This window comes from Girardinichthys multiradiatus, chromosome 20, assembly GCF_021462225.1.
Source record: "Girardinichthys multiradiatus isolate DD_20200921_A chromosome 20, DD_fGirMul_XY1, whole genome shotgun sequence".
Classification (NCBI taxonomy): domain Eukaryota; kingdom Metazoa; phylum Chordata; class Actinopteri; order Cyprinodontiformes; family Goodeidae; genus Girardinichthys; species Girardinichthys multiradiatus.
This window is the reverse complement of record NC_061812.1, coordinates 19229911-19351806: the sequence shown is the minus strand read 5'-3', so window position 1 is coordinate 19351806 and position 121896 is coordinate 19229911. Positions and strand designations below refer to the sequence as shown.

Below are 121896 nucleotides of genomic sequence, written 5' to 3'. Positions count from 1 at the left end.
GGGAAAAGGAAGAAGCTCACAGCAGTGGAGATTGGGCAGGCCAGGAACAGACTAACAAAAGAGATTAAAGCAGCCAAGAGAAGCTACAGTGAGAAGCCTAAGAACAGCCTTTCTACTGGTGACACTTCAGCTGTATGGACTGGTCTGAGAAACCTGACTGCCTATAGGAGCCCCCCAATCCTGAACAGAGTCGTCTGCTGGCCAACCGTCTGAATGGCTTCTACTGCAGACATGACAAGAAGCCATTCACACCTCAAATCATCCCCTCTACATCCAATTCAGGAACAAATTGCTCCCATAAAGCAACCAATCCCCTACCATCAGATCCTCTGCCTGCACTAAAGATCTCTGAGGAAGATGTAAACAGGCTCTTTCAGCACGTGAAAACAAAGAAAGCTGGAGGACCTGATAACGTCTCCCCATCATGCCTGAAAGCCTGTGCACATCAACTTGCTCCGATCTTCACAAGGATCTTCAACAAATCACTGGAGAAGTGTGAGGTCCCCTCCTGCCTCAAACGATCCACCATCATCCCGGTTCCCAAGAAACCCACCATCCTAGGATTAAATGACTACAGGCCTGTAGCCCTGACGTCTGTGGTCATGAAATCCTTTGAGCGGCTGGTGCTGAAGCACCTGAAAGACATCACAGGCACCCTGCTGGACCCCCTGCAATTTCCTTACAGAGCAAACTGGTCGGCAGATAATGCTGTTAACTTAGGTCTACATTTCATCCTGCAACACCTCGACCACCCAGGGACGTACGCCAGGATTCTGTTTGTAGACTTCAGCTTGGCCTTCAACACCATCATACCAGACATCCTCCACCAGAACCTCACACAGCTCAATGTCCCAGCCTCCACCTGCCAGTAGATCAACAGCTTCCTGACAGACCGACAGCAGCAGGTGAGACAGGGGAGCATCTTCTCCCGATCCAGATCAATAAGTACTGGTGTCCCCCAGGGGTGTGTTCTATCCCCACTCCTCTTCTCTCTGTACACAAATGACTGCACCTCATCGCACTCGTCCGTGAAACTCCTTAAGTTTGCAGACGACTCCACTGTCATTGGACTGATACAGGACGGTGATGAGTCTGCATACAGACAGCAGGTGGATCAGCTGGTACACTGGTGCGGTCAGAACTACCTTGAACTGAATCCACTCAAGACTGTGGAAATGGTGGTGGACCTTTGGAGAACACCACCCCCATACACCCCCCTCACCATCCTCAACAACACTGTATTGGCCGTGGACCACTTCAGGTTCTTAGGAACCACCATCTCTGAGGACCTGAGATGGTCTTCACACATAGACACTGTTCGAAAGAAGGCCCAGCAGAGACTGTACTTCCTGAGGCAACTCAAGAAGTTCAACCTTCCACAGGAGCTGCTGGTCATCTTCTACACTGCCATCATTCAGTCTGTCCTGTCTTCATCCATCTCAGTGTGGTTTGGCTCATCCACAAAACAGGACAGGTCCAAACTGCAACGAATAATCAGGACTGCAGAGAGAATAATCAGAGCTGACCTTCCCTCCATCCAGGACTTATACAGGTCTAGGGTGAAGAAAAGAGCTGCCAAAATCTCTGCAGACCCCACACACCCTGCACATAAACTGTTCAGAGGTTTACCTTCAGACTGTCGTTACAGAGCACTGTTCACTAAAACCAGCCGCCACAGAGACAGTTTCTTCCCCCAGGCTGTTTCTCTGTTGAACATTCAATAGAGTACAGAACAACAGCATACAGATGTTGCAAATGCACCTTTTTTATTAGATATGTGTATATTGTACATTGCAAATTGTAAATTTATATATTCTGTAATGCAGAATATATTGCATTGTACATTGTATATTGTACATTGTAAATTTGTATATTCTGTAATGCAAAAACAGAACAAAAGAGCAAAGTGTACCGGAGTCAAATTCCTTGTTTGTATGCACAAACTTGGCAATAAAGCTGATTCTGATTCTAATGATATTTAATTATATATTTATTTTTGTGGCACTTTGCAAGACACAATTTTATAGATAAAAAACAGTTAAAAAAATATGTTAAGGAAGAACAAAATTATAATGCTAAGGTAAAATGTGTTTTTATTTTTTATGAGATATTCCCAATATGATATCAAAAATATACACTTGTTGCTCTAATATTGCTGAGTTTAGGTTTACTGATCTTCAAACATTCTGGAAAAATACTTTGGTGTGTAAACATATAATCCAAAAGTATTCTTACCATTAAAAATTGTTACATTGTTTGATGTTACAACCACAAACTTCAATGTATTTTATTAGGATTTAATATAATGAACCATCATACAGTGGTGCATAATTCTCAAGTGGCAGAAAAAAAAATTAAATGCTTTTCTAAATTCTTTACAAAAATTCTTTAAAGTGTGGTTTACCTATCAGCACCCGCGAGTCAATAAGCTGTAGAACCACTTTTCTTGGATGCTTTGGGGTATGTCTCTACTAGCTTTGCACGTGTAGACATTGAAAATGTTTGCCACTTCTATGAATAATTGCCAAAGCTCAATTAGATTGGATAGAGAACATCTTTGAACATCAACTTTTAGGTCTTGCCACAGACTCTTAACTGGATTCACTGCACTGGATTTTTACTGGGCCGTCTTAACGCTGAAAATGCCTTGATTTAAACCATTTCATTTTAGCTCTGGTAGTATGTTTAAGAATTGTTATTGACCTTCTGGAAAGTGAAGCTCTGCCAAGTCTTTTGCAGCCTTGAACTGGTGTTTTTCCAGGATTTCTCTGTGTTCAACATGATCAATCTTCCCATCTACTCTGACCAGCTTTCCTGTCCCTGCTAAAGAAAAGCTTCGCTGTAGCGTGCTCTGCAAGATTTGCAAAGCTTGGGATAATGTTTAATAAGCTAGCAGTGATTTTAGCCTTTTCACAGCTTGCTATAAAGGGTTAGAAAAATTTCAAACATTTTTTTCACTCATAAACTCTTCAATGCCCTTTTATTTTGTGTCCACTGTACAAATAAGACAAAAATGTAAGAAAAATATTAAATAAAACTAGAATTAGAACTTTGTAAGAAAAGTAGTATACAAAAATATATGTACAGCATACAATATATACACATAAACATAAAGTAAGAGCTACATAAAAAACAATGCATTGGATTTTGCAGTGCATTTTTTTGGTCAAAACCTTTTACAATTACAAAATAAATGTCAAAATGTTCAGAAGGCACAGGAGTTTTCATCTGCAATAACTGGGAACCTCCTGGACTGACATAAACGACAGTTTGCCTGCTTCTTGTTGAGGAGAGCTGATGGACTCCTCTTCCTGTCCAAAGGGAAGTTTACACTCTGCTTGGTTGAAGTCTGTCGGCTGAAAAGATGGCGTCCCACAGGAACCATTTCCTATATGTAACGTGATGTTGACATTGACGTGGGGACTGTTCGTTATGGGGCTGACAATCAGTGGGCTGGTAGGCTGAGAGGAGCTCTGTGTGCTGATGCTGGGTAGAGGAGTAATAGGGTCTGTGATGGACTGTAAGGGCATGGGCTCCGACAAGACAGAGGTTCGATTTTCAAGACCTACAGTAGGTTGTAGAGGCCTGAGTGACTCATGGCTGTTGAAACCATCTGCCCTGGTTAAAGTTTCGCTATCACTGCTGCTCAGACTTTGGTCACTGGTGACTTCCCCTTTCTCTAGCAGACACACTTGCTCTGGTGAGGTAAACGTGAATGAAATCATCTGAGAATCCCCAGAGTTGTCATGACCATTCTGCAGATGAGACACATGAAGATCCAGGTTTTTTTTAGATTATCACAAGCAAGTTTAGGCTTCAGACGGTTGTTAAATTAGATTAAAAACATACATAGCAAACAAAAAGTGGCACACATGTAGTTTATTATTTTTTCCCCCTCGATAGCAAACATTTCAGTCTTAACCTGGCATTCTGAATACTTTCAGTGGTTTTTGTAGCATTTGATTCTTTATTTACAGTGCCTTCCACATCCTCCCATGATCCCATGATAGTATTGTATAAAAGTATTTTACAGTACTAATATCTCGCATTGAAAACACAGAGAAAAATCCAATCCAATTGAGTACATTTACTCAGTGAGGAAAAAAAGAGCACATTGCGTTTCTAGAGAACATTAAACTAGTAAATGATGACTTGTTTTCCTGGGTTAAAAATATGATGTGACACAGAATCACATTTGTTTAAGTCACTGGCCACATCAAAGGAGGAACCACGTTTGTTTAGTGGCTGAGCTGTGCTCTCCTACAGGAAGTTACAAGAAACGCACCAAGAAGTTTCTGACTCCTTTTAAAAGGAATATTCCCCATTATCAAGACACATAATGGGTCAGAACAGTTCTAAAGAATTGCCTCCTCCCCAGGGAGAAATGTTTGATTTTATGTTAATAAAATATGCATCTAAAAGCATCGAGTGCATTCATCAATTTCAGTCTGCAGTCCAACTTTTCTTTATTTTCTTTTATCATGCCACTGCAATGTACTTCTTTATGGGTTTTTTTTTTGTCACTGCAATGTCCTTTTTTATCATGTAAAGCACTCTGAATTGTATTGTTGCTGAATTATGCGATATAGATAAACTTGCATTCCCTGGTCACCACACACAGTGAGGAAGTGGGTAAAGCAGGTTGAAAAAAAAAAAACCTGCTTGGACTACCAGGTCCTGATTAACAACCTTTAAATATCTACACAACTTGCAATGTAGGACTTTCAACCTTTCAGCAAAAGACAGTCAAAGTGGGTCTGGTGGGGAAACAAATAATGAATATGAGGAAAAATATATCCGGCCTAATGTTAGGTAGGTGAATGATCTGTGCTGCTGTGAGCATGTCTTTCTTCCAAAGGCCATTGAAACCTTTTTAGAGTGGGATGAATTAGAGCTGTGAGTGTGAGCCAGGCCTTCTCATCCAACATCAGTGTCTGACCTCAGAAATGCACTTGGTAAAAGAAATTCCCAAAACACAGTCCTAAACCTCATGGAAAGCCTTCCCACAGAAGCTAAAGCTGTTAATGCTGCAAAGGGTGGGCCGACATCATTAAAAAACCTTCTGGATTAAAACTGGGATATTGCTCAAGTGCCCCTCCTTGAACTGCCACCTTAACGTAGTGGAGGGGTTTGAGTGCTCAAATGACCCTAGAGGCTATGTTGTCTGCCCCTGGTAGGGTCTCCCATGGCAAACAGGCTCTAGTTGACGGGTCAGACAAAGAGTGGTTCAAGACACCTTCATGAGGACCACAAAATAGAGGCACGTGACGTTGCCTAACTCAGGCAGGCCTGGGGTCGGGACTCATCGGAGAACGCCTGGTGCCTGGGTTGCTCCTTGCGGGACCCGGCCGGGCCAAGCCCGAACGAGAGACGCGACGCCATCCCCCAGCGGGGCCACCACCTGCAGGGGGAACCATGAGGGACCGGTGCAAAGAGGATTGGGCAGCAGACGAAGGTGAAGACCTCGGCAGCCCGATCTCTGGATGCTTAGGCTGGCTCTAGGGACATGGAATGGCACCTCACTGGGGGGGAAGGAGCCTGAGCTTGTGCGGGAGGTTGAGAGATATCGACTAGAAATAGTCGGATTCGCCTCCACGCACAGCATGGGCTCTGGAACCCATCTCCTCGAGAGGGGCTGGACTGTCTTCTACTCTGGAGTGGCCCACGGGGAAAGGCGGTGAGCTGGTGTGGGTTAGCTTGTTGCCCCCCAGCTCAGCCGTCTCGTGTTGGGGTTTACCCCAGTGGATGAGGTCACATCACTGCAACCTTCGGGCTGGGGAGAGGTCTCTGTCTGTCGTTTCGGCCTACGGGCCGAGCAATAGTACAGAGTACCCGACCTTCTTGGCGTCCCTATCGGGGTGCTGCATAGTGCCCCTCTCAGGGACTCCATTATTCTGCTGGGGCACTTCAACGCCCACGTGGGAAAAGACAGTGACACCTGGAGAGGCGTGATCGGGAGGAATGGCCTCCCCGATCTGAATCCGAGTTTCATTGTTGGACTTCTGTGCTAGTCACGGATTGTCCATAACGAACACCATGTTCAAACATAAGGGTGTCCATCAGTGCACTTGGCACCAGGACACCCTAGGCAGGAAGTCGATGATCGACTTTGCTGTCGTGTCGTCAGACCTTCGGCCGCATGTTTGGAACACTCGGGTGAAGAGAGGGGCTGAGCTGTCCACTGATCACCACTTGGTGGTGAGTTGGATCAGCTGGAAGAGGAGAAAGCTGGACAGACTTGGCAGGCCCAAGCGCATAGTGAGGGTCTGCTGGGAACGTCTGGCAGAGCCCTCGGCCAGGGATGTATTCAACTCCCACCTCCGGGAGAGCTTTGACCAGATTCCGGGGGATGTTGGAGACATAGAGTCCGAGTGGACCATGTTCTCCGCATCTATTGTCGATGCTGCTGCCCGTAGCTGTGGCCGTAAGGTCTGTGCTGCCTGTCGCGGCGGAAATGCCCAAACCAGGTAGTGGACACCGGCAGTAAGGGATGCTGTCAACCTGAAGAAGGAGTCCTATCAGCTGTGGTTGGCTTGTGGGACTCCTGAGGCAGCTGACGGGTAGTGTGAGGCCAAGCCTGCCGCGCCCCGGTCTTTGGCAGAGGCAAAAACTCGGGCCTGGGAGGAGTTCAGTGAGGCTATGGAGATGGACTACCGATTGGCCTCGAAGCAATTCTGGCAAACCGTCCAGCGCCTCAGGAGGGGGAAGCAGTGCTTTGTCAACACTGTTTACAGTGTGGGTGGGGAGCTGCTAAGTTCGACATTATCAAGCTGTGGAAGGAGTACTTTGAGGATCTCCTCAATCCTGCAGCCACGCATTCCCTGGTAGAAGCAGATGCTGGGGACTTGGGGTTGGACTCTTTCATCACCCAGGCTGAAGTCACCGAGGTGGTTAAAAAGCTCCATAGTGGCAGGGCTTTGGGGGTGGATGAGATCCACCCTGAGTACCTCAAGTCTCTGGATGTTGTTTTACCACGTGTTTTGTGGACCTGCAGAAGGCATTCGACTGTGTCCCTTGTGGTGTCCTGTGGGGGGTGCTCCAGCAGTATGGAGTCCAGTGGATTTCGTCTCTTCTTTTTGCAGATGACGTGGTCCTGCTGGCCCCCTGTAGCCAAGACCTACAGCATGTGCTGGGCGGTTTGCAGCCGAGTGTGAAGCTGCTGGGATGAAGATCAGCTCCACCAAGTTCGAGGCCATGGTTCTTGTCCCGAAAAGGGTGGCTTTTCCTCTTCAGGTTGGAGGGGAGTTCCTGCCTCAAGTGGAGGAGTTCAAGTATCTTAGGGTCTTGACAACGAGTGAGGGAAGAATGGAGCGGGAGATCGACAGACAGATCGGTGTGGCTGGCGCAGTAATCGGGATGTCGTGCCAATCCGTTGTGGTAAAGAGAGAGCTGAGCCAAAAAGCGAAGCTCTCGATTTACCAGTCGGTTTATGTTCCCTCACCTATGGCCATGAACTTTGGGTCATGACCGAAAGAACGAGATCCCGGATGCAAGCAGCTGAAATGAGCTTCCTCCGTAGGGTGGCCGAGCACTCCCTTAGAGATGGGGTGAGGAGCTTGGCCATCCGGGAGGGGCTTGAAGTAGAGCCGATGCTCCTCCACATCAAGAGGAGCCAGTTGGGGTGGCTTGGGCATCTATACCGGATGCCTCCTGGACGCCTTCCTCGTGAGGTGTTCCAGGCAAGCCCCTCCGGGAGGAGGCCCAGGGATTGGCCCAGGATACGCTGGAGGGACTATGTCTCTCGGCTGGCCTGGGAATGCATTGGGATTCCCACGGAGGAGCTGGAGAAGGTGTCTGAGGAGAGGGACGTCTGGTTGCCTCTACTGAGTCTGCAGCCCCCGCGACCCGGTCCCGGATGAAGCAGAAATCGACAAGTGCGACGAGTACGAGTATGATATTGCTCAAGTCAATATTTGGCAATATTTTGTGGTCTGTTCATTGGAAGCAAAATCAAATGTTTCCAGATGAGTTCAAAACAAAGAAAAAAGTCCAAAAAGGTATAAAACCTTTTGTCTATACTACTAAGTTAATAAAAGCTCTAAATTTTGTTAGTTTAAATCAAATATAGAAATGTTGTGGAATAGAAATATCACTGACATGAACCAAACATTTTGTAAATCTGTAAAGATGTGATAGCAGAGCAGAATTATTGAATCACAACAGATTTCAGAGATGAACTATACATAGAAAAGAAGGCATTTTGGGAATGTGTTGTTACAAAAGCAAATGCCAAAAACCTACATTGTCTGCTGTCTCACAGTTTCCATTTGCATCCACTTTAGGTGGAAAGTTTCCAGAGCCTGGGAAAGCAAAAAACAGGACATTTACTGCTGTACGTGCCGAAGTGACAGCTTTAGATAAAAAGTTAACAAAGAGTGACTTGAAGCTCTGTCTAAAATCAAGACTGAATAATGCACTTGTTGCAAGATGATGTTACCTCTACTCCACTTTTGTTTGCAAAAAATCAGAAGGACAATGGCGACGATGAAAAACAAAAGCAATCCAGCGACACCACCAATGACTCCAACTAAGCAAAGTGGGGACACAGATGCAACTCTAGATCAATCATGAGAAACAGACATACTGAAACACTGATCATGCATTACAGTTTGATTATGAAGGTTGTACCCATTTCATCGATAGGTTGACCTGTTTCAGAGGTTTTGGTTCCCATAGAAGGGAAGTAGGGGCTGATAGACTGAGTGGACTTTTCTCCGCCATGTGGCGTTGTGGAGTATGAGATTACTGTAAGTGGAGCCATTACTGTGGTTGTACGTTCCTGACAGTGATTGGTGGGGCACCGTTCACACTTCACATCCGAGTTTCGTGTGCCTGATAAGAACGCACAAACATTTCACAAGATCAGCACGTCTAGTAGAAAACTAAAAATAATAACTACCATGTGAACAAAAATTAGGATGTCATTATATAGACAACTATTTAAAAAAGTTAGATTGACCATCAAATTTATACTTCTCCATAATTATTGGTTTATTACATCTATAAAAGCTGTATGGTTAAAATAATACATTTAAGATAGATATATAAACAGTGATATTTGAATGATTACATTTACCTGGCACAGACACTCTGTAACCAATTTTGCAATCTGTATACCTCCTACAATCTGTGCAGTATGGGTCATTGAACCCTATCTGACAGAACATTCCAGATCCGCAAACACACTTGGAGTTTCTGGTAGGTGTGCATTCCTGGGCATACGTAAGACCTTTTTCTGGTTAAACATAAGACAGAATAAACATACACAGTTATTAGGAAGTAAAACTATGGATGAATTAATCAGGAATTGCAACATAGATCCACAGCACATTTACTGACTTTCTTTGCATTTGGAGCAGGATAAACAGTTAGGGGAGAAGTTCCAGTTCTCAATATACTGGTCTGATCCACACAGAGCACAAAGGGTGTCAGAGGTTCCAGAGCACTCTTTTGTCAGTCGGTGCCCTGTGAAAACATTCATTTAGTTCCTGAACAGACACTTAAAAGACATGGATGGGAAAGAAATTCAGCTCGATTGAACAAAAAAAAAAAAAAAAAAAAAACAGATTTAACACTGATGGAAAAATATTTGGTAGTTTAAAAGATGGAATAAGGTTATGCAACCGGATTTACAGTTTCAGAGTGATTAGGTCATAATTTGACAAAATGGACAACTGCTACTTCTTTTGCACTCTGGATTTATGCCCCTTTTCCACTGGCTCGATTTGGTTTGACTGAGCTCCACTCGGCTCGCTTCGTGAGCATTTCCATTACTGTTATTTCAGTACTGGTACCTACTTTTTTGGTACCTCCTTCTTAGCAGGGCAAAGCGAGGCCGAGTCGGTACTGTACGTGACGTGAACAAACGGCTGTTCACTGATTGGCTGTGGGCGCGGCCAGCCATAAGAGTCGACAAGCGAGTGAGAGAAACATATGATGGAGTTCGCACAACTATCCGGAAAAGTCACCCGTTGGAGCAACAATGAGGTGGAAGCTTTTCTGGCGATCATAGGAGACTGCAATATTCAGCGGCAGCTGAATAAATATATAGGCAACAACTATTAGAAATGAAATGAGACCTAATTGAAATCTTTCCAAGTCCCTTAACAAGGACTCCAAGAATTCTAACTCTACTAGAACTCCAAGCCCGTCAATTTGACGGCGAGCATTCTGGATGAGAATGACGTCATCGCAAGCGGTCACAATGCTAAAGGTTTTCTTGGACGCTAAAAAATTACGGTTTTGAAAGGAATTAACAATAGTATTTGATCAAAGCATTTTATGATTTATTATTATTTATAAATAGTACTGAAAAATAATACAGAGTAGCGGGTACATTTAAAAAAAAAAAAAAAGCTTTACTACTCTGATCAAAAGCTGGACAGCTCCATGTTACTCTTTCCTTCACTCTGCGGACATAAACTAATACTAAAAATGCCTTTAGCTCATCCCCTAAAACTCTGCGGGCTTTAGCCACAGCGCAGCCCTGAACGTGGATGAGCATTTCGGCGTCCACCAAGCAGAGGAACGCGGTCTGGGCATCTTGCATCTGGCAATCTGTCAATGCGTTCTGGTTCTGACGCCTCCCTCTACTTTCTTCCTCCCCTACCACTGTCCACACAGTGCCATCCTTTCCTATCTGCTCTTCCCTCTCAGGTGTGCGCTCGTCTTGCGATGAAAACGCTGTAAAGCGCAGAATATATTGTTTTTACTGGGCTACTATATCTATGACCTAACTTATTGTTAAATTTTTTTGTCCATTATCAGTACCTTGGATTTGTAGTTTCTCTCCTGCCAGTGAGCTGGATTGTTGGGCTGGGCATTGTGGACCAGGCTCGTTTCCCTGTCTCGGAACCTGCGCTGATTGTGGCACTGTTGCTATATAAATAGTTTATATATTATTAGTTTACTAAACTGTAAACTATAGCCTAAAATGATAAAATTGTTACATAGGCTAGTCTTTTACTACCTTGAAATAATGCGCCACAACCTCCTGCTAATGGGATGACTCGTGTTTTTTAGCCGGGGGAGGCTCACTCTCTGACCTGCTGTCACTAGAACTGAATGCTGACCAAGAGCCGTCAGAATCCCTCTCGACGCCAGAATCACGATCATCTAATTTTTGAAGCATTTCCAATGCCTCTTGAGCAGAAAATATCCTTCTAGAAGCCATTTGTAGGATCTCCTTCTCAGACTGCGTTCTAGAGTGGCAGCTACCAGGCAACGCTCGCGCGTATAGTCAGCCGCGGGAAAAAAATATCAATGTAAATATTAGGGCCGTCAAAATAGCGGCTGTGGTGGTTAGAGGTAGAAATACTTAGATGTTTTATTTACTTTGTTATTTTTTTTTAAAAGAGATATAGGAATACAAAAGACACATGTTTAGAAAAAGTCAGGGTGCCAGGAAGATAAGAGTTTTAATAAACCAGTTATGGCATGTCAAACTTTCAAAACCGTCAAATTGACGGCCCTGGGAGTTCTAAAGGGAAAGTGAAATCTTTAATAATAATAATAATAAAACGGGTGTCAAAATCCTACTCATCAAATCTGATTGTCAATGCAGTCAGCAGATTTAATCCCCAGGCAATAGACGTTTTACTTCTTGTTTTTGTAACGTGTTGTAACGTGTTTCGGTCTTTATTTCTTCACATTTGCAGTTGGGTGTTTCATTCATGTTATGCAGCACCACACATGATGCATTAAAGCCGCGCCTTCAGGAGGTGTTCCCTTCAGCGGGGCAAAAGCGGGTCTATGGAAATACAACACACAACGTGCAGAGCCGTGCGGAGCTGTTTCGGGCTGGCCAAATCGAGCCAGTGGAAAAGGGGCATTAGAGTCAGCCTTAGTAGCATCTTCACTTCAATGCCACCTACATTTGGAGTTCCCCAAGGTTCAATACTTGGACTTGTTCCCTTCCCCTTTAATGTTCTGCTCCTTGAATCAATTTCAAAACAGGATAATTTTGCTTTTCATGATTTTGTAGACGCCCCTTCAAAATGAACAGTGGGAACTCCTTAAATAATAACTTCAAGTGCTTCCAGGTTATTAAAGCTGTTTTTTAAGCCTGAATGAAAGCAAAATCATATCATCATATTCAGACTCAGTGTTTCTCCTGACTTCACTGTACAGGGCCAAGGCCTCTTAGAATCACTAGTTTTAAAGTCATTTTTAAAGCCAGGTTTCTTTCAACTAAGGTTTCTCTCCAAGCATGGATCATTTTTACCCTTCTGTGATTTTGATGTGTTATATCTTGTAAAGCTTGTCCAAATTGCTGCAGATTATCTCCTTCCTGGTACTTGTAAACAAAGTCATATTTCCCCTCTGGTTGACTTCCAGGATTGGTTCTATTTTCAGCAGTTTTTAAGGTTCTTAATGACCTTTTATAACCTTATGTTAAGGAACTTTTAGTTTGCAGACCAGCATCCCATTTCCTGTCCCTACATTATGGGTGGAGAACATGGGGAGTGTGGCATTTTCAGCTATAGTGACCAAGCTGTGGAAGTAGCTTGCCTTTAAATAACCACTGCTAAAAAAACACTTAAACTTTTACTTCATAGTTGCATCAATTTTAGTAAGTCTTCCAGGTCCAGAAGCAACAAAGCAGCCTTAGATGATCACACTGCCACCACCATGGTTGAGTGTCAGTATGATGATCTTTTCCTGAAATGCCTTGTTAGTTTCACTTCAGATGAAACAAGACAGACACCCGTAAAAAAAGTTTATTTTATCTTATTGGTCCACACGATATTTTCCCAAAATTCTTGGGGGTCATCAAGATGTCTTTTGGCAATGTAAGAGGGCCCTTTGTGTTCTTTTGGTCAGCAGTAGATTTGGTTTAGGAACTCATACATGAATGCTATTTTTGTAAAGTCTCTTTCTTATTGTTGTCTCATGAACTCTGATCTTAATCGACACAAGTGAGGCCTGCAGTACTTGAAATGTTCTTGGTTCTTTAGTGACCTCGTGGATGAGCTATCGGTGTGGTCTTGGAGTAATTTTGGTAGGCTGGCCACTCTTAGGAAGGTTCAGCACTGCTCCATGTTTTCTCCAGCTGCGAATAAAGTCTCTCACTGTGGTTTGCTTGAGTCTCAAAGCCCTAGAAGTGGCTTTGTAACCCTTCCAGACTAATAGATGTCAATAAATATGTTACTTATCTACTCTAAAATTTGGGGGTATGATGTGTCGGTTCATGAAGTCTTTTCTTCTGGGTCAGCAAGTCCTGTCTTTATGTGTTTTGCCTTTTTATTAAGAGGTTTACTACTTTTGTTGGATAATTCTGCATAAAAAATACAGTTTTTAAGAATAAAGGAATTATTATCAGATTAAGATTACTGTAGTGGGACTTCAACCCACTGAAAATCCTTGGGATGTGCTAAATAAAAGTTTTTGTTGTGGTCTGACTCCCAATAACCAGTAAAGAATATTAGCAAAAAGTAACAAATGAAACCCTGTGTAGAAATAAATGTTGGAACATTAAAGACTTGTCAAAATATTCCATCCACACGTGATATAGTCTGTGTTTTAAATCACCACAATCGTCAGTTAGAAATTTAAACCGTGATTCATTCTTCCTGTGAATGTGGGCCAGGCCTTGATTTACCAAAACAAAATGATAAGACCTCGGCTAAAACAGTCCAGCATGGCCGTGTTTTAATCAAACACACTCAACAGTGACGCAGGTTGTTAAGCCATTAAATTCGATCTGAGGGACAAAGATAAGATTAACAGAAACAAGGGATTGTGTTATTGCTTGAACAAGGGTAGTGGTTGGAATAGCCTCCAAGTAAAACTGTAGTCCTGCTGTTCACAACCCAAACCACTGTTAACCCTGTCTTTTTGTCGCTGGCAAAGATGAGCTTTAAGCAAAATCTACTGCTGTTTCTTCAGGGGAATACTTTAAAGAACAAATAAATAGAAAAATAAAGAGACAAAAGCACGCACTGTGTGGAATCCCCATTGCAAATGTGGAAGGAAGTGAATCGTGTGGCTGTGATCTTACAGATAGAGCAATTGTGAACAATCTTGGTTGAATGTCTAATCTGCATACCTACAAAACCTTTGCCAGAGCTATTCACTTCTGGGTAGCAAAAGAAATTGTAAAAAAAAAAAATCCCCTTTTGCATTGGTTTTCTGCATTTCCTCACAATAAAACTGAGTCTAAATGAAACTGTCTTCCATTTCCAATAATAATGACAACATTACGGCTTCTGCTCCTTTTCATGCTTCAAGCTCTGAAACAAAATGTGTTCAAAACTAACAACGTTAAACACTACCAGCAGAAGTGGAAACTGTGAGATCTATGCAGCCTGTGTTAGTTTCCCTTGAATAGGAAAAACTACAGTATACAGAGAACACTCTCTGTTCTTTGACTGCATCAATAATTAAAATCATCCCATTCAAAAAAATTTGGAACCGCTGGTTGGCAATATAAACTGTAAAAAATTACCAACAGAACCAGTTCAATGAAAAAGCAAGTTTTGTCAAAGCAGTCTTAAAGGGACATTTGACTCCAACAACCGAAGCTGAATTACCTAATAAGATACATTTTGTGAAAAAGGTGAACACTTCTCTTCTTTACAGGATTTTTCTTCATGTTTTAAAGGTAATAAACACAGTGATGAAGTCGTTTCTGCCAGAGCGGCAGCTTTTCATAACTACATGCAGCCTCAGAGTTGTTGGTGGCATTCAGCACTCATGCATAAAACCAATTTAAAGACCATAACACACGATTCTTACTTCCGCAGATCCACAGACAAAGCATTTCATTTTAATATTAAAAAAACAATAATTTACTGTAGATAGGTTTTGCTTAGTGTTGTAAAGTTTATTTGAAGAATAAATATAATTTGAGAATTTCTGTTTGAAAGAAGAAGTATTTTCCTTTAGCACATTTTGTTTTCCCCTACAGCTTTCTGTTAGACTTGTATCTTATACAAAAACAGAAACTGTAAACATTTACCAGATATTTATATTAATTGGAGCTTTACTGTAAGCTTTTGATTGGTTGTTCTTGTTCTGAAATACAGTGGGTGCTTTTATTTTTTTGAAGAATTTCTCTAACACCTCCACGCCCAAACTCTCACCTCGTGTTTCCAGATCTGCCTCATCACGCAGCCTTTTATACTGTAATGCTCTTTAGTGTTATAGGAGGTGTCTGTACTTTACAGGGTGAGTTTCTGGATCTGGAGACCGATATTTCATATTTTCTAATAAGTAAACCACTTACCAGGGGGGCACTTTTGGCAGCACAAATTAGTATCGTCATTCAGGTATTCTGTTGTGGAATTGCGACAATTTCCATCTGAGTCTGGCTGATAGGGGAGCGAGTGAAACTGTGGGAAAAAGGAGAAATATGTGAAAACAAGTGCTCACTTTGAGACATACTGTTACAAATAGTAATTTCGGTGTATTATAATTTTTTTGATAGTCCAACACAATGTGATGCATATTTGTGGAGTAGATGAAAAATATTACATAGTTCTAAAAATATTTTACAAATAAAAAAATCGGACAAATGAGGCATTTGTGTTTAGTCCTTCTGGATCAATACTTTGTAGAACCGCCTTGTAGAACTGCAGCTATATCTGCATGTCTTTTGAAAAATAGCTCCAGCTTAGTCGGATGGAGAACATCTGTCAACATCAGTTTAAAAGTCTTGCCACAGATTCTCAGTTGGGTTTTATTTCTGTACTTTGACTAGGCTTTTCTTACCTATTTGCTTTGAACTGAGCATAATATTGTAGCTCTGGCTTTTGGGGTTTTGTGTTCAGGCTAAAGTCCTTTGCAGCTTTGCTTGTTTTTCCAGGAGTGCCATACGTTTAGCTTAATGCTTCTTTCTAGCTTCCATGTCCTTGCTAAAAATGATATCCACACAGCATGACACTACCACTACTAAACCATTCAATTGTACTACTGGCAGTATGTTGAGGCCCGTCGACCTGCTGGAAGGAAACCTCCAAAACCCAGTCAAGTCTTTCGAAGCCTATATTCGAAGATTTTTCCTGTATTCAGCTCATCTGTTTTCTCCAATGAACTCTGACGAGCTTCCCTGTCCCTGTTTCTGAAAAACATCCCCACAGCATGATGCTGCCACAGCTGCGTTTCCCATGATAGAGTTTTTTGGGTGCTGTCCAGTGTCCATTCTGGACTCATCTGACCAGAGCACATTCTTCCACCTTCTTCTGTCTCTCTACATGGATTGTGGCAAAGTACAAACAGGCTTCTAAAGTACAGGTCCTTCTCAAAAAATTAGCATATTGTGATAAAGTTCATTATTTTCTATAATGTAATGATGAAAATTTAATATTCATATATTTTAGATTCATTGCACACTAACTGAAATATTTCAGGTCTTTTATTGTCTAAATATGGATGATTGTGGCATACAGCTCATGAAAACCCAAAATTCCTATCTCACAAAATTAGCATAGTTCATCCGACCAATAAAAGAAAAGTGTTTTTAATACAAAAAACGTCAACCTTCAAATAATCATGTACAGTTATGCACTCAATACTTGGTTGGGAATCCTTTTGCAGAAATGACTGCTTCAATGCGGCGTGGCATGGAGGCAATCAGCCTGTGGCACTGCTGAGGTCTTATGGAGGCCCAGGATGCTTCGATAGCGGCCTTTAGCTCATCCAGAGTGTTGGGTCTTGAGTCTCTCAACGTTCTCTTCACAATATCCCACAGATTCTCTATGGGGTTCAGGTCAGGAGAGTTGGCAGGCCAATTGAGCACAGTGATACCATGGTCAGTAAACCATTTACCAGTGGTTTTGGCACTGTGAGCAGGTGCCAGGTCGTGCTGAAAAATGAAATCTTCATTTCCATAAAGCTTTTCAGCAGATGGAAGCATGAAGTGGTCCAAAATCTCCTGATAGCTAGCTGCATTGACCCTGCCCTTGATAAAACACAGTGGACCAACACCAGCAGCTGACACGGCACCCCAGACCATCACTGACTGTGTGTACTTGACACTGGACTTCTGGCATTTTGGCATTTCCTTTTCCCCAGTCTTCCTCCAGACTCTGGCACCTTGATTTCCGAATGACATGCAGAATTTGCTTTCATCCGAAAAAAGTACTTTGGACCACTGAGCAACAGTCCAGTGCTGCTTCTCTGTAGCCCAGGTCTGGGGAATGCGGCACCTGTAGCCCATTTCCTGCACACGCCTGTGCACGGTGGCTCTGGATGTTTCTACTCCAGACTCAGTCCACTGCTTCCGCAGGTCCCCCAAGGTCTGGAATCGGCCCTTCTCCACAATCTTCCTCAGGGTCCGGTCACCTCTTCTTGTTGTGCAGCGTTTTCTGCCACACTTTTTCCTTCCCACAGACTTCCCACTGAGGTGCCTTGATACAGCACTCTGGGAACAGCCTATTCGTTCAGAAATTTCTTTCTGTGTCTTACCCTCTTGCTTGAAGGTGTCAATAGTGGCCTTCTGGACAGCAGTCAGGTCGGCAGTCTTACCCATGATTGGGGTTTTGAGTGATGAACCAGGCTGGGAGTTTTAAAGGCCTCAGGAATCTTTTGCAGGTGTTTAGAGTTAACTCGTTGATTCAGATGATTAGGTTCATAGCTCGTTTAGAGACCCTTTTAATGATATGCTAATTTTGTGAGATAGGAATTTTGGGTTTTCATGAGCTGTATGCCAAAATCATCCGTATTAAGACAATAAAAGACCTGAAATATTTCAGTTAGTGTGCAATGAATCTAAAATATATGAATGTGAAATTTTCATCATGACATTATGGAAAATAATGAACTTTATCACAATATGCTAATTTTTTGAGAAGGACCTGTATTTCTTACACAATTGCGTATTTCTTGCATATAGTTATACACATAGTTGCATTGCTGACAGATTCTCCCACCTGGGCTGTGGATCTCTGCAGCTCCTCTAGAGTTACCAGGGTATCTAAAAACATCTGAAGACTTCAGTGAAGAGCTGTAGTTATACGATGTTCATTCTTACCAGTTAGAGGCCTTATAAGGGAATAGGTGGCAATGGACTTTATTTACAGGCTTCAGAGGAAAGAGGGCTAGGGACGCCTACACTTTCAAGATTTCTTTATAAAAGGATGTTGCAATCCATGCATAATCTCTTTTACACATCACAAGTATGCCTTACTTTGTGGAAACCCAAAGAAAACATTCTAAAACCATATCCTTTTTTAGCATACTGTAAATGCTGACCAATTGCTTGGTTAAAACACCAAACTTAAAAGCATGAATTTAGTCATTTGCTAATTAGGGGAACAGACAAAGTGGCCATGAGTGGATGCCTTGTTTTAAAAATAGATGCCTAAAGTTATACCAGATCACCCACACCTGCACCCACCCGTTTTTGTTCTAGTGAAGCCTGAGCTGCAAACTCAGAAGAAAAAAGGAGCCATTGTTTCAACTTCTGAGGTGCCTTTACCTCTACATTCCTGTCTGTGTGGGGCTCTCTGGGCACTGCACGGATGCATAACCTAAAATGTTATTTGGCGAGGTGAAAGGAAGTGAGGCACAGCAACTGTTCACACACCTGACATAAAGCTGTCTCACCACATCACCGATGACAAGCAAAAGGCAGAAATATGCTGACAGCAGCAGCAGTTTCTGGTGTTACAGGAAGCAAGAGGCGGCAGTCTGGATACCCTGGGTTTTCTTTGGTATGCACACGGACGTGTGCTGTTTGACCACGGACTGACGAGAAATGTGATCTTTTATTAATAAACACTGACAGCTTATCTCGGGAAGATAAAAGATAAGATCCTGGCCGCATGCCTAGAAAAACGAACAAAAATAAAGTAAGAGCTTCATTTTAGGTGTCTGAAACACCATCATTCCGAGTGACCGAAACTAAATACTCACACGGGTTACTGTCTGCTTTTATTTCCACAATAACTTGTCACACTTAGATTAAGAAGAATCATTCGTTATGACAATTGTTGAGAACGTGTGTAACACAGACATCACAACGTGACTCTGACACTGAAAGAGGACTCCTCAAGGTTTTGCTGAATACTTTCTGAGCAGACTCTCTTCTAAACAGACCAAAACAGGTTTGGTGGAGCCTACCTTGTCAGGTTGGACCGTCAGCAGAACCACAAGCAGCAGTATGTCCTTCATCGCTCCTCCAGTGTGAGTCGCAGAGCAGAGCATGCAGCAGGCAGCGTGTGTACTGCTCATGAAGGCGGGTCATCTGCGCTAAAACCCGAACCATTTCCTTGCACTACGACGGATTTGGAGGCAGGAAACGAGCAAGCAGAATAACCCACATTCATTCAACTGATCACTGTAACTGTAATGAGGTTAGTGAGAACACAGTGACAACAGACGCTGATTTTGTTTTATTTGACCTGGTTATCAAGCGTTGAAGCCTTGAAGTTCAATGGTGCTGAGATTTCTGCAGCTGAATACAGGAAAACTGCAGCATCCGATCTTATATGAAGTCCCACTGAATTTGAAGGTTTTTATGTGGGTAAAAACAGACATTTAGAACAGAGTGCGTTTACAAATACCTCATTAGGTAATTGTTCAGGGACAGGTCATCAATAAAGTCCAAAGTTTAGCTTCAGTGAGACAAATCTTATTGAAACCAGCTGCTTTATTGGCAGGTGGAAAATACACACGGTAATTGTATCGATTTCCTCTTAGGCTGAGGAAATTTTGCATGATGAGCATTTCCATAGGGCTGAAAGTTTGGCATAAATTTTAAACCTGGAACAAGCTCTCTAAGCATTTACAATTATATTTGCCTTAGTCTCCCAGAGTGCTGCTGCCTGCATCCTCACTAAAACCAAAAAAGTAGAGCACATCACCCCGTCTAAAGTCCTTACACTGGCTCCCTCTGTCTCAGAGAATAAACTGTAAAATACTTCTGTGAGTTAATAAATCACTGAATGGCCTAGTACCGAAATATATCAAAGCTTTGTTGTAATTGTATCAACTTTCCAGACCACTCTGGTCTTCTGGTTTAAATCTGCTCTGCATCCCCAGAATCAGAACCAAACACGGAGAAGTAGCATTCAGTTCTTACGCTCCATTAATCTCCACAAACTTCCAGAAAACTGTAAAAATGTTGAAATCCTGAGTTCTTTTAAATCAAGGATAAATCCATTTGTTTATAGTTGCCATTGGCTGTTTAACATATGTCAATGCTATGTATTTATTTTCTGTGTTTTCTTATGTTTTCATTATGTAAAGAACTCTGAATTATCTTGTTGCTGAAATGTGCTGTACAAATAAACTTGCCTGGCCTTAAAGAAAAAACTCAACATTATCACCTGAACCATGAGCTCCATGTGCACACTTAGGAAAAAAGCATTTTTATCATACAACACCTCTTAATAATATTCATACACTTGATCTTTCATTACATTACAAACAAACTTCAGGGTGTTTTATTGTATGATAGACCTGAGCAACACAAAACAGATTAATAATGCGAACAAAAAGGAAAAAAATTTGTTTTAGTTTTCAAATAAAAATTTGGAAAATGTGGCGAGTATTTGGATTAAGCCCTCTTTATTCTGAGACACTTAACTAAAATCCAGGACAACCAATTGCTTTATTAGTAAATGCAGTCCGCCTGTGTGTAATTTAATCTTAGAATGAACCCCCTTGTCATCGCCTGGTTATGGTGTTCATATCTGGAGTATAGCCAAAATAGGTCCACAGGTCGTGCCAGGGACACAACAAACATGTGCAGGAAAGTGCTCTGGTCAGATGAGACCAGATTTGAACTGTTTGGCCATCATGCAAAATGCTATGTGCGGCAGAAAATGTGACACTACACAATACCCTAAACACATCATCCCCACAGAGAAACATGATGGTGGTAGCATCATGCCGTGGGGACTTTCTTCAGCAGGGACAAGGAAGCTGGTCAGATTACATGTAGATGGGAATACAGATGGACCTAAATACAGGTCAATGGTGGAGAAAAAGCAGATGTTAAACTGGGGCAGGGTACCTGAAGGACAACAGTCCTTAACATTCAGTGGAGTGGTTAAACTTAAAGCATATTCATGTATTAGAAAGACCAGGTCAAAGCACAGACCTAAATCTAATAAGAATCTATGGTAAAACATGAAAATCGATGTTTACAGGTGTTCTACAACCAATACGACTGAGCTTCAGCTATGTTGTTGAGAAAAATGGGCAAAGAAATCCAGTCTTTTGATGTACAAAGCTGGTAGACACGAAAAGACTTGCACACATCACTGTGAATGCGTCAGAGTTTGTGGTTCTAACATGACGAAATGTGTAAATGTTTAAGGTGGAGGCATACATTTGCAAAGCACTGTCTGAATAATCTTTCACTGAGGGATAAAACAGTGTGAATTTGGGTGCATTTAAATGCTGCAACAGGGGGCGTTGCGTGGTGCAGCGGTAAAGCAGCCGCCCCACATGCAGAGGCTAGTCCTCGACAGTCGCCCTGGGTTCGACACTCTTCCCCCTTCTCTCTCTGCCCATTTCCTGTTTGTGTACTCCAAATAAAGGCCACTAGTCCCCCCCCCCCCCCCAAAAAAAAGCTTCAGAACTGAGTCAAGAAGAAGCAAGAGTCATTTTCAGGGTGTATACTGACTGTGAATAAAGACATTTAGTCCCAATTAAATACATAGAACTTTGTGAGTGTAATATCACAAATGGAAAAGGTTGAATGTACTAAACATTACTTCTACCAAGTGTTTCTGTTAAATAACTGCAGCCTCAGAGGTGTACTTGAACATGTTGTGCCCAGCATCTTCTTGCACCTGTGACTAGCGGCTAGTTCCTGTGTGATGCTGACATTTCAGAATAAACTTTCCCCTCCCACGTGTTCAGATGTTCTCTGGCTCTGAAGTAAAACAGAAGCTGCCTTACTCGTCCATTCGTGCAAGTTATTTTGTTTACCTTGAGTCATTTTGACCTACGCTGTGGCTCAGAAAGTGGCCCGAAGAGGCAGAAAAAAGTTGTTTTCATACAATCTTTCTCTTTCACATTTTATTGCACTGATTTAGTTTACAGTACACGACTATTTTTTTCATTGTAGGGCGTCAGTTTTTAAATGACACACACAAACCTTATGTTAGTCAAGGCCCGCTCTTTTTTTCCAACCACAGATCTTCTTATTAGGCCGCATGCTAATGTGGCAAACACCTTAAATACCAAAATGTAGTAGTTAGGTTGTTGCTATTACTCCACAGACATATTAAGGGATGATGATGATTACAGTGAGGATTTATTGTTCTCAAGCCACTTTCAGATCCTGTTTATATGCATGGCAGCCGAGGATTTCCTGAAGGAGGAAAATGCCTTTTCATTACCAGCAACATGGCGAGAATCTAAACTATTACTGATGAGATCCTAGTGCACTTTGCTTGTACGTTTCTGAAAATGTTTCCCTTTAGTTTCTGAGAAGTTCAGCCCCCAGTAATGGGATGATTACGGCTCGTCTGCAAGGATCTTTTAAAGTGAAACTCTGTCACTTAAAATCAGAAGCAGAGTGCTCAAAGAACACACTATGAATCAATCCATCATTGCAAACACATCCAACAAGGTTGGCCTTTTAGACACAAACCTACACCGTGCTAGGTGGGATCTCAAAAGCACATAAGTGTTAGTAAGTATAGGTGGTTGTGGTTTCCTGTGAAGCACAGCTTCTATATTGTACATTAGCCCTGCTGAACTATAAGACTTCTCGTCCCGCACTAAGGAAGTTAAAAGCAGAAGTTTGCAAAGAACCAGGAGCCAAACACACAGCTGGAGAGGGCAACAATCACAAGAAGACTGGAAGTGATTCAATGTGACTTCCTCAGTTTTGTAAGACACAGCTCGAAACATATGTTTAACCCTCCTTAAGTTATTCTAAAACAGTCGACTTGTGTTAAATGCTGTGCATCTCCACTGTGGTGCAACCGTTTAACTCTTGCCTCATTTCCACAAAAACAACGATCACATGTGGGTTATGTCTGCTTGAGATTTAATTCACTTAAGCAAAAAAAAAAAAAAAAAAGGAACTATGAAGCAACATGATTTTTGAGTTGGCTAATTTTCCAACACATTTACAACACATGATGGACTTTATGTTTAGTTCCCTGTTTAAAACAAATGTACAAGAAAAACATCTGGAGGAAACAGACGGTGATCCACTAAAAATGTAAATGTAAGCGGTTTTGGTTGATGATGATGTTGAAGCTTCTCGGATTTTGATCCTTTACAAATCCATAGATGATCTGTCACCCTACATTGAAAGAAGGGCCTCTTGGCTTTCTCTTTGGAGAGAAGTGCTGAAAGTTATAATGAGCCAAACGACACACATCAGAGATCTGCTCAAGGTTTTGGTGCCTTCTGGGTGAAGATAGGTCCTGGAAAATATTAAGAAGAGTGTGAGCCACAGTTATTTGCATTTCTTGGTGAAGATGTGTCAAAATCCTTAAAATTAAATCGTTTTTGCAATGATCTCAAAGGGAAAAATAAAAAAGAACCTTTAATTCAAGTATATTTATGCTGTCCGGAAAAAAACCCATAATAATAATAATTAGTGGCAAAAGTGGCACAGTTTTTTGTTACCCTGCTGTTACAAACGCCTCCTGCCAAAAGGACAGCACTTATTACATTTCATCTGGTTGGAGAGAGATCTTTAGATCATCCATGGTCCTGGGTCCTCTCTTATGGTCCTTTCTCTTCAGCTCAACATACAGGTTTTCTATACGTTTTAGATCTGGGGACTGAGATGGTGGATTTTGTGTCTGGTGAAACCTTTCTGTGTTGATGTGGCTGTATGTCTTAGATTAGTGTTATGCTGAAAGACCCAATAATGAGCAGTTTTCTGTTGGTCCATCCGGAAAATCACCTGGTATTTCAGAGTTCGGGATGCCATGCACCATAACACGGATCTCGGAGTCTTTGAAAGAGTAATAGGCCCAGAGCATAACAGATCCTCCGCCATGTCTAACTGTAGGCATGAGATGCTTTTCCACATATTCATACTTTGTCAAAGCAGCCTGGAGTGTTCGTTGGTGAAAAGCTCACACAAACCAAAGCACATAAAAGTTTACCAAACTCCATGTTTACATTTCTGATGGCAGGAGAGAACTGGATTTTTTCACATCCTACAAGAAATGACTTGGAATATGAACAGTGTTTAATGGTTGTTATGGCAACTCGGTGACCCAAAGAAGCAACTCTTCGCTGCAGTTCTCAAACATTGCTCTGTCTTACCTCTTTCACCATCCTGCTCACTGAGTGTGGCACCAAGATAAATACGGGTCCTCATCTAGTGTAGTGGGCAGTGTCTCAAAGAAACGGGCCTCTGTGCCACATTATATTTATATCCCAGTGGAACAGGAAGCCATGGATTAATACATTTTCCTCTACAGGAGACTGTTTCCCCCAGTGAATAAATGTAGTCAAATGAAAGGTTGTATTTTCTAAAACTTTCAGTGTTCAATCATGCCACTACAATAAAAGATTTATTTCTCCTATTCTGCTCATATGCCAAAATGGACATGATTGGTTTGTGTGAGAATTGTTTCAACATTTCTCAAACTGATGATCTGGTACTTTTCCTGTAGATGGAGTACATTACAAGGTTTTCTGAGTCTCACCTGCAGTTCTTGGCTCAGGGAGCCATCAGAGTTCTTTGTTCTAATACTGCTCCGCAGGTCGAGGTTGCTGGGTGGCGGCAGGATGTTCTGACCTGCATTTGACCATCCTGAGAGACAGTGCTGTACAAGGACAACAAGATTAGTGACAGCAAGATCCAGGAGCTGCATTCAAATAGCCTCTTTATTTTACTCAAAATAATCTTTTTAGCATCCTCAGCAGTAACACACACACATTTTATGCAGCAATGTTTTCATATGTATCAATCATTGCAGCAGAGCTTAAACATATTTTTGAGACATTTTTGGTGTCTATTGACAGGAGGGGAGGCATGCAGCCCAAGGTTGGGAATCGAACCCCAGATGTTTGGGTGGAGAGCTACAGCCTCTGGATATAAGGCGCCTGCTCTATTGCTACACAGCATGTCGTGGCCCCATTAAAAAATTTATATTTTCAATGTGTAACGAGCAGCTTCAGCTTAATTTGACTTGTTAGACATTCAGATTACACCTCATCCACGTCTACTGTAACAACCCTTCAAGAGATAACATGATGCACAAAAAACTCTTTCTGCAGTTGATGTACAGGGGTTGGACAATGAAACTGAAACACCTGTCATTTTAGTGTGGGAGGTTTCATGGCTAAATTGGACCAGTCTGGTAGCCAGTCTTCATTGATTGCACATTGCACCAGTAAGAGCAGAGTGTGAAGGTTCAATTAGCAGGGTAAGAGCACAGTTTTGCTCAAAATATTGAAATGTACACAACATTATGGGTGACATACCAGAGTTCAAAAGAGGACTAATTGTTGGTGCACGTCTTGCTGGCGCATCTGTGACCAAGACAGCAAGTCTTTGTGATGTATAAAGAACCACGGTATCCAGGGTAATGTCAGCATACCACCAAGAAGGACGAACCACATCCAACAGGATTAACTGTGGACGCAAGAGGAAGCTGTCTGAAAGGGATGTTCGGGTGCTAACCTGGATTGTATCCAAAAAACATAAAACCACGGCTGCCCAAATCACGGCAGAATTAAATGTGTACCTCAACTCTCCTGTTTCCACCAGAACTGTCCATCAGGAGCTCCACAGGGTCAATATACACGGCCGGGCTGCTGTAGCCAAACCTTTGGTCACTCATACCAATGCCAAACGTTGGTTTTAATGGTGCAAGGAGCGCAAACCTTGGGCTGTGGACAATGTGAAACATGTATTGTTCTCTGATGAGTCCACTTTTACTGTTTTCCCCACATCCGGGAGAGTTACGGTGTGGAGAAGCCCCAAAGAAGCGTACCATCCAGACTGTTGCATGCCCAGAGTGAAGCATGGGGGTGGATCAGTGATGGTTTGGGCTGCCATATCTTGGCATTCCCTTGGCCCAATACTTGTGCTAGATGGGTGAGTCACTGCCAAGGACTACCGGACCATTCTTGAGGACCATGTGCATCCAATGATTCAAACATTGTATCCTGAAGGTGGTGCCGTGTATCAGGATGACAATGCACCAATACACACAGCAAGACTGGTGAAAGATTGGTTTGATGAACATGAAAGTGAAGTTGAACATCTCCCATGGCCTGCACAGTCACCAGATTTAAATATTATTGAGCCACTTTGGGGTGTTTTGGAGGAGCGAGTCAGGAAACGTTTTCCTCCACCAGTATCACGTAGTGACCTGGTCACTATCCTGCAAGAAGAATGGCTTAAAATCCCTCTGACCATTGTGCAGGACTTGTATATGTCATTCCCAAGACAAATTGACGCTGTATTGGCTGCAAAAGGAGGCCCTACACCATACTAATAAATTATTGTGGTCTAAAACCAGGTGTTTCAGTTTCATTGTCCAACCCCTGTAGCTAAAGTTTTACTGCAGCACAAGGACATGAACATCTATCAACAGTCTTATATAAAGGCATGTTTGGTTTAATTTAAGATGACTGCAACCATATGTAGGCCATATGTTACACCCACTTATCCCTTAAAGCAGCTCCAGAAACCAGGTGAATCTTGAAACATTGCTCAATCATCTTGTTTTGATGCCACGCTGACATTCATTATGAGCATTTCTGGGCTTTGAAACTGGTCTAGAGCGCCCAGAAACTAAGACACAGCACTTTCCAAGTTGTTAAATCTGCAGAATGTCACTCTGCCATAGAGGGGTCCACAATTAACCAGGGCGTGTTATTCTACTAAAGTATGTAAAAAGTTTGAATGTTTAAAGCAAGATTATTGTTATATTTGATGCACACAGAGACAGATGCAGAGGAGGAACCCAAGAAAAGGCAGGAAGAGACAGTGGATGAGTATAAAACAAAGGGACAGACTTAGAGAGACACCATTAGCATTAATCATTTTATCTTTTAATTCTAACTCACTGATGGTAATCCCAAACTGTCTGAAGGATCAAAGCTGCTTCGCCGATGAGCATTGTACTTGTAAGGTGGCAGGAGGTTGGTGCGAGGAATGCTGACCCTTTAAAAAATTCAATAAAAAAACAAAACAGAGAAGTAAAGATGTAACATCAGGTAGTAACAATTTATTCATTGTCGCATACTTTAGGTTGAAATTTAGAAAACACGCCAACACAAACAGGATCCATGTGAGTTTTAGGAAGGGAACCACCTGATAATACAGACATTTTTAAAAATGTTTTTCCGTTTTCTTGTAAAAATACTACACATTTCCAGTGTTCTAAATTCATTTTAGGTTATAAATACAAAAATGTCCAAGTAGGTTTGCTGCAGACTTTTCAGCAGAGGTCAGGCTCTTAATACAGAATGTAGAAATGACACAAACTGGGAGGGATGGACAGACGGACGGAAGGACAGAGACAGATAGGACGTAATATAACAGAATCCCCCCGGAATAGATATGTGATTATGAAACGAGAGAAATTTCCCCAAAACATATTTATATAAGACGTGCTAAAATAAATCTGTAGCATCCTTGTAGTATTGTTAATAAAAAAGACTTTAAAAAAAACTATCAACGAATGCAGGAAAATACAGCGGATGAGTCCGAGATCAGTTGAGAATAAAACATGGGACGGACTCAGAAAGACACCAGAAGGATTAATAATTTTTTATATATCTTTTCCAAAATAAGTCTGTACTATTAGTATATGTTAGTAAACGGGGCATCTTCTGCGCACGTTGTCTTGGAGTATCAAAGTCAACATCATTTAATGTGAGACAACTTATTTTAAGCCAAAATTATTTTTAATTTTATATTTCTATGATCGATTTCACCAAACTGAGAATTTTTGGTGAGATGCCAACACGGTTTTGAACTAAAACGGCTTGAAAAAATGAAAAGTAACACTGGGTCTCTATTTCAGACACCTGAAAATGTTTTCCAGCAAGCGCCGACTGGTTTGTTGTTTGTCGGTGGTTTCAGAGGCAACCTTTTCCTGCATCGTTGTCACAACAGTACGCCATGACTTCATTCTCTGGTATGTCTGTGGGTACTAGTGGTACACTTGCACCTAAGCCACTTATTTCGCTGGACTCTAGTTAGTCGCCCTATGAGCTGCCACCTGCTGATCAAACGTTGTAAGTCCACAAACAAATTTGTTCGACCACACATGGCCAACAATTGGACAAAACTGTTAAGAGTATGACACAGGTAAAAAAAATAAACACTAATTAACAACTAAAAACGAATTCAATTAATCATCTGTCTGAACCTTATATTTCTACCAATCCTGGTGCTATATTGCTTTTGAAAACACCTCTCCGGTAGTCAAAGAGACCACTTTTCTTAGACTGTAACTTATAATTTTCATAACAACAATATTTATTTTGTAAATTAGTTCAATTGTTTGTTGGGGTTTGTCTCCTTATGTTTTGTAAGACTGAAGTACAGTAGATGACAGGAAGACCTGCAGGTAGGGAAGGGGAGCTACTATGCAAGTTCAGGTGAGTGTGGTGATAGTGACCGGGTCTATGAATGCCTCTCTGAAAAGGAAGGATGGGGATGAACTCAATGTAGCGTAGGTGGAGCCGAGGATGCTGAGAGAGACGAGGATGCTCAAGTAGCTTAGGATGCTAATGAAGTCGAGGATTTACCACCTGACAGAGCTCAAAGATACAAGAACGCAAAACTTCAGATGTCTGGAAGCTCAATGAGAACCTTTTTCCCAGTGGGAGCCTTGTGTCATTATAGCAGCTTATTGTAATTAGGCTTGTATAACAGAGTTCATTGTCGGTTTTCGTTTCCTTTTTAGTGCCATGGATGTTATTTTTCTTGTGGAAATGTTGGTAAAATGCACAGTTCAATAGAGGGAAGTAGGGAGGGTCTGAAGGAACAAGAGCAAAGTCCTGAATGGGGGACAAATAAGACAGGAGCATGCTGAGAGCACAGACTGAAGAGTGCTACACCTAATAATATAAGACAATGGTACAATATTTGCCCACATTAGTTTAAGAGCAAAAAATAATATTTTTTTATTTAATCACAATTCCCTGCATGAAAGGGTCAAAGTTCACATCTTCAGTACCTGATCAGAGCTGGTTCTGCTGCAGTGTGAGGGTGGGAGGATTTGTACTTTTTGCACACTGGGCAGCATTCCTGAGAGTGGAGTGGGACAGGAAACAGCCTGCTGTTGATCCTGTAGGAAAATGTACCTGAACAAAAGGAAAGCACACAGAGGGGGAAGTGCTGGACCACATGAGATAATCAAAACAGTGAGTCTAATCAAATAAATAATCCATCTTACACTGGTGCGTGTCTGTGTTCGCTGCTCTATCGTCCTCATCTGTTAGGAGTGGTGGGAAAAGATGGTTTTCCTCAAAAGATCTAAAAGTGTCAGACGACAAAGCCGCTGTTAGTCGCGGGCACCTTGTAAATTCTGGTTAACATGAGCAATGTGGTAAGGAGACTCACTCTGCTGGTCCAGGGTGAATACACTTGTCTTTATTGATCGATCGAAACATGCGGAGATCATTGAAGAACTCGTCAGAACGCTCTGCCAAGGAGTCCTCAGTATCTAGTACTCCTTATAAGAAAAAGAACGCAACCGTCAGTCATCAACTCAAGATTTAAAGGGGACATATCATGCAAAATTCACTTAATGCCAGGTATGCCAGGCTACATTTTGTTGTGTACTTTGAGTCTGTAGGAGTGCGGAAAAGTTGAATTTAGTCTCTCCAGGTGTTGCGGAGACATCTTTATATTCAGTTTGGGTCATATTTTTTCAGTCCGTTCAGTTTGCTCTATCATCTGTTACGTTTTTCCAATTGTTGCGTCACAGTATTTGCTGCGGAACAGCAATCAATTTCGTGTATCTGCCATGTTTATTTCTTGTTGCGATTTTGTAGTCCAAGCTCAAGTATGCCGACACCGAAAGAGGATAAGTTCGGTTCTGTTGTTGGGTGTATTAACCCACACTATTCATTACACCGCCACCCAGCATCAGAGCCCCATCAGACTTCATCTGATTAAGGGGTCAGTTCCTTCTATAAATAGAAATGACGGACACAGCAAAGCGTTAAGCTGCAAATAACGATAAGATCACAGCAAACTTTACCTTAGACATAAATTTGTTGTGTGTTGATATGACGTCCTGGCCATTGTTTCGATAGCAGTAGCATCGTGCCTTCTGCTCATGTTAGTGGACCGGACCACACTGCGTGTTTTGAATATTATTATTACATAAACAGTTTTGCATTGTTTTTGCCGTTTTTGTCTTGTTTCTGCGGTGCTACATAGTTGTTATCAAACGACAAAAATGGCTGAACGGTTCTTAGTGCAGCACTCCTTGACCTGGAGGGTGGGTGTGTGTGAAAGGCCTTAACAGCATTTAAAGAGACGGCACCAAAACGAGTTGCTCTCAGACGCACCTCAGAACAGGGCTAAAAGGGGACCCTGTGAAGCTACAATAACATGAGTTTAGACCAAAGCATTGCAGTTCCACTTTATGTAGACCACAACTGATTTAAGGGTGAACATTTTTATTTAAAAGCATGATATGTCCTCTTTAAAGTAGAGGGGGAAAGTTTTTGATCACCGCTAATACTTTCTTCTCATTTGCTTTCCAAAGAGCCACACTTTCCTATCAACAGTGCTCCAGGCTTTCAGAATTTCTTTTTTTTACTCATTATCAGTCCAGTACTTTTACCAGACCATGACAGCATATTGAGTGTTTTAAAACTGAAGGAAAGTGGACAACTGGGGAAATATCAGACCTAAAAACTATCTAGAGCAGATGAAAAGTATCTTAAAGTCATCTCTCTGACAAACAGGAGAAAAATCCTGCAAAGATCTAAAACAGGACCTGAGAAATGCATCAGCCTTCAGACAATTTTCTAATTTACGCAAAAACTTTCACCTAATAGCTGTTATGGCATCATCTTGTTGGTATTTCATATTCAATTCAGCGAAAGAAATAAAACAAATAGTGGCTCTGAACCATAGTGCCTCAAGTGCTACATAAAGAAATTTGTTCTTGATTAAATTGTCTATTTTTCATAAACACAACTCTGGTTAATCTGTTTCAGTTTAGGAAGAAAAAAATGAGTCAGACAGGTGACTCAACAAACAAACAAAACGCCAGATATTGGACTAATGGTGCTTTCTTTTTGTACTCAGAATTTGGACTTTCTTGGTAAAAACCCAATCTGAAAGTTGGAAATTCAACTAGAAGGGCAGAGGATACAGATTCAATATGGCTGCTGTGCATAGAAACACAGTGGAAGTTGCAAGAACAAACTGTTTATCAGCACATCTCATAGTATCTGATTAAACCAGTGGCACACATGGTACTGTACAACCTCTGTCTGTGAACATGTTCCAACATGTTTAGTGTTGGAGAGAAATACATTGTTTACCAGCCAGCAGCATAGCAATAAGCAATCCCACTGGTTTTCTGAGCTGAAACTAGCTAGACTAGACTCAACTCAGGCACGAGGTCATTCCCAGATCCAAGTTTAACTTCCGAGACAAATCAAATGCAGAGAACACAACAGAAAAATACATAAAAGGTCAAACTTTGAAAGATTTTCAGAAATGCTGTCGACCAATCAACCAAAACCATTGAAAATACAACAGGAGACCCAGGCTCTTTGGAAGCAAAATGTAAGGAAATGAGTGATGAATCAAGACTTCAAAATAGTACTGTATAGTACTGTCAGCTGAATAAATGAGGTTTACCTGCTATCCAATCATACCCAAGTAAAGGCTGCACGTGATGTCTGTCTGATGCAGGCTTGTTTTCAAATTCATCCGACTGAAACCTGACTCGACTTTGGACCTAAAAGCAAACACAGCAGCCATCATGTTTCAGATCAGCCGTTCTCCATAATATTCACCTTTATATTAGTAGGTGGGTATCTATACAGCAGCTCCCCAAAACAATCAAACCGATTTGTATTTTTCCACTATCACGAACACGTAGGATGACATATTTATGAAGACTTTTTAAGCTCTCTTTTTGTACAGCTTTTAGTAAAGCAGTCAGTGCAAACATCAGTACACTTAATGAAGCTATTTTCAACAAACATGAGACTGGAAACCCCAACAAATGAAGGTGAAATCTGAAACAAAGCGCCCCAACAAGTAAAATTTCCAAGTTGGAAACTCCGGTAAGATTTCTGAACAATGACTTCCACGTTTTAAATGACTACTCGGACAAGTGGTTTACTAAGGAAATAAAACTTACTTATATGTTCATTTTGATCGAAATATCAGTAATGCATCACATATTTACTGTAAATTTGTGAGTGGGCGTCAAGCTTTCAGGTTTCCTTTAAATTCAGTTCAATTTTTATTTGTATATAGCAACAGAAGTCACCTCCTGGCCAAATTCATTCAATCCAGTCTAATTTAATACATTAAAATATCATCCAAAACAGTCAGATTCAGTCAAATTAGTCAGGTAATTACCCTCATCTAACGACATTCTGGTAAAATTAGTTCAATTTTAGGCATAAAAATGTATGCTTTACTATAAATAAGATGTTTTTTTAAAATAATATTTTCTCTTTAATTCCCAAATGCGCTCATTGCCGATTTAAAGTTGAAGTACTCTGAGACAAGTGAAACAATGACCTGTTTAGACATGATATTATGTATCCTAGCTGATCAGATTGTAAGCAGACCAGCCTAACAACAATTCATACCTGGCATTAAAATCCATCCTGAGTGATCTCAGTTAACTGCTTTCCATGAAAATAAAATGTGGCAGTCACAGAGTGGACTGTCAGCTAAGCAGTCACCAGGTCATCAACAGATGTGTTTGAGACATCACAGATGCGTTAAAACAAAGTCGTTATTCAGACACGACTGAGATTCATCTGAGTTGCCTTAATTTCAGTGACAAACTCTTTCTAAGCTCATCTGTGTAGTTTATAGACTCAATGTGAAAGAGATGACTGAGCTTTTGCTGAGGCTGCTCCAGTTTCATAGCTTCCCTCTGCAAAAACTTTTAAATCGCTTTTAAAGACTCATGTATTTTCCTTGGCATTTGGATCTATCTGAAATTTGACCGCATTATTTGCTTTGCCTTGTTTTTAATAGTTAATGCATGTATTTGATATTTCATCGTTTTATGTTAAGCATTTCCCCATTTTCTTTTACAGCACTTTGCTGCTATAAATACATTTGACATTAAAAGTGAAAAAAAAGAAAAACAACTAATAATGCGGGACTTAAAAAGCTCAGCATCGGTGCCTTAGACGTTTTAACTCAACAACTCATAAAACAAACACTGCAGAAAAGCAGCTGATGGATTGCCTGCACGTTTTGTTAAGTGTACAGAAATAGTGCTGCATAAAAATAAATGGAAGTACCACATGCAGATTTTGTGCTTTGCACGAGCTATTTTACGATCCAGTGATCACAGCGGGTTAAACCAGCTCACAAAAAACATAAATGCCATCAGAGAAAAAAACTCCCTCACCAGTATATGTACGGAGATCTGATATCAGCTGATCTATACAATCTCAACTTGTCAGAATGTGTTTTATTTTGTTTCTCTTTTAGCTCAGTAAAACATTTGCACAGGAAACAATTCTGTCTTTGGAGAGTACCAGAAAGTTGTATTTACCATTGTTTTAGATCAGCTGACAGCAGAAACACAGCTTCTAGATTTTTTTTTCAGGTAAATTCGCTGGGGGGAGTCACGTAAAACCATGCGTGGTCTTTCTGTTTGTCTCAGGACAGATGTAAGGTTAGCTAATACAGATACAAGTGCCCCAGGCCACCTCTAAAGGTGGTCTAAAGAAACAATACATTCATACCTGTATGCAGCGCTACCCAGACAGATGTGAACAGCGCCCAAATGTCAAAATACTATAAATGAGGTGTATTTTGCAGGTGACAACTATTTATTTATTAAACCGCTAATGGGATTCAGGAAACAGGGTCATGGCAGAGATGCTGTTTATGTGCTTACCTGGAGTTTATTGTGCATAACTCCGAAAGACTGGATACTGAGTGGCCTGGGGTCTGCTGGTGTGTAATAGTCTTGAGGATTCCTGTGGCTGTCTGTCAGTGTTGTAGGTACAGCAGGTACTCTTCGTCTAGAGGTCCCAGAATGACTGGAGGAATTGGAAGGGGGACCTATGTGCATCTCTTCGGTATCTGATAAAAAAAAAAAGGGTACCAAAGCTTCAGGAATATTTTAATCATCACATGCATAACACCAAATATCTATGTGTATATATATCTATATATATATGTATAATATATAGATATAAATATATATGATGGTGTGTGTTTGCCTTAGCTGTACACAAACATCACAGAGCTACTTTAAACAAGAAAAGAGACAAGTAGTTAAATGGACTCAGTGTTGTTTAATTACTGTATTTAAGAATACGTCTATATCTTAACCCAACAAGTTGTTTGTAACTTCAAAAATACACTTGTCAAAGTTCTCAATAGTAAGCAACACAACAACGACCAAACAAATTCAGGAGGGCCAAATTTGCGGCACAAGTAAAAGAAACGTTCCCATAATCAGTACAATTAAGTTGCATTCAGGGGATATATTCAAAACGTTATTTACCGTACATAAAAGATTACAAATATAGTCAAGGTAACTTGCATGCCTCATCTTTGATATTAAAATTGTTATAAAATTAATGCAATAAACTAGGATATTTTGTTTTTGAAAGCTAGATTAAAATGAATGATTATGAATTAAAAAGTGCATTTAAATAATTTAGAATGTAACCAATGAAGCCCAGGTTGTTGGGTGCTTTAGGTAGTTAGTGCAGGGACCAGTTTCTCCTGGAAAATGAAAATCAACAGCCCCAGAAGGCTTCTCAGCAGAAGAAAGCATGAAGTGCTCTACACTTTCCCAGTAGACGGCTGCACTGACAAAACCTTGACAAAACAAAGGGGAGCAACAGGAACAGATGACTACGCCACCCACATTTTTCCTGACCCAATGCATTTCATACCGGTCCTGTGCCTCTTCACTCTTCTTCCATACTCTCAGATCTTGATGAAAAAAAAAATTAAATCCAAAATCTACTTTTATCTGAAAATAAACAACTGAGCAAAACCCCTGTTTTTTTCTCATTTAACCCAGGTACGATAGTTCTGAAGTTGTCCCTGGTTCAGAAATTGCTTAACACATAGAATGTGAGAGTTGGAGCCCATGTCCTGGATCTGTTCCTGTGTGGTGGTTGTTAAAGCACTGACTCCACGAATAATATCTCTAAATGCTACAGTTATCCCTCCTGTATTTGCAGCTTTTTTTAACCATTGTTTATCCTTCCACTCAACTTTCCATACCCCTTTCAACTTCAGTACAAGCATTCTGTAAACAGCCAGCTTCTTCAGCAAAGCCCGTTCGGGGGTTACCCTCCATGTGGAAGGTGTCAGTCATCATCTGCTGGACAACTGTCATGTCTGGAGTCTTCCACTTGATTGTGTATTTAAACATCCTTTTTTAAATGAGCTTTTGTGTAATATGAAGTATTTGTCAAATCTTATCCATAACAATCAAATGAACAGAATAAATGTTTGAAATATATCATTTTGTTTGAAATAAATCTATACAATGTGAGTGTCACTTTTTGAGCGGTTCAGCTGAAATACTTTACGATTAGCTTTGCCTTTCGTCATAATCTTTAGACTACAAGAACTACAACTACAAAAGTGTGCAGTTCTTAAGAAAATCTGCCTCCACACACCTGTTTGCTCCCGTCTTCTACACAAAGTCATTTTGTGTTCCGTTACTTTAGACTTACAGTAATGTCATATGAAGCCAAAACTGCCTTCCTTCTCTGTAGCTACGAGTTAGCTAGCTTGGTGAATATGCGTCGATAGGCCCGAATTAACAGTTTATTTACCAGTAAATCTGAATGGTGGTTGGACAAGGGTTGCCCTTGCAGGACTTCGGTCTCCCATCACTTCGGGATGCCTCCTCTCCTCCTTCTCATCCACTTCCTCGTCCTCTCTCCCCCTCTTGCGGCTCAAACTGCTGCCGCTCATCCGCTCCAGCTTCTCTCTTTGTTGCCTCAGCTGCTTTAACAAATATTTGTTACGTTCTCGTAGAACTACTATTCGATCTGTCGACATTTTTGAAGGTTATGGAAACTAAAACTACCTTTAGCAACTTATAAAACACACGTACTATGGATTAACAACTGTTGTGTTTCAAACGCGCAGACTCCACCACGTCCATAACAACGCATTGACAACAGCGATTTGATTGGCTGAGAAAATTCCATACGCAAAGTCTTTGAAACCGTCGAAAGCGTTTCTTAAAGAGACAGGCGAACATTTCAGTCAAGCTGCACTAGAGGGTGTTGGACAACAGAGGGCGCCACAAAGTCACTGTGACTTGTTCGAACTACGACCACAGATTCGTGTTCAGGGTTCCAGTATAAACAATACTTCTGGAAGTTATTTGCTTATTTGAGTAACTTTCTAGCGATGTGGTGTACAAACCCTTAAGCACCGTTTAGGCAATGAGGTTGTATAAAACATCAGAACCTAACTGATGAAAAAAATATCTGTTTTGACCAATACTTTTCTAAGTTATTTGTACTACATGACCTGAGAACTGTTTCAGGTAGTGAAGAAAACTGTCAACACTCACCAAAACTAGGTTTATATATGCAGTTGAAACCAGATATTAAAATACATGTTATTAAAAAATACTTTTCTTTTCTCACTGCCTGATATTCTTTATTTTTTTCTGTTTTAGGTTGGTTAGGACTACAAAAATATTTCAATTTGTTAAATGCTAGAAAAGCAAGAAAGAGAGAACTTTGGCAGATAACTTTTTATTACTTCTGAATTTTATAGACAGCAAGATAACTTTGCCTTTGAACAATGTGTGAATGCCCAGATGATGATGTGATGGCTTTGTCAGCTTCTGATAAGCTAAATAACATTTCAGTTAAATGGAGGCTCAGATGTGGGTTTAGTTTTAGACGCACCTCAAACGTACTGCTTCCTTGTGTGGCAACCTTAGAAAAATCAAAGAAATTAAGCAAATGAGAAGTCTGGGCTATCTGTTTAAAGACACCGTTCATGAAGGAGATGGGTTCTGTGTCCCAGAGAATAACTTGTTTTGCTGTGAAACGGTGCCAGAATAAAAGGAAACAACTTTGTAAAGCTCCTGGCTGAAGCTGATGAGAGAGCGTCATTACTCACAGCGAGTCCTGTAAGCATGATAAAAAGCCAGAGTACAGTTTGCAAATGCCCTCAGGTACAAAGACCTTAGTTTTTGGAAACATATGCTGCGCTCTGATGAAACTAAATGAGAAGTGTTTGGCCATAAGGACCAGCATTATATTTGGAGATAAGCAGAGAAAGCTGTAAAGAATGGAGGTGACAGCATTGTAATTGGTTTGCTGCAGGAGGGACTAGTGAACTCACGAAATAGATGGCATCATTAGGAAAAAATGTGAACATTTTGAAGCAACATCTCAAGGACAACAAAGGAAAATTTGTGGTATGAGCTGAAAAGGAGTGTTAGCAAGGTGGCCTATAAACCCAACCAGTTATACCAGTTCTGTCAAGTGGAATGGGTCAAAATTCTAGTAAACTACCATAAGAAATATGCTGAAGTAACCCAAAATATTACCCAGGTCATACATTTTAAAAACCAATGCCAGAAAAAGTTTTCAAAAATTCTCCAAAAAATATCTCTTTCATTATTCTGGCATTTAGGAAATGGAAATACAAAAATGATGTAGTTTGATCTAAGCAAAGACAAGTTCAGTCTGATTTTAAGTAAGACAAACAAAAAACAATGGCTACGTTTACTAGCATTTACTATGTTAAATTATTAAGCTATTGTTTAGAAGGTTTTTTAATGTGTTTTGCTTATTTTATGATTTCAATTTGTAATCAATTTGTAATTTGAACGTCTCAGAAAATTCAGGTACGTTTGAAACTAGCAAAAAAGGAGGCATCCTTTTAATACAACATAGTATTCAGTTTGTTTCGAGGAACCAAAAAAAATCAAATGCAATAAAAAGCTGAACAAGATAATAAAAGCATGTTGAGAAATTCTAAAGTCTAACTAAGATAAAACAGTCTTATAAAAAGAAAAGAGCCACAAAACACACCAAGGAAACCATATTAGGTATGATAAGGGTCGGTCTGTTTGGAGGAAACTTCTACATGGACTTGGAAACGATAAAACCAGATAGGTCGGGGGTCTATTTAATAATAACATCAATAAACATTCTGGTATGCAAGGACATTTAGAGTTCCTTATGTCCCTGACCTGTTATGGTTAGAATTTCTGTTGATCATGATAAAAATCAGAGTCCGCTGTTCTTTTTTAGAGATTTACTGTAAACAGATTTACAACATAGAAAGACAAGATTCTGTTATAACCCTGCAATCAGGGAACAGACACAGTTTCTCCTTAAAATTTTTAGAAGACAATCCACCCCAGGATGTGATATTCTTCTTGGAGGTCAGAAGACATGGGGGAGAGTACATGCACACATTTATATTTAGTTTCCATTGATCCACACAGAGATGCACAGCTTCGATGCACATCCATTACTCTGGGGTTGAGGATGTTTTAGCTTTGAGGGTGTTGTCCTGAAATACAGGGAACCAAAATGAGAGCTTGTGGGACATAAAATAAATAATAACTGGTGATGAAGAGGCAAATTATAATGACAGCATTATATTTATAATATAAATAGGTTAAATTTCATTTCAAATTACATACATACACATTTTTTTGTAATATCATTTCACTGTGTAACACACCAATAACATATTCAGATCCAAATACATACAATCCAGTTTAATACAAATTATAATACAACAAAATAAAATTTAATTGACCATGCAATACCATTTCAATTAAACATATCTGTTCATAGCTGTTGAATTTCCACTAATCCCTTATCCTGAACAATCATGTGGGAACAGAGGAGAGCATCAACTGCCTTTTAACAAGAAGCAAAAATCCAGCAGAACAAAGCTCAGTATGAGCAGCCATCTGTAGCAACAGGGGGTTTGGGAGGACAGGAAGCAGAATGGAAAGAAGCACTTGTCCGAGGTTACTTTTTATGGCAAATAAAGAAGAGTACACAGAGACAATGGCAGCATAAACTCTAGTAAAGGCTCAGTCTAGAAAAGAGATACAGCTAAACACAGAAATACTGAGCAAGAATACCTTCTGTTATTTAAAAATAAAAGAAAGAACAAAAGTCAAGAGCATCGATATCTCCATCACTGGTTCCATCTAGGAAAGAGAAGCAGCTAAACACAGATGTACAGACCAAGGAGTTATTTCTATATTGGGAAGAAATACAGAGGGAGTACACAAAGATAGTGGAAGCAAAAATAAAGGTCCCAACAGGATATTGGCACAGGAAAAAACAGAAGTATGCAGCCAGGAGTACTTTCTATTGGAAAGAAATACATAGTTAATGGCAGCATTAGCTTCATCAATGTTTTGATTAGGGAAAATAGAGTCCACACATTGAACTGCAGCAGTATACACATACAAGACAGTATTCAAAGTTAATAGCAGCAATATTTCTGCCAACTGTCCCATACAGGAAAGACACACAGCCGTGCACACAAGCGCTGACCCAGGGGTACTTTCCATGGAAAAGTAAAACTAAGAATTCATACATTTAATGGCATCAATAGCTCTGTCAGTGGTTCCTTCTACAAAGCAACCAAAGCTTAACAAGTAAGCACTGGTTACTAATGGCAGTAGTACCACCATCAATGTTCTATCTAGAAAAGGGACATGGCTAAAAGAAAAATCACTGAGCCAGGACTACTTTCTATGAAAAGAAAAGAGAAAGAAAGAAAACAGAGTTAATGGCAGCAATATTTGGAAATAATACATACAGTTAATAGGGAGTAGCTGGAGAAAATAAAGTGAGCTAAGTGTACTATACTGTCAGTCAACCTCTTTCACTGTGTGATATTTGCAGCAATGGTGGATCAACGTGTTATTTTTCTCACTTATATAGGACAACCAGTTCTTGTTGAACTGTTGACAGTAGTATTCCATCTTGTGGGTGGCTTTTGTTTATTTACAACACTCGCCCATCCTTGATGGCCCTAATGACGGTGATGTGGGTGATGCTGGGTCACAGCCATAATCTTAGGCTTGATCCCCCGCAGAGTGTATGGCGTATAACCGAGAGGTTGAGCTGCTGCTCAGTATTCCGGTCACGGTTCAGATGCACTGAGATCTGTCCTGACCGGTTTGCCATGATTAGCTGACCAGGGTACTGTGGCGTTGCTCCCTATTATCATTAAATGGTGCCAGCCATGAAGCCATATTCTCCTCCCTGCCTCTCTAATTATACCGCCACCGCTGGGCTCCAAGCAATTACACCTGCCGCCAGGACCCTTCATTGTTCATTAGGCAAGGATAACAGACACATCAACAACAAAAACATGGAGTTACTCATTTTGTGCTTAAGAAATGCTAGTTTGCTTTGCAATGGTGTTTAAGCACTAATTACTCTCATTGCTAACATTTATATAATTCTTTATGTCCAGAAGAAAAGGATAATCTGACCTGTTGTTCTGCCCACTGCTCATTTGTGTGCAGTTTAGGTCTTATATTGTATAATTATGAAGCAGACTGTTTTCACTTGAAGGAAAAGGCCTAGCTGAAGTTCCACAAGTGACTTATCTAAAACTGCATGGACTCATCTAGGCTTAAAAAGGAATCTGAAGCTGTTGTAAGTCTGAGTGGTCAGAAGAAGGTTGCAGTGGTCGATTAGGCTGATTTCACAAGACATAAGATGTGCAAACCTGAAGTGGCGTGTAGTCAAGTCCTGGAGGTCATGTTTGTCCAAGAGTGTGAGTCGAAGTGACAGGAAGGGAGGCAGAGCTTGGTGTTGACTGATGGTCAATTTGCCGAAAACAGGCTACAGAGCGGAAACATATGGAGAAAATTTGAGGTACTGCCGAATACAGAGGAACATTGTGTTGCCAGTTTATTGCCAGTTTATTATGACTGAGCTGACAGGTGGAGAGTAAAACCAGAAGAACAATGCAACAGAAAAGCAGGAGATATAATATTGTCAATAGACAGACACCAATGATAGAATCTGTATGTAAGTAGAATCAGTTAAAACAAGCTTAAAACAAAGCTCAGCTGAATCATATTGCATAACATTAATATATTCACTGTTAGACCTTACAGTTGCAGCAACCTTTAATGCTTGTAGGCCATATTAAAAAGACATGATGTGTTTCTTAAATAAAACCATAACATCAGGTTAGGTTTGTTCAGCTCTATAGAAATGAGGCATAAAAAACAAACAATTGTCTATATTTCATATATAAATATGACATTTCTTGATAGAAATCTATCTTTTGTATTCATCAGTAACTGAGAATCACAGTCAGTTTTGATTAAACCAAAATTAAATATTAAGCTGAATGGTGAAACTGCTGTTTCCTGAGGCGTACATAGTCATCATTCACATCCAACCTAGGAAATGAGAACCATTAAAATTATTTCTCTGTGAGGATAAGGCAGCTTACACTAAGACAAAGTATAAAATAAATAAATGCTTGAAGTTTATTTTATCTAAGATGATCAAAAGTAAGTGTTTTACTTAAAAGCTCTCTGGGTTCCAGGCATTTGACATGACTTTGGTTAAAACATAACTTCTGCATTTGTCTTGTGTTGAGCAACTGTCCAGGGAACCCAAAGTTTGTTGGTTCAACACTCTCCATGTGGGGCTTTTAGAGGAGAAAATCTGATATCAGCTCTTGGTCTTTTTCTTCCAGCTTTCTCTTTTTGGTCTAAACTGAAAAGTCTCTTTAACTTTCCTGTTGCAGATTGGCTGTTGTCATAGAGGGAAAATGAGAAGACAAAGTAAAACAAGCTGAAGGTATGGTGCATGTTTAGCCTGTTTATTTGGTGTGTGTGCATGACTGTCTCTGTCTTTAAAAGCATGCCAACAGCACCGTGTCCTCACAAGGTTTTTAGACTTTGGTGGAAACAGGAAAGTCTATGTAACACAACGATTTTGACTGAGTGCCTGAAGATAGGGTAATCAGAGGGTGAAAAGCAAGCGAAAGGGATCTGAAATGAGGGGGTGGCTGACAGGACTTGTGAGGAAAGTGGGTTTTTTTTGCTGATAAAAGAGGGAGAAGGTCGATTGTCCCTGCAGCTTCCGCGATAGTTCTGGAAGTCATTAAGATAAGGAGGATTAGACCTGCCACATTGCTGTCCTATAGCTGCCAACACCTGAAGGACAGGAGGAGAGTAAAAGACCCTGGTGTGTGTAGGTGGGGTTACTATCATTTCAGCTTTAGGCCACTGAAGAAACTGATTCAGAGTAAAGTATGTGATGATTGGACTTCCTGTCACTGCCAATGTAGTTGCAGAGAAGGATGAGGCTTCATAAAAGATGGACTGTTAAATGTACCAATTGATAAGGCTGATTAGTTATCTTAATGTATTCAAAATTCTCATCAGTCTTATTAATAAAATGTATATTCATCATCTGTCTAAGATCTCTCAATAAACAATTTGAAGGAGCAAATTATTTTACTTAATCAGTGAGCCTTAATTGCATACTTTACAAGGGGGGGCCAAGTCCAGTCATCGAGAGCTACTTCCTGCAACTTTTAGATGCATCCCTTCTCCAACACAATCAAATGGCTGAAACCCCTCATCAGCACGTCATTCATCTTTGTGGACGCCTGGTAATGAGCCATTCATTTTATTCAGATGTGCTGGAGAAGCGATGCACCCAAAAGTAGCAGGATAGTAGCACATAAATGTAGGAATGAGATTTGCATTTAGAAAAAAAATTTTTCTTGGATTTGATAAGTTGAAATTGAATAATTATTGGAGTGTGTCACTCATAGAATCAATAATGAACCTATTAGTGAATACAATAATATATTACACTAATTAATTATGTAAACAAACAAAACAGGAACAAGCCAGCATTAAATCAAACTATGGAAAGGGAAGTGTCAGCTGACTAAAGGGCTTACTTTATCAGAGGTTATGTTTTATCAATATCTTAAGGTTAAGGGTTGGATTTTAGTTTTCAGATCAGGCTACTGCAATAAAATATGCTGCAATATACTACAATTTTTTCATTTTAAATTATTTCTGTTTATTGCTAAATCTGTTTAACAAGAAAACCTAAAGGAAAAAAGAAAGTTTCTTAATGTGTCTTTGATGCTAAAGACTTAACAACCAGAATGAGACTTTAAAAATTGAAAATGTTACGTCTGTTGATGTATTTCTTTTATTTCACCTCAAACAAACTTAGCATTGCAAGTACAGGTCCTTCTCAAAATATTAGCACATTGTGATAAAGTTCATTATTTTCCATAATGTCATGATGAAAATTTAACATTCATATATTTTAGATTCATTGCACACTAACTGAAATATTTCAGGTCTTTTATTGTCTTAATACGGATGACTGTAACAGTGCAATGCTTACATTTTTGTGTAATTACTTATAAGGCATGCTTTTATTTAGGTTATTTTTCCAGTTTACCTCGTTTTTTCCTGCAACACACTTTGAATTGCCTTGTATATGAATAGTTCTATACAACTAAAGTTGCCTGTGATGTTTAAAAGCTAGTTAAACCTAAATTACAGGTAGCTATCATTTCTGGCTTTTCGAGAACGTTCACTGCCAAATGTTGTAATTTTTCCTCTCAGTGACGGTCAAAAGCTGTCAGGTTTTGCTGAAGCAGCAGCCGCAGCCTCTTAAATACGGCCTGTAGAGGGGCATTGTCTTCCCTCACTCTAAATCTCATGTTTGAAAAGAGCCCACAAGTCCCCAGTTGGATTTAGGTTGGGTGAATAAAAGAGCAAAGTCATTATTTGGTCAGCTTTGAGGTCTTTGGAAGCTTGGCAAACAGAAGAGAATGTCGATGCATGTGGGAGAACTGTGTGAAGATGATAGATTCAATACTTTATTGCCATGTAAAGTGAAATGCACTTTGCCTTGGTGTGAGTTATCACAATATAAAGAAGCCACTCATTTAGAAACCAAAAAAAACATATAATATCATATCATATCATATCAAAGCATATTATTTCAGTAAAACAATGAGATATTACGAATAAATGTGCAAAGCAGGGTAATATTCACTCCGTATGGTGCATCCAGTGCAAATGGAGCATACAAGTGTTGTGCAATTATGATTCTTTGTCTATTAGAAACATTTAATAATTATAAATACATTATAATTAGTAATGATCAATTATTAACAAAATTACCAAGCCTGCTGAAATATAGAAGTTTAGTCAGACTAACAAATCAGGGCACCACCTGATCAGGACTCATTGGCCAAACAGCTCTCGGTCTGTCAAGTATTGTCCTACGAATACCAGCCCAATTTATTAACAAAAACAATCCAACTCCAAGTAAAAATATTTCATATGACAAACTCCTTCACTAGGCTAAACACAATTCAACTTAAACTACCATACAAAATGAAGGAATAAGGAAAACTATTGAGCTATAAAAAAAAAAAAAAGGAAACCAAAAATAATTAAATGATATCACAGTACAATTTGGATATTTATGCTTAAGAAACAAGGTTTATTTTAAGAAATATGGAAATAACATCAAATAAATGTTAAAACTAATTAAAGATAAGTGTTGCTGACCCACTATGGAATAAGCGGTATAAAAGATGAATGAATGAATGTTTGTATGTATTCAAAAGCAGTCACAATGCAAATCAGGGTACGTAAAACATTATTTTAATAAAATAATATTTTAAAGAATGATTTCCCGGATTAGAATTCAATAACCTTTTTGGACAGTTGATTTTAAGTGATGTTTTAATTAGCCGTCATTATTTTTAGTAAAATAATATTTAAGGAAATATTATTTGTCCAATTAGAAATCAATAATCTTTTGGACAATTGTTCTTAATATTGTTAACTAGCCATCATATGGAGTAATGGAGTACTAAAATGGCAGAGAGGAACATCAATGGACTATCAAAGATGGCAACGAACCGAATCTAAATATTTGACCTTCCAGGCGCTAGCATTAGCAGTTTTTTCTAACAAAGGAAAGCTCATAGCTTTTAATATAACCATTAATATAGCTATTAATATGCCTATGAGTGCTGGTGGTGCGTTATGGCAACCTGTGTTTATACCCAAAATTGAAGTATGGCAGCCTCGGAGCTTTGCTCTCTCTTTCTTTGTGTATTTTGTGTGTTTTTATGTTTTCATTGTCATCAGGATCATTATCTAATCCACCTCATCCCAACCTACAGACAGAGACTAAGAGCTTCCAAACCCAAGGTTCACACTGTTAAGAAGTGGACTGAGGAATCAAAGCAGACGCTACAGGCCTGCTTTGAATGCACAGACTGGACTGTTTTTGAAACTTCAGCCACTGACCTAAACCAACTAACTGATGTGGGGACATCATACATCAGTTTCTGTGAGGACATGTGTGTGCAGACCAAGACCTTCTGCACCTTTGGGAACAACAAGCCATTGTTTACTCCACACCTCAGGAATCTGCGCAGGGATAAGGAAGAAGCTCACAGCAGTGGTGATTGGGTGTGGTACAAGCAGGCCAGGAACAGACTAACAAAAGAGATCAAAGCAGCCAAGAGGAGCTACAATGAGAAGCTTAAGAACAACCTTTCTACTGGTGACACTTCAGCTGTATGGACTGGTCTGAGAAACCTGACTGCCTATAGGAGCCCCCCCACCCTTCCTGAACAGAGTCCTCTCCTGGCCAACTGTCTGAATGGCTTCTACTGCAGACATGACAGGAAGCCATTCACACCTCAAACCATCTCCTCCACATCCCATTCAGGAACAAATTCTTCCCATAAAACTACCAACCCCCCTACCTTCAGATCTTCTGCCTGCACTAAAGATCTCCGAGGAAGAGGTAAACAGGCTCTTTCAGCGAATGAAAACAAAGAAAGCTGGAGGACCTGATAACGTCTCCCCATCATGTCTGAAAGCCTGCGCACATCAACTCGCTCCGATCTTCACAAGGATCTTCAACAAATCACTGGGGAAATGTGAGGTCCCCTCCTGCCTCAAACAATCCACCATCATCCCGGTGCCCAAGAAACCCACCATCCTAGGATTAAATGACTACAGGCCTGTAGCCCTGACGTCTGTGGTCATGAAATCCTTTGAGTGGCTGGTGTTGAAGCACCTGAAAGACATTACAGGCCCCCTGCTGGACCCCTTGCAATTTGCTTACCAAGCAAACAGGTCGGCAGATGATGCTGTTAACTTAGGTCTACTCTTCATCCTGCAACACCTCGACCACCCAGGGACGTACGCCAGGATCCTGTTTGTAGACTTCAGCTCGGCCTTCAACACCATCATACCAGACATCCTCCACCAGAAGCTCACACAGCTCAACGTCCCAGCCTCCACCTGTCAGTGGATCAACAGCTTCCTGATGGACCGACAGCAGCAGGTGAGACTGGGGAGCATCTTCTCCCGATCCAGATCAAGAAGTACTGGTGCCCTCCAGGGGTGTGTTCTATCCCCACTCCTCTTCTCTCTGTACACAAATGACTGCACCTCATCGGACTCGTCCGTGAAACTCCTTAAGTTTGCAGACGACATCACTGTCATTGGACTGATCCAGGACGGTGATGAGTCTGCATACAGACAGCAGGTGGATCGGCTGGTCCACTGGTGTTGTCAGAACTACCTTGAACTCAACTCACTCAAGACTGTGGAAATGGTGGTGGACATTTGGAGAACACCATCCCCATACACCCCCCTCACCATCCTCAACAACACTGTGTCAGCTGTGGACCACTTCAGGTTCCTAGGAACCACCATCTCTGAGGACCTGAGATGGTCTTCACACATAGACACTGTTTGGATGAAGGCCCAGTAGAGACTGTACTTCCTGAGGCAACTCAAGAAGTAAAACCTTCCACAGGAGCTGTTGGTCATCTTCTACACTGCCATCATTCAGTCCTGTCTTCATCCATCTCAGTGTGGTTTGGCTCATCCACAGGTCCAGACTGCAACGAATAATCAGAACTGCAGAGAGAATAATCAGGGCTGACCTTCTCTCCATCCAGGACTTATACAGGTCTAGGGTCAGAAAAAGAGCTGCAAACATCTCTGCAGACCCCACACACCCTGCACATAAACTGTTCAGAGTTTTACCTTCAGGCCGCCGCTACAGAGCACTGTTCACTAAAACCAGCCGCCACAGAGACAGTTTCTTCCCCCAGGCTGTTTCTCTGATTAACATTTAATAGAGTACCAAACAACCTCATACTGAAGTCGCAATTCCACCTTGTATACGTGTATATTGTATATATGTATTTAAGGACATAAAGATATATGCAGAATATATCTTATAACACAAAAAAACCAAAAAGAACAAAAAAAAAACAGAGAGCAAAGTGTTCCGGAGTGAAATTCCTTGTTTGTTGTATGTACGAACTTGGCAATAAAGCTGATTCTGAACTTTAAAATGCAACTAAAGGTTTAATACTGTTAGAGTTAGCTCAGCAGATAGCCTTTTAGCACCCAAACAGTTTAACTTTTAAAACCGCAAACAAAAGCAAAACATCATGAACATCCCTTTATGGGAATCTGTATTTCCTTCAGATTCAGATTTTTTCTTGCAGGAGCTCAGACAAAACATTTTCAGGCAGTTTGTTTGAGTTTTGGCCTTTATACAGTTGCCTGATACGCAGACAGCTAACCATATTTTATGTTGGATCCAAGGATCCTTCGAAGAAGTAGAGTCTTACTCGCCAGCATGTTTCGGGTCTTCTTGCGCGTTGCCTCTCCTTGTGCTGCCGGGCAGCAGGATAGAGGTGCGGCTGGGAGCAATGTTTTGTTGATGACATCACGGGGATTGCCGCTGTGTCTCTCTCTTCCTGGTGCCAGTGTAAAAAAATAGGTTAACCCTGTGCAGCATGAGATTCAGAGTTTTTTTTTTTTTACCTGTCAGTAGTTCTCTATGTACAGTTCAAGTCCATGTTTTATTCATGGCTGGAGCACAACAAGGCTATAAACAGCTTCTGTAAATCTGATTATAATTTGTCTTAATAGCTTTAAATCAGCCAATATTGCAAAAGCAAGCAGGGTCATCATAGTTTTTCAGTTGGCCTAAGTAGAAGAAAGTTGAGTTTCTGAAATAATTTTTATCACCAGGGTACAATAGGTCTCTTTGCTCCTGCATAAAGTTCAGTTCCTGGTTGGTTTAAGTTTCACCAAACCAGTGGCTTTGAGATCTTTGTTCTGCAAGCATCAAATCCAGCACTGCAGTGTCACAGGTGAACCTGAAAATAGCAGGGAATGTGAAACAAACTCACTTGTATACAATGAGCACAGTAATGGCCTGAGAGTTTACATATTGCTGTGGGGTCTCAGGATTTGGGTTTAGATCTTTTTCAACTATTGTTGACGTAAACGTCAGATACCCTCTATGGAAAAAAAAAAAAGAAAATCAAGTTGAGACAAATACAGCTCAACATCCAAGTGAAAAAGCCTCTCACCCAATCTAGATGGTAAAAGCATCAAGGCTCTGTTGAATACTGCAAACTTTATTTTTGTGTACTGCAGTGCTCTTAAAATCTATTTGCCCCTTTAAAATTTTCTTCTGATTTTGGCACATTTAAATGTGTAACATTATCAAATACATGTACATATAAGACATCAATACACAGAGTCAATGTAAAATGCAGTTTTCAAATGGTGATTTTATTTATTATGGAAACAAGCTACACAAATCATCCTAGCTCAATGTGAAAATAAAATTTCCTCCTTGATAAATCATGAATCAAAAGCGACTAACTACAATTACTTTCTGTTTAGTTTCACTAGCCACACCCATGCCAGATTACCGCCACATCTGAAGAATCAAGAAATCAGCTAAATAGAACCTTTCTGACAACATGAAGTAGGCTAAAAGATCTGAAAAAGCAACAGATCATGCCCAGAACTAATTAAATTTAAGAACAAATAAGAAAAGTTTCCCCATAGGACTTTGTATGTCCCCCATCTCAGTAGAGATTTTCATGCAGTTTTCTAAATCTAAAATGCTAATTATGTTTAAAAGAATTATGTACAAAAGAACAAAAATAAATAAATAAATGCTCATCACTTAACCTGGGTCACATTGCCCTCCCTGGTAAAGATGTGCAAAAAGGCTTAAAACAATTTGTGTTTAATTTCAGTAGCATGAAGTTTTGAAAAATTTGAGTAGATTTGTTCAGTGAGCCACACAAAGAAAAGTATTACCCCCCATAAAGTTCTTATTAATTTAGGCTTAATGTTTCAAATTGATTTGATGGTCTAAGAAATAAAAAGAAGAAAATAGCTACTCACTAAGCATGCCTAGTTCTACAGTAAGAGCAATCATTTCATCGTTTTTTAAATACTAGGCTATGTAAGGTACATCTTTATACTGTACTTATGTAACGTAATTGTGGAGTGGGTTGTATTTTGCTAGGACCGTATTTTACCCATCATGGTTTGGTATATTTTATTTATTTTTTTGGATAACACATAATCTGTAATCCTTCATCAACAAAATCCTTCAGTTCTCTTCCTACTCTGACATTTTCTGAGCTCACATTCATGTTTTCTGCCTCCTGCTTTTGGCACAGCCTTCAATCAAATATGTACAGTAGCATTTGTCAACAGTAGCCTAATTAAAAAGCTTTCAAGCCTGTTTTTCGGATCCACTAATCACAAAGACAGTCCCGTAATTGTTAGTAGCCTGTGTGAATAGAGGCGGTCCAACAGCAAATAAATCTCTGACAATTGAAGTCGAGGTTCTCTACATAAAGGTAATTTGGCTCCTTAAAAACCGAGTATATTGGGTGCTCTCAAGTAAAATCTAGATAGAAAACTGCAGCGAATGAAGGACTGGATGGCAGCAAAGCAGCATGTTTGAAGATAGATTAAGATTAGGACAAAATGGAGGAGGCGAAACATTTTACAAAGCTAAAAGCACCAAACACGATAGTAAAAAGCAAAGCAAAGAGCAAGGTAAACTTAACCTATTTATTTCTTGGGACTTTAAAGCTCTAATAAGGATGATTGCATCAGCAAACAGCAGATTTACTGCTGCAAAACAAAGCAAAACAATGGAAGAGCTTTAATTGAGAATATTTATGAATATCTAGAAACAATTGTAAAAAAAGTGAATAAATAAAAAACTAAACATGGTTTCAAAGCCGTAAAACACAGAATTTAGGAGCAATTTTAATTTTCTTTAATGCCCTGTGTTTGCATTACCTCAGTGCCTGTGGGATGATGTCATAGTTCAAGGGAGAGAAGAAGAGATGACTTAACCCATTTCAATGCATGATTATATGTTTTGTCTTGACCTTTTGTCACTTCTTACTTCTACCCTGCAGGAAATAAAATAAAGATGTGACTCTGGCATTTAAGTCAGTGCTTGTAGGTGCGGAAATGTGATACATTGTGAAATGAAAATTGTGAAGACCACATCCCAAAACTGTTTTTAAGATGCACTTGCTGCTTTGTAGAGATCTTAAGTTGTTTTAGAAACATTGTTCAAGATAATTAAACATTAATTAGCCTTTATAGTTGCAGCACTGACATGCTAAATAAAACAGGATTAATTATACTAAATAAATCTTCCTTATAGTCTAATAATAATAATAAGATAAATTCTTTCTGCCCTGTTGAGCAGATTAATTTAAAAAATGTTGAGTTTAAGATTTACTGAGAATCAAATAAAATTAATTACACTTCAGTTGAGGATAACAAGAAAAAACACTGGGATATTATAATGTAATCAACATAAAATAAACATGTCAGTAACAAAAAACGTAAACAGAGCTAAAAACAAGGCTATTTAGGATGATTCTATTCTATAAACTACACGTAGAGCTACAGTTAAACCCAAAAGTATTCATACCTCTGGCAAATTTAGATTTTAAGTCATTTTACCCACATGTTTCCTCTGACTGGAAGTAAAATCAGCATCTTGGAGTGGACCCATTCACAGTCCTAAATCTAATAGAGAAGGTGTGGCGGGAGCTAAAGATTAGGTTGCTGGCAAGGAGACCTTCTAAAATTAAAAATAATAACTGGAATAATTTTTGGACACTAATTGTCAGTGAGATCCAGGTGGCACGCAGATCCCGTCTTCTGATTAAGAACAGAAGAAGGTCCCTCTCTAGTAGCTTACAGAGTTTGTATAGGGAATGTGCAACTATCCAAAAGACTGGATGGGGAGTGTGCAGGTTTAGACTATTGACATTCCCTGGTGATTCAGCGCTGCATTCCAGGAGATCTCTGTTCTGTCATCACCGCTCCTTGTTGTACAATCTCACCATCAGCTTCTGCAAGACAGTTTACGCATTCCTATCCCTACACCCACACAGCATCCTTTATGTGCTTAATTATACCTTAACTAAAACAAAGCAAATTCTGACAGGTAGCATATACAGATCCTCCACAAACACGTTTCACCACCCTTTGCCTGTATGGTGTCCTCTGATAAAAAAATAAAAAATAAAAAATAAACTTGTTTTCCAGCTTCTGTAACATTCCTCTGATTCCACAGATAAACCTTAACTTCAAGCAATTGTATCTTACTGTTTTTAAGTCAAAGCAAAATTAAAAACAACAAAATTAATTTAAAATTGTGCTAAGAATAATGCTGTTAATCACACTTATTTCAATAAAAGCAACCTTATTTAAAACTTATGTACAGCAAATATATGATCATTATTTAATAAATGCTAATTGTTCAAACCCACTTAATGTAATACATCTAATAATAAGTGTATAACAAATGTTTATTTCCCATATCTGTCTCATTTCCTATCTGAAACAAACGCCTGTACTGATAAGGGATGTTAAATCTGTCTGCCAGGGGCTGAATAAATTTGGACTAAAGAAAGAACAGGGGAAGTTGAAGGTTCAAAATCTTATCTAAGCTGATAAAAATTTAACTTTTATTGAAAGATTTCTATTTTTTCAGAAGTTTAAAGAAAGGTGCTGTAAAGCCTGGAATTGTGATTACAAACAGGATATTTCAAAGCCGTCTGAACTTTTAAATTAATAAAAATATTGACAGACGTTCGGGAAAACCTCTTGTGAGTATATCTGTTGACATTATAAAAACATTTATATTTTGAAGATTCAGATACACCATCTGAATGGGATAATAGGGTGAAGACATTTTGAAGATACTGTCAGGAAATCTGTTAAATGAGGTAAAAGGTCACGTCTGTGTGTTCTGCACATTACTCAGAAATCATTCTCTGTATGGTTTATTACAATTCCTATTTCTGAAAACATTAACCTCTAAATATCTATCGCCCTGAATTCAAGATGAAATGTTGAAGTAATTAAATGCAACTGTAGACACAATAAATATATGAGAGGAAGCATTCTCTCTGCATCATGAAATCCATGAATAAATTATTAACTCAGCTGCAAATCCTGACTCCCCGGTGGGTTCCAGTCCATCAGTCTTGTTAAATGACTGCAGCTTCTTCACTGCGACCATCTCAGAGAGATTCCTCTCTGCTGCATGTGTTGTTTGATCAACATAAATGTAACTCAGTCTTTTGTCTTTAAAGCGCCTGAGCGAGCAAGCATGTATAAAGCATCAGACACTTTTTTTCATGTTAATGGCTAATTAGTTTGGTTAATCAGCCTAATAATGAGGCATTTTAATCAATAACTCAAGGCCAGAGTTCAGATCCCTGTCTGAGATCTCCTTGAAGACCGGCTTTCCAGGACAGATGGATGAGAATGGCACCAGGGTTGATAGCATGTAAACACCCAAAGAAAGAAGCATTAGACCCACGGTGCTCTTGAATGATCTGTGACCGGAGCAGTTTATGAGCATGTTTGTCTTATCTCACTGAAAGATTTTTCTGCTTATTCTGCTCTGCAGCTGCAGACACTCCACAAGAAGAGGAACTGATGCTCACAGCATCCTGTTGACCCCTCAATCTCGAACGCACGCATATCATAACCGACTAACGTGCATCTGATTTTTGTTTGTCCTTATCACAGTTGTAATCACAACCAATCCAGTCCTATCACCTCCCATCTGCCTCCTCCTCCGTCCCTCCTTCTCTGCTGCCTCACTTCTTCCCTGAGTAGCAGCAGCAAAACGCTGGACTGGATCTCCGTTAGCCGGCAGCACAGACTCATTTCTTCACACACCAGCTCTGAGTGAATGCTCAGCAGGGGTGTTTGAGATATTAGCGTACTGTGGGGAGAAACGGCTCAGGGACTTCTTCCAACCAACCTACGAAGGTAAGCCTCTCGCTCCAAAATACCTGTTTGCAGTCAGGTCCCAGAGTGAGAGCAATCAAAGTTGCTGCCTTTAGGGATCATTCATGTCAGAATCTCAGCAGCCCAAAAGGAGATAAAAAAAACCAACTTTCATTACATTTCTATTTTAAGCTGTTCACATATTTTTTTTTATCAAAGTGGAAAACAGAGATGTCAGGGCTCCACGTTTAGAAGCAGCTTGTGATCGGTGAACAAGAAGGAGTTTGGAGATTGTTGCTACAGCCTGACCTGTGAGTTAATCCTGTGTTTTGTTTGATTAATGGGAAACAGTACCAGCCACTGAACACTGCGTAAAACATTTAGCACAGATTAATCTCACTCCCAGGGAAATGATCTCTTTGTTACACTGTAAATCTCAGAACTGTTAGATTTGCACCCTGTCGTTCATTTCTGTTCTTCATGTAAAAAATGTTGGGGATTTATGCTAAATTGCTTGGGGTCACCTGAGAGTATTAACTCCTAAAAATGTACATTTATACTTTGTATGCTTTGCTTTTAAACACCTTCCTGCATATGTATTTTTTTTCTAAAGCAGGGCATAAGTGCGATAATATGTTTCTTATAATATATATGTATCTTATAATAATTTATATTGCATTTAATAGTTAAACAATATCTTTTCCAATCAGTTTTGCCTTTAAAGCACTCTTTACTCTGTATTATCAGTTGCGATGTTTGCGTTTTAACATTTTATTCTGTCCTCCCATCTCTCCTGAGTAGGATACTCCCAACAAGTCTTTTATCTGCTCAAACAAAGGTTGACGGAATGGAAATGTCAGCCCTTTTGTGGCTAACACTATCACGCTTTCTCTCTAAAATCCCCCTGACAGACTCAAAAACAGAAACAATGATGAGGTGACAATCCTGCCAGTGTTTGGTGGGTTTTTGTCACTGTAAACCCCTAAAACTCAGCTTAAACGGGCTTAGTTATCTAAACCGAGCACATTAACACTGGGTGTTAATGTGATATTTTACACAGTTAGGAAATTTCTGCGCTGAACAACACAACATGCAAAAAATCTATCTCTTAAGCAGCAAGTGAGTTTATGAACCATTTATGTATTTAATTAATTTGGCTAACATCAAACATATGTAGCTGATAATCAGTTCACTGATTCTAATTTTATTTTTTTATATTGTTGTGCATTCAGTTATCTTTCATACTAGATTATTCTTGTGATTGCAGCAGAAAATAATTAGACTATTCTCACAATTCCAAAATATTTTTTGAAATATTGTGTTTTTAATAGAAAAAGAGATCTCCCTGGCACTATTTTCACTAATATAATACTTACATTGCCTTGAAAAATATTCACACCCTCTATAATATTTGGTAGGTTTTCGTTATAGACTAACAAATGAGTACATAATTGAGAAATTAATGAAAAAGGATACATGGATTGGAAATGTCTGGTTTACATGTTTACTAAGCCTTTCTGAGCCAGTTCTAGATGTACCATTTTCTGTAATTACAGCTGCAGTTGTTTTGAAGTACAACTCTACCAGCTTTCTGCATCTAGAGCCTGAAGTTACCTCAGTCAGACTGAATGGAGAGCATCTGCAATCAAACATGAAATTTTAAGTCTTGCCATAGGTCTCAATTGAATTCAAGTCTAGACTTTGACTAGGCAATTCTAAAGCATTGATATGCTTTCATTTAAACCATTCCCCTTTAGCTCTGGCTGTATGTTTCGGGTTGTTGTCCTTCTGGAAGGTTAACTTTAAACTCGGTGCAAAGTCTTTTGGATCCTCTGACCGGTGTTCTTCCAGGATTGTCTTCTATTTACCTTCAGCCATCTTCCCATCAACTCTGAGCAGCTTCACTGACATTGCCACCATCATATTTCACTGTGGGGATTATGTGCTCATATTGCTGGGCATTGTTACTAGACTTATAGCTTTCTTGTAGCCACTCTTCAATAGTCCAGATTTGTGGAGTGCCAGACTATAAACAGAAATAAACAGTTTAGAGATTTTCTCTTGCGAGCTTTGGATCTCTGCAGCTTCTCCAGAGATACCATAAACGTCTTGGCTGCTGCTCTGATTAATGCTCTATTTGTCAGAGAAGGTGGACATTCTTGTCTTGGTAGGTTTGGAGTTGTGCTGTCTTTCCTTTAATGTTCAGATGATGGATTAAACAGAGCTCTGCGAGACTTTCAAGTTTGGGATATTATTTTAGAACCTGTGTTTTAAATTTTTCCACATCTTTCTCCCTGACCTGTCAGCTGCGTTCATCTTTTTTTGTGATGCTGTTTGTTTACTAATGTTCTCTAATTAAAGTCTGAGGCCTAAACAGTTGGATTTATACTGAGATTCAATTTCACACAGGGTGATTCTTACTAATTAGGATACTTAGAAAGTTGATTGGTTGCACTGGATTTTATGTTGGGGTTTTAATCAGAATCAGAATCAGCTTTATTGCCAAGTTCGTACATACAAACAAGGAATTTGACTCCAGTACACTTTGCTCTTTTGTTTTGTTTTTGCATTACAGAATATACATATTTACAATATACAAATATACACATATATAATAAAAAGGTGCATTTGCAACATCTGTATGCTGTTTTTTTGTACTCTATTGAATGTTCAACAGAGAAACAGCCTGGGGGAAGAAACTGTCTCTGTGGCGGCTGGTTTTAGTGAACAAAGGGGGATTTGAGATTTTTTCTATGTAAAAAGTTTATAAAACCATATATAATTTACATCTTACTTTTTGTTAGACAATCAAATAAAAGCCCTATAAAGATACATTGAAGTGGATGTTTTTTGAATGGAGATTTCCTGGGCTTTTGGCCAGTGTCACTGTAGTGCAGCTGGAATATAATACCAAACACAAAAAGTACTTTTTATTATTTTTTTAATTCTTTGTAAGGATTCTTATTGTTTTTTTTTTTTAATGCTGAATATACAGGATGAACAGATTAACTTTATTTAGAGCAATAACAGCTCTTTGTGAGTGTTTTGGGCAGTTTTATGTTTGCAGATGTCAGACCTCTTTTGGGGGTGATTATAGATTCTCATGACTAGTAAAAAAAGGTTTTAACTTGCATATTGTCATTTTTATTTATAAGCAATTTATTCCTCTTTTGGATGTTGTTTCAGAAGCATCCGGAAGCTATTTATTAATGTAAACAACTAATTGCAACAAGTACTGCATTAAAACACCAGACTGCTTATGTTTAGGTTGTTTTCCATAGATTGGGGGCTGTGTTTAACGTGGTGGAGCAAGGAAAGGTTCACTGATCCAGTCTGAGGATGGCAGCGGAACCCTGACAAGCTCTCTGTCGCCGTGTAATGCCAGTTCTGTGCCCATGAGTATTCATCAGCTGGGACTAATGGGGTGCAGCAATGTGAACCTCTGATTCACAGCCTGTCCACTGGCAGACGTAATGACAGGGCAACGCTGATGGTTATGGAGGAAACAGGTGCTGCAGAGTGAATAGATAAAGAGAAACACTCAGCTACTGGTGATTGTTGTTTTGTCCTCCGCACAAGTCCTCATTTGCAATATTGTGCTCACACACATGTAATTATTCTGCACAGAAATTAGCTAGCTTGAAGCAGAATTATGGTTTTATTTGTTAATGCATCTGTTTGAGGGCCAAAGTGTGGCCAAGTATTTTAAACAGAAATGGTCAGAGGAAGTAAGTTCACAGTTTAATTTTCTTTGAGCCAAGTTGTTCCCAGAATAACTGTCACATTCAGAAGACAGCAGCATGTAAAGCTGAGTGAAATAAAAACACGTTCTAATGTAACAATAGATAACATTTACTGAGAATATTAAAAGTTTTAAAAAGATGATCCAGGAACTCTGAAGCCACTAACTGAAAAATGCTCCAAAGTGTGCCCCTGCCCTGCATTTACCCGCTTCCTGATGCACACCGTACCTGACCCTGACTTGTCTCCCCACATGTGGCGGGCCCATGTGGAGATAGGCTCCTTTTGCCTCTTTGGGCTAATCCTAACCTAGCCCCAGAAGCCAAGGCTCAACCAAAAGGCTTTTGAAGGCTCCCCTGGCCTGGATCCAGAAGTATTTTCTGGTCTCCCTATTATGGTCAAGGTACCCCAATGACTGTAGTCATTCTTTTACAAAATCTTTGAATCTCTCTTTGTCTGACCAAAGCCCAGGACAACATCACCCCCAGGATCATTATGGTGCTTAAGCCACTCTATCAACTTGATGTGGCTATTCTACACAGGCTTGAGATGGTCAGAGTATCTGAACAGGATGTCTCCCGGATGTCTCCTAGTCATCTTCCTTTGGAGGTTTTCCAGGCGTGTTGCACTGGGAGGAAGCAGGAGACCATGGATGGATGGAAGGATCCAAAATTAAATTACTTGAACAGTTTCAAAAATTTTGAGTAATTGCATAATTGACTTGTAACATTTGAAGGAAGTCTTGAGCTGTACTTTTGTAGAGATTTCTGAAGGCTTTCATTGTTGTTTTTGGGCTTTGGCCACTTTGTCTTTCTGCCCTGCAGCCTCCACTGAGGCAGAATAGGATCCAACTCACCACCTGCTGGTGATCAGTTAATAACTCTGCACTCTTGTCCCTTCTTGTTTCAGGACATTAGGCCATAGACCAAATGATGTATATTTTAGGCACTGGTGGCCTTTATTTTTCAAAATTTTTACAAAAGGGAGCTGACAGGAAATGGGATGGGAAGACATGTGGCAAACGTCAATGAGACCTGACTCGAACCCGTGATAGCCACGTCGAGGACCAAGGCCTTCATAAATGGGTTGCACGCTTAACTCCTGTGCCACCGCTGCTCCCCAAATGATGTGCTTTAAGTTATCATCACCTTCACCCTAAACCTTTGATCCAAGGTGATTCGGTGCCAAGTGCAGATATGGACTACCCTTGCCTAAACATGGTAATTGTTAGATCCCATGTCTACAGGTCCAACAACACTACACAGCTCAGATTTATTTTGGGGAGCAAATGTTTTTGAGCACATTTGCATTGAAGAACCTCAGAAGCAAGATGAAGCTCAGGAACTCATGCCAATTTCACACTGTGCCCAACCTCAGCAATTCTCCCTGTAGATCATGGATCCACATGGAGGTGGCTTTTGTTTGCTGCACCACATAAGTCCCAAGAGCCAAGACTTCACCAAAATGTACTCACCAGCAGGTTCCAAGCCTGGTGCTAGTAGGGTGAACTAGTTTCCTTATTTCAGGTGAGATGACTTGCTTTCTATAATCTACCTTCCTTATTGGTTCAGTCTCAGACCTTGTTAGAGCTGTGCAATCAGACCCGCAAGGATCATGAGTGGACCCAAACCGTTCCACCATGTTAATGTGACTATTGTGCAGATGCTGACATCAGTGACTTTAGAATACCCCATAGTTTCATTTGAAACACACAAGCCATTGCAGATCACAATGGTTTGTGTGCTTTTGGAAATTCATGCTGGAATCCGACAAAAAAAAGGATGAGGCCTTTGATGTAGTAGCCGTCCCAGTTGCTGTATCTACTGGCTGCAAGCTCCTCAAGATTTGGGGAACACCACAAAGAGAGAGGAAGAGATTTTAATTATAATGTTGAGAAAAATAAGAATCCAACTTTTTTATTGTTTTCACAGAGTCAAATTTTTACAAATCAAAACTAGAGTATTACAGAGTATGTAATCAGAATCTTAGAATATTTCAGTCCAGATTTCACTCATTATTATTTACACTGCCTGGCCAAAAAAAAACTCGGCACCAAAAAAAAAAGGTCACACACTCCAGTATTTTGTTGGACGGCTTTTAGCTTTGACTACGGCACGCATTCGCTGTGGCATTGTTTCGATAAGCTTCTGCAATGTCACAAGATTTATTTCCACCCAGTGTGGCATTAATTTTTCACCAAGATCTTGTATTAATTATGGTAGAGTCTGAGCGCTGCGCAAAGCCTTCTCCAGCACATCCCAAAGATTCTCAATGGTGTTAAGGTCTGGACCCTATGTTGGCCAATCCATGAGTGAGAATGACGTCTCCTGCTCCCCGAACCAGTCTTTCACAATTTGAGCCCGATGAATCCTGGCGTTGTCATCTTGGAATATGCCCGTGCCATCAAGTAAGAAAAAATCCATTGATGGACTAACCTGGTCATTCAGTATATTCAGGTAGTCAGCTGACCTCATTCTTTGAACACATACTGTTGCTGAACCCAGACCTGAACAACTGCAGCAACCCCAGATCATAGCACTGCCCCCACAGGCTGGTACAGTAGGCACTAGGCATGATGGGTGCATCACTTCACCTGCCTCTCTTCTTACCCTGATGTGCCCATCAGTCTGGAACAGGGTAAATCTGGACTCATCAGACCATATGACCTTCTTCCATTGCTCCAGAGTCTAATCTTTATGCTCCCTAGCAAATTAAATTAAAGCATTTTTTCCAGTGAGCCTCACTGATTAGTGGTTTTCTTAAGGCTACTCAGCTGTTCAGTCCCAATCCCTTGAGTTCCCTTTGCATTGTGCGTGTGGAAATGCTCTCACTTTCACTATTAAACATCGCCCTGCGTTCCACTGTTGTTTTTCTTTGATTTGATTTCACCAAACGCTTAAATGATCACCAATCACGATCATTCAGGATTATTTTCCGGCCACATTTCTTCCTTGAAGACGATGGGTGCCCACTATCCTTCCAGTTTTTAATAATGCATTGGACAGTTCCTAACCTAATTTTGTTAGTTTCTGCAATCTCCTTAGATATTTTCTCTGCTTGATGCATGCCAATGATTTGACCCTTCTGAAAAAGACTGACATCTTTTCCACGACCACAGGATGTATCTTTCGACATGGTTGTTTAAGTAATGAGAAGCAACTTATTGCATCAGTTGGGGTTGCAAAACTTGTTGCCAGCTGAAACATAATCGTCCATGCAGTAATTATCAAATGGGAGGCTCGTACCTATCAGCTTAGTTAAATCCAGCTGGTGACTTTTTTTGGCCAGGCAATGTATGTCGCGGCTTTCACACTCATATCAATCTAAAGTTGCTCTAAGAACAAAAAGTGTTGAAAAGTCTTTATTTCTTCTTTTTACAAAGACGAATGCAGGTTTTATAAATCTCAAACAATGTTTTAAAGAATATCTGTTGAGTTTACCAAAGTCCTGTGTTTTGTATTTTGATGATGATCAAACGAGGTCAGGATATCTTAAACAGAATAAAATCAAACAAAAATAACCCAAACAGTAAAACAAACTCTTTAATTTAGCATACAATAGGAATCTGTGAATCACCTACCAACTTAGCCTTATTAATCAGTCACAGTGGATGAACATGATTTGATACAGCGCTAAACACAGCTAAGGGTGTCCAACCCCTTTTGAGTGGACACGTAAATAAGTAATAGAAAACTATTTCCAGATGCAAATGACAGGAAAACTTTTTTTCATTCTGAGTGCTCATGTCACTGCTTGATAAAATGGCTCCCTGGTTCGTGGGTCATATCACCCCTATCAAAATCCACAACTGCTGGAAGATCACAAAGTGTTGCTGTTCTCCTTACATCCGTGGACTGGGCTGCTGTTGCTATCTTTGCTGTGTATCGTTTTACTATATAGCACTCGCATTTTGATCTTAGATCTCATGGTCGATTCATCTGTGTGACAATTTCTCTAGGTTGATCAGAGGTGTGGAGCTTTAGTTTTCATAACACGTGGAAATTTCATAACCCAATTGTTGTGTCACATCAATTCTTTTCTAAACTAAATTGTAATTTAACTTAATTCACTTTTATTTTTAGACAAAGTTTGCGCACAGTTTAGCTACAACTAAAAAAGTTGCATTAGATAACTTTTGTAAAATTGTATGTATTACATTTTTTACATTTTTGCTAAAAGTGTCACTGTGTGCTGACAGTGTAATATGAGACAGACTATCAGTGAAAAAAATCTAGCTCCTCTGGCTCCTCCCAATGGTCTTACTGCCAATTGCAGAAATACACCGCTCTTAGTAAGAAACAACCAATCAGAGCCTGAAGGAATGTCTCAGCAGTGTCAATCACGCTCGTTTTATTTGAAGACCAAGTTTGTAGTCAAAGTATGGGCAGGCTACAGTCAATGTGAAGCGATCCATCGTCATCGGTGGCACTGCTAATAGCCCGCGCATTCACTTCAGGCTCCGCTGTGGAGTGAGGGTTGAAGCACAGCAGAGAGCAAGGGGGAGGGACCTGTAAAGTGTGCTTGTTCAAACTTTCTGTCTAAGTCCACAGTTTCCCCAGAACTCCGTATTGCAGCTTTAAGTAGGGTTTTGCACAAAAACTTTATGGTTATGTTTTGATTCAAATGTTTTGTTTCAAGTTTTTCGGCTGAAAGGAAGAGAGCAGAAACTTTTACAGCACCTACTGTAAAACTTAGAATAAAACTCATTATTGTGCATTCAGCAGGCTCAAAAACAGTAATGAGTGAGGCAGAAATGATCTGGATCTCTCCAGATAAGAGCGTCAGTCAGTGTTTTTGCAACAGGATGAACTCTTAAAGTTGTAGGTGTTCAGTTGTGTGCAGTTGGAAGCTCACTCGCTGCAGGTCAGCTGGCACAGTTTACAGATGGATCACTGCCTACACACACACACACACACACACACACACACACACACACACACACACACACACACACACAAATGCAAACACATGTATAGCGGTAGCTCAGTGCATGTACCATCCCACACGTTCACGGTGTCTCTCCCGCCAGAGCCAGCAGTTTGGAGGAATATGGGCAAATCCGAAAGCCAAATGGATATCATGGAGAAATCAAGTAAAGCGTTGAAGCGCCGTTGGACTGTTGCAGAAATCAGTCTGTCTGTTCTGCTGCTGATGGTAAGCTGTGCGCTGGTGGGGCTGGTCGTCCTCTACACATCAGCTGTGAAAGGTAAAGACTCTTTCATGATCACCCTGGAAACATCCAGATGATATAAATGGAAATGTAACAAAAAGTTCTTTAGTGTTTATGACAATATGATGCAGCCGATTATTTTTTTCTTATGTGAAGGGTAGTGCTAATCACACACAAGATCAAAACTAACGTCTAAACTGATACATTCAGAAGTCAGGGTTCAACAAAGTAGGAAAATTATTTTGGCTTCACTGGATATTTCTTTGATTTAGAAATATTGTCTTTAATTATTGCAAATCTGAACAAAATCACCCATGCTGTGCCTATTGTTGCTCTGAACCCTCCTCAGAACAATCAAACAGGCCTGGTGTTTCCAGGAGCTCCACAGGTGAAGGTGAGTCTAATCTTGCAAATTAAACATTGAACAGATATGCTTTTACATGCCTTGAAAGAGATGGCTTGGCTGCAGATCTTCCGAGAAACACCTGCGTTACACAACAGCATTTTCCTCGTCTCAGCTGGAGTGTAATGTAGAGTACGCTTTACTGTTTCATAACTGTTGAGTCTGTTTGTTTTAGGCCAGATGTTTTGCTCCAACCTCAACAATGTGTGCACGACTACAGACTGTGTCACTGCAGGTGAGATGAGCAACCTTTTGCCCTGACCACTATTTTACTTCACAAATAAAGTCATCTCCTATCCCTTGTGAAAACCACATGCAGAGACGTTTGCATATTTACTTCTCGTTTTCTTCCTCTTGTTTTTCTTTCTGTGCAGCTGCTCGACTCTTGCAGAACATCGATAAATCTGTGAAGCCTTGTGATAATTTCTACCAGTACGCCTGCGGAGGTTGGCTGGAGCGGCATGTCATTCCCGAGACAAGTTCCCGCCACAGCGTCTTTGACATTCTGAGGGACAAGCTGGAGATTGTCCTCAAAGGTCAGCGAGGCTTAACCTTTGGTGCTCAGTGGGCCGCAACATTCGGAGCGTATTAATCACACAGGTGTTTTGGTTTGCTTTGTTGTTGCAGGTGTTCTTGAGACATCGAGTGAGCAGGACAGAGACGCTATCAAGAAGGCTAAAATCCTTTACAGCTCCTGCATGAACGACAGTAAGCTTCTTTTTAAAAGGTGTTAAAACTTTGGTGCTATTCAGGTTATTCAGCAATGTTCTCCAGTTTAAATTCAACTCGAAAAGAAAATTATAACTCAGAGCGTTCTTAATTGTAAAAACCAGTTTGTACAGTTTTGTAAAAAAAAACTTTTGGCACCTTACATATAAACTACCTTTGCTTTTTGTCACACCTAAATATTTCAGATCACCAAATACATTTTAATATCACTGTGGCCCACTTTTCTTTGCACTTTTCTGAGCATGAGTGGCCTGTTTAAAGTCACTCCACAGCGTATCATGGGAATTAAGGCCAGACTTTGACTTGGCGTATCCATAACCATCATGTTTTTTAGTCTTATTGGGGTGGATAATTTTTCTGCTTCATAACTCAAGTGTGTCTGAGCTTAAGGTCACAAACTGATGGTCGGATGTTCTCATGCAGGACTTTTTGCTAGGGCGCAGCATTCCCTGATGTCTCAAGGCTTTGAAACCCCTTTCAGACTGATAAATATCTATGACTTTGTTTCTCATCTCAATCTGCATTTCTTAAGTTCTGGGCATGATGTGCTGATTTTCATTACATCTTTTAGCCTACTTCATGTTGTCATACAGGTTCTGTTTGGGTAATATTTTGATTGTGTAGGTCTGGTAGTGATTACGCCTGGTTGTGGCTAATGAAATTGAACCTAAAGAAAGGAGCTGGACAGTTACAGTTATTTCAAGATTTTACGAGAGGGGTCGATTATATTTTGACATAGGATGAGGTTGGTTGGGAAACTCTTTTTCAGTTACTAGATGAAATCCTTATTTGAAAACTGCACTATGTATGCATTTACTCAGATTTTGTTTATCTGATACCAAAGTTTGCTTAAAGCATTTAAGTATCATGAAACAGCAACAACAGAAGAAATCTGCAAAGGGCAAATACTTTTTTTTACAACCCTGTACATGGCATTGATTTTAGTGAAAGATCAGAACTGCACTTGGTATTGGCAAATGTCTATTCTGGTCCACACTCAATATTGGAGGCAAAACATACCCTCATTGGGACATCCCTGTGGAAAGTAAAACAAAAGCAAGAACTGCACAATGCATCTCTTTAGTGAAAGTGTCTGGCACAGATTTATCTGTGCTGACTGAAGTGACCCTAACAGGGCCAAACTGGCACCTGCACAGTCAGAAATCTTTCTCTTGAGGTCTTTTTATCAGATTTTTCCTCTGAGATCAGAAATGTTGACTGCAGTGTGTTGGATCTGCAGGCCTGATAGAGCAGCGGGACTCACAGCCCCTCCTGAAGCTCATCGACAGTATTGGAGACTGGCCTGTGGCATCAGAGGACTGGAACACCACAACAGGTAGAAATATCTCTCCTAAACACACTCCGATTAATGCCACCTACACAAACTGGCATCTGTGCAGCACATCCACACATCATCCCTCAACAAATACATGCATTCACTCAGAGCTCAGTTTGCTATATTTGCGCTCAGCGGCCTGCTGAGTACAAGCTTTGTTGGTGGGATCAAGAGGCCCGTCAAGGATGTTTTTTCTGCCGAGCAGTCAGGTGTGGGCTGCTTTAGGGTGGTGCGTGGGTAGAGGAGCAAGTCCTCAATCAGGACTATGAAGCAGGCTTTAAATAGGCTGTGCTGCTCCTCCTCGAGCTCCAGGCTCTTGCTACTTTAATTAAATGTAATCATGGATGGTGGCTCAAACAGAATTATCCACACATAGCTGCATCTGCACACATGGATTTCCACAGAAAGCCCTGTTAATTTACAGCAGAGGCACTAACATTTCTGCAGCCCAAATGTGATCATTTCCTCTCAGCTACCCACGTGGGTTGAAATTTTTTTATTTCGGGGTTTGTTTCAGAGGAAGCCTGGAGCCTTGAGGACACACTGGCAATGCTTACTGCTCATTTTCACAAGAAGGTGGTCCTGGACCTGTATGTGTGGACGGACGACCGGGACTCTCAGCGCCACATCATCTATGTAAGACAACAGTTTGTCTGAGCAGAAACAACACATAGCAATTATCAACGCTGGCTTCTTTCCTCTTCATTTTTATTATTACTAATATTATTATTATTATTATCACTATGAATTGATCCAATAGAAAACCAAAAGAAACAACTTACTTTTTAAGCACATTTTGTTATTTATTGAACCATCTAATCTTAAAATTCACATAAAATGTGTGAAATGACGTAACAAAATCTACAAATTCTTTCTATTTTCTAAGTTTTATCTATATTTTAGATATATCCTAACAATTAGATGGGCTGAACGAGTGAAAGAACTGTGTCAAAAAATATAAAGATCCAGACGTTCAAAGTTTTAAAAGAGGATATATAGAAGTGGTAGAAATACTGTGGATAATATAAATCACCCCCATCACCTGTTGAAATAAAATAATCTACTTTAAATCTCAATGTAATCATAAAATATCACAGCAAACCCCTTTACCTTCTTCCCTTCTCCATCTGTAAACAAGACTGTAGCAATACTAACTTTAATCCTAATGATATAATTCGAAATAATATCATATAACTAATTACAGTGATAAAATTAATTTTTAATTAATATAATAGATAAATAATTATTAAATAATGTAATCAATGGTAAAATGATTAATCATGCACTTAGAGATGATTAAAATTATATATATATATATATATATATATGAAATACATTTTCTCGTGATCTTTTTCAGCCACCTGGTTGTGGATATATTGTGTTTTGCAGCCATGTTGAGAACTAGTTTTTCCTAATGTCTTGTCATTTCGAGTCAGCGTACCTCTGCAGCACGAAAAATTGTTAGCCTTGTTTCATTTCATGAGAGCAATAACTCCATCAGTACATAATAAAGATAAAATATCCACGTTTGCATTCTGACTTATTTAATTATACAGAAGGTTTCAAACATTGCTGAGTAAATAAAACACAAACACATCACTTTGTTTCAGAGGAATTGCACAGATGAGGGCTGTTTAAATAGTCAGAACTGATATGTGGAGTTTAATAACTTTACTAGATCTGAAAACCACACATATACAGCATTTGAATATAAATTAGACCTTCTCTAAAATTGCTGGTGGAAAATAATTTTTTCCATAACAAAATCTAGTGAATGTAGAAACAATATGTTTTAAAAACATACCACTAACCTGTTTCAGTCTGTGAACACCTGAGAGCTGAGTAAATAAAGCAAAATGCAAATAAAGAAGTGAGAGCTTTAAACATAACACAAAGCACAGAATTACTGCAACAACCTTCCCATTGAAATGTTATAAAAACCTTTCATCAAGTTAAACAAAATAAAGTGAAGCTCTCAGGATTTTTTTTTTCTATGACATTAGTAACCCTACCCTGATTGGCAGAGGTATGCAGTCTCTGACTGTCTTGTTACATCTCTTACCATATTTCTCGTGTGCTGCGGCAAGATAAACTCGGGTTCTCGTCCAGCCTTGTTTGTCTCTTTTCCAGTAGTGTTAACCTGATTGTAGATTTCAATATGGTTTGCTGGCTAGTTATTTTCTTGTAACCATTTCTTGGCATAAGATCAACACATCCAGTAGCTCCCTTATTCAATGCCATGTTCTCGAAAAGAAATGGGCCTCTGTCATATTATATTTATACCCCAGGGAAACAGGAAGTTGTTCATTACAAATCTAAACAATTAAAGTATTACTGAAAGAATGTTTCACTAACAATTGTTTTTTGAAATGTAATAGTTATCTGTAAAGAAAAAAATTACATCTTAATACATCGAACCCAGGACCTTCTTGCTGCAAGGCAACAGTGCTACCAGCTGCGCCACCCTGCAGCTGCTAATTTACAGTTGTCATATAATTATTATGTATAAAAATATATTTCTTTGTTATATTAATTAAATTATTATTTTTTTGTCCTTGTCATACAAAGCAAATATAAGTAAATTTTTTGAATTTCAAACCGATAAATGTTGTAAGCAAAGTTGTCTACAAAAGAATTGCCCCACCTGGGTCTCTGGGACACACAAAAAAAAAAGGCTGTCTCAATTTTCTGCATCAATTTGAGTGATTAAACGCTTCATTTTAGGAAACACACAGAAACTTTATTTTTTCCATCTCCTTTATGCAAATAAGAAGTTTTCTCAGAGTGGTAGTGTCAAAAATTGCCAGCAACATATTTTCTGATAAATTTTAATTATTTGTGCAAAGTCGTCAATAAGTTAATTACTTTACATTTTTATCAGCAAACTGGTAGATATACAGTACATGAAAAAGTATCTTCATCTAGTAGAAAACAATAAAGCATTACATTCTGCAATGATTTCAACATTAGGGAATTAAAAAATGAATAAATAAAAATTAAAAAACTAGAAAACCTGGAGTATTTTTCTTCATAGAAACATACAATTGTGAGGAGAATGGTTTTATTTAATTAAGTGATTGTAAACACTTCTGGATAATATTTTGGTTTGTGATGGACGCCAACTGCAGGAAATGTTTGCAAAACCTAAAATGTGTATTTAGTACTATTTCATGCACACAATTTTTTCTTCACATGCATCTCATCTTCACATTATCCTTTCACTTGGCAGCATTGCTTTACAATTTGAACTGTAAAAACTGAAAAAGCATCCCCAGAGCTGGTAGAGCAGGAAGTAAGATTATTAAATGTGAGCTCTTATATTCGTCTGCTTGTAAATCATAGTGTGAGAATTATTAGCCTGCAAAAATGCTTATTTTTCTCATGTTTTTGTTTAGATCGATCAGCCAGGACTCGGAATGCCATCTAGAGACTATTACTTTAATGATGGGAACTACAAAAAGGTAAATTCTTGCCAGAATCTTCCAAAAATTTCCTCAAATAAACAAAATAATGTTTTTTGGTAAAGAACATGCTGTTTATACTCAAGTGTAAAAACCAACTAATAATTCTAGGTTTGTTTCATAGGTTCGGGAGGCCTACCTACATTTCATGGTGTCTATTGCGAAAATAACTCGAGAGGACAAAAATTTGACTCAGGACGACGACAGAGTCTGGGAGGAAATGATGCAAGTGCTGGAGCTGGAGACAGACATTGCTAATGTGAGTGACGATGGTGACTTATATGGAGAAGAAGAAAATTAACAACTTCTATTCAGTCCCAGTAAATAAAGGCTACAATTCATAGGGCCTGAAAAATCAAGCTTTTAGCTATTATTCTGTTTGGCAACAACCGTGTTTCTCAAGCGGCATCCTGTATTGGAAATCTTGCAGATACGTGACCATGAACAACAGTAATCTGAACTCTGATGTAATGCCAGACAGATGGGTGGTTCAACCATATTATGAGGCTCAAAAAGGAAATTTCAGACCAGAGGAGAATATTTTTTTTTAAAAAGCTCTGAGGAAACTGTACAGGACTTGTTAGCAACAACTGTAAAGAAATGCAATTAAAGTTACGTTAATTTTGTTTTCAGTTGAGGGACAGTGTTAATGATGCTTTTCTCAGCAGTGAATGCTCAACTCCACCATATTTTAAACTGCTGCTTTTAAGGTCTAATTAAATGTGATTTTTTAAAAATAAGAAACCACAACAAACTAAAAAAGGTAAAAGTGGTCTTGGACTGCTGTTTTAAAACAGTGTGGTAATATTTCCTGAGGTGGAACTGATTAAAAAAACAGTCTGAGATGCAAAAGGAAACAAAAGTGGACACAGAAAGATGTGTTTTACAGTTTTCTTCCTGTTTCTTGACAGGCTACATCACCAGCAGAGGAACGCCAGGATGTCACTGTTCTGTACAACAAGATGACACTTGGGGAACTGCAGAGCACTTATAATTTTAATGTAAGTCAGACATCTCTTTGGTCTGCTGTGGTAGACTGCATGATCTGTCTGTCTGCTTTCTGTCCATCCCTACAATGACACTGTATAAAATACATTTTTCTCTCTGTCCGACATGAAAACATGTACAGGTCCTTCTCAAAAAATTAGCATATTGTGATAAAGTTCATTATTTTCTATAATGTAATGATGAAAATTTAACATTCATATATTTTAGATTCATTGCACACCAACTGAAATATTTCAGGTCTTTTATTGTCTTAATACGGATGATTTTGGCATACAGCTCATGAAAACCCAAAATTCCTATCTCACAAAATTAGCATATTTCATCCGACCAATAAAAGAAAAGTGTTTTTAATACAAAAAACGTCAACCTTCAAATAATCATGTACAGTTATGCACTCAATACTTGGTCGGGAATCCTTTTGCAGAAATGTCTGCTTCAATGCGGCGTGGCATGGAGGCAATCAGCCTGTGGCACTGCTGAGGTCTTATGGAGGCCCAGGATGCTTCGATAGCGGCCTTTAGCTCATCCAGAGTGTTGGGTCTTGAGTCTCTCAACGTTCTCTTCACAATATCCCACAGATTCTCTATGGGGTTCAGGTCAGGAGAGTTGGCAGGCCAATTGAGCACAGTGATACCATGGTCAGTAAACCATTTACCAGTGATTTTGGCACTGTGAGCAGGCGCCAGGCCGTGCTGAAAAATGAAATCTTCATCTCCATAAAGCTTTTCAGCAGATGGAAGCATGAAGTGCTCCAAAATCTCCTGATAGCTAGCTGCATTGACCCTGCCCTTGATAAAACACAGTGGACCAACACCAGCAGCTGACACGGCACCCCAGACCATCACTGACTGTGGGTACTTGACACTGGACTTCTGGCATTTTGGCATTTCCTTCTCCCCAGTCTTCCTCCAGACTCTGGCACCTTGATTTCCGAATGACATGCAGAATTTGCTTTCATCCGAAAAAAGTACTTTGACCACTGAGCAACAGTCCAGTGCTGCTTCTCTGTAGCCCAGGTCTGGGGAATGCGGCACCTGTAGCCCATTTCCTGCACACGCCTGTGCACGGTGGCTCTGGATGTTTCTACTCCAGACTCAGTCCACTGCTTCCGCAGGTCCCCCAAGGTCTGGAATCGGCCCTTCTCCACAATCTTCCTCAGGGTCCGGTCACCTCTTCTCGTTGTGCAGCGTTTTCTGCCACACTTTTTCCTTCCCACAGACTTCCCACTGAGGTGCCTTGATACAGCACTCTGGGAACAGCCTATTTGTTCAGAAATTGCTTTCTGTGTCTTACCCTCTTGCTTGAGGGTGTCAATAGTGGCCTTCTGGACAGCAGTCAGGTCGGCAGTCTTACCCATGATTGGGGTTTTGAGTGATAAACCAGGCTGGGAGTTTTAAAGGCCTCAGGAATCTTTTGCAGGTGTTTAGAGTTAACTCGTTGATTCAAATGATTAGGTTCATAGCTCGTTTAGAGACCCTTTTAATGATATGCTAATTTTGTGAGATAGGAATTTTGGGTTTTCATGAGCTGTATGCCACAATCATCCGTATTAAGACAATAAAAGACCTGAAATATTTCAGTTAGTGTGCAATGAATCTAAAATACATGAATGTTAAATTTTCATCATGACATTATGGAAAATAATGAACTTTATCACAATATGCTAATTGTTTGAGAAGGACCTGTATTTTCTGTTCTAGGTCAGTTAGGATTGATAAAATTATTTCTAATGGCAGAAATATGGCATGATAGTTCACATACACTAAGAATATTATACCTTTTAATTGTCTCTGATTAGTTAATTCACAACATTTGAGTTAGACTGAGGCACACCTGTGGATGTACTTTAAGGCAACGCCATAAAAACACTGCTTCCATGTCTGACATCATGGAAAATTCAAAAGAAATCAGCCATAATATCAGGAAGAAGAACACGGACCTCCAAAACGCTGGTTCATCCATCAAACAAAAGTGGAAGACCTTGTAAAGATGCTGGCTAAAACTTCTAGAAGTGCCATTAATCTCAGTGAAACAAGTCCGACATGGGCTGAAAGGCCACTTCGAGAAGAAGAAGCTATTATTCCAAAAGCAACATAAAAAGCCAGACTACAGTTTGTGAATGCACTCAGGGACAAAGACCTCAATTTTTGGAGGAATTTTCTGTTGTCTGGTGAAACTAAAGTTGAAGTGTTTGACCACAATGAAAAAGGGAGGAAGCTTGCAGGCCTGAGAACACAATTCCAACTGTGAAATAGGTGGCAGCATCATGTTTGAGGGTGTTTTGGAACAGGAAGGACTGGTGTACCTCCCACGTACATGGCATTATGCATCATGTAGTTTTAAAGGCTAAATACTACTACTACCAAATACTACAGAAATATATGTAAACCTCTGACTTTGAAGAAAGTAAAAAAAAACAAATATAGATACATTTTGTAAACCTAACTGAGGTTCACCAAACAATGATTTTTGATGTCTTCATACAGAAATATCCTTAAACAAATAAATCTGGAGAATCATTTTGGAACTCTGACCTTTTCTTGTCTGAATGGTTTCAGCAGTCAAATCCGAGTAAACTTTGGTTACGTGCAATACGAAGATTCAGAACATACTATTTAAAATGCAAAATGTTTTTACTTTCTCTTGACTTTAAAAGTGTATTCACATCTAAACAGGAAGGCTTGACTTGGGTATATTAACTGGATATCTGCTGTTTATCTGTGAAGGTAGAAAATGTCTTATTGTGTAGCTAAAACTAGTGATAAATTCACTTACTAATACTATAAAATAACAGCTAACTTCGAGCATTTCCGTGTAGAATCAGAGTGTGACTCAACTATTTAAAATTGATTTTAATTCTTTGCTTTTTAGGGGTTTGACTGGACACGGTTTATAAAAGGTGTCCTGTCGACTGTGTCCATTGATATCCAGCTTGATGAGGAGGTTGTGGTGTACAGCTCTCCCTACCTGGAAAAGATGAACGATGTCCTCTCCAGACACACTATCCGGTTAGTTCACTGAATGGCCCTGAAAGGGGAATAATCACAGAAAAGACACAGTTAAATATTTTGTTTATGTTGCAGAACTATGCAGAACTACCTCACCTGGCAGCTCATCATAGACAGAGTTAATAGCTTGAGCCGCCGCTTCAAAGATGCCAGGGCCCGCTACAGAAAGGTAGAAACAGTCGACCTTTACCCTACACGTTAACATGAGCTTGCTCCACTGTAAACTAACTGTGTGCATGTTTGATCAGACTCTATATGGGACCACTGTGGAGGACGCTTGGTGGAGAGAATGTGTCCGTTACGTCCAGAGCAGTATGGAAAATGCAGTTGGAGCTTTGTATGTGCATGAAACATTTGCAGGAGAAAGTAAACGAATGGTAGGTGTTTCAAGCTTTCATTTGCAGGGGCAGCAGTTTATGTCAATGCTAAAACCTGGAAATGTATCCATAAGTAAAAATAAGTCTGCAGTCTTTTTGTCTGCTACAGTAAAATCTTTGTGAACTCTTGGTGGAGCAAAATGTATGCCATAATAAATCGGTAAATTTTGTTAAATCATTCAACAGGCAGTGATTTCAAGAGTACAACATACTCCAAAATTAACAAAACAAAAAACAAATTACACTTGCAATATCACTTACACCATAAATTTTGCCTCTTGTTTGTAACAAAATATTACAAAAAAAGCAAACTTATCAAAGGATGTCATCTAATTTTTTTTTCCCTTGTGAGATGTTCTGTGGTTTTGTTAAATCTGGGCCACAGAGACACTCAGCACAGACAACCATGCAAACATACCTAATGGCAGTTTTTGTATTGTGGGAGGAAGTGACCATACATGCACAGGGAGAACATTAAACTTTATACACAAAGGCCCCTGGCTGGGATTCAAACCCAGAACCTTCTTGATGCAAGGCAACAGTTCTAACAAGTGCATCACCATGCAGGCCTGAACCAAACAACTACTACATCTTCATCTCACGATGGTTCTGACCACACGGTTCCAAACCATTGGTCTTTTTTTCATTTTTGCTTTGGCAAATAGTAGTTTTGCATTTGTCTTCTTTGTTGCCATAAAGTGTCTTTGCATGATTATAGTTGGATGCACCTCAACTCGGACAGTTGGAGGAGACATTAAAATGTTATAAAATGGGAGATTTAAAAGACTCTTTCTTTTACTTTAAAATTCTGGATTTAATGCAAATATGAAACAGATCAACTAGACTTGAGTGTCGTTTTCTTTATTAATTTAAAGGATTCTGTCACCGCCACAGTTGTCTGTTTATGGATCCTCACATCACTGTATTCGGAGTGAATTTCCTTCATAAATATCTGTTTGATCCATTTTGGGTCGTACTCTTGTGTCTTATTTTAACTTGCTGCAAACCAATTACACCTTGATGACAGGTGTTGTGAAATTTTTAAGCGTTGCTTGAAGATTGTGTTGAAGATGTGTTGACACTTCACAATTTAGAAGAAAACACAAACCAAGCACAACCTTTTGCTTTGACGTCGATACTTCTAAACAAGCAAAATTCTATGAAAAGTTTACATTTTAAATAAAAAGTTTCTACAAAGAATACAATTATCAACAAAACTGTAACAAGACTGTGTGAGAAAGGACGCTTGTAGCTGCATTCATAGTCTGACCAGTCCCTCTTTTTCCTATGATGTGGTCGTCAGCATTGTAATTATTGTCTTATTAGTTACATCCTAAATCAAAAAGGAAGTCATCAAACTAATTACCAGTTTAGGATTCAGTGAAATTATTTTTAGTATGTATTGATTTTATAACTCATAACTTGGGGAGCAGTAAATTTTTTATGTGCAAATGATTAATTGAGGCAATTTTTATGTCCTACCACTGCAAACGATGAGGGCGGGTTCACCAAAGAAATGTACTATATGCACAGATGCTATGTGTGAAGGGTAGGCCTTTGCTTTTTTAATGGACTGGGTATATAATGCATTTACCTTAGACTTTAATATTCAGTAAATGTTGAAAATAAATGATCTAATTGGCTGCACCTCATCTGCATCTCCTGCATATTCAGGTTCTAACGGAGGCATCGAGCATTTAGGAGCAGCTTTTCCTCCAAAACAACTCAAACGTCACCCCAATTGTCAATATTTTCTGAACTGAACAGCATTCGTTTAGCTACTCTACCTGCCTGCAACAAAAACATGATAATGCTAAAGAGATAAATGTACCACTATCTAACTGACATCTCCTCCTGGTTAATCTGGCTACTGTAGATTATCACTTGTTTCAGTGACAATATCAGTGACAATGAATAACTGCAAAACTAAAGAGGTGCAATTAAAAAAAATATAAAAATATTCTCTGAAACTTTTGAGTTTGACTCAAATGTTCTTTAAGTTAGCCTGCCTTTCAGTAGCTGCTGGCTCCACTTGCCCTCGAGACTCCCCACCACAACCATCGCCCCACCCCTTTTCTTCAAACTGAAAAAAAAATTTAAAACATGATATTGCTTTAAATTTGTCCAAATCTAGACAAGTGTGTTGTTGGAAATATATTTATATATTTTATTTCCATGACACCACTTATTGTAAGCCCATTAAGGAAACACTAATCTATGCTTTTAACTCAAGTTAGATTTTTTATGTGCAACGATGAATACAATCTGTTTTATGATTATATGTCTTGTGTTCAAAGGTTAGTGACCTCATCAGTAAGATCCAAACAGCTTATGTAGAAACACTGGAGGAGTTGAGCTGGATGGACGCACCATCCAAAGAAAAAGCAAGAGAAAAGGTACAAAATGAAGAGAGACAGGATAGATTTCCTCAAAATGCATCATAATATCACATGAACTATTCTGAATCTCTGTAGGCTATGGCTATAAAGGAACATATTGGCTATCCGGACCATATTCTGCAGGAAAGCAACCAGAAGTTAGATCAGGAGTACGCTCATGTAAGTAGAAACTGAGGCAGGTATCCAGCCCACGGTGTCTGAAATATTTACTTATCACAGATTTCTTTTTTTTTAGCTAAATTTCAGTGAGGATCACTATTTTGAGAACATCCTGGAGAACCTGAAGTCTGAAGCACAAAGGAGTCTGAAGAAGCTCAGAGAGCCAGTGGATCCTGATCTGTAAGTGGCAGACACCTCAAAAACACCTCGTTTTCATTGTCGCTAAAGGTCAAGCTGATGGTCACTGTGTTGTTTTAATGCTTTTTGCTGAAGAACAAGCTACCACAGAGACAATGCAAACCATACCCTCTTTGTTGCATGTGTAATAAGAAGGGATGCACTTAGCTAGAAGAATATGCTGCTGATGCTTTTATAGTGAGTGTCACTGCAGCATTAAACAGAAATGTCTGAAATTTCTGATGGTTTCATAAAATAATCTTGTGCATGGGTTAAACGTTTTTTATATTCAAGACAAAATGTACAGAATATTTTTTTTAAATAATCCTCTTTAAATCTCTCTTCAGGTGGATCATTGGTGCTGCTGTGGTGAATGCATTTTACTCACCCAACAGAAACCAGATAGGTGAGCGGTTCAAGATGCATGGCTTCTACAGACCCTTGCAAGAATATTCATATCCCTTGAACTTTTGCACATTTTGTCACATTACAGCTGCAAACGTTGAAGTATTTTGGGAGGGAGTTTATGTGATAGACCAACACAAAGTGGTGCATGATTGTGAAAAAGAGGAAAAACATGGATAGTTTAATTCTTTTATAAATAAGAATCTGACAAGTGTGCATTTGAATTCAGCACCCTTTACCCTTTCTTAAAACAATCCAGGGCAACAAACTGCCTTCACCCATCATAGATACTGTTCTGAAAAAACAAAAATTTGTTGGTGAACATTAGTGAATAAAGGGCAGCTTGAAGACCAGGAAATACAGTGGACAGGTCAGGAATAAAGTGGTAGAGAATTTTAAAGGAGAGTTAGATTATAAAACAATATCCAAGCTTTGAACATCTCACAGAGTTCTGTTCACTCCATCATCCAAAACTGGTAAGAGTTTGGCACAACTGCAAACTGACCATGACATGTGTACCCAAACTGACAGGCCAGTAAAGGAGAACATTAATCAGATAACCAGTCAAAAGGCCCATCTTAACTCTGGAGGAGCTGCATCCACAGCTCAGGTAGGAGAACCTGTTCACAGGAAAATTATTATTATTACCCCAAAAATCTTATCTTAGTAAAAGAGTGTCAGGAAACAAGATGTTGTTGAAAGGAAGTTAAAAGAAGTCATGTTTTGGAGACACATCAAACATGTGGAAGAATGTGATCAGACCCCTATTTCTCTTTTTGGCTCACATGCAAAATGCCCTAAAATACTTGCAGCTGTAGATAAAGGTGGTACTGCAAAGGTTCTGCAATAAGATTCATTGAAGATTGTGTGTGCGGCGTAACAAAATTTGGAAAAGTTAAAGAGGTTTGCATATGTTTGCAAACAGTGCAGCCAGTTTTCCTTGAGTATCAATGCTTCACTTATTTCTGTCTGTCCAGTGTTTCCAGCAGGAATCCTGCAGCCACCTTTCTTTAGTAAACATCAGCATCAGGCCCTGAACTTTGGAGGAATAGGAATGGTTATTGGACATGAGATCACTCATGGATTTGATGACAATGGTGAGATAATGATAATGATAAAAAAAATTGTTGCTCCCAATAAATAGTGACAATTTAATTGTATTTAAATGTTTCTATTCATTTTTGCATGCATCATGCTTGGAAAAGCAGTGGTTTACCTACGACTGATGTCTTCTTGCAGGACGCAATTTTGACAAGGATGGTAATATGCTGAACTGGTGGAGCAATTACTCTGCTGACCACTTTAAGGAGCAGTCACAGTGCATGGTGCAACAATATGGCAACTTCATCTGGAACCTAGCGGGTGGACAAAATGTAAGCTTCCTGTTTTTGGCTCTGTGTTTCTGTTTTGAAGGTAATACCACGCATTACGCAACCACCAGAGGGTGTTTATCTGTTTGTTTGGCTGATTGCAGGTTAGTGGAATCAGTACTTTGGGGGAGAACATTGCAGACAATGGAGGGGTTCGTCAGGCGTATAAGGTAGATGTCAGCCACCTGAAAAACACATTTAAGTACTTGAATTGCAACAAGTAACTCTACATAGCCCATAATTAACCTCCTGTAGATCTATAATGGGTTTTCTAAGTGAAGGTGTGTGTTTACAGGCTTATCTAAAGTGGGTGGAAACAGAGGGTGAAGAACCTCGACTGCCTGGCCTAGACATGGATCATAAACAGCTTTTTTTTCTAAACTTTGCTCAAGTAAGTGAAGATGGAGCATGTCACCTAGAGGAATAATGCAAAGAATATGTATTAAATGGATCTGTCTGGGAAGCATAATCACTAACTACATTGATAATAGGATTTACAAGTCAGATTTGAGTAAAATTGGAGATTATTTGAGTCAATATGGTTACAAAATATGTAGGAAGTTACTTCAAAACATATTCAAAAGATGGGGACTTTATAATTTTGCATAAAACTTGCAAACATTTATAAATTTGCTACTAATACAGTTTTATTTTCCAGGTGTGGTGTGGTGCCTATCGGCCTGAATACGCCAGCCAGTCCATAAAGACGGACTCGCACAGTCCGTTAGAATACAGGTAAAATGCTTTAGTGTGGAAATTAAATAACATCAAGACACTAGGTATTCATACAGCTTGAACTTTTTCATGTTTTTTTACTTTACAATAGCAAGTTTTAATTAATTTGGCCGGTGGTGTAAAAGACAAACAGAAGGTAGAGCATACAGGTCCTTCTCAAAATATTAGCATATTGTGATAAAGTTCATTATTTTCCATAATGTCATGATGAAAATTTAACATTCATATATTTTAGATTCATTGCACACTAACTGAAATATTTCAGGTCTTTTATTGTCTTAATACGGATGATTTTGGCATACAGCTCATGAAAACCCAAAATTCCTATCTCACAAAATTAGCATATTTCATCCGACCAATAAAAGAAAAGTGTTTTTAATACAAAAGACGTCAACCTTCAAATAATCATGTACAGTTATGCACTCAATACTTGGTCGGGAATCCTTTTGCAGAAATGACTGCTTCATTGCGGCGTGGCATGGAGGCAATCAGCCTGTGGCACTGCTGAGGTCTTATGGAGGCCCAGGATGCTTCGATAGCGGCCTTTAGCTCATCCAGAGTGTTGGGTCTTGAGTCTCTCAACGTTCTCTTCACAATATCCCACAGATTCTCTATGGGGTTCAGGTCAGGAGAGTTGGCAGGCCAATTGAGCACAGTGATACCATGGTCAGTAAACCATTTACCAGTGGTTTTGGCACTGTGAGCAGGTGCCAGGTCGTGCTGAAAAAGGAAATCTTCATCTCCATAAAGCTTTTCAGCAGATGGAAGCATGAAGTGCTCCAAAATCTCCTGATAGCTAGCTGCATTGACCCTGCCCTTGATAAAACACAGTGGACCAACACCAGCAGCTGACACGGCACCCCAGACCATCACTGACTGTGGGTACTTGACACTGGACTTCTGGCATTTTGGCATTTCCTTCTCCCCAGTCTTCCTCCAGACTCTGGCACCTTGATTTCCGAATGACATGCAGAATTTGCTTTCATCCAAAAAAAGTACTTTGGACCACTGAGCAACAGTCCAGAGCTGCTTCTCTGTAGCCCAGGTCAGGCGCTTCTGCCGCTGTTTCTGGTTCAAAAGTGGCTTGACCTGGGGAATGTGGCACCTGTAGCCCATTTCCTGCACACGCCTGTGCACGGTGGCTCTGGATGTTTCTACTCCAGACTCAGTCCACTGCTTCCGCAGGTCCCCCAAGGTCTGGAATCGGCCCTTCTCCACAATCTTCCTCGGGGTCCGGTCACCTCTTCTCGTTGTGCAACGTTTTCTGCCACACTTTTTCCTTCCCACAGACTTCCCACTGAGGTGCCTTGATACAGCACTCTGGGAACAGCCTATTTGTTCAGAAATTTCTTTCTGTGTCTTACCCTCTTGCTTGAGGGTGTCAATAGTGGCCTTCTGGACAGCAGTCAGGTCGGCAGTCTTACCCATGATTGGGTTTTTGAGTGATGAACCAGGCTGGGAGTTTTAAAGGCCTCAGGAATCTTTTGCAGGTGTTTAGAGTTAACTCGTTGATTCAGATGTTTAGGTTCATAGCTCGTTTAGAGACCCTTTTAATGATATGCTAATTTTGTGAGATAGGAATTTTGGGTTTTCATGAGCTGTATGGCAAAATTATCCGTATTAAGACAATAAAAGACCTGAAATATTTCAGTTAGTGTGCAATGAATCTAAAATATATGAATGTTAAATTTTCATCATTACATTATGGAAAATAATGAACTTTATCACAATATGCTAATATTTTGAGAAGGACCTGTATTTGTGAAGTGGTAAGAAAAGGATGCATGGTTTCAAACTTCAAAATAACTAACACACAGTGCAACCAGTGTTCTGTGAAGGCCTCAAAGGTGTCTTAGAAAACATTAGTGAACAAATTGTGGAAGTTGTGGAAAGGTTTAGGGCTACCTCTCCAAGCTTTGAACATCTCACAGAGCACTGTTCAATCCATCGTCTGAAAATGCAAAGGGCATGGCACAACTTTAAACCTACCAAAGACAGGCCAACGGAGGAGAGTATTATTCAGAGAAGGAGTCAAGAAGCCCAATGATAACTCTGGAAACTGCAGATATCCAAAACTCAGATTGAAGAATCTGTTGGCAGAATAACTAGTAGTTGTGAACCCCACAAATCTGACCTTCAAAAAGAAGTTACAAAAAGAAAGGCAGAGTTGAAAGAGTGCTGGTAGACGTCCCATTTCGTGACTGTGGCTCAGTGGGAAGAGTAGTCATCTTGCAGTCTGAAAGTTGTGGGTTCGATTCCAGCTTTCTCCTGCCACATGTTAAATTGTAAAATCTGTAAGAAGACTTAAAAATAAATGTTCAGAGAGGCTATGCAAAGGAGAATAGGGGAGCAGTTCAGTCCTTAGATGTACAAACTACAACATGTTGACTCAATGTGGCTTTTAAAATCGTAGTCTTAGCCTTTAAAATTTCACATGGACAGGCTACTTCCTATATTTCTGAATTGATTTAAATATATAACCCTTCTCGAAGTCTGAGGTCATCAAATCAGACCCTTTTAGTGGTCCCCCCACACCCGCTTCAGAGCTCGAGGAGACTGATCTTCCCAAGCTGTTGCACGCAGACTGTGGAATGCACTGCCTCTCTTGCTAAGAAGTTTGGACTCTGTGGACACTTTTAAAAAAAACAGCTAAAGACATTTTTAGCTTTTAGTTAGACTTTAGTTTTTATGATATGTTTTGTTTTGAACATTGTATTTTGCTGCGTATTCTGTTGTGTTACCCTTCTTGTGAAGCACTTTGTGACATCCTGTCTGTGAAAATGTGCTATATAAATAAACCTTTACTTACTTATTTACAAACACACACCACTGCAAAAGACCACACATCAATTTATATGTATTTTTTTTTCTTCTCGACAATGTTTTACTACTTTGTGGTCTATCATATAAAATCCAAATGAAATACGTTGAAACTGTGATTTGACAAACTATGCAGACATTTAGAGGGTATGTACCTTTTGTAAGGCACTGTAATGACCTAGCTACAGCTCAAGGCACTCGATGATTGGCTTTACATTTATTTCTAAGCAGATATATTACTAGGATCAGTGAGAAACGTTTTTATTACCCATCTTATATTTGTTTCTCTCGTCCTCAGGGTGCTTGGATCGCTCCAGAATTTCGAAGCCTTCTCAGAAGCCTTTCAGTGCCCGATAGGCAGTCCTATGAACCCTGAGCAGAAATGCCGTGTCTGGTAGAAATCCCACTACTTTTTGTTTTTGGCAACTTAAATCAAGAGAACAAGTTTAACTTTTTAAGAAACCTTGCTGACAAATGATGTAGAGTTATCCAATGCAGAGCAATGACTCAAACATAGACCCAGATGTGTGGTTGTTTAAAACCTGTATGATATCATGGACTACACACTTGTTTCCTACATACCTAAGTCGAGTTGTTGGAAGAGTTGTCTCTGGTTGAGGAGGTCACTTGTTCTTTTTCTTGTATCCTAGTAAAGAAAACAAGTGGGTTCATTAATAAAAAAGCCTACATTTAAAACACATGACATTGAGGGAGGGTTAAAGCCTGCCTGGCTGGATTTAAAGCTTTGATGAACAAATCATTAAAAAGTCATCTTTATATAGGTCTTTCTGATGTATCTGGTCACATCTTGGCCTGAAGTTGCCTTTGTAAGGTCTTATATACTGCTTCTAGGACATAGTGCCACTTTAGAGAGAAAATGATTGAACAAATCTCTGTTTGAAAGGGTATAAAATAAATGTAAGGGGCTTTGCTAAAGTAAAGCCACAGCGAATTAGACACAGAAGGTTTGGTCACTGTCATGTAAAAACAAATCACCTAGAGACTTTAAGACTGTTAAACCTTTGCAGCTTTACGTTTTAAATTAGCATTCATATTGAACTGTGGCTTTGCATATTTTTTACACTAAACATTTAGCATTTACAAAGCAATCCAAATCTTTTTCTCTCCATTTCTGCAGACGATTGTTAGCCCACATTTATTGCAGAAATCATCAAGATTGCAAGAGGAGGGTTTGCTGGTAATAATTGGAGAGAGAAGTTCTCCTAGTTTAGAGGGGTTCTAGATGTTGAGGCCTGATGCCTTCCATTCATAGCTTTCACATTTTTATTCATTCACACTTGGATGAACAATTAAAACTTCTGTTCAGTTTGTCAGATCATCCAATTTGTATAGTATCTTTTCCAAAATCACTGCTGACTTGTTGTAAACCTGATCTCCAGAGAGGAAAGAGTAATTGCATGATTTTTAGCCTCAATGCACAGGCAGTTACATGAAAGAGAAAGGAAACCTCTTCAATACACACATGGAAGTGCAGGAGATGATGAAGCCTTCTGCCTTCTGACTTCACACTGATCAGTTCGCTGTAAGATGAAAGGAAAGGTTCAGTCTGCCAAAACGAGACGACCGCTGCAGCCAATTGGCGAAGCCGAAGGCCACATCACTAAAGATTGTTGCCATTTAGAAGATTGGCCAGGACCCGGACTGTTATTTTCTACCCTTATTAACAGGTAATGACAGGAGAATCAAAGCCGAACCTACATCATATTACATGCCGGCTGAGCAGAGCTTTCAAACGCAGTAGAAAAGCGCAGCCAATAGACAGCTGGTTAGAATATTTGCTGTCGCGCATTAAATTTAGGATGCCTTGGTAAACTGAACATGACTGTTAGGTCTCGACAGAGACTGCATTATTGAATGTGAATACTGATAATTTATAGTCTGTCTCCTAGTCTTCACCTCCTGGCAAATACTGTTGAAATAAACATGATAGGGTAGGGAAATTCAAATGACAGATGGTTCTCCTCATAAAAGCTGATGCGTGTACTGCTAAATTACAGGTGCATCTCAGTAAATTAGTATATCATCATAAAGTTATTTTATTTTAGTAATTCAGTTCATAATGTGAAACCCATATGGATGGATTGCACAGAATTATACACTTCAAGAGTTTCTGTTAATTTTAATGTTCATGGCTTAGAGTGAATCCATCCATCGTCTGTATACCCACTTGTCCCTGCAGGGTGGCGGCGGGGGGAACAGAGACACATAAACCATGCATGCACACACTTACTCCTAAAGCAAATTTACAGAGAGTATTTAAATCACTTATTAAGCTGGAGTACCCAGAAAGAACCCATGCATGCAAACTCCTTACAAAAAGGCCCTAGCCAGGATTCAAACCCAGGACTTTCTGGCTGCAAGGCAACAGCACTAACAACTATACCACTGTGCAAACATCCTGCTTACAGCAAATGAAAACCCAAGATTGAGTTTCTCAGGAGGTCCAAGAAAAGTACAATCATTTAGGGTTGTGCTTATTATATTTTATTTACTATTTTCCTTCCACTAAACTTCCATTAATATGCTTAGATGCAGCACACTATGAACAGCCAACCACTTTAGAAACTACCTTTTTTGGCTTTCCCTTCTTTCAAGGCTGTCAGTGACTGTCTGCTGGGCAACTGTGAAGTCAGCAGTATTCCCCATGATTTTGTAGGCCATAATATAATTGTTTAAAAAAAAACAAAATTTGAGAAACAGAATCACTCTGTTTGTAATGAATCTATGAGTTAAGTTTTTTAATCTAATTACTAAAATCAACTTAAAGCCGATTTTCTTATTTACTGAGTCACTTGTCAAGTAAATGTTTGACATTTGAGAAATATACTCCACCTACAATATAAAATTATACTAAATAAGTATTATAATGGACGTCAAAATGCATGGATACTTCCACTAAACATTCACATATTAACTGGTTTTAGTTGGTGCAAATGAAGAGAGCTGTGTTGTTCTTTACAGGCAGTTGTTTAATTGTTTTGCCCTAATTTTACCAGAATATCTTCCATGGATTAAGAATTTACTGATCGTTGAATTTGGCCGTGTGTGTCAAATGAGAGTAACCCAGATTTTTAATTTATCATTTCATTTAGAAATGCTCAGAATGTACCAGAAATACAGAAACTTCCACAGTTACTGGCCCCACTCTAAAGATGTGTAAAAAACCTTCCAACGGATGTCTTTTACTGTGGTTGTATAATCTTTAGCTTAGCCTACAGGCTAAGGCTCTGTAGGGTTTAGGTGGGGCACTGAGATTCACCAAAAAATGTTTCAGCCTTTCTATCTCTATCAGGTCATCTGTTTTGAATCATTATCCTGCTGAAATATCCACTGGAGACCCATTTCCAGTTTACTTGCAGATTCCATGAGACTTTATTTAGAATGACCTGATTTTTCATGATACCGTGTACTTTCCAGGGTTTTTGGGAGACAAACAGGCCCACAGCATCATAGCTCCTCCTCCATACTTTACTGTGGGTCTCAGGTGGCTTTCCCCATATTCATCCTTTATTTCATGCCAAACCCACCTCAATCCTAGTCTAATTTAGAGAAAGCCCCTTGTTCCCTTTAAAATCCCAACAGCGTTTAGCAAACTCTACATGTTTACGTTTGTGATGGTCCAACAGAAAATATGTTTTTGTGACATGAATACCAAACAAATGCATGGCACATAGACATCATCTATAATGGTTGTTGGTGACAGTTTGCTTTGGAGACATTTTTTATTTCTCGAACTATCCTCTTCACTTTGTGTGGGGTCAAGATAAATCTGAGTCCTATTCAGCCTACAGGCCAGTTGCTAAAGAAATGTACTTCTGTGTCACATCATATTAATACCTGTGATCAAGCTGAAAAAGTAAAGTATATTTTTAATTATCTGCTTCTGTTACATTTATTTTCTGGGACTTGACATTATTTTAACTGAAAGAAGATGTGGATGCCCCCCCTTAAGTTGGGAGTGAGTTACTGCTACGAACTGAGGAGTTTCATGAATGGGTGTAGAATGGAGCAAGATGTCCATAGATGGATTAATGCTTCCTCTACAGTGATAAAGATGTCTCACTGGTTTTTTGTGTGGAACAGCGAGCAATGCCAAAGTGGGATATATCTCTCGGTTTGCGTTCCAAACCTCCCCAAGAATTGTTGTGGGAAGAGATTGAAAGAATGAAGTGAGATCATATCTCAAAAGGCGGTTTTGATGCCTTCAACCAAGGTCTGGAGTCTTCCAGAGCCTTCCATTCAACCACAATGAGGCGTGGTGTAAGGATGGGTGATATACTTAAAGATGCCTCAACACCTGAGAAAAGGCTGGTCTGTAAGGGTTGCACTTGCACAGACAGTGTCTGAAGTTAGTAAATTGGCAAATCTTCAACCCTACAGTTAAGAAAAGTCACAAATGTTTTAAAAGGGCACACACCAAATTGTATGCACTATATTTTTGTTACAGATGAAGACTAGAAGAGAATGCTTGTCATTTCCCCCCTTTGACATTTAATGTAGTTGTAGTTTTGGTCCTTTCATGCTTGACAAATTTGGGTCACTCTACTCCCTTGGGCACGATTTAAAGTAATTTTCTATAATCTACTCAAGCCTACTGAATGAAAAGGTGGTTATGTAACACCAATAAATGTTATCCACAAGCAGGAGATGGCTCATAATTATCTTGGCTTGATCAGGGGCCATTATCTGTCATATTATATAAGGGTCGGAAAGGCCAAATGGGGATCAGAACCACAATAATGCAGGTAGGGAGCTATACAAAATCTTCAAAAAAATGCTATGCAATTAAATTTAAATGCAAGTGAGAAGTGAAATTTTTTTTAACTAACTGTGTCCATAATTCTTTAAAATGCTGAACCAACAAGAGAAACTAACTCATAAACAATGATTAAGTACGTAGGGTCTTAACAGTATATGTTCACGGTTTCAAAATGGAAGGTGGTCTGGTAAAAAGATTGAGGTTAGGAAATAGAAAAGGACGAATATTAGCCCTAGAGGATTGCCACGGATTAATTCAGCATGAAGAAAAGTTGGTAAAAAGATGGTTTTACTATCTAGCTCTGTTTTTGTCTACACTGGAGTGTGATAAACAAGTGAACAAGCGACTTTCTTTGAAAAATTTAGTTTTTTTATTTTTAATTTTTACTTAATGAGAACAAAAAACAGAATTTTGTGTCAGGAATTTGCTGAAGTGCAGATGAACAAATGTAAAGACTAGCTCTTTGTGCTAGGCTAGGCTAAGCTAACCACTAACTAGCAGCAGCTTCATATTTAACAAACATGAGTAAATCCTTCTGATTAACTCATTTTCTGAAACCCTTTTAATATTTCCCAAACTGTCAAACAGTTAGAAAACAAACATAAAGGTTGTTATGATTGTAGGAATCAGAGCTGGAGGCTGAATTTCTGGTTATGATGCAGCTTTGGATTGCTGGTAGAGGATCAACAAGTTTGATTCTTGTATATTTTTCCTTAAAAACAGTGCAGATGTTCTAAACTGAACACAGACTTTATATAAAAAGAAAATGTATCATTGTAGATTGTGCATAATGCCTGATAAAAAATCAGGTAGCATTGTTTATGACTTCAGTTTTTCTCACATTTACTTAAATAGTGAAAATGTTGTTATGAAATCATCAGCGAAGTACAAATGCAATTATTTTCTATATACTGTATTAATCAGTTTCATCTGTACACCCTTCAGAGATAATTATTTATCTAAAGAAATATTTATCAAGTAAAACTGTTGTTTTGCAAGACCTCAGATGTTAAAGATGTTTCTATGAATGTTCCTGCTGCTATGTAATTATCTAGACGGCTATTTTTGTGACTCAGATCTGTAATTATTGCTATTAAAGTGACTGTCTCCACTGGTGCAATATCAAGAGTCTGCTTTAAATGTCTTCTCCTTACTTTTTACATTCATTTAAATCAACAAGTGTTTAACAGAATACAGAACCAAGACAAATTGGAATTCAACATTTCTTTTTTGTGTTTCTTTTTTAAAATATTGGATCGTTTGATTCATTACAGGCTCTGAAGTCACTTCCAAATACAGGAATTATCAACAATTACCAATAATTTTAAAACTTTATTTGTTTTCCTTTGATGTGATGCATTTGCTGTATAATTCAAGTATAGTCCAGGTCTCCTAGCAGGATTTTACTGACATTTTTCCATTTGCATCCTTAGCTTAAGCCATAGTTTGTTGAGAGTTTACAAACAATCAACATTACCTCATTTTATAAAGGTAACAGTTAGGAGCAGAGTAATTCAACAGCATTATGTGCTGCCTATACCACAGCACAATGAAGGCACTGATCAATACTTGAAGGTGTGGGATAACAGTGACATTACAGAAACTGGATGCTTCCTATAACTGAGAAAAAGACCAGATGGAAACAGATCCATGAGGCTGCCAAGAGCCCGAAAACAACAATGACGAAGCAGCTTCAACTAACAAGTACTGATTGGGTTTTACATGTGACAACAAGGCCCTTTATTCTCCATATGTCTGGACTAAGGAGTTGGGTTGTAAGAAAGAGAACATCCAGGCCTAGCAGAAAATTCCCAGAACCTTGTAGATGAGGGTATTGTTGCGTGATGAAACTAAACATTTGTGCTGACTATCTCTGGGCTTTTCAAAGAAGATGCAGTGAAAGAGAGGTGTCCCCATTTTCCAAGATGCTCCAACCAAAGAAGACGGAATGCTGTAAACCAAATGTTACTTCAGGAAAGTAATGATTTAAGGCACACCTTTCTTTTGTTTTTCCATAGATTTGTTTATTTTGTGTTGAATTGTACAAAATATATGTCACGTCAAAGGTGGAAAAAATATTGAAATAATCTAAGAAATATTTTTAATAGTCATTTGAAAGCCGTTATACCCCAAACCTTCACCCAATCCTTACCAGCAATCAATGCCATATATATAAAAACATATATATAATAAACAATAAAAGTCCAGGAGGAGGGATTGGTGCAAAGCCAGTGGCTTGATGCAATAGGCTGGGTTTTCCCAGATAGAAAACTTTACCAATTTGAATAATAAACTAATATAATAAACTTGTCTGCATTGTTTATTAACTAGGATCAAATTGGAATTTAAGTAATTGAAAAATGATTGGACTTTATGTGTATAAATTGGATTTTTTTTAAGTGTCTTAAGATGACATTTATTATAAGGGAGTGACAATTATCATAATAATGTAGATATGCTGTGTAGACATTTAGCTCCAAAACATTTTATTGATTGAAACACATATTTTCACAGAGTCAAAATTAAGTGTAAAAATGAATTAAGTTACATCAGAATCAAAAAAATGTTTTTTGTACCATAAAGATACAGGTAAGCATTAGCTTCATGTACACACAGATTTTATAAAAGGTAATAATCACATTACAAAGACAAAAAGGCTAATGTGGAATATTATCAAGATAACATCACTCCTCTTCTTTATCTTGCTGACTTTCATTTCAGGCGAAACTGGCCGCTACTGCTTCATCGTGTGCAAACATCATCATTGCACTGCAAGAGAGGGCACAAAGAGCGTAACAAATGAGCTTTCTGATATATTTACAACCTGACTGATGAAGCTGAGACCCTGATAATCAACCATTAATCTAAATATCTTCATGTTGTTCAGCTGTGATCGATTTCAAGTAGGTTTTCTTAGAAGCTATTAAACAGCTGCCAAAATAAATTAGAAGACAATAGATTTTACCCACACAAATGCTGACTTTTAATTTTTAATAGTCAAGATTGCTGGTTTGTTTTGTCATTTTGTTCTACATTTGATCAAAGACTTAAACATTGAGCTGTTTTTTAAATGTTGTTTCTAAGCATTTATTTAAAAATGTTTTAAAGTATTTTTCTTTTGTGGAGCTGAAACAATGAATTAAAATGGATCAGATGTTGTAGTCGCACAACCCTACCTGAACATGTAAGTACTTTAAAAGACACAACAAATTCTAAATTTGGTAGTTTTTAACTGATCATTTAACTTTTCTATTCCCTTATTTGCTAAAATGACCAGTTTTTATTATTTATTATTTCATGAGTAGTATGACTCGCTTTTTTCACCACAGTTGGTTTGATGGTTTTTGGGACAAAGCTGGATTTGACGTCATGAAATGCAGTGTTTGGGCTCTGGTAAAAAAAAAAAAAAAAAAAAGATTTAACTAGGATGATGCAAAGATAATCAACACTGAAATATGAAAAAAAACTAAAACAGTATTATCAAACAACTTTTGGTTTCATGTCACAGTTTATGCCATGGCAACGACAGATAGCTCTACAGGAGTCAGCAGCCAGACCATCATAGCAATGGTGGGATAAAACAAATCTTTTCAGAAAATACGTCATTATAATGTGGTTTCCAGTTTTGATGTCTTGATTTTTTTTCCATTACGCATTCGAGCCAAATTTAGGAAAGATTACATAGATCTGTATTTTAACTTCCCTTCCAACCCACATACAGAATGTGTTCGACTAGCTGAAGTAACTTTTTAGGAATCAATGACATGTTGTTGTGAGAAAACTTACTATATAGACATACTCATAGAGTTTGAGTGGCATGACTGATGATGTCCTCAGAGAAACATTTGACATCTTTATTACTGGAACGTGGTAAAACACAGCATGATTATGTGGAGAAAAGTTGGATTTCCAGCTACTTCCATTCACTGCTCTCATGTTTCACACTGCACAGCTTGTTGAAATAAAATACTGATGGCAGAGTTGTTATGAGAAATGGGAGTGCTGAACCACACATTTGTCCATCAGAGTAACAATGCTGGTCAGAAATGGAGCATGAATTGCAACTTCTACCTAAACATTGCCATAATTTTCACTTTTTGACAGATTTTTTGTAGCAGGCGGTCATTTGCCAATTTTACAGAAGGACTTGGTTAACCACAAACCGCTTTTAAATCCCAGGATGGGGAGCCAGTTTACTAGATCTGCATGCTACTATACTCAGACAACATAACTGCAGACATTATCCAGAAATTTACTGGTGAAACCATCCTATAAACCTTTGTCTTATGAATTCACATTTGACCTAGAAACTTTTCCATTATTCTGTCTAAGTTGGACATTTTGTTATAGATTTTGGCTTCGTTTGGTTTCTTTCCTGCTTTTCACATATTGTTTTGGCTTCGGACATGAAAATAAATGTAACTATGGGAACTATAGAAGGAAAAAAGTAAAATTGGTAATAGCTGCCTTTTAACAACGTTTTTTAATGACAAACTAGCTAACAACGAACATAATACGCGGGGGCAGCAGACTCAGCAGAGACACCCAGACGTCCCTTTCTCCAGACACCTCCTCCAGCTCCTCTGGGGGGAGCCCAAGGCGTTCCCAGGTCAGCCGAGAGACATAGTCCCTCCAGCGTGTCCTGGGCCGTCCCCTGGGCCTCCTCCCGGTGGGACGTGCCAGGAACACCTCCCGAGGAAGGCGTCCAGGAGGCATCCGGTATAGATGCCCGAGCCACCTCAACTGGCTCCTCTCGATGTGGAGGAGCGGTGGCTCTACTCCGAGCCCCTCCCAGATGGCCGAGCTCCTCACCCTATCTCTAAGGGAGTGCCAGGCAACCCTACAGAGGAAGCTCATTTCAGCCGCTTGTATCCGGGATCTCGTTCTTTCGGTCATGACCCAAAGTTCATGGCCATAGGTGAGGGTAGGAACGTAGACCGACCGGTAAATCGAGAGCTTCGCTTTTCGGCTCAGCTCTCTCTTCACCACAACGGACCGGCACAGCGCCCCCATTACTGCGGCAGCCACACCGATCCGTCTGTCAATCTCCCCCTCCATTCTTCCCTCACTCGTGAACAAGACCCCGAGATACTTGAACTCCTCCACTTGAGGCAGGAACTCCCCTCCAACCTGAAGAGGACAAGCCACCCTTTTCTGCTCGAGAACCATGACCTCGGACTTGGAGGAGCTGATCTTCATCCCAGCCGCTACACACTCGGCTGCGAACCGCCACAGCACATGCTGTAGGTCTTGGCTACAGGGGGCCAGCAGGCCAGGACCACCACCCCAGTCTGCCAGTCCAGTTTCTAGAATGTTTTTTACTAAATCTTCAACTTTGTCTGAACCTCCTTCTAAACTTAAGACAGTTTTACCTTGTGCCTTGCTCTTGTTCCAGACACATTATGACCCGAGAGAGGAAACAAGGTCTATTCTGTTCCCAATGACATTCGTTGGTCGTCAGACAGGTCATGGGGGTACGCTCCAACAGCTCTGATGTGGGGTGTTTTGTTGGAAACAGGCAACAGAGCCAGGAGGCAAAATGGTTGAAGTTTATGTGGTGAATTTATCTGGCATATCAAAAGATCCGATGATCACAGGACAAACTCTATAAAGTTCTGGACTTGAGAAATTAGATCACTGACCCAAGAGTGGTTAGTCCTTGTAACAGTGTAATTAGAATATAAACAGAAGTTTCTTTTCAGATATGATTTCTATTTCATGGCACATTAGACAATGACATCACAGACCCACGATCAATAATGTGGCTCATTCTTCGAACCACCGTATTCAGACGCTTGTGGGGTTTTGCAATTGCAGTGAGGTGAAACATATTTCTTCTGTTCTTGCTTTTTTGGCATTAAAATACCATTACAGAATCTAAGAAGAGGCGTTTCAGTTAAGTGGAATTTAAAAAAACCTGACTGAAAGTGCTCCATAAAGGTGTACTGATCAAGAGCAGCAGTTACCTGCCTGACCGCAAACTTCTCTAAAATCTTTGATATGGTTCTGTAACTGCTGAAAACAGAAGGATCCAAATTAACCTTTTTCAAAAGCAGATGGACGACAGCGCTCTTCAGACAAACAGGTACCTGACCAGAAGCTAAAGAAGCATTTACTAGGTTAGGTACAGTAGGACCATTGCACTGAAAACCACTCTTAAACAAGCATGCTGGTAGAATGTCCAGAGAGCAGGAAGATGCCTTCATGGTGCTAACCACCTTACCCAGTTCAGATAAGGACACTGGCTGAAAACGATCTGAAATAACAGGCTGAGCTGGAGAGGCAATTGTCAACCCAGGGGGATAAATCTTATTTCTCACCTTAATGACTTTGTCTATGAAATGAGAAAGAAAAAGTTGCCAATCATTTGAAAAAATAGGAACAGAAGGTGAAGCAGGTGTAGTAACGACCCTGATGGTGTTAAAAAACAGTTAATAGTTAAATTTGCTCCTAGCAATCAGATTAGAAAAATAGGATGCTCTTGCTTCTTCGGCTGTATTATTAAAAGAAGCTAAAAGATCATTTAAGCACAGAAGATGCACTGTAAATGGGTTACATTTTTCTACCAGTACGCTTCAAACAGTGGATACTATCATTTACCTACTGTGTAGAGTTTAAAACAGGTCAGGATTTCTTTCTAATGGGGCAGATACTGTCCAAAATAGAGAGACAATGTTCATTAAAATGATCAGTCAGAGAATTTACATCACTAAAAGGAAAAGAAAGGATTAAATCTGCAGCAAAAAGGTCAGGTGAACAATGCCTCTTCTTGCATTTTTAGGAACAGAGCTAATCAATTTCAGTGCATAAGCTTTCCGGACCCTTTAAACAGATCCTGACAGACCACTAAGATGGAGTAATAGGTGTGAAATTGCCTGTGAGAGACATATCTGCTGCATCAGTATCTATTGACGTAAAACAGAGTCATGATTGGAAAAGTACTCTGTCCCCTCTATTCTTTTTAACCATTTAGTATGCAGCTTAATCCGGTGTTATTTAGTCGGGGGCATTAGTTTAACGAATGAAGAGGTCTTACCACCGGTTTCTGCCCGGCTTTCACTGTGGATGAGATACCGAGAGCCGTGGAGATGTCCTCCAGAGGTACAAAGTCTCCTGGTGAATCCTGGATGAAGTGGAGTAACACTTTTTCTCCACCTTTACACAGCAGGAAACAAGTGGAAGTCATTTTCCATTGAATAGCTTCCTAACTTTGTAAGAAAAAGATTATGCATGTTTTTAGGTTGCTAAAATATTTGGAAATACAGGTTTCCTCTAAGATGTTTAGGAAAGATAATATGAGCATTTATTCATAGCAACAAACACATATCAGTCACCTTCATCCCATCAAGGATAAATAAACTTAGCAGAAAATGTTAAATAATTTTTTGCCTGCTCATTTCTTTTGTGATAACAAAACCTTTCTATTGGAAACCCAGTTTATTTCCCCTTAAATGGACCCACACTTGTAAGGAAAATGTATTTGTTTGTTGGGTAGCAGAGGTGGGTAAAACCTGCCAAACCCTTTAGTAAATGCCAAACAGCATTTGGTGGAGGAAGTGTGATGGTATGGGGCAGAATCTTCTTCTCTCGAAACCCAACGCATGTCATCATTGGAGGTAATCTTAATGTAGAGAGATACTTAGATTAGATTCTGCCACCGGTGGAAATCCCATATATCCAAAGCATGCGACAAACCTCTATTATCCAAGATGTCAATGTTTGCACCCCCCCCACCGCAGATCTGATCTTTATCAGAGACTTCCTCCAGAACCACACTGGCTGACTTGCTTCAAATGCTGTTTAAGGAATGGGATACCATCCCACAGTAATGTGTGACCAAGCAGGTGAGGAGGAGGTGCCAGGCAGATAGGGCTGTGTATGCCCCTCTGTGTTAAATGATTACATGTTTAAATAGCTAACATGTCTTGATTCTTTCAACTTCATTCATCCAATCCAATAAAAGGCCTCCAAACAGGAATCACTAGCAGAATTATCTGTTTGGCATTGGCAGAGAGGACTTACTCAACATACTCAAGTCTGCTTAATAGATTTTCTTTGTTTAATTCTTGTTCTTAGTCTTTTAGATTTCTAAAATATTCCTGCATTATTTCACATTTTTTATTAATATTTTGTTATTATGTAAGACTGTGAAACCGTGAAACAATTTATGTTAAGCTAAAGTCTTGTTTTTCTGTTCTTTCCCAAGTTTAATATTTTCCCATCGCAATCAATATATTTTATGAAATATTAACACATCTAGTCATAAGGCAGACTGCTTTATCCCTGTATGTTTTCAAAATGCTGCATTTTTTTCAGCGCTGTTATGTTTTGCATTACAAACCCACCATAACTTATCATCTTACCATAAACTGGTAACATCCCAGGATTAATTAGTATTCGGTGAGAAGATGGGACTATTTCCAAGAAGGGGTTTAGTTGGAACAAAGACATAATTATGAAGCTACACAGGACAGAGTGACCCATGATTCCTTTGTATCAGGACAAGCTGCCCCGCAGCACCATAAAAGAGAGTATTAGCACATTAACTGAGTGGAGCGGTGCAACAATCTTCTATTTTTGGCCCCTGGTGTTTAACTTGACCCTGAAAATGATCTGAATCAACAGCAAAATTATATGTCACTCTCATTCACAGGTATAGAAAATCAATGTCATGAGGAGGTGATATAATTAATTTTCAACTGTGACTTATTAACTGGAATTTATGATTTCTGAGAAATAATAAATTAGATTTTTCAAAGCAGGACAAAATGTAACCTTAAAATTGATTTAGAAACAAGAAATAAAGAAGTGATGGTAGTCTGTACCCCTGCTGAGCTCCAACCTAAAGGACAACAGTGGTTATACTGGTTAAGCAGGGTCATACACCACTGCCATCTAGAGGATACATAGCAAAAGCGCATTTCCAAATTTGTACCTGACTGACCATGTAGGGAAAATGTGTATATCTGTATATTTGCACTTTCTTTTCACATATACATATAGATGATACCTTTAGCCACAATAATCATGCCACCACTCTGCATGAGATCTCCTGAAAAGTTTCCCTGGATTCCTGCAGCACTGGCCTGGAGACAGCAGAGACAAAACTTGATCAGAAAAGTCCATATGACAGCATAGTAACTTTAATATGAATAACATTAGTTCTAAAGAATAAAGGACAACAGAAAACTTTTTTTTTTTTTTTTTTGTTAGTAGTATTCTTTTTTATCAATAATATAAAGATGAATATATCTACCTTTGAAGATACATCTCTCACTTTCTTCCCTAAAGCAGCAGGAACCACACTTAAAGCATTGTACCTGGGTGGGTAAACAAATACATTTTATTGACTAGAGCTGATCAGAAAACCACAGAATCTTAAGTTTGTAATTCATCACCACAATTTGCAAAAACCAGAGAGATATTTAATTTATTTATACAAACCAAACTTTAAAACATTCGAACATTTACCCAATTTATTACTATATTGCAGTACTACCTACTGTCCCTTCTTAAATTATTGATACCCCAGAAACATTGTCACATTTTGTCAGTAAACAGAGTCCACCTATGTGCAGTTTACTCTCAGTATAAATCCAGCTGTTCCATGAAGGCCTCAGAGGTTTGTTAAAGAACATCAGTGAACACATGGCATTGTGAAGACCAAGGAACACAGCAGACAAGTTAGGGAAGATGTTGTGGAGATGTTTAACTCAGGGTTAGGTTATAAAACAATATCCTAACACCCTATTATGGAGCACTGTTCATCCTGTCACCCAAAAACAGAGCCAAGAGACCCATTTTAACTCTGGAAGAGCTGCATACATCCACAGCTTAGGTGGGGTAATCTGTTGATAGGACAGTTGTTAGTCATACGCTCCACATGTTGATGGAAGAGGGATAAGAAGTAATGTAAAATGCATGTGAAAAAAAAGTGCTTTTTAGTCAGATTAGACAAATATTTAACTTCTTAGCCTACATCCAAAACGATATGTGTGGAGGAAAACTATCACTGCACACACCCCTGAAGACACAATCCCTGCTGTGGTGGCACCATTATGCTGTGACGGGGTCTGTTCAGCAAGGACAAGGAAGCTGGTCACACCTGATTCAAAGCAATGCTGGATGAGAACCTGATAGAGATTACAGAAGACCAGAGAGTGTGGTGGAAGTTCACCTTCCAGAAGGACACCAGCCCCAAACATACAACCTAAGCCAAAATGAAATGCCTTAAATCAAAGCATATTGATGTGCTAGAATGACCTAGTTAAAGTCCAGACGTAAGTCCAAATGAGAATCTGTGGTGAGACTTGATGTTCGCATTCTCCATCCAGTCTATCTAAGCTTAAGTCTCCAGATGTTCCAAACTTGTGGAGACATATTCCACTTTTACAAAGTGTTAGCTTGGTACATACAAATACAAATGACACCTTTCATAAAGTTTCATTTGTAAAAAAAAAAAGAAAGGAAAATATTGCATTATTCTCTTTTATCTGCTACGTTATGTTTAATAAATGTTGACATAAGATCTTAATAAAATACAGAAAAATGTGTGGTTGTAATGTGACAAAGATGGAGGGGTGTTAATACCTTTGCAGGGCACTATAGGTCTAAGTTAAAATGAACGTCTCTAATTCAGATTGTTTATTTTGCAGCCAGTGTGACAGATTTAGAAAAGAAACCTAGTTTTCATTTATCTAAACATGGATTTTATGCACTCACCGTTTGAATCCCAAATCCTTGTAACACTTTTTTTCTTCATCCACATAAATGGCTGAAAGAGAAGGTAACAGATGAGGCTCTACACTATTTACACAACAGGACTGCCTGTAGAAAACAATGGAGTCAACAAGCATGCTTGTATCCCCTGTGACACACCCACAAGAATACCTCTGTTATAAAAGAGTGCATCAATGTTAAAATGATGGTTTCAGACCGCAAATAATGTAAATGATTGTATTTAATCTCTAGCCTCAGCTTGAATGTGGCCAGATCTGATCTCACACCCCGAAGGCATCATATTTAAAGTCATATTTGCATGAGGTAAGTTGTGCTTACAGCCTTTAAAAAACCCTCCTTCCTTAAACTCCTGGAGCCCTAACTCCTCTGGTCCGACTCCCACCAGCGAGACCCCGTTGGCCCTGAGGTCAGGCTCCAGCTTGCTGATCTCTGCCGCCATCCATCGGCACACTTGGCAGCCGAACCTGCGCAGGAAAAAGACCACCAAAGGCTGGTCCTGCCACAGAGACTGGAGCTCCACTTTCTGAAACACAGGGAGGAAAACATAACCCGAAAAGGAATGAGTGGACAACATCTGACTCACGGGAGAATATCTGGTAAACGGGCTGACGAAGGCAGTTCTCTGTTAAACCACTGATGGTAACAAGGTCATGATTCATTGTCATGTCTCTCTTCTCATCAAATTATCATTATGTCACACCAAACTCTTCCTATGTAAAGTATATGCAGATATACCGCAGTTTCACCTCATTTAAATATTAATTAAAGGAAACAGACAACATACCAGCAGCATATTTTACTATATTAATACCAAAAACATCTAAATCAACAGATAGAATCATTAAAACCCTTCAGACTCCTTATCCAGCTTACCTCTCCACTGTCAGCACTCTTCAGCAAGTTCTTCCCAACTTCAGACAGATTCACTTTAGCCATTTTTCTACAGCTTACCCACACAGACCTGAAAATAAAACCGGTTTCTCAGAAAATCCACCAGGAGTGGACAACGGCGTGTCACCGTAAACACGTTTGACCCCCTCAACACTAGCACAACAGTTGCAAAACACTTTCTTCCTGTAACGCCCACTGATCCAATGAAATTCAAGTAGTGCTGAACGTTCAACCAATCAGAACGCGCATTGAAATAGTTTGAGGCGGGGCTTAGCGGTTTCAGTTCGTGATCTCTTTACTATTAAACTTTTGATTTTTCTTTAAGCACTGTTGTTTTTCTACCTACCAAGATACACATCTGGATAGATTTCATACAAAACATCGGATTAGAGGTTATAGTTAAAACTTTAGTTTGAACTCTTGCTTAAATATTTGAAATTATTACCGTTTTCATAACGTAGATATTGCATAAGGTTTACTACAGGTGGGCTCAAAGGTTAAGGGTTTTTACTGCCTGGCCTGAGTTACCTGTTCTAGCTGAATAAGATGTACATTTTATTAGCTTTGTACAAGTTTGTCCCATCGATCTGTTTGTTTCAGGTCCCTTGGCAACCACTTACATGTTTGATCATCAAAGATGGAGGAAAACAAAAACTAATTTCTAAATTCCTTAAAATTAAAAATCTGCTGCCACTTCGGTTTAGATTTTTTTCCTCCACTAAACTATCAAAGTTATAGATTAAAGATAAGCTTTCCTAGAATAACACCTGCAGTTTATTTAAAAATGAAACCAAAAACAACAATAACAATAAATTAAAAAAAAATTCAGAACAAAAAGGCTTAATAATAACAATAATTTAAATGGATAAGACGATACAGAATTACTGTCAAGAATTTACATTCAGATGTCCCGTTCAGAAGTTCAGAGAATGAACATTTTATTTCAAATTAAAATGAAATGAAGATAATAAAATGAAGAAAAAACACAAATTTAAATCAAATGTTATTATTAATACTATTATTGGTATTATTATTATACTAGAAGAAGAAGAAGAAGATGGAGGAGAAGGAGCAGGAAAAGTAAAGAAGAAGAAGACTACACAAAGATGAGAATATAACTGCCAAGAACTTTCTCTCCCAATTTCAGTGTCACTTGTTCAGACAGTGGAATATTTATTTGTATTTTACATTTTCAGCTACAGTTCAGCTACTCAGCAATCTCAGCACTAAAAACATAAGAAACCAGACCAGCCGCGAGCATCTGCATTATTTTAGACTCAGATGATGCCTTAATAATGCATTTCACACTTTCAATTCATTGTGTAGTTTTTTTTTTTACTAAAAGTTTATAGTTAAAAGCTTTACATGTATTAAACTGAATAACAATTAATTAATAGATCCAGTCCATCTTTCACTGCAGGTGATTTTAATACCCTGCCTTAGGGTTTGTTTTTACTTCTCCTGCATGAAGGTGAACAACCTCCTGCTTAGATAATCACACTAAAACTTAATTAGGCATAATGAGTCTACTAAGAGGTGCTTCTAAAGCCACTTCAGTATTTCTGCTGAGACCTTGAATATAAAGCTGCCATTTCAAATGAAGGACAGTGTATAATTGTTGGGTCTAGAAACAACTTCTCAGTAAACATGAAACATAATTTGTTCTTGAATAGTTAAAGACTATAACATATATCTGTTATTGCTGCTAGTTTCCAAAAGGACAGAAATGCAAATATATATTTACTGCTATAAAACAGAGGTTTTACAAGGTAAACATAACTGGAGAAACACAGGATCAACTTTTTGATTTGAACTAGTGGAACTGATCTGAGTGTCCACAACATTTTTCATACTTATGGCTGATAATGGACAGCCTTAAATCATAAATCATGAGCTGAAAACAATGAGCACAAAACCAGAGTGTAAATATGTCTCCAGAAACAACACTGCAGTATCTGCGTTGAACCAAAACTCCCTGCTGCTTTCTTCTCCAAAAAGTCACAATTAATCGCGCAGAATTTTTTAGGGAAACATTTTAACAACATGGAGAAGAATGTGCTAAAAAATAGTGTATTATGAGTTTCAGGAAGCTAAAATAACCTACAATCACAAACATTATTCAAAAATAAGTCTTGAAGTGTCCCTGTTTAGGCTTTATAATTTTCTGCCAAGGAGCCAGACTTTCTAGTAATCTTTTAGGTGTTCCTATTTTTCAGGCTTTCTGAAAGTCTTTCAAAGATTTCATTTAAACTTTGGCTGCCTTTTTGCTTTTGTTTTTTGTTCCGTAAATGTACCTGACCATGACAGCATTATATGCACAAGAATAAGACAAATCTGGATGAATACAAAACAGAATTTTACTTTTGGCAGTAACCCATCACCTAACTTTCTGCTGTTAGTTTCATGAGGTTGGAACATACAGAAAGTAAAGGATTTCTAAACATTTCTCTTTTGTGTTGCTTTAGACCCAACGATGACCCATTTTCACTTTACTGGTGTCCATTTGATTTGATTTTCAATGTTCTAGTATTTAAACTGTTTTTACACCACATAACAAGGTTCGCAGGGTTGATGGAAGAGAAACAGGCCCACAGCATCACAGTGAGCAGGAGGAGCTTTTTCATATATTCATCATTTACTTCATGCCAGATCTACCTGGGGTGTTTGTTGCTGAAAAGCTCAATTTTAGTCTCCAAGCCCACAGTACCAGTTAAAGACACTGACAGTGTTGTTTAGCAAATTCCACATGCTTGTGTTTGTGATGGTTTGACAGAAAATCTTTTTTTCTTACTGGCATGGCCACAGTGGCTCCTAATAGTTTTGACCTATAATAATAACAGTATAAAACTGAGCAGTGTTCTGACATACAAATGAAATAAAGAAAGATTTCCATTGAATATCTGCAATAGATTTATCAAAATAGAAAAGCATTGAGGGTACATAGGCATGTTGCCGAGAGTTTTGTTACTGAGCTTTTTTGTCTTTTGGCTGCGAACAGTTAATTATTGTTTCTTTATTTTCACTAAATAATGACCATTCAGTTGAAGAACATGATGTTTTGTCGTTTTTTAGATAGATAGATAGATAGATAGATAGATAGATAGATAGATAGATAGATAGATAGATAGATAGATAGATAGATAGATAGATAGATAGATAGATAGATAGATAGATAGATAGATAGATAGATAGATAGATAGATAGATAGATAGATAGATAGATAGATAGATAGATAGATAGATAGATAGATAGATAGATAGATAGATAGATAGATAGATAGATAGATAGATAGATAGATAGATAGATAGATAGATAGATAGATAGATAGATAGATAGATAGATAGATAGATAGATAGATAGATAGATAGATAGATAGATAGATAGATAGATTGATAGAATGCAAATACACACCAAAGATTTCATGTTTTTATTTGTAAAAAATTTTTTAACAATATATCCTTTTCCTTCCACTACACAATTATAGGCTTCCTTGTCTTAACCCGTCACAAACAATCTCATTAAAATACATTGAGGTTTTATCGTTTGTAACGCAACAAAATGTGGGAATGATCGGTACTTTTAAAATGTGCTGCAGACTGATAAATAACAGGGAAATAAGTTGTAAAATCAAAATATTCCTAGGTGTCATAAGTGTGTGCTGAGGTGTAGTAGAAACGCAGGAGGACGCACTCTGAGTGGACGAGCAGATGCGTTTGTGCTGCTGATGTTGCAGGGAGGGACATGACGTCACGGGAGAGACCGGGAAAAGAGGCGAATGAGGAGAAGGGAACAGGGGGAAGGAGGAGAAGGGACGCAAGAGAGAGCGGGGGGGGGAAGACGCATCAAAAGAAAACAAAGCAAATAATAATAATAATAATCATAATAATGACTCCTGTAATTAACACTGCGTCTCTTTGCACATCATAATGGCTCCCCTGTTTACCTACACAGTGACGAGCCGCCCCACAAAGGTAATTATCATCTTTCATCTCTGCACGCCTTTCTTATCTCCTTACACTCGATCGTGTGGTGGTGTTCACCTTTAAGACCTTTAATGCCAAGTCGAAGGAAATACAGAGCGTCATTTGCGGAGAAGCCGGGATCAGACAACCGATCTGAGGTTATGTGAATACCAACAACCCGCATTTTTTCAGATATTTGTTGAAGTGCGACCGATGATGATGAATTATCCCTGTAACAGTGTCTGCTTTGGCTCCATTGTGTCCGACTTTGTCTTGATGCATGAAAAATTAAAATGGAAACAGGCGTCATGAGAGCGCTGCCGCAGAGCACGCTGCTGTATCAGCCGCGGAGAGCACATGGGTTCTGCGCACAACATGCGCACTGGATGCAGTGCGTTCCGCTGATCACTGCAGTGTCCTCTCAGCAGCGCTGTAGCTGGAATTATCAGCAGCACCAAAACGCACACATACCCAAGGCCGACCTCTTATCTGAACATTTAGAGCAAAACACAGTTTAACAATGTTTTATCTTTCTGTTGCATAATAGTGTTCTCACATGCTGCAGTGTACTCCAGCTTGAGAGAGATGTCATCTCCAGGCATGGGCACCCCCACTGACCCCCTCTTGGTCAGTCCACGAGGGAGGTTATCCTCAGCTCAGGAAGGCCTCTGGAGGACCTCGCTGCCCAAGACGGCCAGCTTTCCGACATCCACCACAAGGCACCTCAGTCACAGAGCCAACAACTTCCAAAGACAGCCAAAGTGTAGGAAGCTGATACGACCCTCACCACCTCCCCCACCCAACACGCCTTGCCCCCTGGACCAGCTGGACCTCAGCGAGCTTCCCCCCAGACGCACCTTCCAGGAGCTGCTCTTTAACGGCTGCATCCTGTTCGGGATTGAGTTCAGCTACGCAATGGAGACGGCCTATGTGACACCTGTGCTTTTGCAAATGGGCCTGCCAGATCAGTTCTATAGCCTGGTGTGGTTCATTAGTCCCATTCTTGGTAAGTGGATCACAGGGATGTATGAGATCCCCTTTAATGGTGTTTTTTAATTTCATAACAGACTAAAAATCCTGTCTTTTGTGTTTGTTTTTAAGGATTCCTTGTCCAGCCTCTTATAGGAGCATGGAGTGATCGCTGCACATCCCGGTTTGGGAGGAGGAGACCCTTTATTTTTGCTCTGGCTGTAGGTGAGGGATAATCAGAGAATAATACAGGGATCCTGCATTACAATGGATAAAGCCACAGAGCTTACAAGTCAAATATAAGATTAGAAAGGTCAAAAACAGAACAGCAAAAAACTTATAAAACATAAAGAAATAGTGGAGTTCAGAGATGCATCTCAATGCAATAACATATGAGTTTATATAGTGACAAAGTAACTTTCTGTGACTTTGCAAATCTAGATTTTTAACAGCTTTATCAAATCAAACTCTATTTATATGGCACCTTTCAACACAAGAGGATTTTGAAATGCTTTACATAAAAGACTCTAAAACCATACCAGATTCCAAACATATAGGACATGAATAAGAAACAAAAACAGTCAGTCAGTCAGTCATTTTCTACCGCTTATTCCATAGTGGGTCACGGGGGAGCTGGTGCCTATCTCCAGCAGTCTATGGGCGAGAGGCGGGGAAACAAAAACAATTGACGAGAATGTGCTCAAAACAAATAAAAATTAATTAAAAGATATTTCAAAAAGAAAATTGTTCAGATCTTGAATGCTGAGAAGGTCTTAGCATTTTGGACCCAGGCTAGGAGCTGCTTTTACATAAGAGGTGCCAGCTAGCTGAAGGCTTTGCCCCCCCTTCTACCTTTAAGGACTTAAAGCTACATTTAGCAAGCTACAAGCCTGACATCTGTAAAGCAGCTGACTGCAGGCTAGTTACCTGAGCAAAGAGCCAGACTCATTAGAATAGTGTAAATGTGTAATGTTCTTCACATTAAGCCCATTTCCTTTAAACTAGTAGCTCTACAAAACTCCAGAAAGTTTGTTTATTAAAATAACAACAACTAAATGTTATACAAAACATTACCATATAGCCTCAGTAATCATTATGTCAAATTATTTTAGCTGCAGTAGGAATAACTGGTAGATTTGTTCTGTTCTAAATAAAGGTTATAATATCCAATAGCAGCTTAAATAACATAATTTAACCTTAATTATTGAATAAAGTAATCTCAAATGGATAAAACCAACAACCTTGCCCAGCCTGTTTGTGTTGTGCCTATTTAATTCACATGCTTGTTTCTACTGCTTCTTTGTGGGGCAGAACCCACATATTTTTGGCTGCTTTTCTTCTATTCAGGGGCTTTGGTCGGTCTCTCCCTGGTTCTGAACGGGCGAGACATGGGGGGTGTCCTGGCCGACACAGCATCAAATCATAAGTGGGGAATCATCCTGACGGTGTGTGGGGTGGTTCTGATGGATTTCAGCGCCGATTCAGCTGACAACCCGAGCCACGCCTATATGATGGATGTGTGCAGCCCGGAGGATCAGGATCGGGGGCTCAACATTCATGCGCTACTAGCAGGTATTAATGAAGCAAGTCTTTTTTGGGGGGGAAGCATTAATTATATAATTACTTATAAGTATTTTTGACAATTTAACCTTAGTGAAAGGCTCCAAGTCTTTGATAATAGAAGGCTTTCTTGCCATTACCCTAATCTTTATCTCCCTCCACAGATTCTTTATCAGATTAGTCAAGACTCTGATTAGGTCATGCCAAAACATTCATAATTCTTTTAGTCAGAAGAAAATTAGTTGTGAATTGGTGCTATATAAATAAACTGAATTAAAATGAAACGTGGTTAAAATAAAAGAAAAATACTCGAAACCTAAATCTCGCAGGGGTATTAATAATTCTGGTTAGGTATTGATTTCAAAAGCTTTATGTTGCAAAAAACTGAGATCTGAAATTTGTGTTGTCTTGTGTCTTACTTTGGTGTTTTGTAAAGATATTTATTTCTACACAGTTTTTTTTTTCTTTTTTGAAAACACTAGAATTTGACATAACTTTTGTTTTTCTCTCTAATTAAATTTAATCAGACATTACAATCTGTTACTCAGTTCTTGAGTGTCTTTTCACCAAATACTTGTTTTTACTTAGTATTTTTTGTGATAGTGCTTAATACTTAAGTAAATTATTTGGAAGTAAGGCTAGCCGTACTTGAGAAAAATGTTTTGCTACTCTACACACCTAGTATACATTTGTTGTTCCTAAAACCATTTTTCCTTACAGCAGACTAGTCGATAATAGAAAGGTTTTAGTTGTCTTTAATTAAGGTCGGTACAAACCTCACACAGTAGACAGCTTTGTTTCGTACCTGACTTTTTCGGGTACAAAATGACCAAAAATACAAAGGTTCGAAATGGTGAAGGTGCTAAATGACCAGTCTTCGTTTTGGGTGAAATTTGTTGGTTGCAGGTAAGACACAGACAACGGATCCTGAAATCAAAAGAATCACTTTTTTTACTGCTTTTTAAAATTATTGCACGTATCTCTCTTTATTTCTGCATTCAGGACTGGGAGGAGGATTTGGCTACATTGTAGGTGGCATTAACTGGGACCAGACACAGTTTGGAAGGTCCATGGGGGGTCAGCTCAGGGTCATATACCTGTTCACCAGCATCACTTTGGTGATCGCCACCGGCATGACTCTAATGAGCATTCCTGAAAGGCCGTTACCAAAGAGCCAACCAAACAGAAACTCCAGTAAGAACCATCTGAAAAGCCCCAGCCTCCCTCTTCCTCCCTCTCCCCCTGTTCCCCCTGGAGCCGGTCTGGGGCTTGACGAGGAAGACGAGGACGGCCTTTACAGCTACAGCTTTCCCAAGTCTCATCAAGGTAATTCTGACCCCTTGGCTCATTCCTGCAGTGCCAATGCACGTCTCTGTGCCGGCCTCACCAGCCCTATATCGCCCCTGAGTCCCCTCACCCCAAAATATGGCAGCTTTATAAGCAGGGACAGCTCGCTCAATGGCATCAATGAGTTTGCCTCTTCATTAGGAACCTCCTACATAGACAGTGTGCTTATAGACTGCTACACAGGTCAGCAGACTCCCCCAGCCATGGCTGCAGGCTCCACCCCCGTGACCCTGCCTACAGGAGAATCCCCTCATTCTGAGGAGTCCCGGCAGAAGGCAGGTAACCCTCCTGCAGGGCAGAATCAGGCTGATGGGGGGTCTCATCCAGCTGGAGAGGCTCAGGAGGCAGAGGGGCCTCAGACTGAGGGAGATGAACAAACTCAAGACCCACCTCCGGGCACAACTGGGTCTCAGTCAGGGGCAGGGCAGCACTGGGGATCCTCTTTAGGCATCCTGAAGCGACCTCAGAGTCTGGCGCTGATGGAGGAGCCCACGGCAACACAGATTGTGGGGCTGGAGAACGGACGGAGGAGAACAGTGACTTTCAGCCAACAGGTTGGCAACACATTTAGACAACAATAAAGCCTGTTTATCTGACAGCCACTATTATAATTTTAGTTTAAATTACATCTGTTTTTGTTCCTCTGAACCAGGTTGCAAATATTTTGCTAAATGGAGTACGATATGAGAGTGATCTTAGTGAAAATGTGGAGACAGGAGAATCCCAAATGTCCATGAAGCTGCTGTGTATAGCCATCTACAGAATGCCTCCATCTCTGAGGAGTTTATGCACTAATCATTTTTTGGGTGAGAGTTATTTATCCCTAGAAGAACATCATTGTATGGAATCAATAGAAGTAATGTGTAAGGTAATGTTTTATTTTGCTTTTCTTTTTTGTACTTAGGCTGGTTGTCATTTGAAGGCATGCTGCTCTTCTACACCGACTTCATGGGCGAGGTTGTGTTTGAAGGAGACCCAAAAGCACCCCATGACTCTGATGCTTACCAACGCTACAATGCTGGTGTCAACATGGGCTGCTGGGGCATGTGCATCTATGCATTCAGTGCTGCTTTCTACTCAGGTAAGCGGTAACCTAATCAGTGAAATTGTTTGTGCAAGAAAAATCTCTTACTTTGGTGGGATTCATGCAAAATAGTATCTGACTTTTGTTGTTTTTTATGTCTCTTTTACAACTTCCAGCCATATTGGAGAAACTAGAGGAACGTTTCTCCCTACGCACTCTTTATTTTTTTGCCTACTTGGCATTTGGTTTGGGCACAGGCCTTGCGACTCTATCCACCAACCTCTACGTGGTGCTTTCGCTCTGTGTCACCTACGGGGTGCTCTTCTCCTCTTTGTGCACGCTGCCTTACTCTCTGCTGTGTGAATACTACCAGAGCCCTCAGGTAAACATCTGCTTATATCTAGAAATTGATTTTCCTTTCACTTAAAGAATATTTGTATAGTCGTTTATAAGCATGTAAATTTGTTGACGGAAATCCAAGAAAAGGTCGACTTTTTTCATGCTGTAACATGCTACACTGTCTCTAACCTACCTGTCTGAAACATAGTTCTGGTGAAGAATTTGATCATCTTGTGTATTGATTATACAACATCACTTTTGGTACACAATTTACATTTATTGGGGTTTTTTCTAGGATATTTGTTGATTCTTCTTGTTTGGTTTCCTGGCACAGACTCTGCTTTTAAACATAATCCACAATTCTTCAACGGGGTTAAATTCCAGGCTTTGATTGCTCCATCCACTTTCAGTATCTTTGGCTGCAAAACAGCCTTTTGGCATGATGTGTTGGGCCTGAATATCCTTCACCAATTTCCTGCCATATGAAGGTGACAGTTTTAGGTCAGGCAACTGGAACCCTGACACCATTGGGTACTGCCGCAGTACAAGGATCCCAAAAGAAGATTAAAACAAATTTTGTAACAAAAAAATCAGGCTGGCATTAAGCTTAAAACTTGCTTTAGGATTTAAGTCATGGTGGCCGTAGCATCATGCTAAGAGGCTGTTTTTCTGAGACAGATGCTGGTGCATTGCACAAAGTATCTGAAATTATAAATGTTCTGGAATCACCTATACAATTCCCTGGACCTCAAACCCACTAAAAATATATGAACAATGCTCATTATCCCAACAAACCAACCAATTAAATTGAACTCCACTAATTCTGATAAGAAGAGTGATCAAATATAATACCAGAGTTGTGAAAAAAGCTTGGGGTCAGGGTGCAACTTGCTAAGGAGGTTTTAACCATTAGTGGGGGTGTTTGAGTACATTTAAAACTATATAGATAATTTTGGCCCTGTATGGATAGGGGAAATCCCCAATGAATTCAAACTTGTGAACACAACTCTTGTTTTTGAAGGTGTGAGTTTCATAATCATTCCACCTTAAAAACAAGAACAAAAAATGCACCATTGAAACCACAAAATTAAAATCACATTCATGCTCATAACAGGTGTATGTAAACTTTGAAATAAACTATTGATAGCTCCTCTCTCTTAAAGGTGTGTCTCCTAAAAGGAACAGTTATGCCCAAATTAGATCTACAATACATGTTCAAAAGTGTCCAAACATCTAATAAGTAACATTTTGATAAAAGAACACAATAGTTCTTAATTTATTCCTTATCTAGTGATGGAGTTGTTCCCTAAATTCCTGCATGCTCGTTTGTTTGGTAAAGCTAAGACATCCTATACTGTTACTAATAAAAACAAAGTAATAAAAGAACACGGAGACTGCGCAGCTTTTAGATGCCTGTACAGGCTCGTCCGAATACTTCTGAAACTTCTGAATACTACTCCCAGAAGAGCAGTTTTTATTCAAAAGCAAGGCGTGTACATTAAAAAGAAAAAACATACATTTTAATAGAGTTTCAGTTGACTGTCTGATTTCCTATCCGGAGCTGTCTGGCACTCTGACATTCAGCTGCCTTTTCAGCACTTCCTGTTTTTCACTAGTTAAGATTATAACTTGTCTATAAAGATTTTTCAGCAGTTTATTCAGCAATAAGCTGTTGCTGTTATTTTCTCACTGTTTCATTAAAGGTAATTCCTTGATAGTGACAGAGATTATTAGTATATTTTAACAATATATGTAAATAACTTCAGATTGGCCAACTATGACTATAGCACCAATAATCTTTAAGGAGTCGGTGTTTCTGCAGAGACATGTTATGCTGCGATGACACTTCGTATATGTTTGAGTAGTTGGGATTATTGTGTGAATCCACATTTTCACATGCTAAATAAAGACGTTAAATGCTACTCTCCTGAAAACATGTTTTGCACTGGCAGCAATGAAAATAACTGCCAGTTCTTGAAAAACACTTTGTGTAACGTCTCCTGGGTTTACGGTTTTCTACTGGCTGTTGAGTGTAAGCCCCCTTGTCCGATGTCAAACAAAGTGGAGAGGCAGCATCTGTAAATTTTCATCCCTTGGGAAAATATTTAGCAGTTTTTTTTTTTGTTCACCTGGGTGCTGTGAAAATATCTGCTTGGCACAACAAGAAAAGGTTCTGGGAAGTTTGTAAAGCGTTGTTACTCTTTCATTTTCTCAGTTAAAGCCTGCAGCGTCAGTTTCTCTGCAGTCAGTATGTGAAGTTCATACGCTTAAAACCGAAAGTTATATGAGTATGTATGCATGTTACCAGGGCACATTCAGGTTAATGTTACTAAAGCTTTATTAAGAGAGAACCAAGTATGCATGTAATACAGTGCTTAGCCAAGTACTCATACCATTTGAACTTTTTCACATCTTTTCATGTTACAACCACAATCGTTAGAGTATTTTATTGGGATTTCATGTGATAGATTAACACAGAGTAGTCCATAATTAAGAAGAGTAAGAAAAAGATGGGGTGTGGGTTTGCATTTGCATTTAGCCCCCTAAACTCCTACACACCTAAATAAAAGCCAGAGCAACAAAACAATTTCCAAAAAGGTAGCTAAATTGGCAAATAAAACCTGTTTGAAATTGAATTTCAGTAGAAATCTAGCTGCTCTGTTAAGGCCTCAGAGGTTTGCTAGAGAACATTAGTGAACAAACTGCATCATGACGACCGAGAGGGACACAGTAGACGGGTCAGGGAGAAAGTTGTGGTCAAGTATTAAGCAGGGTTAGGTTTTAAAATAAAGTTCTAACAGCATCTTAGGGAGCTACAATGGAAAGAGTATGGCACAACTACAAACCTTTTTCCCCTCTATGTCACTTTGACCTTCATTCCATCTTCTTGTCTTTTCCCTCCTCATCGCCGGTGTATTCATTCGGCTCCTCTCCTGATTTCAGAAGCTTGCGAATGTAGTCGTACTTAACAGTGAACTTCCACTTAAATGACTGGACATGCGAGTTAAACCTTAGTCAGACAAGAAGGTCAGGGTCCTATGGTAATTCTGGAGGAGCTGCAGAGATCCACACCATAGATGTTTAAGTCTGTTGGCAGGGCAACCATTAGTTGTGCACTCTACAAACCTGGCCTTTATTGTTGAAAAACAGCCATATAAAGACATGTTGGCAGTTTTCCATAAGACATATAAGAGACTCTGCAAAAAGGCGGTCTGGGCAGATGAGACCAAAGTTAAACTCCAATATATATATAATATATTTACTCTCACTCACTTAAAACTGTGCACATATATTTATATTATATCGTAGATATGTTTATACTGTTTAATTTGTATTGTATTGCACTGACTACGCCAAAACAAATTCCTTGTATGTCCAAAAACGTACTTGGCAATAAAGCTTTTCTGATTCTGATTCAATATGTTAAGGTTCTGAAAAGGTTCTGAAAACAAGCTTATTTATGATACTGGACAAAAATATATTTTTTCTTTAAATATTTAAAATTACTAGTCAGATTCTGATGTCTATTAGAGGACCTAATATAATCTCTAATACTTAAAAAAACCCAAAGACATTTTTTACTTTACCCAGAAACTTTCCTGTATGTCTGCTTTGAGCGATTCACCAGACATGCCACAGCTGTTATAATGGCAGAAAAAAGCCTCTATCATCCAATAACAGATGCTGTGCATTTATTATTGGTCCTGTACATTTGCTTGAGTTCTGTCATGTTGAAAGCTATCAGTGTTACTTAGTTTGATCGCAAAGGTTCACGTTGAAAAATGTTTCTGAATCTCCATCATGTGTTTTTAAGGCCACTGTAGATCAAATTTTTTAAAAAGCTTTGCAGTGTATGTATTTAATTAGGAAACTGAATACATACAATGTACGCAAAATGATTTGAGACACAGTTTCTTATTTTAATGAATAATCTTAATAAACTGTTTTAACTTTTAACATGTGCACCTTGTGAACCCAAAGGCAAACTTTCACATATGTGGAAAACTTTTTTTTTTGCTATTACTATTATTGTGCTCATTAACCCATAATGCTGGATAGTGAAAATGCCTTATGATAAAGGACAACCAGATGGTGGGCTGCCAATTAGAGTCTGAATAGCTCTATAATTTGCTTGATTTATGTTGTGCTGCAGAATAAAAGAATAAAATGCTAGCTGTAGCTTGTAGAGGTATGATATGGCTATTCTTTTATTTCACCTAATTCACATGTTGTTTAGCTACAGTGTACGTCTGTCTTGCAGTTTTGCGGCTCGTCCGAGGAGGGGACCAGACGTGGCATGGGGGTGGACATCTCTCTGCTCAGCTGTCAGTATTTCCTGGCTCAGATCCTTGTTTCTGTGGCGATGGGACCTCTGACCTCACTGGTGGGCGGGGCTCAGGGGGTGATGTACTTTGCAAGCCTGATGTCATTCGTGGGTTGCCTGTACTCCTCCCTCTGCGTGGTGTACCAGCTGCCCCCCCCTGAGGGTGAGCCCCCCGAAAGCGAGACCCAGCCGTTATTGGCGCACATTTAACGAAGCCTCTTCATTCACTTTACCCTCACAAAAAAAAAAAAAAAAATACACAGAACGGCATGCGCTCCCATACCATGGCCAGGTGTGCGAGTGCGTCTACCTCCATAGCTCTGATAGTGACACATCCTGCCGCACACTGTTTCAGCACAGCTTCATAGATTTCACACTAATCAGCACTGCTCTTCTCAGAGCCAGACAGACAGACAGACATTGGCCACAACTCCAATAAGCATATACATGACCAGTGTGTTCATACAGTGTGTGTGCCCACTTTCTGCACACAAATGTGACCTCTCTGAATGTGTGTGTGTGAGACTGAGCAGAACTCTGCTTGTTTGTCTGATTCTTTGCTGCATCATTTTGTTCTTGCTTGGTTTTTTGGTGTTTAGAATAGCAGTGTGAATCACTACGTGCTAGCTAACCACAGCCTTTTCCCTCTTTTCCTTCCTTTTGATCAGTTGCCTAACATCTGCATGAGCTGCTGCAGTGTGGTCTCTCTCAAGGCCTTTTTGTTTTGTTTTTGGTCACAAGGCCAAAGGAATGTCTACCTGCCTGTTTCTCTGAGTCAGAGTACTAACATTACACTTCAGCAGGATTTTCTTCACAAAAAGCGCTGCCAGTGGCTATTCACACTGTTACAACTCACATAAAACTAAGAGCTTTTTCAGGAAAAACATATTTAATATTCATCAGAATATATTGAACAGTGGTGGTCGGAGATTTTGTGACTGACAGAAGTTTTTTTCCCATGAACTTTATTGCTTCAGTGTTGTTAGATCTTGTAGCCAGATGTTTACTGAAGTGCAATAATAATCATTTCAGAAGTTTCCAAGCATTTTGATGTGAAATACAGGGGTTGGACAATGAAACTGAAACACCTGGTTTTAGACCACAATAATTTATTAGTATGATGTAGGGCCTCCTTTTGCGGCCAATACAGCGTCAACTCGTCTTGGGAATGACATATACAAGTCCTGCACAGTGGTCAGAGGGATTTTAAGCCATTCTTCTTGCAGGATATTGGGTCACTACGTGATACTGGTGGAGGAAAACATTTCCTGACTCGCTCCTCCAAAACACCCCAAAGTGGCTCAATAATATTTAGATGTGGTGACTGTGCAGGCCATGGAAGATGTTCAACTTCACTTTCATGTTCATCAAACCAATCTTTCACCAGTCTTGCTGTGTGTATTGGTGCATTGTCATCCTGATACACGGCACCACCTTCAGGATACAACCATTGTTTGAACCATTGGATGCACATTGTCCTCAAGAATGGTTCGGTAGTCCTTGGCAGTGATGCGCCCATCTAGCACAAGTATTGGGCCAAGGGAATGCTTCACTCTGGGCATGCAACAGTCTGGGTGGTACGCTTCTTTGGGGCTTCTCCACACCGTAACTCTCCCGGATGTGGGGAAAACAGTAAAGGTGGACTCATCAGAGAATAATACATGTTTCACATTGTCCACAGCCCAAGATTTGCGCTCCTTGCACCATTGAAACCGACGTTTTGCATTGGCATGAGTGACCAAAGGTTTGGCTATAGCAGCCTGGCCGTGTATATTGACCCTGTGGAGCTCCCGACGGACAGTTCTGGTGGAAACAGGAGAGTTGAGGTGCACATTTAATTCTGCCGTGATTTGGGCAGCCGTGGTTTTATGTTTTTTGGATACAATCCGGGTTGGCACCCGAATATCCCTTTCAGACAGCTTCCTCTTGCGTCCACAGTTAACCCTGTTGGATGTGGTTCGTCCTTCTTGGTGGTATGCTGACATTACCCTGGATACCGTGGCTCTTGATACATCACAAAGACTTGCTGTGTTGGTCACAGATGCGCCAGCAAGACGTGCACCAACAATTTGTCCTCTTTTGAACTCTGGTATGTCACCCATAATGTTGTGTGCATTTCAATATTTTGAGCAAAACTGTGCTCTTACCCTGCTAATTGAACCTTCACACTCTGCTCTTACTGGTGCAATGTGCAATCAATGAAGACTGGCTACCAGGCTGGTCCAATTTAGCCATGAAACCTCCCACACTAAAATGACAGGTGTTTCAGTTTCATTGTCCAACCCCTGTATATTATACTGCGTTTTGATCCATGTAGCAGTTAGCAATATCTCTTTGTGACACTTCTCTGTTCTGCTAGATTCATGGCAGTGTTTTTAGGCCAAAATGTGAATCAGGACTGAGGACCCAGGGTAGTGTTCACCTATTCCCTGTGCAAAACGTTGTCCCAAACTTGGTACATCATGCAGAATGCCCGCCTGTCCTTGTTATGATTCTTCGAATCATTTCTGCGCTGCCCTTCTCGACACCAGGCAAGAGCCCAAAACTCTCCCTACTCGTACAGAAACACTCAAACCTGTCCATTGCCGTTGTTGAGCAAGCTCTGCAGTGGTGTCAATCCAATACCCTTTTTGACACAGAGAAAAAGCCTGAAAGTCTGCAGCTCACTGTGCTTGATGAGAAACTCAACCTGGCTGCTGCCATTACTGAACAAACTCTGCATTGGTGGCAAACCTGCTCATTTAAAATCGGGGATCAGGGTTGCAATTTCCTTTTTTAAGTGTTAAAGTAGTTATAAATCGGTGCTTTATAAATAAACTGAATTGAAATGAACTGAACTGAAAATCAACACACCCTGGGAGCAGTCAGCAGTTTGCGACTTTGATGGTGCACCTTACCATGCTGAAATGCGGCAAGACAGAACTGATTACTGGAGTTGAGCCACTTATGGTTTTATATGAGGGTTCAGCACTTCTGGATGGAACAGGTTTGTTAAAAGATGGCTGGGTGCCGTGCCTCGGAACATTGGTCACTAACTGGACGGCCCAGGTGTGGCTTGATTTTTAAGGCGCATCTTAATTGAATCCTTTTTTAAAAAAAAGACAGTCCTGGCTCTTGCTTTACTTCCTTGGGCAGCCTGAAGCTTTCATCACGGCATTTGAACCTCCCTCCTCTAAGTACCTGAGGATTTCAGAAATAGTCGATTTAGGTGCAGTTTTACTAGCAGTAATATCTTTTGTAAATAAACCCTCCCGATGATGACATGCGTTTCCTTGAAGATTAACAAAAGAAGATATAAAGCACCAGTGCTCTTCTGAAACAAACATTTTGCATTTCTGATTCATCAGAATCACAGTGATGTCTTTAATAACTTTTTCTCCTAGCAAACACTAGGTTCTTCGTTATGAATGTTTTTGCGGCAGACCTCCTAACAGTGTCAATGTTTGTGATTTTAGTCATTTTAATCAACTTTTATAATCAGTGCAGATTACCGTCACAAACACTGAAGCAGTAATGATTCAGTCAGTCTTTAAACCTTTGGTCTCAACTGTCCCATAGTTCAGGAGGGCTCTGCACTGTGCATTTTAGCAGCAGATACAAACATTTCTCACAGTCTGGTCTAGAATTAAGACACAATTATGAGTCAATTCCAGGTAAGAAAGGAGTCCTCAGATGACACACAGTACCGTAACAGACACAGAGAACAGAGTAGTGGGTCCTCACTAAACCACGTTACAGCTCTCTGAGCCGTCAACGTACTCCTGGCCATTCCATTGTAATAATGACAGTGATTCTTGTCATTGTCAGGAAGAGGAGAAGTTGAAACTGGGGTGTGAAACCAAGCAAAACAGAGGAACGGCAAACAGAGAGAGGACTGTGGGACGGACGGCGTTTTAAAAAACGACTGTGGGGAATCGCAGAGCCAGCAGGGAGTCCTTCTTGTCATCGTTACGGTGCATGCTTAAAATAGTAGGCTTCTGCACCAGCGTGCTCAGCCCATCATTTCTGTATTAAGATAACCTTTTGGTTGTCTGCAAAGGTCTTCATTGGAAGTTCTTCATCCCCTTTAGTTCCTGAAAATCTCATCCATCAGCAAACATATATAATTTGTTGTTGTATCTGCTGTGCCATGCCAACTGTTCATAAGGCAGAAACTATCGTAATCTGGAGCCTTTTATTTTGACGGCTCCACTGAGCACCTCAACCTTCAGGCGCCTCTACAGAATGTCAGTAATTGCCTACTATTAAAGCCTCCTGGACTGACCAGATTCCCACCACGGTGATGTTTCTTAGGAAACAGTAACTGTATGGATCTCGCTGTTGCTTAAAATGATCATTTTTGCCACTTTTGACTCCTGTGTTGGTTATTTTTCTCTCTGTGCACTTGCTGATTATAGGTGCATCTAAATAAATTAGATCAGAAAGTTAATTTCTATAAATCAAACCAAAAAGTGAAACTTTATATCAAACATTCCTTAGTCATTTGTTTCAGCTGCTAAATTCTGTTAACTTTGAGTATAGTTTATAGCTAATTAAAACCCACAATTCAGCTTTAAAAAACAAATCAGATTACATGAATCCAAGAAATAAGGGATTTTTAACCCAGAATTTGGCTATGACCATGTTATGACCTACACAATCACAGGGAGGACTGCTGACTTGACAGTACAGTCACTGGGAGGGTATGCCACAAAAGGTCATTGAAGCTGACTGCTCACACAGTGCTACATCAGATTGTATTAGTTAAACATTTTGGGAAGAGGTCTAATAGAAAAAAAAAAAAACAGTTCACATTCAACAGGGATAACGGCAACTTTGAAAGGACTGAATTCAAGAGATTCCGGGGATCTTCACAAGGCGTAGACTGCACCTGGAATCAGAGTTTTAAGATGAGACAACACAATGAGCAAGGCCACTAATAAAGGAGCCTGGGTTCTCTTAACACCTCAGCATCCAAAAAATGTTCTGACAAAGTGTTGGGAATCATCATAGTTAGAAAATAAACATTTTTTAAAAGGCACAAAGTTCTGTATTAAGAATCCCTTTTTAATTGGACTGATGTAATATTTAGATATTACAAAATTGAATTTTAGGCCTGTAAGTCTTAATCTAAAAAACAAACATTTTAATCATTTTTTTTTTAATGATTATTATATTCAGTACTTTAGGGTTACCATCCTGCTACTTTTAGATACGTCCCATCCCCAACACACCTGAATCAAATGAAAGGCTCCTTACCAGGCCTCAGCAGCTGGATGACTGAACACTGATGAGGAAATACATCCGTTTGATTGTGAAGCAGGGATGCATCTAAACGTTACAGGATGGTAGCTCAAATCATTACGTCCATGTGGACAAGCTAAAGTTCTTAACTAGACCACACGGGGGAGCCATAACATTACTGCAAACCATTGATTATCTGCACCCTGTTCCATTACTAGTGAGGGAAATTATCCCTGCTACTTCCTGCCACTAAGCCAGCCATTTTCCATGTTAAAGACATAAAAGTAGGTCAAATGACATCATCAGTTATATATACAGTTTGATAAAACAGCATTAGTGTATTCACAGAAATAGGACAGACACTTAAGTAAAAAGACAAATTTATTTCTTAATCAGAATATACAAAGCAGTGGCTGAAGTAACCAAATGCCATTCTGGTTATGAAAAAGGTGGTCTACACAGAAGTGGGCTACTCAACCATAACATAAAACTCGTTGAAAATGCAAAAAAAAAAAAAAAAAAGTATAAATGGTACAAACTTGCGTGGAATGCATACAGAACAAATGACCAAAGCTCTAAGATTTAAGAGGGGTTAATTAACATTGCAAACTCCTGCCTCTACAGGAAAAACAAAATGGTTAGACAATCAGTGGAGGTGTAAGAGACAGCCCCTTTACTCATTTGCACCATCTGTTATGTTAACAGGGGAGACAGGAATTAAGTAGCAGCTTAACACAAAATTGACACCTCAACTAATAATGCCAACAACTGTCTATTATCCCCTGCTTAAAACTTATCTTTGGTCCTTTTAAGTGTATCTGAGAGGTCAACATGAGCCTTGAGGGTGAGCAGCTGCCTGTATGTATGAATCACCTGGTCAACACTTGCATAGAGATTGTGCTTTCAACATATACTGATGTGAAACGTCAGGAAATGAAAAACTGATCTTATGGCGTGGCCCGACTTGAACAAGTAGAAAAAAAGCTCATTTTCAAGACCAATAAATAACATTTCATAAAAAGAAGTATGTAGGGCCACTACATTTCAAAGACTCCAGTGCAATGTGAAACATGGGAGCAACCAAAAAGAAAATCTATCGAAAACATAAAAAGCACAAGCTCTATGAAGCAATATTGACCAGACTGGTAGGACAGTGCCGCAAACAAGTAGCAGGGCAAAGACTTAAGCCTCCACGTCTGCCTCTTTCGAATCTCCATTCTCCTCTGTCTTCTGCTTTTTTGTCTCAGCTTTGTCCTGTAAGAAGAAAAAACAGCTTTAATACATAAGCAAAACTGCAGAAATCACCAGATTACTCAAAGCGATTACATTTTAGCCTTATGACAACTCACCTCCTCCTCTTCAGCTGCACGCTTCACAGGCTGTGCGTCAGTCTCCTCAGCAGGGGGCGCCGCCTCCTCTTTTTCTGCAAAGACAGGGGTGTCAAATCATAAATTATAGCCTTTACAACCTATATCCAAGTAGCACTGGCTCAGGGTGAACACGTAATCGGAATTCATGCACCAAGGGCAAAAAGAGGGATCAGAGGAAACAGCATTTCAAACAGATAAAGGTGCAACATACCAGCTCCATTCTTTTTCTCCTCCTCTGTAGTTTCTTCCTTTTTGTCACTGTGCTCAGCACCATTCTGAAAAAACAAAATTAACTTATATTACAGGGAATTAAAAACAATATATCCAATACCTAGCAATTATACTCTCCTTTGGGATCACTTAAAAAGGAGAAGTGTATGGAGGTCTTATTACCTCCCCAGAGGATTAACTACCAAGCTGTGAGAAACCACGGGCTAGAGAGGCCAACAGAGACGTCTAGAAAGAGGTTGCTAGCTGTAACATCTGTGCCATTTCACAACCCAAACAAAGCCTAGTTGAGGGAGCAGCTGAGTAGGAGGGGGAGCCGGGACACCTGCACGATGAGAGGCGCCAAGACAAAAGGCCATGCGGCGGCGGGGTTTGTGTCTCAGACTCACTGTGCCATTGGCAGGTGCGTCCCCGCTCTCGGTCGTCTTCTCCTTCACGTCCTCCGCTTCTGCTTCTTTCTTTTCTTTCAGCTCCTACAAAATAAGAGCTCAGAGTCAGAGTTCATTCAAGGAAAGTAGACTCGTCCAAACACTGTCTGGATTCAACAACGAGGGGGAGAGAACAAAAAAACAACAAAAAAAAAAAAACATCCTGGTTGAAACACGCAAATAGCATAACTGTTTGGAAAAGACGGTGTTTCGGTCCCCATGCCGCGCAATGTGAACGCGCTTTCGGCTTCCCGCCCACAGCAGCTCCGCTTCACCAGCTGCACCGTTTCATCCGCTTTGTCTCATCGAAGCGTTTAATATCTGCGCATTTCTGCAAAGTTGCAGACACAACAACAATGTTTTCATAACAGAACATCGACAAGAAATAACCTCAGTCGAACAAGGACGTCGAAAAACTATAATTTTAAGGCAATAGTAATTTAGGCAATACACCTTTGGTTAAGTATATACACGTTGTCTCAACTTAAATCAAGTTATTTTAACACTCACGCTTCATACAACCTGTCCAGTCTGATTCGGTAAAACTGTTATAAGCTAAAAAAATAAATAAAAAGTTAGCTAAATCTTTTTAAACATGGTACTTCGAACAAGAGATTCAAACTAAATAAGACGCACCTTGGCTGTAACCTCTGTGGTGGCGGTTGTATCAACAGCTGTATCGGCCATGGCTGGTTTTTGTGAATTATTTTATATAAATATAATCCTGTTAAAAAGATTTTTTTCCCTCCGTCTCGTTGCCTTCGTGTGCTTAGCCCCAAAGACACTGAGAGAGAAATGATGTCTTCCCTTCTCCGCTTTTCTCTCGGGCTCGTTGAAAATCCACTCTCGTTGGACGCCACAGCTCGATCTCACACCTGATTGGATGAAGTCTACCATCGCGGACATTGATTGTATGAATGTCCTGTCAATCACAACCACAAGTCCCGCCTTCAAAATATAACGTCACTGATTGGCTGTTTTTTTTTAAAGCGCTGTTGTGTTTTATTTTAATTAAACATAAAAATTGGTTTGGGTTTTCGAGTTTAAATGCGAACAATAGCTTGGAGTGAACAATTATTAAAGTTGTTACACTCAATTCATATTCTGCATCTTTGCCTTAAGTGGATACATCGTTGCAAATATCCCCACCACATGGCCACAAGCAACATCTTTTGTCTAAGCGGTCTGTTCTGCAGAAATAAGGTGTCAAATTACTCACAAAAAAGCGAATAATCTGACGGTGAGAATAGCAAACAGCCACTCCTCCTTTCCTTATTTAATTCTTCAAATGTGCACCAGATTAAGTGTGCTTACACTCTGCAAGACCTGATCATTGCTCCTGCCAAAGCAATTAGCACAACTTCCACCTCTTTAATTTGCTACACTTAATGGGCAACACAGTGCCTGCACAACCTGGGGCGATAAAAATCCGTTGCTAAAATTTTTGTACTATTGTTTAGCATGCTTGTAGTCTATTAACTAGGACAATAAATTGTTGTTATCTGTATTTATGACCTGGTGGAGCTTATTGCTGCATAAACGTCACTTGGATAACAATGAATATCAGATGTTTTTCTTAATACAAGCTGACATAATAAATGAACAACCCTATGATTTGTGAGTTTATTAGAGAGAGTGGACCAAAAGCATGGGGGATAGCCTAAGAAAAAGGTCTTTATTACATCTTTAAATAATCTGTATAGTTTCCCATTGATTTGTAAGCAGGTGTAAAGGTAGCCAAGTATCTTTATTTGACATGAGGGTTTTGCCCTAAGAACTAATGCATACTAATGCATCCACAAATTTAAACATGCTATTAGAATTTTATGTGGTAGATCAAAGCTAAGAAGTGAGGTTTTCAATCCACCATCTGAAATGGAAAGAGTATGGCTTAACTGCAAAACTACCAAAATATAAAGATTAAGAGACAGGCCAGGCAAGGAGATTATTTGTCAGAGAAGCAAGTGGCCCATGGCGACTCTTGAGGAGCTGCAAAGATATAGAGGTCAGGTGGGGAAATCTGTTGACAGAACAGCTATAAGCTTTGCACTCCACAAATCGGGCCTTTATGGAAGAGGGACAACAAGACAGCCAGAGTTGAAAGAAGGAACAAGAAGCTTTGTTTCAAGCATATAAGGGACAGAGATGAGAACACAAAACACTTTGTTTAAAAACTAATACTGCACTGTCAGCACTCCATCCCCACTGTAAAACATGGTTGTGGCATCATCATGTTGTTGGGATGCTTTTCTCTATCAAGGAAAGGGCAGTAAGAGTTCTTAGTAAGGTGTTTGAGCCAAATACAATTATGTAAGAAAACTTGTTGGGGGCTGTAAAAAGCTTGAGACTGGGGTGGAGTGTCACCTTCACCTCCACCTGTAAGTACAGAGGAAAATACTGACTCAAGTTGAGCTAAAAACACGTGCACACTACACTTTTCTGAACTTATTGGTAAGAAAATCCTTAAAACCATGGTTCATTTTCCTTCCATTTCACTGTTATTCTATTTTTTTGTATTCATTTTGCATTTTTCAATAAAATACATTAAAGTTTGTGGTTGTAACCTGAGAAAAAGAGAAAAATATCAGGCAGTGTGAATACTTTTGCAAGGCGCTTTAATTAATGACAGACAGGTGGGATGTGATGTCATTGGAACAACTATTGTCTTGTCATTTATGGTGACACCTGTAAGCAGATAATGTCAAGAAGACCTCTATCCATTCGCATTCATCATGTTCAGCAAAATCATTTCACCTTGAACTTGTGCCACTCCTGTTGTTATTCCGCTCAGAACTGGCTTTCATTTTCAAGAAAGTAACATTTAGGACTCAGTCATCATTGCCACATTTTATTCTCCACCCATTTAGGTTCTTTGTTAAAAACATATTTCAGTGCACACCACCTATGGCACAGTTTAACTTTCTGTTTCAAACAATCCTAAATATGTCCTGGACCTGCCCGAGCACATTCAAACTGGCTACCTCGACACTATTTTTCCTCTTTTAACCCTCTACTTTTGAAGCTTGTCCAAATCTAACCCACTCTGTGTCAGTTCTAATCTCCCTCTGTTGCAAAGCCTTACTGACTCTGAAGAAGCCTCCAGGCCCGGTGTTGTCATTCCCCCCACATTTAGCTGGAATATAATTATGGGGAGTGTAATTACACTGAGAGATCAAAGGGCTGTGTTCAGAGTAGAAGCTGGTTTTTCACTGGTTTATGTTATTCTTCATGTAGGTCTTTCTTATGCTGAATATGTTCCTCAGGTTGTTGAACCACGGTGATGCAATAAAGGATTTTATTTTAAATATATGATGCCTTTCCAAGGTGTAAACGCACCTTTCAAAATTCCGACCATGATAAATCCTGTCCAAAATATTTCTGCTTTAATATGACAAATATCCATTTCCAAGTCAACTGAAAAACAAACTTGTTAAAGGGTGAAAATAAAATAAAAAAGCCCAAAATAAACAAAAATAACCTGGTTATGAAAGTGTTAATTTGCTAGAAGCTATACTATACTGAAACACATATTGATTCAATTTCAGCATTCAGTCTTGTTATTTTCAGACCACGGACTTAAGCTCAGTTGTCCTAGTAAGATTTTCTGACATTCTCTCATTTGCACTGTTTAGCTAAAGCCATAGTTTGTGGCGTGGTTGCATAGGGTTATCATAATCTAATTGCACAAAGATATCAGTCAGGAGAACCATAGAGCAATTCAGAACATCATATATCTGCCGTGGTACAGTGAAGACTGCCATCAATAACTGCGGAAAATATGGGAGCACGGCAACAAAATTAGATGTTTTTCCACAATTATTGAAAATACAAGATGGAAACTGGTCAGGTAGGCTGCCAGCCAGCCATCAGAAACACTGAAAGTACTGTAATATGTAGCAAAGAGTTGTGGTTGTGTTCTACATGTCACGGTAATCTGCTGCACTCTCCATATGTCTGGCTGTAGTAGGGTGAACAGAAATAAGCCTTTTCTTTCAAAGAAAACATCCAGACCTGGCTTAAATCTCATAGAACCTTGAGGAAGAAGGTGTTATGTTCTAAAAAGATCCAACTTGAACTTTTGGGCCACAATTGGCAGAGAAACATCATTGCTCACCACCAAGAAGAACACTATTATATTGAAACATGGTGGTGGCAGCATCATGCTCTGGGGTTAAGTTTTTGAAGAAGATGAAATCA

At 39.5% G+C, this 121896-nt stretch overlaps 6 protein-coding genes across 10 annotated transcripts; 2 read left to right on the top strand and 4 right to left on the bottom strand.

Moving 5' to 3' along the window:
- Positions 1-2076: 2076 nt before the first annotated feature.
- On the bottom strand, positions 2077-19288 carry tnfrsf1b (tumor necrosis factor receptor superfamily, member 1B). Its single transcript, XM_047348613.1, has 8 exons — positions 19063-19288; positions 15227-15332; positions 9340-9465; positions 9077-9235; positions 8629-8832; positions 8438-8527; positions 8242-8300; positions 2077-3755 (listed from the first exon to the last, which is right to left on the bottom strand). The coding sequence occupies exons 1-8, from the start codon at positions 19171-19173 to the stop codon at positions 3225-3227; spliced, it is 1386 nt and encodes a 461-aa protein (XP_047204569.1). The 5' UTR covers positions 19174-19288; the 3' UTR covers positions 2077-3224.
- Positions 19289-22934: 3646 nt separating this feature from the next.
- Positions 22935-36221, bottom strand: LOC124856335 (migration and invasion inhibitory protein). 2 transcript variants are annotated; one of them, XM_047346677.1, is made up of 10 exons: positions 36135-36207; positions 35878-36049; positions 33969-34156; positions 31727-31826; positions 29462-29573; positions 29295-29374; positions 29076-29202; positions 26953-27049; positions 24579-24698; positions 22935-23336 (listed from the first exon to the last, which is right to left on the bottom strand). In XM_047346677.1, exons 2-10 carry the CDS (start codon positions 36017-36019, stop codon positions 23208-23210), a joined length of 1095 nt encoding a protein of 364 aa, XP_047202633.1. In that variant the 5' UTR covers positions 36020-36049; positions 36135-36207; the 3' UTR covers positions 22935-23207. The 2 variants fall into 2 exon arrangements, with proteins under 2 accessions (XP_047202633.1, XP_047202632.1); XM_047346676.1 differs by having other exon boundaries at positions 35878-36221.
- A 16828-nt stretch (positions 36222-53049) lies between these two features.
- Positions 53050-86420, top strand: mmel1 (membrane metallo-endopeptidase-like 1). Of its 2 annotated transcripts, XM_047348595.1 has the most exons (25): positions 53050-53258; positions 53436-53527; positions 61987-62163; positions 62477-62521; positions 62706-62765; positions 62905-63066; positions 63158-63238; positions 64500-64595; positions 65113-65231; positions 67991-68056; positions 68181-68315; positions 68968-69057; positions 71936-72072; positions 72148-72241; positions 72321-72449; positions 74747-74845; positions 74924-75007; positions 75084-75187; positions 75532-75590; positions 76567-76686; positions 76829-76962; positions 77064-77129; positions 77255-77350; positions 77618-77694; positions 80813-86420. In XM_047348595.1, the coding sequence occupies exons 3-25, from the start codon at positions 62007-62009 to the stop codon at positions 80910-80912; spliced, it is 2310 nt and encodes a 769-aa protein (XP_047204551.1). In that variant the 5' UTR covers positions 53050-53258; positions 53436-53527; positions 61987-62006; the 3' UTR covers positions 80913-86420. The 2 variants fall into 2 exon arrangements, with proteins under 2 accessions (XP_047204551.1, XP_047204550.1); XM_047348594.1 differs by lacking the exon at positions 53436-53527.
- A 1337-nt stretch (positions 86421-87757) lies between these two features.
- Positions 87758-97099, bottom strand: prxl2b (peroxiredoxin like 2B). The gene is made up of 7 exons (XM_047346383.1): positions 96908-97099; positions 96353-96557; positions 96017-96068; positions 94551-94614; positions 94305-94380; positions 92331-92449; positions 87758-88063 (listed from the first exon to the last, which is right to left on the bottom strand). Exons 1-7 carry the CDS (start codon positions 96968-96970, stop codon positions 88037-88039), a joined length of 606 nt encoding a protein of 201 aa, XP_047202339.1. The 5' UTR covers positions 96971-97099; the 3' UTR covers positions 87758-88036.
- A 3626-nt stretch (positions 97100-100725) lies between these two features.
- On the top strand, positions 100726-114795 carry slc45a1 (solute carrier family 45 member 1). 3 transcript variants are annotated; one of them, XM_047346399.1, is made up of 10 exons: positions 100729-100896; positions 101435-101893; positions 101989-102081; positions 103204-103428; positions 104419-105317; positions 105416-105569; positions 105668-105844; positions 105964-106169; positions 110388-110613; positions 114258-114795. In XM_047346399.1, exons 2-10 carry the CDS (start codon positions 101473-101475, stop codon positions 114284-114286), a joined length of 2430 nt encoding a protein of 809 aa, XP_047202355.1. In that variant the 5' UTR covers positions 100729-100896; positions 101435-101472; the 3' UTR covers positions 114287-114795. The 3 variants fall into 3 exon arrangements, with proteins under 3 accessions (XP_047202354.1, XP_047202353.1, XP_047202355.1); XM_047346398.1 differs by lacking the exon at positions 114258-114795 and having other exon boundaries at positions 100726-100896; positions 101453-101893; positions 110388-111628; XM_047346397.1 differs by lacking the exon at positions 114258-114795 and having other exon boundaries at positions 100726-100896; positions 110388-111628.
- A 1246-nt stretch (positions 114796-116041) lies between these two features.
- On the bottom strand, positions 116042-118498 carry si:ch211-222l21.1 (parathymosin). The gene is made up of 5 exons (XM_047346549.1): positions 118336-118498; positions 117661-117744; positions 117255-117318; positions 117023-117096; positions 116042-116927 (listed from the first exon to the last, which is right to left on the bottom strand). The coding sequence occupies exons 1-5, from the start codon at positions 118384-118386 to the stop codon at positions 116856-116858; spliced, it is 345 nt and encodes a 114-aa protein (XP_047202505.1). The 5' UTR covers positions 118387-118498; the 3' UTR covers positions 116042-116855.
- Positions 118499-121896: the final 3398 nt, after the last annotated feature.

Excerpts from the sequence above, each read along its gene's own strand:
- tnfrsf1b (XM_047348613.1), bottom strand. The coding sequence starts at position 19,173 with ATGAGCAGTACACACGCTGCCTGCTGCATGCTCTGCTCTGCGACTCAC. Across the intron at positions 9,466-15,226 it reads CTGCCAAAAGTGCCCCCCTG|GGCACCGACTGACAAAAGAG; the intron begins GTAAGTGGTTTA and ends ATGTTTTCACAG. Across the intron at positions 3,756-8,241 it reads ACTGTGAGACAGCAGACAAT|AATGGTCATGACAACTCTGG; the intron begins GTAGGTTTTTGG and ends TCTCATCTGCAG.
- LOC124856335 (XM_047346676.1), bottom strand. The coding sequence starts at position 36,106 with ATGTCGACAGATCGAATAGTAGTTCTACGAGAACGTAACAAATATTTG. Across the intron at positions 29,574-31,726 it reads TGGGTATGATTGGATAGCAG|GAGTACTAGATACTGAGGAC; the intron begins GTAAACCTCATT and ends TTTTCTTATAAG. Across the intron at positions 24,699-26,952 it reads ACAGTTTGGGATTACCATCA|CACTGTCTCTCAGGATGGTC; the intron begins GTGAGTTAGAAT and ends GTCCTTGTACAG.
- mmel1 (XM_047348594.1), top strand. The coding sequence starts at position 62,007 with ATGGGCAAATCCGAAAGCCAAATGGATATCATGGAGAAATCAAGTAAA. Across the intron at positions 65,232-67,990 it reads CTCAGCGCCACATCATCTAT|ATCGATCAGCCAGGACTCGG; the intron begins GTAAGACAACAG and ends GTTTTTGTTTAG. Across the intron at positions 76,963-77,063 it reads ACCTAGCGGGTGGACAAAAT|GTTAGTGGAATCAGTACTTT; the intron begins GTAAGCTTCCTG and ends GGCTGATTGCAG.
- prxl2b (XM_047346383.1), bottom strand. The coding sequence starts at position 96,970 with ATGGCTAAAGTGAATCTGTCTGAAGTTGGGAAGAACTTGCTGAAGAGT. Across the intron at positions 96,558-96,907 it reads AGAGTGCTGACAGTGGAGAG|AAAGTGGAGCTCCAGTCTCT; the intron begins GTAAGCTGGATA and ends CCTGTGTTTCAG. Across the intron at positions 92,450-94,304 it reads CATGATTATTGTGGCTAAAG|GTGGAGAAAAAGTGTTACTC; the intron begins GTATCATCTATA and ends TGCTGTGTAAAG.
- slc45a1 (XM_047346398.1), top strand. The coding sequence starts at position 101,473 with ATGTCATCTCCAGGCATGGGCACCCCCACTGACCCCCTCTTGGTCAGT. Across the intron at positions 102,082-103,203 it reads TATTTTTGCTCTGGCTGTAG|GGGCTTTGGTCGGTCTCTCC; the intron begins GTGAGGGATAAT and ends TCTTCTATTCAG. Across the intron at positions 105,570-105,667 it reads ATGCACTAATCATTTTTTGG|GCTGGTTGTCATTTGAAGGC; the intron begins GTGAGAGTTATT and ends TTTTGTACTTAG.
- si:ch211-222l21.1 (XM_047346549.1), bottom strand. The coding sequence starts at position 118,386 with ATGGCCGATACAGCTGTTGATACAACCGCCACCACAGAGGTTACAGCC. Across the intron at positions 117,745-118,335 it reads CCACAGAGGTTACAGCCAAG|GAGCTGAAAGAAAAGAAAGA; the intron begins GTGCGTCTTATT and ends CTTATTTTGTAG. Across the intron at positions 117,097-117,254 it reads GGAGAAAAAGAATGGAGCTG|AAAAAGAGGAGGCGGCGCCC; the intron begins GTATGTTGCACC and ends CTGTCTTTGCAG.